This window comes from Malus sylvestris, chromosome 11 (assembly GCF_916048215.2).
Source record: "Malus sylvestris chromosome 11, drMalSylv7.2, whole genome shotgun sequence".
In the NCBI taxonomy this organism is placed as follows: Eukaryota; Viridiplantae; Streptophyta; class Magnoliopsida; order Rosales; family Rosaceae; genus Malus; species Malus sylvestris.
The window spans coordinates 11,339,962-11,484,140 of record NC_062270.1 but is presented as its reverse complement, the minus strand read 5'-3'; the positions used below and the strand labels follow the sequence as shown (position 1 = coordinate 11,484,140).

The window sequence follows — 144,179 nt, the reverse complement described above, 5'->3', positions numbered from 1 at the left end:
AAATTGTAACAAATTCGTAGATGAGGTATGACATTGAAATTTTATAAAGACGAGGTATGAAATTGTTAATGACCCAATAGCTGAGGTAGTTCTGTGTAATTTACCCTTAATTATTAAATTGTTAATTATGTATTATGCAGAGGTGCTTCTTCCGGCAGTTCTATCATTCAGTGGACAAAGTTGACTACCTCACTTTGCGCCACGGTTTCGTTTCAGTGAGTATATGTAAATAGACAAACAAATAAGACATCAAAAATATATCATTCTGTTTACTGTTAATTAATTGGTTCTCATATCTCAGTAGTTTATATCTCAAGTATGTTTTTCACAAATTTTGCAGACTCATTTGTCCACAAACCACAATGCATTCGATTTCCAAAAGTACATACAACGATCACTGGACGATGATTTTAGAACTGTAGTCGGAATCAGGTTGCCGCTTGTAATTTTTATTAAATTTTAATTAGAAAACCTGAGTTCATTAAGGTTGGTAATTATATATACAATTAATTTAGTTTGTTCATGTTGGCTAATTGTGTGTTTGTGAAATCCATCACTTGGCAGCCCTCTCCTGTGGTTTATTGTCGTCATCTTCATCCTCCTTGATGTCCATGGTAATTAAGAAGCAACCAATTAAGTCCTTAATTTGCTTATTCAACCTAAATAATTTCTTTAGTTTCTGGTTGGTACTAATTAACTATATGAACTTAAACAGGTTGGCAGGTGTATCTCTTGGTATCATTTGTGCCACTAATTGTATGTACTAAATTTTAAACTAGCTCTTTCTAATCATGGTTTTACTTTACTAATTCTTGTAGTAATTAAGGGCTAATTAAGATGTGTTCGTAGATAGTGCTAGTTCTTGGAACCAAACTTGAAGTAGTAGTAGCAAACATGGCTCATCAACTTCATGACCAGGATAATGTGATTAAAGGAACTCCTCTGGTGCAACCAAAAGACAGTCACTTCTGGTTCAGTCAACCGCAGTTCGTCTTGACTCTTTTACATCTCACTTTGTTTATGGTAAATACTAATCTTCTTTCTTAACTCCGTATGAGTACTAATGCCTAATTAATCATCTCAGTTATTACTATGATCAAATTAACTGACATGATTTCGTCTTTGCAGAATGCCTTTGAACTTGCTTTCTTTATATGGGTCACGGTACGTGTTATTAATTTCCACTTGTTCGTTATTTAGTTAGAAATGTGTTGTTATCTTGACATACATTTTGTTATTTTTATCATATTCTCTATCTAAACTAATAAACCATTAATTAGATTAACCATTACCTGAATATATATATATATATATATATATATATGTTATTTATTAGATCGACAACATGATAATATAACACGTCAGACTGTTTGATAAAAGTACACTACTCCGGTTTAGTCAATCGATATAGTACTCGAGATAAAAGTTACTTTGTTCTAATGAAAATTAAGATAAAAACTAACATACCTCTCCTTTCTTAATTATTTTCAGATGCAATTTGGGATACACTCCTGCTACCATGAACACATATATATTATAATCGTACGAGTGGTTTTAGCGTAAGTACCAACGCTCATCTTCGAATCTTCCTCTACTTTCTCTCATCATCTACATATCTACACTCAATTTTGCACATGTCTGTCATTGTACAAATCAGATGCTACTTAGCATTGTTCTACTAAAAGTAAATGGTTGACAAATTTCTGTAGGGTGACGGTTCAAGTGATGTGCAGTTACATTACTCTTCCCCTCTATGCTCTAGTGACCCAGGTAATGCATGCCTTTACTTGCATATGAGCATATAGTTGTTTTCTCTCGTCAGATACTATGTTATGCTATGCGTCAAACTATCAATGTGAATCACACAGTCGAATACAATCCAATCGATCAACTGTTAAAAACTCACAGTTTGATAGTGTAACATATCATTTGATAAGAAGAATATAACCCTCGATATTGTACACCTAAACTCGGGTTATACATGCATGCAGATGGGATCAAATTTCAAGAGTGCAGCAGTGCTTGAAGAGCAAACAACAAATGTTATAAAGCAGTGGCACGCTGACGTGAAGAGAAGGAGGAAAAATAAATCACACTATTCACAATCTGGTCATGACGAAAATTCGTCTAGAATCATGCATTCCCCTGATTTCTCTTCACATCGCCCCCAATTAACTTTCGCCGAAATGAACCAGAGTCATCCTAGAGAAACTGAGAATTTTCATGATAACCAAGAAATTGTTGAGGATCATCAAGAAGGGGCTGGCCAAAATGAAATTGAATTAGCCAGTAATGCGTCATCTACTGAGGTACATATAGGAATGCCTGAGGTCACCAGAACACACACTTAATCCTTTCTGGCAAAACCAAACAAGTGTGATAAATAGGTTAGCCCATTAATTAGAGGATTGGAGTTTCTCGTTTCAATTTTGGCATACCCTGTATATACCGATTATAATTTGAATGTTTTGTTAACCCATTATCCTCTATATCTTGTTTTTAAGGTAATAAATATTTTATTAATCAAATGAAACCAAGAACATCATCCATCGACAATACAATTCCATGATTACGAACGCAATAGAAAAGACAATACAAAAATCCCCACATAACCACATTTAACCAAATGGAACAACAACGCTCAAGAGGGCAAAACCTTGCATCACTTTTTGATGAACTTGCAAAATACCATGTTCATTCGGCAAAGAAGCCATGCTACGAGACACCATGGCAATGCCCTCATAGGCTTTTGATAACGAAACCACACAAAAGCTCTCCTCTTGAGAAAGAGAAAGTGACCACAATCACAACCACAAAGACTCTTCTCGACAAAGCAAGAGAGCGACCATCATGAAAAAGAAAAAAAAAGAAATAGAAGGAAGGGATCAAGGATTGTTGTCGACCTAAGGTCAAAATTGGGGCCGGTGGTCGTAGGTTTTCTTTGATATATTTTTCCTCTTGCGGCTAGGTTTTTTTTCTTGATCACCATCCTTATCTCCTCTTTCATTCTCTAAAGAACCCAAAACCCACCTTCTGCAGAACCAGGTTGTCAAAAATTGCAGAGACGGGTTGTAGATGGTGAACGGTCAATGATGCAGATGCCTGCATATGGTGAATCGAAAATTGCAGAACCCACCTAGACTGCCGACTAGAGCTGCATATGACCGCCTAAAGCGCCTAGGCGCTCGCCTATTTCCTCCCGGCTTTTGTAAATGTACTGACCAAAATCGTAGCGGAGCACTGTTGCCCAGTGCTTAGGTGGCCGCCTAAGGCAACAAAGAAACATTTGTTAAAGGAATCAACATGTAGTACAAGATATGAGACAAGAGTAATGCCCTTTGCCAATTTACAACAATCAATGACTGTTCTACGAATCACCCTAGGGGCTAGCCAATGGAGCGTCATCGCGATTTAGGTACAAGATATGAGACCAGAGTAATGCCCTTTGCCAATTTACAACAATTAATGACTGTTCTACGAATCACCCTAGGGGCTAGCCAATGGAGCGTCATCGCGATTTAGGCAAAATCGTTCAGCAAAATCGGGTAGGAGTGAGACGCCACTTAGGCGCACTCTAGGAGGTTTAGGCGGCGATCTAGGCAATGGTTTTTTTTTTTTTTTAAATATTGGCTTTCTCGTCTTTGGTCGCAATCACATCTCTCGCAGATGATGCAAGATTTGATGAAAGAGAGAGAGAGAGAGTTTAGATGGGAAATTTACAATGATGGTTGTGTTAAGAATCTGAAATTTGGGAGGCGAGAGGAATGTGAAACGTTGAGAAGCAAAATTGGACGGGAGAGAGAAAGTGATCACATAAACAATGTCGATCTACTAGAAATTTGACAAAAATTTGAAATTAATTATTGGGAGAGTGAGAAATAGTGAAGAGAAGAAGGTGGGGATTCAAAGAGAGGGAGGGTAAAGAAGAAAGTGAATAAGAGAGACTGAGGCGACGACTTCATTTTGTAAAGAAAAGAAAAAAATTCAAAACAATCCCTGAACGTTCATCCATTATGAACGCTCATGATTGAAGAATCCCAAGGATCCTGAGAGAAGGAATCTGGAGAGGATCCTAGTCCATGTTTTATTTTCTTTTTTTTAAAAAAAAAAAAGAAAAAACCACACCATATTATGTACTTAAAACTCTCACATTATATTATATATATATTTTTAATAAAAAAACATATTATTCAATTTTTATATATTATATGTTATATAATAAATTTAATTAATTTATACGATATGTAATAAATGTACTCAAATCCTCTTTAGTTTGCCTAAGCCTACGTAGATGCCTAAATTCAAAGCCCCAACCTGTTACACAATTAGTATCTATCATCTTTTAAAATTCTGCAATTAATACTAAGGCCCACCGGCCCAAAGGCATACTTAAAACACCAACCATTTTGGTGTGGAAATTGGAATCAATCAATCAAATCGTGGTGCGACACAAAACATATAGTTAAAGTTGGAGACCCACTTGTTAAAGAAAATTATTAGAAAACATGTTGGTGCTTAGTTTTCAGCCTTATTTGACTAAGATAGTTTCTATTGGGACACCCCGTTGGCCCACTGGCCCCAACAAACATGTGTGCATTTTTGCTCACGGCTTTAACGTTGTGGAAATATTCATCACCACATTTATTATCATTAAACAACTTAAACTCATTCAACAATGATAAATAAAATGCTAAACTCATTCAACTTATTTTAGGCTCCACAATATTGTTAAACTAAATTATTTCTTTATTTTTTATTATTTTCTTTACACGACGAATACACATTTGGTCGCCTAAACCTTATTTATTTTTATTTATTTATATTTTAAATTGTAAAATAAAATTATTTTCTTTTTAATTACTTATAAAAATTATTTTTATAAATTTTGCTCGACGAACCAATATCCGGTCATGCAAAATCCTTGAATTTGGGTGGGAGCCAAAAATGGGACACGGGATTTCTTTTTTTTTTTTTTCTTTAAATTTAAAACTTTGTGCGACCAATCATTCATTGCGCAAAACTTTGCACAACCAATGCTTCGTCATGCAAAACTTTGTGCGACCAATGCTTCATCGCACAAAACTGTAAAAATTTGGGCAGGTGCCAAAAATGAGATGTGGGAAATTTTTTTAAAAAAATATTTATCAAGACTTTGCTCGACCAATATTTCATTGCGCAAATTTGAATTCTTCATCGAACAAAGTGATACGGTTTTGAAAACCAAAATAACTCCTCCACAATTTTCTTAATGTCTTTCTCTATTATCTTACCTCTCCTCTCTCTTTCCCTCTCCCTAAATCCAACCCTTCTCTCTCACACTCACTCCTCTCACTTAATCTCTCTTCTCTCTCTTCATTATTTCTCACTCTCACTCACTCTCTCATCACTCTCTCACTATCTCCTTTAATTCTCTCACACTCACTTCTCCCTCTCATTCTCACTCACTCTCAATCTTGCCAAAAGGTATATTCTCCCCCAAATTTTAATTTTTTTTCATTAATATGTGTTTTTGGAGTTAATTTTGAGTTTGGTGTGAGGTTTGGTGACACACTCTGACCCAGAATATCCACCTGGACTTTAAATCGAGCTGTGTTGGTCGACACCAGAAGGGTGATGAAGCCATAAAGTGAAGTGATGTGAAAAATGTGAATAAATTTAAACCTAAAAGTGACTAAATAGAAGAGTGCGCTTGTGAGTGGGAATGAACCCATTTCACATGTGATGTCAGAGCATAAGTAAAGTATAGTATGGTAAGGTGAGAATCATATCATTGAAGGTGACCATCTATACCAAGATTTGCCAAGAATCCTCGTTGACACGAAAGTTCAACACTAAAACCTGGAGGGACGAAAAAAACAAGGGTGAGTGAGCCTAAAAATAAAGCTTTGTAAAAACATTTTCGAAAACATAATAATCCCTTGCTGTAAAACAAGTATAGTTTTCAAAATATACATATTACGTATAGTAAGAAAATACTTACCGTAGCCTGCAATATCTTAAGAATTCAATACAGCACAATATTTCGTGAGTAAACACATGACGTCCATAATCACATAATCTCGCATAAGCAAACATATTATATTGAGTGCTCATAGACACATGCTGACACACGAGTTCATGCAGAGATATTCTAACATGAACATGACTGAGTGTAACAATTATATACGCTCCAACACTACAATCACATGAAGATTGGCACTATGCACATCACATATGAGTCATAATTGCCTATAGCAATCTAGGATAGGATTGGCACCTACAATGGATCCAAAGTGAGTGTATGGTGCAATGTACACATACACTTGAAAGACTGGCCCTGGCCCGGGCGAGTACTAACACCAGTGCAGCAACGATGAGTAGTGTTGATGCACAAAACCGGAGGTCTTGGAACAACGTAAATCCGACTGTGAATCTGCATGAAATGTAAATAACACAAGATGTATCGTGGTTCACCCCAAGGTTTGGGCTACGTCCACACTGATTATTGTATTTATATGAGAGGTGAGGGAGAGAACCTCTGAATATGAGAGGGGATGTGAGAAGGGTGAGAGGGCCTAGGAATTGGCCTCATCTAATTATGAGGGTAATGAGTCCTTTTATAGAATAAGGGCTCCTCACTTATTACATATTTGCCCCTTGTTTTATTGCATAATTACATTTAAGTCCCCTGAGTATTTGTATGAGATCTAAATACGGAGACCCTAAATATGGTATAAACAGCAGTCCCCCAAGTCTTCAGTTAAGGGAGTCTTTTGGCTGGAGACTTGAAATTCAGTCCATGTGTGGGTTGAAGTAACTAGATGTTGTCTTGAACTGATGTTCGATATGAGGCAATGCTCAATCTGAAATGATGCTCAACTAGAAGTAGCACATGCTGCTCAGCTGCTCGGCTCGTGGCTTATGTTGCCTTGGTTGGCTTGGCTTGTGGCGTTGAAGGTAAGGGAGTCCTTTTTATAGAATAAAGGCTCGCTCCCCAATACATGAATGATGGGCTAGAGTTGATACTCTCTAATGATGTTGAGGGGGTCTCTTTTATAGAATAAGGGCTCGCTCCTCAATACATAAGTGATGGGCTAGAGTCCCCCGAGTATTTTTCATGAGTACTCTCCAATGAAAGTGAGGGAGTCCCTTTTATAAAATAAAGGCTCGCTCCTCAATACATAAATAATAGGCTAAGTCCCCCAAGTATTTTCCATGAGGCCCAGTTGAGGCCCAATATATGGTACATAATGTAGTCCCCAAAGTCTTCGGTCAATAGAGTATGTTGGCTAGAGACTTCAAATTGAATCCATGTATGGGCCGAAGTGGTGGTTGTTCGGATGCGGTATTTGTATACCCTGCATTGAAGCTTTGTAGGTGAAGCTTTGCAAGTGAAGCTTTGAAGCTAGAGCTCTGTAAATGAAGCTTTGAAGCTAGAGCTTTGTAAATGAAGCTTTTGAAGCTGATTGACATGAGTGATGCTAATGAATGTTTATGTTGATTGACATGAGTGATGCTCATGGATGTTGACAAGAGTGATGCTCATGAATGTTTATGTATGATTGATATGAGTGATGCACATGAATGTTTATGTATGATTGACATGAGTAGTGCTCATGTACAATTTTGAAGTACTAGGCGTACTTTTGATCACCTGTAAATGAAGCTTTGAAGCTAGAGCTTTGTAAATGAAGCTTTTGAAGCTGATTGACATGAGTGATGCTAATGAATGTTTATGTTGATTGACATGAGTGATGCTCATGGATGTTGGCAAGAGTGATGCTCATGAATGTTTATGTATGATTGATATGAGTGATGCACATGAATGTTTATGTATGATTGACATGAGTAGTGCTCATGTACAATTTTGAAGTACTTGGCGTACTTTTGATCACCTGGTTGGTGGTAATAGCAGCGGGATACCAAATAATTTTTTGTAGTACCGGGCGTACTTTTGGTTGCCTGGTTGGTGCTATTTTGGACTTATGGGCCTTCGCTTTCCACACAACATTCCAGCCCATTTATTTTGGACTTTGCCTTTTTTTTTATTATTATTACCCTCTGATGGGGTTTATACAGATGTCTCCAAAAGATAGGAAAAATACATCACATCATACAAAAACAAGAAAAGCAAATCACATCATTCCGATGGGGTGTTTATTCCTTGCTTTTGCTTTCTCTTTTGCTTTGCTTTTGCTTTTGTTTCTGTTTCCCACTGCGCCTCTCTCTGTCTCATCCCTCCTGGCCTTGCTCCATTTTCTGAGCACATATAATAAGCTGACTCTTCCTCCTTTTTATTTTTCTGCTGTCTAAACACCAGCTAGTGTACTCCAGTTGTAAAACCCCATCAGAGAGTACTTTTCTTTCTACTTTTCTGCTTTTGCTTTCGTTCCTGTTTCCAGTACATCCCACTCAATCATTTCAGCCAAATTAGGATCAGGTCCCTCATACTGTGGTCTCTTAGACTTTCTATTTTCAGAATCACCATTTGCTGAATCTGCCTTGCTAGCAGTGAATTATAAAGCAAAACCGAGAATTTAACCAGAACGATATTCTTAGAACATACATTGCAAGATTTGGCCATTCTAAAACTCGTAAATGATAAGAAATTTAGACATTCCCAATAGTAAATGAGTTGGTGAAGTCGAGCTCGGATGGTTCAATCTCCCAATCACGCTTGCTGGGAAGAGGGGGCGGCACAGGCTTCTTCTCATCGGGATGTAGGATGCTTAAAGATGGCTGACTTAGTAGCTCAAAAAAATGCATTCACCGCAGAGACACACTAATGAAAAACTCCCAAATGTTCGTGAACGAATCGAAGATTGAAATGTCGATGTATCCCATCGCCAATCCAATCTGCCCCATATTATTCATGACCTCCAAACCCGTCCCCACCCCACATAAGATCGACACGAGCAAAATCCAGAAATCCAACGTCCTCATCGTTTCGAATATCGTGTGGTCTTCCCAGAGAACCGGCCTCCTCTTTACCTGCATCGCCGCCTCCGTCATCTGATGCATGTCGTCCACCGTCGTCTGCCTCAGAAGCCGCTCATCTGCACGGGTATACAGATCCAGACTCGACTCAGACGCGACCAAATCTGGCTTTGGGGCCCACGTGATGAAAAACGCATACGCCGGAATCACGAGCTGTGCTAGGAGGTAAAGGATAATGACGGAGAATATTGGAGAGAATGGGTTCGTAGGGTCTGGGATGAAGTCATAGGCGATGAGGTAGAGGGCGACGCAGACTGCGCCGGTGTTAACGATCCAGAAATATCTGGAGTTGCGGTGATCTTTATCGTCGAAGTCCTCCACCACGGCGGCCGGCGGGTCTTCTACAAGTTTCTTCGGAGCCATCGGAGAGAGAAATAGAGGATCTTGGATTAGGAAAACTTTGATTCTGCAACAGAGCCGAGCAACGAGTCTCAGAAGATTGGGATTTGGGTCAGCTTCAGGGTTTGACAGACTGGGGTCATTGGGATTCCTCCTGAACATGCAGTTGCAGATAAGAAAAGGTCAGCTCATTTCAACTCCTTTCCTGCTTTAGATCAAAGGAGCAGCAGAAATCAAACACTGTCAGGGAAGATCAGCAACTCCTCCAAATACGAAATAGGAAAAATGGGTTTGATCTAATTGTATGTACTAGTCTTTTTAGATAGAAAAAGTGGAGGGAGTAAGAGAGATGGGACTAGTTTTTTGGGTTTTTGTGATTTTGCAGATTCACGGTGGAGGTGAAAAAATGAAAGAGAACCGACATAGTTTTTCGTGTCGATTCCCACAGACGGCGCCAAATGTTGATGCATAAAATCGGAGGTCTTGGAACAACGTAATTCTGACCGTGAAATTGATACATTACCTTGTGCATCTTCATCGGTTAAAGATACTACCCTGGATGAAGGAAAAGTACTTCCAGAGAAGATGCCACATTTACATATAAGACAGATAATGCAAGTGAAAATGATACCACACTTCGGTACTTAGAAGTTTCATGATTACTCAATGGCTTGGATCTTGCAAGTCCCCAACCAAAGAGCTTCCATCACTCGGGAACTTAGGGGAGCAATGTTTGTACCATACTAAGAAAAGATCCAAATCTCAAACACTCATCACAAGCCCACAGGAAAGATAAAGGTCGTTGCTTTTTGGGTTTTGGGTTCTTATTCAGAAAACCAAGGAATCAAATTTCTCTCTCCTCAGCTATCGGTCCTCCTACTGCACCAGTAGCTTATTATGTTTCGTAGTACGACATCGTCTAATTGCGGAGAAGATCGGAGAGGCTCGACCTCTCATCCCCGTTGACTTCGGATCCTGAGTTCCTCATCTACAGCCTCAATCTCGACACCAACTACGCCGCCACCGCTCCCACATCCGAGGACGTTGAGCGAGCTTATCCCGAGCTTTTCTCGAGCTTTTCCCACAAACAGCGCCAAATGTTGATGCAAAAAATCGAAGGTCTTGCAACAATGTAAATCCGACCGTGAATCTGCAAGAAATGTAAATAACACAAGATGTGTCGTGGTTCACCCCAAAGTTTGGGCTACGTCCACACTGATATTGTATTTCTTTGAGAAGTGAGGGGAGTGAGGGAGAGAGATTCAGAACCTCTGAGGGAAAGAGTGCTCAGAAGTCTCACGACCACTCAGTGACTTGGATTTTTCAAGTTCCCAACCGAGAAGTTTTCCTCATTCGGGAAATTAAAGAAGCACTATCTTAACATACATGCTTCACTTTCAAAGATTCAACATACAAGCTTCAATAAAAGAAAAAATTCAAAGAACTTGGTGAAGAAGACCTTGGTGTATTTAACACAATACGTTGAAATGAATAAAAGATTGTTTATTGATATCTCCGATAAGTTACAAATATGTACATATATATGAATCAAAATAAACAAACAACAGGGAGCCTTCACAAAGGTTGCTCATGAGAAGTCTCAGTAGTCGGCAGAGCCCCAGAAAGAGTAAGCACCAGAGGGTGATCATTCGAAGCCTCAGTACTGGGCAGAACCCCAGAGGGAGGAGGCACCGAAGGTTGATCATTTGGAGCTTCATTACGCGGTACAGCCCAGAAGACGAATACAATAAATGCATTTGGAACAAACTCACAAACCTCTGATGATCAAGTAAAATCTGACCATCAGATTCTTGCAGCTGGTCAAGCTTCATCTTCATATTTGTAGCATAGTCATGTGCAAGCCTGTGCAACTGTTTATTCTCATGCTTGAGCCCTCTGATCTCTTGTTTGAGACTTATCACTTCAGCCGCCAATGATTCAACTTGTCGGGTTCGAGCAAATAGGCGTTGGGCAATATTAGACATAGAACATGCACACTGAGCACTGAGAGCCAGAGAATCCTTAACAACTAACTCATCAGACCGTTTGGAAAGTAGTCTGTTATCTTTAGGAGTGAGAAGGTTCCTGGCCACCACCGCAGCGGTCATATCATTCTTCATCACAGAGTCCCCAACTGTAAGAGGACCAGTAGGGGATAAGAAGGATGTGCGCCATATGTTGTCTTGAGATGGCATGGCTGCCTCTTCACCAAAGTTCAAGTCAAAATGACGATCGAATAGGCCAGACATTCTCAGAAATGATGAAGGAGAAATGAGGTGTAATAAATCCCTAAAGTAAGGGGAAATTTCCTACAAGCAATAACTCTTTAAATGTACTTCTTGCACACAATTGGTGCCCTTATAAAAGAAAGGGAAACAGGGCCGTTGGTTCAAAAATCGAAGATGCACCACTCTCTGGATTCCTAAGAGGCACCACTTTCCACACACAGCATCAGCTCCTCGGGTACCACAGATAACTTTGCCAAAGATCTCTGACAAAAGTTAGCCACATAAATTTTGAAGGTCCAGCTACCCTACTATTACCCACAAGGTTAAAGAAACATCACCACCGCTTGATAACTAGAAAGTCCTAATATGTGTCAACCTCCATGCTCCGTGGCAAGGTAGACTGGCAAAAATGCCCAACCTTTACTCACATTCGAGAAAACACTCCCAACAAGATTGCTTGCTAAAAATTTGAAGAGGCACCAATATCCGAATCTCGAGAGCCAGACTCCCAACAGGATTACATGCTCAAAATTCGAAGAGGCACTACCCTCCGAATCTCGAGAGTCAGACTTCCAACAGGATTACTTTCTCAAAAATCAAAGCGACACTACTTTCCGAATCTCAAGAGTCAGACTTCCAACAGAATTGCTTTCTAAAAAATTGAAGATGCACCGCTTTCCGAATCTCGAGAGCCAGACTCCCAACAGGATTACGCGCTAAAAAATCGAAGAGGCACCGCCCTTTGAATCTCGAGAACCAGACTCCCAATAGGATTACTTTCTCAAAAATCGAAAAGACAATGCTCTCCGAATCTCAAGAGTCAGACTCCCAACAGGATTGCTTTCTCAAAAATCGAAGAGGCACCGTTCTCTGAATCACAAGAGCCAGATCCCTGACAAGATTGCTTATTCGAAAATAGAAGAGGCACCGCTCTCCAAACTTCGAAAGCCAAATTTCCTTGGATAAAGCTTGTCTGCAATCTTCACACGCAACATCAGCTTTCCGGATACCACAGACCACTTTTTCAAAGTGCTCTGACAAAGTTAAAACACATGAAGCTTGCAGCTCCCACTACATTACTATAACCAAGAAGGGTAAAGGAATAGCACAACTACTTGTTGTTAGGGAGACTCCTATATATGTCGACCTTCATCCTCCGCAGCCAGACAGACCTGCAAATAAATAAAAAATGCTCAACTTTTCTTCACATCTGAGAGGGCACTCTCAGCAGAATCTCTCGAAATACTCAGCTTCTTTTCCTCCCGATAATACCTCTGCAAACAAGCCACACCAGAGCAAGAGTATCTCATATCATTAGGGTTAAAAGCAAGAGTATCCCATATCATGCGTTTTCCCTGTCTTTTCCTTTGGCCTTGTTCTTACCTGCAAGACAAGGAGAAAGAGAGCAATCAGTCAGCACTTGGAATCAAGCTTCCAGTCAGAAACTGACTGCCTGGAACCCTTTGCCTGATTACTTACCTGACATTTCTCTTGAGTACTCATCTTCAACATCTTATGCTTCCAGATACGATACCACATTTGCTTGAGGAACAGATAGGGCAAGTGAGAATAACACAAGGAAGCATGTGGAGACAAGTATAACAGAACACGTGCCGATACATCCACTACTTTGTCAACAGCAAAAGTATCCCATATCATCAGGGTCGAGCGTACTATAGATTTGATGGACTTGTTTTGACCCTTAAATTCTTGAGTCGGCCTTATACTCTAGAGGAAACCAGAAAACCCTCCAGCCCAGTTCAAGAATAAGCATGTAGAAAGTTACTTCTTCAAAAGAAAAAGTATCTCATATCATCTCTTCTCCATTTTCTTCTCCTTATCCTTGTTGTTGTTTACGACACAAGGAGAAGGAGAACAATCAACCGGAAGCCGAAGTCGAACCTCCGATCCAGGTTGCTTGCTTGGAAGTCTGATTGATTACCTTGTCTGTTACCTCATTCGGCAAGTCTCCTAGTTCGGCGACTTGGGGAACTCCTACTATAGGGTTTGTATCGCACTTAACCAAGCCCGAAACTACAAGTAAGCTTCAAGTGAAATTGATACATTACCTTGTGCATCTTCATCGGTTAAAGATACCACACTTGGATGGAGGAAAAGTACTTCCAGAGAAGATGTCACATCTACATATGAGATAGATAATGCAAGTGAAAATGATACCACACTTCGGTACTTAGAAGTTTCGTAATTACTCAATGGCTTGGATCTTGTAAGTCCCCAACCGAGGAGATTCCCTCACTCGGGAACTTAGGGGAGAATTATTTGTGCCATACTTGACCAATCTCGAAATTACTGAGCACCGGTTAACGTTATACCGCCAAGGACGAAGAAGAGTTTCCCTCTAACCAGGAGGCCAATCACAACGCGACACGTGTCGACATCAGAAGCCAATCATAACGTGACACGTGTCAATATCAGAGGCCAATCACAACACGACACATGTCAATGTCAGAATGAAACTAAAAACTCTCTTATATAAATAGAGATCATTCTCTCACAATATTTCCTAATGTCATTTGTACTAAATCATTCACTAGACTAAATGAGAACTTGAATCTATGTACTTGTGTAAACCCTTCACAATTAATGAGAGCTCCTCTACTCCGTGGACGTAGCCAATCTGGATGAACCACGTACATCTTGTGTTTGCATCCCTGTCCCTAACCATTTACATATTTATCCACACTAGTGACCGGAGCAATCTAGCGAAGGTCACAAACTTAACACTTTCTGTTGTATCAAAGTCCTCACTGATTTTGTGCATCAACAAGTAGATAACATAAATATAATCATGCCACAATGATTTGATAATTTTAGTCATCATATATTATTCATGGCTGCAAATATAATTAAGGCATCCCACGTATACCTCTGCATCCCGCAAGATTCAAAATAATTTCGTAAATTTCGTTATTTTGCTAATTCTTATAAACATTAGTCTAATATAGGCATATGTAGGAAGTTCTTTTTAAATTTATAAATGGAAAATAAATAAGTATATAATATTTAAAAGCAAAGACCCACTTACAGATACTTTCCATGTCACATCCGTTCGAGTTAGGAAGCCGGAGTCTCCGATAGTAATCGCACCTAAGCATAATATTGAGAACCATTAGTAAAACTCAATTAAAATGTTTGAATTTAGAGAAACGGACATCGGATTCAAAATTAACGCATCGAAATACACTAAGGAGGGTCCCGGGCAATTTTCGTAAAAAGTCAACCGAGACGTTTCGGCAGTCAACCGAGACGTTTCGGCAGTCAACTACGTTAAAACTTTATAATTTCACTAAATGGATGCCAAAAAATGACTCGGGACGTTGAAAGCCTATGAGGGTTTTCGAGAAAATTTTGAAAAAGTCAACATAAGGAATATTCTAAGAATATTCCAAAGAATATTCATGAGAATATTCCAAACCCATTTCAGAAATGGACTGGACCGGATCTAGGCTTCCTTTACCTTTTTTATTGTTTTTTCAGATTCGGTCACTGGTTTATGTGAAAGAGAAAACCAGAAGTTTAAAGGCTCTGATCGACTCCGCAACTTAACTAACACTAGCAACCTAATATACCAAATTGAGGCTTAAAGGACGAGGAATTGAAATATACCATTACAACTCCCGGCCATAGACGGAGTAGGTCGGAAAATACCTACAAGTCTCCCGGATTCACCAAACATCTAAGAAATAACTTCCCAAGTTGATTTATGTACCCATCACCACCAAATCAACCATATAGAACGAAAAATCAAACCAGGACTTCAAAAGGAAGGGATTAAGAGTACCCGCAGTTTACCTTAGTTGGAAAACCCAGAAATTTGTCGGAACAAAAATAAACCTTCCAAAGTTGAGCTTGGGTTTCCACCGTATGGGTTTGAGATTGAAGGTTCATTCTTGCTTTTCTTGTTTAATGGCGAAGGAAATGATGAGACCTAGTAGTGGTTGGCATCATGGTTTGCCGGAGGATAGCAGCTCGGTGGTGCTGCTCTCGGTGCTTCAGGAGGAGAAGGGCGAGAGATGAGAGGGAAAAGAGGTGGGGGAGAGTTTGAGAGAGAATGAGCTAAGGTGAGGTGGCAGAAAATGAGTGGAGGAAGAGTTGAGAAAAATAAAAAAATGATAGTTCTAAAATTGGGAGACATGGGAGAGAGGGGGAGAAATGGGATGTGGGCCCCGCTGGCTCACAAAACAACACACAGAGAATATCTCCCAATGGAAATTACCAAAATGCCCATCACATTCGTAATTCCGAAAAATCTCCATCGTAGCTCCAAATTTGAATCCACTTGTGCGCACACGTTCGTATCATCACGTACTACGCAAATACACTAAAAGAATGAGTCATACGTCTCTCTTAACGATGGTCAACGAAAGTCAAAATCCTTGCCTCTAGGGGCATTTTCATCAATTCCCTCATTTAAAATTAATAAAATAGTAAAATTAGGGACATGTTGTCACATTTGGGGTCAAGTATAAGGTGATGGATGGAGTTTGTGATCGGATTTGGGGTATACCAATTTTAGGGGAGATTATGCCAATTTTTTGATATTATTTTATGTTGTTTTTTTTTGTTATTTGACCATGTTTGTTTTTTTTTTTTTTTTTTGTAGGGATCGTCGAGATTTTGACGGCTAAAGTTGAGGATTATAACACTAACAAACCATATCCCCAGCCAATACCACCACAATAGACTTGTATTATGATTTTATTATTGTACTTTGTTAATTTATGTGTACATTTTGAATATATTATATATATTGGATAATTTGATCACTATTTTTCATATGTAATTTTATTTTGAATATGTCATTTTAAATTAAAGTAATTAAAAAAATAAAATCATACAATTAAATTAAATTAAAAAAGTAAAAATTTGAAAAATCTAGCGCTACCAAATATTTCATCACACAAACAATTAACATAATTAAATTAATATAAGAGAAATAATAAAACAAAAAAGTCAAAAACCTTGTGCGACAAAATATTTCGTCTCGCAAAATATTAAATTAAATTAAAAATTAAAAAACAAAAATCCTTGCATGACGAAGATTAATTTTCATCGCGTAAACCCTATTTTCATGAGTTTTGTGCAACGAACCATGCGTGACCAAAATTTCGTCGCACAAGGTTTTACGTGACAAAATTATACTTTTGCGCAATAAACTTATTTCGTCGTGCAAAGTATTTTTTGTAGAGTCTAATTGCAATGTATTTCATTGTAGATTATACCCAAAAAAAAGACAAAATTTAAAAATATTTAATCATTAGATTAAAGGGTTGTGATTTTAAGGTTTTATTTTTTTTATTTTTTTTATTATCGTGTTTGTCTACACTATTTCATTGCAATTAAATATCTTAATGGTTTACAAATTGTCAAATGGTTATGAAGAGTTTAAAAATATACATTGGATGAGTAACCACCTCAAAATGTACTCATGAATCCCCAACAAAAAGGGACTATTCATGAACCTGTTCATGAATAATAGTGAAATGTGTAGCCTGTAGCCGATAATGGGATTATTTTGGCTAGGCTTCCTTTGAATGTATAAAGATACAGATAAAGGAGAAGTTATATTGTCGCATTGTTTTGAGTTTTTTAGTTGCTGTATGCACATCAGGATCAGATGTTAATCTAACATGTGATTAAGTGATTGGGTTTAGGTCCCACTTGGCTTTTGTTTAATATCCTTCTTTTGTCATGATTAAGATAATCTTAGCTCCAAACAACAAGATCTTCTCATCTATAATCCGGCTTTAAGAGTTGTAAATTATCCATAAAACATGATGACTCTGTGGTGACCCTTCCGTCACCACTCGCAGCTGGACTCTGTGTGATGCTCCGATCGCAAGCTGGTAATCATGGGGATACCATTTGCCCCCTAAATAGGCCCCGCCAAGAACATTTTTAATATCAACCAAGGTTCCTTGCCGCTGGTATTCGGGTGTGTCGGTGTGTGTGGCCATGCAACATACACTACAAGAAAATATGTGAGGCAACGATTAGAAAAGGCACATATATTATGTCCTTTTTCAATGTCTTTTTTTCTTTTCAAAAAGGCGACCTAAACTGTCGTGAGGAACTCTCGTGCAACATGTTGTATAAAACATTAACATCTTTTTCTCTTATTTCATGTGCAAGTTTTATTTATTAGATTGTTCCTAAAAACATTTTTGTTGATTGTCATGTGAGTAGAGAAATAGAAGGATATTCATATATACAACATATTGCATGCAAGGATTTTGTTGAATTGTCCCACATACATCAATCTCCATGTAGTTTTCTACTCAAGAACGAAAAATTCCTTAATTTCCCATATTTGATGTTAGGAAAATAACTAAAAATTGCCATTTATTTCCTTTCCCACTGTGATTGTTGCTTGAATTGAAAACAATTTATTTAATTTTCTAATTAATATATTAGAAGTTCACAAACTTTAGAAATAAACAACTTTAGGGTTTTGGTTCAGAGGATGGGAGGCTGGGAACATGTTCTTATCACATCTTTTGGTTTTTGTTTCTTGGCTGGAGAAGCAAACCATTAACATAGACAGATCTTGAACCCTTAAAACATCTAATTTGCATATATTTTCTTTCTCTTTCTTTTTTTTTCCTGTCAAACAAATAAGAAAACAAAAACATCTTTAAACAGATATATAGTGTCACTGGCTTGTTTACACGTGTTTCTCAACTAGATATTGATTCTTCTCGTTGTTTTAATTACATGTTATCATTGTGTTGACTCATAACCTAGTTAGATTCATGAATATTGAATTTTTTACATGTATTCATTCCGTATGTTCTAACAGTTTTAAAACATGAGCGAGAGAAAGAGAGAATCAACCACTAATGCAGCATGCTTGCTTGTTTATCTACTTTTTAGTTCTTTTTTGGAGGGGGGTGGGTGGTAAATTTTTCTACTTACTAGTTGCTATTACAGTAGGGTCACACCTGGTGATATTATACAAAGCCTTGGGCATAGAGAGAGAGAGAAGAAGACATGGACATATGAGAAAAGGGTACGATGAATGCGGGCAACAAAATAAAAGATGATGATCATGAAAAAGCCAAAAAACTAATTAAAGTCGATAAAAAGGACCTACAACATCAACAGACAAACACAAATTGATTAAAGTCGAAACAAACAGTACTGACTGCTGCTGGGAAAGCAAGAGATCGACTGATGATCAATTAATTAAATTAGTGTTTATTTTTTATTTCAACCTTTTGTCAAGAAGTGAGTGGAAGCAGCAAAAAAAGTGACCGGCATAACTCTCGAGGGTTTCTCTTTAATCACTCTTCTCTTTCTTTTTTTCACTTCTGCAGATAAATAAGCCATTGACTGCCCTGAGATCTAAGCTGATCACCCGCATGCACACAAAGACTTACTGCAGGCACAAACCACACCTTATTTTTCACTAAAGTTTGGACACTTGGGGCTGTGACTTTAATAAAGTCATTCTAATTATATTAAGCGACAAACTTTGGTGTGACATCTCAATATCTGAATCATGGTGTTATCCAGCTTTGAATCTTTTCTTTTCTCTCTTCTTATCTCAACATATAACACACACGCACACACCAAATTATCACTCTACTACACAACACAATGATATTCACTTTCCCTTTTTTTCATTCAACTTTCTTTGTGAATGCTTCAGAAGTAATGAAAAATATGAGTTTGGAATGCGGAATGACAATCGGAGAGTGTGTTGTGTTATCGACGTACTTGATACTCCATGTGGGATATTTGTTGGAAAAATTAACTAGTTATCGATTTGGTTTATTCTTATATTAGATTATTTTCGTGTTTGTTTCAAAATTAGATCTTTATATAAATACACTTATTGTAACTTAGTAAAATTAATTATGGCAAGATGTAATTTTTATTCGGATTATGTAACTTTCTTAGTAATTTTGTAGCTAGAGTTCTTTATTTTTGTCTATGGAATAAGTTTCATAGTTTGTAATTCATTTTTCTTTCTTTTTTCATCCTTTGATTTGTTTAACAATATTATTGTTACTATTTTTGTTTTTAATACATTGATATTTTTACATTAAAAGGAGGAGGAGTTCGGCTAAGACACACAATGGGCAACCTAATTTGGTATTGAATTTGTCATCCACGAGATTCGAACCTAAGAACTCTCACTTCCAAGTGAAAAAGAATATCATTAGACCTTAGTACTAAGTGGTTATTGTTACTATTCTTAACTTCAAATGCTAAATTGTAAACGAAATAACTAACTAATACGTGTGATATAATTGTGTGGGTTCGAAATTTCGAATACATTAAAAGAAAGGAAAACTAATGAAAAGGTTTTGAAAACTTTGAGTTTTAACGATAAGGACAAAATAAAGGGTAAAGTGAATAGTACCAAGATTGACATTTTAGTGTAAAAATATAATTTTTCGTTAAAGTGAGCAGTAGGAGTTTTTCGTTAAACTTCCCTTAAAAGAATCCATTATATCCTTCTCTTCACTCTACATCCATGCATGCAACAAACTGAATAAAGGACGTACATGCATGGTTAGATTTTTTTACTTATGTGAAAATGACCATGTTTTGCATAATGGTTTTTCATTTTTGGATTAACCCTTAAACCCCAAGGTTCTATGTTAAATTAACTACGTACACTTTTTGACAAAAGGTTTATCACCTCTGAAAAAAAAGAAAAAGACAACATAAGAGTACATAATTGTTTCATAACTAAAGTTTAAACATATTTTTCACACAAAAAAATTGGAGAATTGTTATTGGCATTCCAAAAATCTCTTTCTAGACTCCAAACTTTCTATATTTGGAAAGAAAAATACACTTATGAAGAGTGTACAATAAGATTTTTGAAGTGTCAATAACACTTCCCAAAAAATTGCTGAAACACTGTCTTTTTTTAATCCTAATTTCTTATGTTAGGTGGATTATGATCTTCTTAAATGATTGGAGCCATCCTCAGGGTTCCATATGGACACAGTATACATGCAAAACTACAGTCGAATTTGACTGTCAAACCACAGCATCATGGTTATTAGAATAGGTAAGCTCAGGCTGTAAAATATATTTTCTTTTATTTTTTCCGTTTGAGGTTCTTGTGCTACTCCTTATTTGGACCAAGCCGATCCAATCTGGTATTTACATATTCCAAACCCAAACAGAGAGACAAACAGTACATGTCATGTCCATTTCAAGGTTGTCTTTTATCCCAATTCTTGAACACGTGAACCCTTTGAGAGCATCTCCTGACCTAAAAGGGCAAGCATCTCAAATGCCAAAAAGCACATTTACTTTGATGCCCTAGAACTAAATTAGGGTTCAGTCTCAAGTTGAAGATAAGAACTTAACATGTAATTATTCGGTTTCTCCTCTCCTATCTTCATGCAAAAAAGCACATTGACTTTGATGCCCTATAACTAAATTAGGGTTCAGTCTAGGCCTAGCAATTCCTGACACTACCCGATAACCCGACACAACACGACACAAAATTAACAGGTGTTCGGGTCGACACGATAACGAATCGGGTCGTTATCTGGTTACCCGATAAGCACCTGTTAAGATAACGGGTTGGTTCGGGTATACACGTGGGTAACACGATACACGATAAACAGAATATTAATTTAATAATTTTATAACCCTAATAAAATACTATAATTATATATATATATATATATTAAATTAATTATAATAATTATATATACTATAATAATTATACCCCCAAAATATTAACTATAATAATTATATATATAATTTTAAATTAAATTTTATACGCCTAAAAACTATAATAATTATACATACATAATCAATAGATTTAAATCCACTTAATAGATATATATACCATTGACCCTGATGGGATACAAATTATACGAAACTAATTTCAACGATCCAACCGTCAAATTTGTTTGTATATGCTTCGAGATTGCATCATTAAAAAATTGCAAAAAAAAAAAACATTCAGAGATTAAGTAACCGAACAAAACTTTTCAACAGTTATAAAACGAAAAATCACGATTTAACTATTGTTTTAACTCTGATTTTTATGATTTTTTACAACTACATTCCTTGACCCTATATGAATACAATGAATGAATTCGATCTTCAATTTAAAATATTTACACTAGTCGATATCTTATGTTATACTTAATGAAAGTATGAATAAACTCTTAAGTGGTAGTGAATCTATTGTTTTCATAGGATACGCATTCTACGAAACTAGTTTCAACGATCCAACCGTCAAACATGTTTGTATATACTTCGAGATCGTATACACCAAAAATTGCAAAAAACAAACATTAAAAATTAAGTAACCGAACAAAACTTTTCGACGGATATAAAATGAAAAATCAAGATTTAACGGTTATTTTAACTTCGATTTTGATGATTTTTTACAGCTACACTCATTTACCCTATATGAATACAATGAATGAATTCGATCTTCAATTTAAAATATTTATACTAGTGGATACCATAAAATCTTATGTTATACTTAATGAAAGTATGAATAAACTCTTAAATGTTAGTGAATCTATTGTTTTGATGGGATACGCATTCTACAAAACTAGTTTCAACGATCCAACCGTCAAACATGTTTGTATATACTTCGAGATTGCATACGCCAAAAATTGCAAAAAACAAACATTCAGAGATCAAGCAACGGGACAAAACTTTTTGACGGTTATAAAAAGAAAAATTATGATTTAACGGTTATTTTAACTCCGATTTTGATGATTCTTTACAGCTACACTCCTTGACCCTATATGAATACAATGAATGAATTCGATCTTCAATTTAAAATATTTACAGTAGTGGATACCACAAAATCTTATGTTATACTTAATAAAAGTATGAATAAACTCTTAAGTGTTAGTGAATCTATTGTTTTGATGGGATATGCATTCTACAAAACTAGTTTTAACGATCCAACCGTCAAACATGTTTGTATATACTTCGAGATCGCATACGTCAAAAATTACAAAAAACAAACATTCAGAGATCAAGTAATGGGACAAAACTTTTTGACGGTTATAAAAATAAAAATCACAATTTAACGGCTATTTTAACTCCGATTTTGATGATTTTTTACAGCTACACTCCTTGACCCTATATGAATACGATGAATAAATTCAATCTTCAATTTAAAATATTTACACTAGTGGATACCACAAAATCTTGTTATACTTAATGAAAGTATGAATAAACTCTTAAGTGTTAGTGAATCCATTGTTTTGATGGGATACGCATTCTACAAAACTAGTTTCAACAATCCAACCGTTAAACATATTTGTATATACTTCGAGATCGCATACGCAAAAAATTGCAAAAAACAAACATATAGAGATCAAGTAACGGGACAAAACCTTTCAACGGTTATAAAAAGAAAAATAACGATTTAACGGTTATTTTAACTCCGATTTTGATGATTCTTTACAGCTACATTCCTTGACCCTAAATGAATACAATGAATGAATTCGATCTTCAATTTACAATATTTACATTAGTGGATACCACAAAATCTTATGTTATACTTAATGAAAGTATGAATAAACTCTTAAGTGTTAGTGAAGTTATTGTTTTGATGGGATACGCATTCTACGAAACTAGTTTCAACGATCCAACCGTCAAACATGTTTGTATATACTTCGAGATTGCATACACCAAAAATTGCAAAAAACAAACATTCAAAGATAAAGTAACGGGACAAAACTTTTCGACGGTTATAAAAAGAAAAATTATGATTTAACGGTTATTTTAACTCTGATTTTGATGATTTTTTACAGCTACACTCCTTGACCCTATATGAATACAATGAATGAATTCGATCTTCAATTTAAAAAATTACACTAGTGGATACCACAAAATCTTATGTTATACTTAATGAGTATGAATAAACTATAATAATTATATACATTAATTTAACAATTTTATACCCCCAAAAACTAAAATAATTATATAATATAATTATATAATTATATGTATATATTAAATTATGTGTTTTAATGTTTTGAAGTAATATTTATGTGGCAAAGTGTGGTATGTGCCAATGTAAGAAAAAATATATATTTTTCTTAACGGGTCATAACGGGTTATAACGGGTCAGGTCACTTTACCCGTTGGGTAAAGTGACCTGACCTGTTAAGATAACATGTGTGACACGACATGACCCGTTAAGATAACAGATGTTACACGAAAACGACACGAACACGACATACACGACCCGTTGGCCAGGCCTAGTTCAGTCTCAAGTTGAAGATAAGAACTTAACATGTAATTATTCGGTTTCTCCTCTCCTATCTTCTTTTCATCACGTGATTAGTTACAGTAGGGCAGATTCACTTTGGGGCAAGGTGGGTCAACTGACCCCTCTAAGCTCAAAAATCCTCCATAGAAGAGTTGGCTGCTACATGTGCTTGAAAGTTGTCCTCCAACTGCTCAACGAATTTATCTCTATGGGCACTAAGCAGTGTAGCTGCTAGCCTCATGTCTTCGTATGCATTGCTATGATCATCATTCGATAGGCTCACTCAACATATGTTGGCAATTGTCTGCATGCTTGCTTAAAAGCTATTGACATCAGTCGACATGATCGCTCATAAATTGTTGGTATTTGTCGACAGGCTTATAGAACATGACTTAACAAATGACCTCAGGCTTACCAAAGCTCGATGAAATGCCAATTTGCATGATATTTCGTCCAAAAAAATTTGCCCGCTACACACACTAATCTTATTGACCCCCAATAAAATTTCCTAGATCCACTACTGCAGATACGAGAGAATGCAATATTAAACTTGTTACAATTAAGTTTTTCCCTAATTATCATATCCAAATCCATAACTAAACGCATACATATGATTGTATATCATGTATAAATTAGTTTTTAAGGGATAGAGAGTTTTTCATACGATGCTTCTGGTTGAAGACAATGGAGTAAATACAAATCTCCGTATATAAGATGCCCTAAATGGTTTCCATTGTTTTGGTACGTAGTAATTTTTCTATTCTCTGGAATGGAGAAGGAGCTGTGGCTGCCATTGTTTGTCCATTACTCGCTACTCATGCATAGAACTCTCCTTCCACATTTGGACTCAAATGAAGACCGAAGATACTCTAGCAAGTAGCAAAGCAAGTTTTCAAAAACAATGCATGTGACGGAGTAGTAGATGAGAAAAGGTGCTATGTGCTGTTGCTATATATTGTTGTTACATCTAGTTAATTTCACTTCATCTTGTCAAATTATAGTTAGGCTTTATCCCTTGGGTTTATACACTATTTCTAGCTTTTAGGGACAAATTCCATTTGACCATGACTCTCAATTAAAATTGGTATATGAGGTTCTGAAAGAAAGTTAAATAAAGAATGCCTGGCAAATGAGTGAGTTGTAATAAGATACCGAACTCGCTACGTCTAGATGTCAAGCCTGAGACATTTAACATGCAAACGAAGAAGATCTAGTGAAGCACTAGACTGTAGGACTGTTTTTTATGATATTCATTCTAAAAATTAATGTGTATTTTATGTAAGAAAACATATCTCTATAGAAGAAAAAAAAAAGTGATGATATACGTATATATTGCCACTCTAATTAATATATTCATCACACGCCCCTTTGGAAAAACACCGCTTCAAACATACCAATCAATATTAGTACTTATGGTAAGTAAATGTTCAAACAACTGTTCAAAGTTCCTAGATCTCCTTGTAAGGCTTGCTAAAACACCCGTTGTCTAACTTGACTAATCGCCCTTTGTTATTTGCTGTCTTTTGTCTTGTTCTCGGCATATTCCGAAATTGTGAATTGTGTACCGATATTCTTCTCCTCAGGTTTCTTAACCTCAATCTATCTTTCTTCTTTAGCGATGGATATATGGCAGTGACTCTTATAACCATAGTTGGCGTTCTTCGCCATCCATTGGCAACAATTAGTAGTTTTGTGGTAGCAGGCTAGCAGCACTCCCAGCTAGGGTTAGGGTTGATGCAATCCTATAGACTATAGGAAAATATTGTTTATTCCCTCCTGTTTGAATAATGTGAAAGTACAAGGAAAATTATCTTTGTATAAATTCTTTCTTCCTTTGCACAGTTATTTGTTTATGTACAAGATTTTATTTACTTTATACGATTTAGCGGGAAAAAATGAGCATGAGGTGTGGTGTGGAGAAAAAAATGTTGCGTTGAAATCAATTTGTAGGTACAAGTGATGAGTGTGGATTTTTTTTCTTTCTATTCTATAATTAAGTGGTTAGGGATGCAAAAAATGAAAAATTAAGTTGTTTTTGATATAAAGTGATATAAAGCGTTAACAGATAAGAGGAACAAATCTAGGACTACAGTGCATAAATAAATATTCTTAATTACTTGAGCTACAAATTTATTTTGAAATATTTTTTTCCATAAAAAGAAAATTGAAGTATTTATTGACTATTTATAATTACTTGATTAATTAAATGCTAAAGTCTCGATTCATAACCACTTCATTTTTAGTTTTTAATTTTCAAATTTTAGTTTTTAGGTAATATTTAACAAAACCTAAAAATTGAAAGCAACTATCTAATAGTTTTCAATTAAAAAAAAATTAAAAAAACTTGTAAATCACAAACGAAATAGTTATGCGACCTTAAAACAAAACTTTCATAATCACATGCGGAGAGGTCCACCGAATATACAATAGAACCTCGTGGCAAATAAACAGTATGCATGCAAAGAAAGACAAATTTTTCAGTATGCAATAAACGTTACCTGATACATTAAATATCATAATACAAGTAATTACACATTAAAAAAATTACAAACACTTATATTATAATATTTATTATCTATATATATATAAAGTGAGATACCAAATTATGTACAAGGCACACGGAGAAATTTCCTGAGCAAGGTGGGGGACAACTTTGTAAATGCCCGTGCGTTGCACATGTCAGTCTCTCCGTCGCTAAACCGAGTGGCAGTCTAGTGAATACAAAAACGTGCGAGGGGTAAATTCGGTAAATCGGTAATCGAGGAGCGAGAGAGAATGTATGTGTGAGTGTGAGGAAGGAAATGTTAATTTATGTATCGCAAAAACAAAATGAGGCAGCGCCAAAAGCGCAGGCCAAAGACACCAGAATCACCTCCACGCGCTCTTCGCTCCTGTCAACGCCTCTAGCTAAACTTTGTCAGGAAACGTGTACTCACGCGCGGGAAATGGAGTACGGCGGTGGTGGGAAGGACGGAGATTTTTAGGGTTGATGAGACTTGAGATACAAAGAAGAGTGGGACTGTGGATGGGAAGGTCTCTGATGGGTCAGTGGGGGAATCGGATAATGTTAGAGAGATCAATTATTTAAATTAAAATATCTAAATTATGCATCGTGTTGTTGAATTATTATTTGAAGGTTTCTTTTTTAATTCACTTTTTTTTTAAATTTTTTTTTAAATGGGAATAACTGGTGATAAGCCCTTCCGTTAGAGACTTCCACACTAACAACAGGTTTTAAATCTAAGACCTTCAGTTTTTAGTTTCAAGTCTCGTAATCCACCATTTACTATCAAACTACAAACTCGTGGTTAACGTATTTATTTACTATTGATAATATTATATGATGTATAAAGTTGATCTAAAAAATCAATCTAAAAATACTCCCGACAGTAACAACACCACTCCCACCATATTTGCTGCCAAATTGTCCAAGGGCCCCTCCTCTCCTTTCTCATTTTGCATCGACAGCTCTCTCTCTCTCTCTCTCTCTCTCTCTCTCTCTCTCTCTCTCTCTCTCCTCTCTATTTTCATAAAATGATATGTCCATGACCTCTTGTCAATCCCAAGATTCCGATTCCACCCATTCAAACATCACTAGTCGATATATTTTACTATATAAATATTATAATTTTATTTATCATTTATTTGTGTCAAACAAATTACGATTATAATAAAAAGTAAAATCTTTATGATTAATCCTCCACATGTTTGATTTATGTGAATAATTAAATTTTATTCAAATCAATTTTTTTTTTTATTGATATGATCTTTAGAAGATGACAAAATAAATGAATGGTTCGGATTATTACCTTTGGACAATAAAATAATATCACTTCGTCATATATTAAGAAAAGAGTCTTTACACATAAGAGATTGATCTTCAACTAAATAGTCTAAATCATATTGCACAAAATTGAAAAAGATCACTACTTATTCTGGTCATTTTCTTAAGACAATTTACACAAAACTTTTGTAAAGAAAAGTCCAAATGATTTTTTTTGTTTGTTTTTAGTTTACTAGTAGTTTTCATTTTGGTATGGAAAATAATAACCATGCACTCTTTTTCTCTTTATTTATCCTATTTAATATTTATTTGTTGTTTTCGTTCAATTTGTCATATGGGTAAGCTAAATTATTCGCATTGAGCACTTGCATTAGTAAAAGTATAATGCTTAGAGACCAAATTTGTTAAACCAAATTTACAAACCAAATGATGTAGTTGTAAATGTTTGAATTATTGAGTAAATGTCAATTAACGTGCTTGTTTCTTATTGGTAACACATAATTTGGTTTATAAATGTGGTATTCCAAGCATTATCTCAAAAATTCTCATTGTGCACTCCAAACTTTTTATATTTAGAAAAAAAAAACATACTCGTGAAAAGTGTACAATAAAATTTTTAGAATGTCAATAACAATTCTCTATTTTTAACTCTATTTGATTTAGCACGACTATTTTCTTAAAAAAAACATTCGTTTACTTGCTTACTTTAAAAAACGAAGGATAACTTTGAAGCTTTCTTTTTTATTTAGTAAGGTAGTTTACTCACCATACGGAGTAAGGCTTTACTTCATGGCTTTAAACTTTAAAGTTGCCTAACTTGAACCTAAAGTTTTGGTCTTCATTGCTCCACGTACTTGTTTAGTTCTTAAATAATCCATATAGATTGGATAGGAGGAGGTTATATTTGTTTAGTCTTCTTCATAAGAACGATAAATTACAACAAAAACGCACGAGGGCATCCTTCTCCAAAAATGTCAAAGGAAGAGTACTATAAAAGATTGGATTTGGAGCAGTAACGGAAAGTAATTATGTTTATGCACTCTGATGCGGCTTGGATCCCCATCGATCTTCTTCCTCTCTAACAAAACACTTTCTTGAAACCACTTATTCAAAAGGAAAGCAAAACATGAACAAGGGCATGACCTTCAAAATGGAGAATAATAAATTCTTCAACATTGCAAAACACAAAGTTCCTCTTGTCAAAATTAGCGTAATTTTCAAACTTCTGTTTTATTTTGATTTATTCAATCCAAAGCTGATAGAAAAAGATAAAACTACATAACAAAACAAAGCATACAAAAATCTCTCCTCCATAATTAATTGGCAAAAGAGGCTACTCTTGGTCTCCAAATTTTCATTTTTGTTGTTAAAACTTTGTTTAATGGGATGACCATTTTGTACTTTTAATTTTGAAGATTTTTTTTAACAACCCATATTATCTACACTAAAAGGGAGGGGTAAACTTAGTCTCTCAATAAGCTAGCAATAATATGGTTCAAATTCGTTTTTTCTAGAATCGAACCTAAGATCTCTCACTTACAAGTGAAGAAGAAACCTACTAGATTGTAATACTAAATGACAAATTTTGAAGATTTTTAAATGAAGAAAATAGAAAATGAATGAAAACCCCTTTTTGTCTTTTCAATATATTTTCTTGCTAAAACCTTCCTTTTGTCTTGGTGGAGGGCCTCACCTACGACGTCCTTCATACAGTAAAGGAAAATTACTAATTAAAACGAAAAAGATAAAGCCAAAGGCAGAGCAAAAGCAGAGAGAAAGAAGAGAGAGAGAGACTGTGTTGGGTGGGGGGGACAGGCTAAGACAGTACATTACCAACACTCTCCACCCTCCTCTCTCTCTTTCTCTCCTCCCCTCTCTCTCTGTCTTCTGTTAAACAGTCGAAGTCGAAAAGCCATCACCACATTGGCTTTTTTTGCCTTTTGTTTCTGTGTTCGTATGCAATTGTCTACGTCTGCTGCTGCTTCTGCTCCTTCTTCTAACCACCTGTAAATGGGGGAGGAGGAAATGGAATCATACTTTGAATTCCTTGTTATCATTTGATAAACCACTTCTTCTTCTTGCTCTTCTCTCTCTCTCACTCTCAGCTTTTCTCTCTCCTTCACTCTCTGAAATTTTCCTCCAAGCCAAACATGATTTTCTTCTTCTTTTCTGTTCATCTCCTCTTTTTGCTTTCTGGGCTCCCTTCAAAACATCAAAACTCCTTGAAATGATTTGAATTTCACCTCCCCATTTCAAATTTTCCCTTTCTGCTTTCTGGGTTCTCCTCACTTCTCCCATTTGGTTACTCATTTTCTTGTTTTTGATTATCTTGTCAATTTTTCTTTTGGGACTGCTTATCTGGGAAGCACTTTTTCTTGAGCAATTCTGGGGAACATTCATGGAAATTGATCTGAACCATGCAGTGAGGGAGGTGGAGAAGAATGCTTATTGCAATGGGGATTGTGGCGGTGTTTGTGTTTATTGCTTGTCCTCTTCAACTTCTTCATCTTCTTCCAATTCATCCTCAGCTCCTGTGGCTTCCTCAATTTATCTGGAGCTTTGGCATGCTTGTGCTGGCCCTCTCATCTCACTCCCCAAGAAAGGGAATGTGGTTGTCTACTTCCCACAAGGCCACTTGGAGCAAGTTGCCTCCTCCTCTCCTTTCTCTCCCATGGAGATGCCCACGTTTGATCTCCACCCGCAGATCTTCTGCAAGGTTGTGAATGTCCAGCTGCTTGTGAGTAACCTTTCCATATGAAACTCCCAGCATTGTATTTATTTTGTTATTATTTTCTCAAATATTTTCTGGGTATTTAATTTGGTTATTGAATTTGTTGCTTCTTGAATTAACAGGCTAACAAGGAGAATGATGAGGTCTACACACATGTCACTTTGCTTCCTCAGCCTGAGGTATGATTGTAATAAACAATGAAAATTGGAGTGGAATTGTTCTATTTAATTCTTAACCTTTTATTGTTGTGGACTTGAAGTTTCTGTTGGAATGCTATTTTTTCGTAGTGGCTGCTCAATTTTATCGGTTTATAGCGGTTATAATTAGGATGTGGATTTTGGGTATTCTGTAGTTGGTAGGAACAAATTTGGAAGGGAAAGAGCTTGAAGAGTTGGGAGTGGATGAGGGGGATGGAGGATCACCTACAAAATCAACCCCTCACATGTTTTGCAAAACGCTTACAGCTTCCGATACCAGTACACACGGAGGGTTTTCTGTTCCTCGGAGAGCTGCTGAAGACTGCTTTCCTCCATTGGTATGAATAAATGCTTTTATATTTCTCTGTTTTCCATCGAAGGTTTTTCTATTTGTATATCTTTTAATAGAATTCTTCTTTTATCGGTAGGACTATAAACAGCAGAGGCCGTCTCAAGAACTTGTTGCAAAGGACCTACATGGGGTAGAGTGGAGGTTTCGACATATATATAGAGGTAAATCATTTAGAATTCCTCTTTCGGTTTGATTGATTGTTAATTTGGTATGATTCTGAGCGTATTACTCATCAGGTCAGCCAAGGCGACATCTGCTCACTACAGGATGGAGTATTTTCATAAGCCAAAAGAATCTTGTAGCGGGGGATGCTGTGCTTTTTTTGAGGTAACTGCAATTAATTGACTATTTTAGTTTCAAATTGATCATGGCTTAGGAATCACTCAAATTTGTTTCTCTACCAATTCAAAGGCTATCATCGATATTTTAACAGGTGAGAAGTAGCCAAAAATATGCCTTTTGCCTGAATGATGTTAATGGTTGATTCTTTCGGAGATTTCCTTGTGAAGGAGCTATTAATAATTACTAAGGATCATAAAAAGTGTTGATTGGCCATATTGTAGTTGGTTGAGCATACATATTTATTTTTCTCTGTAAAAGAATCTCTGCTGCTGGAATGCAAATACTTTTATGTCCAAAGGCGAAAATAGATTTCCGCACATTATAGGATGTAGACTTATGTTACGTGTACCTTGTACTATTATGAAAGAATATTATGTCTTTGGAACAAGACTAATTTAACTTCTATTTGAAGCTAAAAGTTTCTTTGATTTTGTTCATTGTCTGGTAACCTCGGTAACTTAAATACTTTACAATGGTCTTTGTAGGGGTGAAAACGGAGAGCTGAGGTTGGGAATTAGAAGAGCTGTTCGACCTAGAAATGGTCTTCCTGATTCAGTTGTAGGCAACCAGAATTCGTACCCTAGTGTTCTTTCTTTCGTGGCTAATGCGATATCCACCAAGAGCATGTTTCATGTATTCTACAGTCCAAGGTACTAGTACAATACTATTCCGCTTTACTTTTTGGTGATGTTAGTTTTGACACACAGTTTTTATGAACCCTTATATACTCTGCATTTTCGTACTTAACATTTTTCATTTGATCACTAAATGTGGCGTATCTGTATGATTGCTCATTTTTTGTGTATGATCTAAATATGCTTGTCCTGTTCTCGTGGTAAAGAAGCACAAACAATAGAAAACAAGAACTTGACGCGATTACTTAAATAAGGAGATGACGTTAATAATTTAGTACACTACTTTGTTAATACGGTTCCATAAACTAGTACGGCAAGTGCTAGTAAGTTGGGGTATTTCCACTTTTGGATATCACAACAGTTGGCATGAGTTACACGGAAATCTACTGATAATTCTAGTTATCTTTTAACTTCAGAATCTACCAGCTTGTTCGTCCTGTGTTTTGTGCAAACCGTTCTTTTAAGGTTTATTCTCTTTCGACGAGGCTTAAATATGGTTACTTTCATTCCATTGTATGCTTAATGAAGTAACCTCTCTTTCCATTGCTCAAATCATCTATCAAAAACAAAAACAGATTTTTTTTTTCACCAAGATTCGTAAACATGCATGGACGGGGTTATGCATTGACAGAATCTTTTCAAATTGTTTAAATTTCTGTGATGCAGGGCAAGCCATGCAGAGTTTGTCATTCCCTACCAAAAATATGTCAAAAGCATCACTAATCCGGTGACCACCGGGACACGATTCAAAATGAGATTTGATAGGGACGATTCACCTGAAAGAAGGTATTTATAAGTTGATTCAATGGCATGGCCAGCATGTTTTCCTTGTTAGACTTTTTATTGACACAGTACAGATTCTGGTTTCTTGTAGGTGTAGTGGTGTAGTGACTGGTATCACCGACTTGGATCCGTTTCGATGGCCAAACTCAAAATGGAGATGCTTGATGGTATGCTTCGTATTTTATCTTCCTTTTTAAAAACCGATAATGAACTGCATGCCGTGTTTTTCTGAGAGAGAGAGAGAGAGAGAGAGAGAGAGAGAGAGTGCTGAATTATTGAAATGCATCTATGCATGCACTGCATATGCACTTCGTGTAAAGAAATGACAGCTTCACAAACTATAGTTCTATTATTGTGGTGTTACATTTACACCTTTATTTGTTACGTTACCAGGTCAGATGGGATGAAGATATAGGAAATGATCATCAAGAAAGAGTCTCGCTGTGGGAGGTTGATCCTTCTGTTTCTCTCCCACCTTTGAGCATCCAGTCTTCTCCAAGACTGAAGAAACTGCGGACAAGTCTGCAGGGAACCCCACCCATCCCCTCCATCACTGGTACGATACTTCCCAATAACATTGCAAGCATTTTTTACATCATCATTGGTCCTCAATATGTGAATTTTCTTGCAGCTGGAGGGGCTGGGTTTAAGGACTTTGAGGAATCAGTTAAATCCTCTAAGGTCTTGCAAGGTCAAGAAAATATAGGTTTCATATCACCCCTCTATGGGGGTGATACTGTAAACCGCCCGCAAGATTTTGAGATGCACGCTCCGGCACATCTAAGTCTTGCATCAAATGCAACACAGAAGGCTACTATTGATGAGCTTATGAGGGCTCGCCGCACCCCCTACACAGGATTTGCGGAATCAGATAGATTTCCAAAAGTCTTGCAAGGTCAAGAAATATGCCCATTGAGATCGTTGACAGGAAAAGCAAATTTCACCCTAGGTGATTGGGAATCCAACAATGGTTGCGCACCTTTCAACGTTTATCAACCGCCCAAACCAAATTATTTCTCTCTAGCTTCTGGATCCCTTCCAAATATGTACTTTCCTTATGGTGACATTCACAGAGCTGGCCAAGATCCCACAATGTGCTCTAATGCTACCAACTTACCCAGAGAGAAAATGCAAATCGACCCATACTCTATGCAGATGGGAGTTGCAAGAAATGAAGTTGGAAGGCCAAATAAACCTTGTGAACATAAGACACAGGAGAGTACTTCTACCCTTCCCGCTTTAGTGCCAAATCCAAGAAATCCAAATGATAAAGACTATAACGGGACTGTTACTGGGTGTAAACTTTTTGGTTTTTCCTTGACCGGGGACAATCCCTCTCCAAACTCTCAGAGTTCCAGTAAGCGGAGTTGTACAAAGGTAAGCTATTGTAGCCCTCAAGTTGGTCTCTAAAATGCCATGCCTAGGACATCTTTGCCAACTGATGTTACATATATTGAGTGAAGGTTCACAAGCAAGGCAGCTTAGTGGGAAGAGCCATTGATCTCGCAAAACTGAATGGCTATGGTGACCTGCTGACCGAACTGGAGCGGCTGTTTGGCATGGAAGGCCTTCTTCGAGATTCTGATAAAGGATGGCGGATCTTGTACACTGATAGTGAGAACGATATGATGGTTGTTGGGGATGACCCATGGCAGTACGTCTCTCTCTCTCTCTCTCTCTCTCTCTCTCTCTCTCTCTCTCTCTCTCGGAAAGTAGAATTTTATATCTAGTTCTGCATTTATAAACTTATGTTTTAAGTTAATTAGCATAAATGTAGCTGTAAGTTTTGTTTCTGAACAATTCATACAAGTGCTTTTTGTATATGACCTTCCGGAAATGATGTGTTCTTGGTGCAGTGAATTTTGCAATGTGGTCTCCAAAATCCATATATATACCCGGGAAGAAGTGGAGAAGATGACCATCGGAATGATCAGCGATGATACTCAAAGTTGTTTGGAACATGCGCCGGTCATGCTTGAAGTGTCAAAGTCCTCATCCGTGAGCCAGCCGGATTCTTCTCCGACGGCTATCCGGGTCTAAAAATAATGAAATTCAGGGTGGTCATTGTGTTGTTGTAATCTTATATCTGCATATGCAAATAATGCACACCAGAACCTAATTATGTATTTCATGGAGTTCCTAGTCCTAAGTTATGTAGTTGCGGTTGTCGTAGTCTTGAAACCGAGACATGTTTGGCCTTCCGGAGATTGGCGTCTTTCCGATTGACGTTTGATTATGTAGTACTGTGACTTTGTATGAGCATGAATTGTTGATGTGTGCTATTACTCTGTAGGTTTCCAACATATTGGAGAAGATGAAACGATTTCTAGTAGGGTTTCTTTAGGATGCTTCCCTCCACATCAATGATTTATTCATGACTTTGGTTCAAACATTAAAGATTATGCTGTCTCTAACTGAAAATTACAGAGATGAAACGGAGTCCGGAGCCTACGACTGCTGAACCTCGCTACCACCACGGGTAAATAGAGTACGGTTTTACAGCGAAAGTGAAAAAGAAACGAAATTTCCGAACTTTCAGTGTTTTTATTACCCGAAGAACACTCTGATTCTCGTTTTCTGATCATGGATGCACCAGTTGCTACGATCCTTCGTGATTCTGCATTCTGGAATGTGCGAGTGAAAGAAACTCAACTGGCGGGCTGCAACACCCGGTGTATCTTGAATGCAGTGCCCGAGAGGCGAGAGCTGCACACATTTCAGCTCAGCAATTGAACATGTGCATTCTGATCTCACTATCCCAGCTCCGATCTCATACAGTTCGGCATCGCGAAGGAGACAGGCCAGTTGGGTACTCATTTACATAACCATTACCACCAAAACATTGTGTAGCCTGCAAAGTTCAAATAAACTTGTTCACGGCACTTGTAAAGTCATCATGCACAAGCCCTCATCTGTTTGTTGCAAGCATATGGATATACAAATCCCAGTTCTAGTTACGAAAAACCTCTAGGAAACAAATCACGTGAACGAAAATTACCCAACTTTATTAAGGGCATTCGAGCAATATGTAGAAAACTATTCGTCTGGCCAAGATAAGACTAAATTGATTGGCACGAATGAGGTTTATGTTTGAGTAAGAAAAATTACACATCTGCAGAAGTAAGTGCAGAATCTTTTACCTGCAAAGCAACCTGCGTGGCTCTTTCAGCCGTACATAGTATAACTCCAGCACAATCCTGAAAATTCGTACCTTGAAGAGTTATTGTTTGCAAATGCCAAGAACTTGTAAGATCACTTACTAAAGTGAAATAAAAAAAATTTAGAAGCCCCAACAGCAGTTACAGCACCTTAGGGTCAATTTTTCCGTTGTCACACTCCCTGGCAACAGAATACACGTAGGACCTGAAAACAATGGGAGGAGAGAAAGAAAGAGATGGATAACTCTGTTACCATTTGACTATTAGAAGAAAGAAAAAGCAGTCAAAAAAGGAATACGAATCCTTCACCTTGATGATTGCAAACAAGTATAAATGTCAGCAAAAGCAACTGACCAAAGTTAAGTTGGCTTCTGTACACCGAGAGATGGCCCTCTTCTTTCAATATTTTATAGTGCAGATAGAAAAATGTTTAAGCAAAGATGGAATTCGTATATTCTTCGTTAAATCACATTGGGCATCGTTTGAGCGGATACAGACTGTTCCTTTTGTGATTGAACTCGGATGCCTTGTTTGATCAGATGTGTTAGAGGAAGTGCAGAATTTTAAGAAATGGGTTCAGTCCTCCTCCTATAGCTATCATTTCCTCCATTTCTTCTTCTGTCCGACTCATATCCTTGACAGAATTATCACATAAAAAACAAACGAGAAGTTAAACCAAGCCATAAATATGTCTACAAATTTCATATCGGTCCATATACTCTGCTTCTCCAACAGATTTCATCATCTTAAAAGAAGAGTAACAGAAAAGTTGCCCAATCACTTGATAGATTAAATTAAAATAGCACATATCATTCGTCACTAAGTGATGCGTGAATCAAATGGCTACATGAACTGGACTCAGCAGTGGAACAACTCTCTCCAATGCAGCATTCAAGGGAAGGATGCACCGAAAGTTGTCCAAACTGCAAAGATGTAAATCAATTTCATCACGATCTTTCTATTAATGCCAACATAGCGGGTGAATTAACGATCAACTCCATAGTTGATGCATCTGCAGAAAAACCCCTCACCACCATTTCTTGAATAAGTCTCATAGCCCTTGATGTCTCGTAGTTACTGATAAACCCTCGGATAATTGTGTTGTACGTGCAATCATTTGGAGAACAATCTCTCTCTTCCATTTCTCTAAGCAACTTTTCTGCTTCACATGTCAGTCCCCCATTACAAAATCCACTGATCATTATAGTATATGTCCTGACATTAGGTTGAATTCCTTTTGATGATAAACTACAAAAGAGATCCCATGCATATTCAACTTTTTCAGCTCTGCACAAACCTTCAATAAGAATATTATAAGTTACAATGTTAAAATCCAACTTCTTTCCCTCCATCTCTTCCAACAATTCAACTGCCTTGGGAAATTGTTGGTTTTTACAAAGGCCATCCAATAACATATTATACGTTTGAATGCCTGGAAGTTGGCCACAAGCTTGCATTTGAGAGAACAAGTTTTGCGCATCTTGTGTTCTCCCCATCTTGCAAAACCCATCAATAAGAGTGTTGTAAGTAACCGTATTTGGAACAACTCCCTTATGAGACATTTCCAGAAAAATCATCCGAGCATCATCTATCCTTTTATGCTTACAATAGCCATTTATCAATATGCTATAAGTATGAGCATCGACCATGCACCCTTTGCTAAGCATTATTTCAAAAACCTTTTTCGCCTCGTCCATTTCTCCTCGCAAACAGTAACCATCTATAAGCGAATTGTAAGTAATTGTATCGGGTGCTATATTCCTTTGCGTCATCATTTCGACCACGCTCCTTGTTTCCTGGACCATCCCCTCTTTACAAAATGTATCAACCAAAACACTGAAGGTGCACACATCTGGAAAGATATGTTTACTCACCATTTCATTCAACAATCTTGTAGCTTCTTTCCAATTTCCTAATTTGCAAACTCCATGAACCAAAGAGTATAGGTAATGACATTTGGGGCAATACCCTTGCTCGTCATTTCTGAGAAGAGCTTCCATGCATCAACAACTTGAGTATCCTTGCAAAGACTGTCGATGATCGTGCTATAGACAACTACGTCAGGCTTGCAACCTCTTTCATCCATCTTCTTAAGCAACTGGATTGCTGCAGTGTTGTTACCTTTCGCGCAAAGGCCCTTTACTAGGGTACCGAAAGTAACCGCATTCGGCTTGCAATTACCTCCCTCCATCATTTTGTTGAAAAGTGCTGCTGCCTTAGACTCTCTATCCTCAAGAAGAAAGCCGTTGATTAGAGTGTTGATGGTTGCGACATCAGGTTCAAAACCAAATTTGAAGAATTTTCCCAAAATAGACAAGCTAAACCCCATTTGGTGCATATGGCAAAAGCAATTCATGATAATGTGTAAGGTATAAACATTAGGACGAATTCCTGACACAACCATTTGGTTATTCAAGGAGATGACTGTCGAGTAATGCTTCAACTTGACAAGTTGAGCCAACACTTGATTGAAAAGGACAACGGAAGGCAGAGGACGTCTTTGAAGCATTTCGTCGAACATATTGAGAGCATCCTCAACATTGGTGATTTTCACAAGCTGGTGGTGTTGGGTGTTTCGAGAGTGAAAGAAAGCCAAGTAATTGTTGAAGAAAACAACAACAGAAGAAGATTGAAGAAGACAAGGCAGCATACCTCTGAGTTTGAGTTTCAGTCTGGTGGTGCTGCTTCTGCTGCCATAACCAACCTTCAAAGAAGCAGCAGCAGCAATCGTTGCCCGCATCATCTTCAGCGATTCAGCCCGTTTTCTAGGGCCTAGCTCTTATGCTGCATAAATTAATTCAAATCCAACGGCCGGATGAAAACTAGTAGTTGAGAGGCATCGTTTGTATCACCGGAAGAAAACTTATGACAAATTTATATGGGGTATTATTGTTTGTTTTAGGCCATTACTTTATTTGGGACACTTGGCTACATTATAAACCAGGAGCTAGACAATTGTTTAGCCTAGAGGGGCGTTTGTATCAATAAATTAAAATAATAAACTTAAAACTAATAAATTATTCAGAAATTTATGTTAAAGTTATGTTGTGCACTTTCAATTGAATATGATATATGAAGAGTAATGTTAGGATGATCAAAATTTTAAATTAAATGTGCAAACTAAATGATGTGTAACGAATACGAAACTAGTATGTTAATCGACACTTAATTAATAATCCAATTATCTACAACCACATCATTTAGTTTTCAGATTTGGTTTAAAAATTTTAATCTTTCTAATATTATCCATATATGAATGTGGCTTCATTTTAAAAATAATTTCTTATATGACTATAATTTTAGACGAGATTATATTTAGCCATTTTAGTTGGAACCTTAAAGTGAGTAATGTGATGTATCTTTAGCTTGGGATAAAGGTTGGCATTCCTTATGGATTGAATGTGACTCCTCGCTGGTTGTTCATCTTCTTTCTTCATCCTCACCTTCCTTGACATCTATCCCTTGGAGGCTGTTGGTCAGTTGGCATAACTGTCGAGTTTTAATATCCTCCATGCAGGTTCTGATTTCTCATATTTTTAGAGAGGGTAATTAAGTTGCTGATTGTTTGGGCAATTATGGTGTTGATCACCTCGCTGTCCATTGGTGGGATTCATGCCCTCCTTGTGTTGCAACTGCTTATTCTCACAACCATCCTAAGCTTCATTTTTATAGGTTTTGCTTAAATAGGTTTTGAATTGTTGTTATGAATTCTTAAATGGTATGGGTTTGGCCTCATGTCCCTCCTGACATATTGTATTTTTCTTGTTTATCAATAAATTATCCTCAAAGTCTCTACCCATGATAGCAATGCTGGAGTGGGACGGACTTTGCGGTCAAATTTACATAAATAAAAAAAAATAAAAAAAGTGAGTAATGTGATGATGGATACAAGTTGGAATGCCGACATTCACCTCTCCCAGACCCTGCGTAAAGCGGGAGCCTTGTGCACTGGGTACGACCTTTTTTTTATTCCAATCAGTGATGTTGAAGATAAGCTGATTTGGGGCCCTACCTGTAATGGAGAGTTCTCAGTTAAATCAGCTCACATAATTCAAATTGATGATAACCAATGTCACATGTTTAAGGGACTACTTGACAAAATTTGGAAACTAAATATTCCTCACAAAATGAAATTTTTTGGTTGGTTGTTGGTGAGAAATAAGTTGACCACTAATGTTAAACTAAATAAATTCAACAATAGCATTTCTGAGTGTGGTAAGCATAAAGGTTTAGGACGCTGTTTGCAACTAAGAAGTTTTCTGCAAATCTCGTGCATCACTGAGAAGAGGCCAGTTCAATTTCTTCCGTTGAGTTCCTTTGGTTTGGAAGGGAGTGAAAGAAAAATTGCGATGGTGTGGCAAGGCATCTGGATACCGATGATCTAGCACTGGGGATTGCACAATTATGCGTCTGAAAAGAAGCTTCACAATACTCTTCCTTATGCTTGAAAATGTGTAAATTGGCTTCTGTATACTGAGAGATGGTCTTCTCTTCTTTCAATATTTCTAGTGCACATAGAAAACATATTTAAGCAAAGATGGAATTCGTAAATTCTTCGTTTAACCACGTCTGACATCAGTTGATCGGATTAGACTGGTCCTTCCGTGATGGAATTCCGATGCATCATTTGATCAGATGTGTGTATATTGTATCTGATGTTAGAGGAAGTGCAGAATTTTAAGAAATTAATCGAGTCCTCCACCTGCAGCTATCGGACTCATATCCTTTAAAATTATTTATAAATAATGTCCTTAACAGAATTATTACCAAAAAAATAAAGGAGAAGTTAAACCAAGCCATAAATATGTTTACGAATTTCATATCAGTCCACAAAATTTGCTTCTCCAACAAATTTCACAATCTTAAAAGAGCAACATAAAAGTTGCTCTATCACTTGATAGATAAAATTAATAACAGATACCATAAGTCACCAGGCGATGCATGAATGGCTCCTTGAACTGGACTCAGCACAGGAACAACTCCCTCCAATGCAGCATTCAAGGGAAGGATGCAGCCAAACTTGTCAAAACTGCAAATAAATTTCAACACGGTCTTTCTATAAATTTCAACAAAGTGGGATCTACTTTGTCTTTAGACAATAAATTAACGACCAACTCCGTAGTTGATGCATCTGCAGAAAAACCCCTCTCCACCATTTCTTGAATAAGCCTCACAGACTTTGATGTCTCGTTGTTATTGAATAACCCACGGATAATTGTGTTGTACGTGCAATCATCTGGAGAACAATCTCTCTCTTCCATTTCTCTAAGCAAGTTTTCTGCTTCACATGTAAGTCCGCCATTACAAAATCCACTGATCATTATAGTATATGTCCTGACATTAGGTTGAATTCCTTTTGATGATAAACGACGGAAGAGATCCCATGCATATTCAACTTTTTCAGCTTTGCACAAACCTTCAATAAGAATATTGTAAGTTACAATACCAAAATCCAACTTCTTTCCCTCCATCTCTTCCAACAATTCAGCTGCCTTGGAAAATTGTTGGTTTGCACACATGCCATGCAATAAAATAGAATAAGTTTGAATGTCTGGAAGTTGGCCACAAGCTTGCATTTGAGAGAACAAGTTTTGTGCATCTTGTGTTCTCCCCATCTTGCAAAACCCATCAATAAGAGTACTATAAGTAACCGTATCTGGAACAACACCCTTATGAGACATTTCCAGAAGAATCATCTGAGCATCATCTATCCTTTTACGCTTACAATAGCCGTTTATCAATACGTTATAGCTACGAGCATCAACCATGCAGCCTTTGCTAAGCATTACTTCAAAAACCTTTTTAGCCTCGTCCATTTCTCCTCGCAAACAGTAACCATCTATAAGTGAAGTGTACGTAATTGTATCGGGTGCTATATTCCTTTGCGTCATCATTTCGACCACGCTCCTTGCTTCCTGGACCATCCCCTCTTTACAAAATGTATCAACCAAAACACTGAAGGTGCACACATCTGGAAAGATATGTTTACTCACCATTTCATTCAACAATCTTGTAGCTTCTTTCCAATTTCCCAATTTGCAAACTCCATGAATCAAAGAGTTATAGGTAATGACATTTGGGGCAATACCCTTGCTCGTCATTTCTGAGAAGAGCTTCAGTGCATCAATAACTAGAGTATCCTTGCAAAGACTGTCAATGACAGTGCTATAGGCAACTACGCCAGGCTTGCAATTTCCTTCTTCCATCTTCTTAAGCAACTGGATAGCTTCAGTGTTGTTACCTTTCAAGCAATGGCCCTTTACTAGGGTACCGAAAGTAACCACATTCGGCTTGCAATTACCTCCCTCCATCATTTTGTTGAAAAGTGCTGCTGCCTCAGCCTCTCCATCCTCAAGAAGAAAGCCGTTGATTAGAGTGTTGATGGTTGCGACATCAGGTTCAAAACCAAATTTGAAGAATTTTCCCAAAATAGACAAGCTAAACCCCATTTGGTGCATATGGCAAAAGCAATTCATGATAATGTGTAAGGTATAAACATTAGGACGAATTCCTGACACAACCATTTGGTTATTCAAGGAGATGACTGTCGAGTAATGCTTCAACTTGGCAAGTTGACCCAACACTTGATTGAAAAGGACAACGGAAGGCAGAGGACGCCTGTGAAGCATTTCGTCGAACACATTGAGAGCATCCTCAACATTAGTGATTTTCACAAGCTGGTAGTGTTGGGTGTTTCTAGATTCGGTCGATTTAGAAGGTCGAGAGTGAAACAAAGCCAAGTAAGTGTTGAAAATAACAACAGAAGAAGCTCGAAGAAGAAAAGGAGGCATACCTCTGGTGCTGCTGCTGCCATAACCAACCTTCAAAAAAGAAGCAGCAGCAGCTGTTGTTGCCCGCATCATCTTTAGTGAGTCAGCGAGGCCGTGCTTAAATCCTCTTTTCGGAAAACTTTTGCTGAGGATGATATACGAAGGAATGAATCTGCTTCAACAAATATTTGACAAAACTCACATAATTTCAAGGAACATAGGGATTTCAAATATTATCATCCCCTTTTATTTTATTTGCATAAAATTGATAAAGGGTTTTTTTAGGGGATCATTTTTACTTCTCTCACACCCTTTTTACCTACAATTCCACTTTACCCTTCCTTTTGTTGAATTCACCCCACCTCCCAAATACAAAAAATCTAACACAGCCACCCACCCACCCACCCACTACCACCACTCTTCTCTTGTGATTCCATTCAACCTAGCCAAAACACAAAATTGAAATTTCATACGGTTAGCTATACACTTTATAAATCTAAACTAGCTTATGAGGGAAAGATAAAAATTTCATCGTAACATCCAAACAGCCTATCATGGAAATGATGGAAAGGGGTTTTTAACAGTTTTATAGGCTGCATTTTCATCCATAATCGCAGTAGCCCAATGCATGTGTGATCATTCCCGTCAATCCTATGTCAAATGCCAAACAAAAGCATAACTATGAAAGAGAGAAAATTAAGATTGAATGGGGTCACCGGCGAAGTTGTGGTTGTGGTTGTGGGGTGGGTAGCTGTGGGATTTTATTGTTTATGGGTGGGAGATTAGGTGGATTCAACAAAACGAAAGGTAAAGCTGGAATTGTAAGAATAAATTTTGAATGTAGGGTGTTTTTAACAAATTATGGGGTTTAAATAAAAACAACCAATTGATAATTCTAATTTGAATTAAAAAAATTCATACTTTAACCGTATATTAACCATTTCGTTTTGAGGTTTTTTTTTTTTTTTTTACTTTTTCAAAGTCGGAATTCTCCGCATTTGTCAGTGGCAAAAGGTATAAAATCATCTCTCATGGCACTTGGGCTTTAGCTTCTACATTGTATTCCCGAGTTAGCTTCCCTCGTGGGTTCTTTGATTCTCTATCAAAACCTTACCTTTGGCGGTTGCGGTTTTTCCACAAGCAGCGCAGAGTTAAATTGAAAGGCCAAATTTCAGGTTCAAAAAAAAATTGTGTCTAAATCCAAAAAACTTGATTAGCCTTGGTTGTTGTTGATTGTATGATGAAATTTTTTAGCTAAGCTTCTAGCTCCAAACCCTTGATTAGATTTGTCTAATGCTGATTTTATGCAGTATAATGTTCATGTTAAATGTAGTTTGAACAGTTCATGGAGTGAGATTAGGATAAACTAGAAAATATGTCCGCGCTTTGCTGCGGGAATTGAATGTACCCTCAACCACATGAATAAGACACATTTAACCTGAATAAATTGAACACAATCATGAATGAACTCAGGGATATGCAGTGAATGGGGTTAGTAAGATATGCAGCTTGGCTTTTATCTACATTCAACTCAGTTGACATGAAAAGACATTGTACAATTAGCACAAATGGTTTAAGAATCACGTTAACAGTAAGTATAGCACATTCGTAGCTACAGAGATGGCATTTAAGATCATATGCAAGACAACAGTGGAGATTGCTTTAGAATCAAATTGGCAACAATCAAAGCAACCTTGTAAAATCACATTTAGTTTCATTTGTATGAGTCAAAAAACAAAGAAAACATGTATATCAACTTGTCATATTTGATAAAACTAAAAGCATGGACAATCCAGTGCACCTTGGGAGCACATTTGTCATCTCCAGCAGCTCATATCGGTCACCCCCCACTGGAATTCAAGGCTGAGAGAAGCCTTCCGTGGGAGTTGTCATCTGAAGCACCACTCTTATCTTTGCCTTTGTCCGATTTGACATCTTGCTTATTATTGCATGGATGCCAAGTTGTTCCAACAACCTTCGACGTACATATATCTGAAATGCGATCTTATCCTACAGTTAGATGCAAAGATAGGAACCCTAATACCATATTCTCAAGAGCTTCATAGAGAGCTCTTTTGTTTCTCTTTGTCAACCATTGCAAGGAGTGCAATTAAAATTTAATCAAAATACCTCATTTTGCATTCATAATAAACCCGAAAGTGACTTCATAAGATGAAATTAACCCAATTACGTGTGAAAGGAAACCTTTCCATTAAATGAATGAAATATTCGATGTGGATCGAAACCAAAACCAAAACAAAACAAACATCGACAACTGCCCTAGTTGGTGCTTGCTCCAAAGGTCTTCCTCCTCCTCCGGCCATCCTTTAATTGAAACCCTAATTTTCCTTACTACCAAATAATGCTATTTTCAATCACTTTTACTGTAATTAAAATAAGTACAGAGTATATACAGAGTCATAAACACACAAAATTCAGTTTTCCATTCTAAAAAATGAATGAAAACACATACACCAAGTCAATGTTCCTACTGTATTCATTAATCCAACGATGCATCAAATATAAAAAATAAATTATACCTCTAATTTATAACCTCTTGATCTTGCTTCATCTGCAGCTAAACCAAAATCTGGACAGTCCCCAATATAATTCTGTCAAAAACCAGATAGCAACACCATGTAAAAGCCATATTGGGTGTCTACACCCACACTTATCAATTTACACAAATTTGAAATTTGAATCACTTGGACTTCAAAAATATTTGCACAGAAATTCAAAAGAAGATGAACAGTAATGGGCAATTGAGACTCACCTAAAACTGCTACCGAGCTATGCTGCACGGAATAGTGATGCGCCGTGAAGAGAACTCTGCGCTGTTGACAAAGTCCCAGAATAACCTGGAAATTTATAGGGGTCAAATTTTATAGCCAAAGGAGCAATCATTTACTGAATTATAAAGAAAAACCCTAAATAAACAATCAATCAAACAGAACCAAATCATATTTACCAGCTTGAAAATTTTGAAAATTTTCGTACTAAACCCAATTATAAAGGGAATGAGTGTACTGTGTACCTAATGAAGTATTACACCACTGTTGATGGCAGACTGGGTAGTGCATGCAGCATCAGTATGCACTCCATAATTGTCTCTCTGTTTTTTTTTATGTCAATCTATATGACAAATGATTTGGGAATTAATAGGGGTGCAAAATGGATAGAACCAAGAATTGAAATCAAGAGAAAACACACATCCAATTTGATAACAGTCAAACTGCTAGTGTGGTGCAAAATGAGCAATTTTAAACTCGTAAAATAATTTGTACCCCTCTCTTCCCCCATTTTCTGTGCAATTCACCACTTAAACAATGCAATAAAAAACCAAACGGAGGGATTTTACACATACATATATCATTCCGTCTCTCAAATTTACACCAATGATGCATGCATGAACCTCAATTAATCCCGTATTGCGAGTGAAATTTCCATTTTTAACCACTAAATCAGAACAACCACCGCTGGGTAAGCAAACATGAGCTACTTTCATAAAAAATTAAAATTAACGACATAAACTTCACACAGCTAGAACCTGACAACCAGCCTATAAATTAAAACAAAAACCAGGCTCAAACATATGTATTTCCATAGATGCATGTATAAAGCTGTACATACACACCTGTATAATTGTGTAACCACAGAGGATTTGGGAAAGTTTTCAACATACCTGTGTATCGCAGTAGCAAGTTGAATTGCTGGCTTTCATCCCTTTTTCGGGCAGGGTTTTGCAGCATCTACATTCACCTAGAGCGTTTAAAATTTTCAGTCAGTGAGCAAGAAGAAACGTAATAAAATGCTCCAAAGGGTAAACCCCAGCAAGCAATAGAGTATATATTGAATGCCATATGGCAATTAAGAGTCAAAGGTACCTTAAAAATAACATCTCTAAAATCAATTTACCAAACCCCTAAATCTAACAATTTTAACAAATACTATAGCATCAATTGATTTAACCCTATACACACTTAATTTCTAGGCTTGCATCTACGAACAGAATAAGTACAATCTTCCTAGCCTCTGTCATTAGCAAATAGCAACAGGGCAAGTTACAATTGATCAATAATATTTCAGATATAAAAAATTTTAAATATGGTTCTAGTCAAATGTAGAAAACTAACATCTCTCCTTTTCTCAGCTCGTCCATTTTTGCATTCCCAACCAATAATTGAGAAAGTGAGGGGAGGGTGCTACAAAGAACGCATAAGAAAAAAAGAAAGAAATTACATTTGTGATCAACCATCAAAGTAACAAACCACAGTGAAAAATCAAATATTTGGCTTCGCATAGAGAATTAATTTTGTTTAATGGAATAATACAAAATCCCATCCAAACATTTCACACAACCAGGGCCATCTATTCCAATTTCCAAGCTTCATTCACAGAAAAATAATCGGGGCCGATATCGATAATGCCGTGAAAATTAAGACGATTTCATATTTGATTTAGTGAAATTTCACACAACCTAGAAAATATCAGCATAATTTCAGGCCAAAAATAAAATGCAACAAATAAATAGGCCGTGCAAACCTAACCGCATTGCACAAAAGATTTGGAAATGATTTTTACCTTTTCAATCAATTGATGCAGGCATGGGCTTCGGTTATGGTTCAGTCTCTGCAGGCATGGCCTTCAGTTATGTTGTCTGGTATATTGGTTATACACAATGATCAATCACACACAAAGTTATGATAACACTTGAAAGAATTAGGCAAATCAAGAAGGATATTTCACTCAAATTAGATCATACACACATTGTATCGCCCTCTAAATCCTAAGAGAAAAAGTGTGAACACCACAACCTCGGGTTCAAAAATATTGTGACTGATCTATAAAATATGGCATATCATTTCATTAGACCTAGCCTAAATTCAGGTGCTTAAGCACATTAAGATATAATTTCTACCTAAAAGGAGAGAACACAACAGCAGGAACAAAGCTTTATAACTTTTTCTTTTCTGGCAAGTAAATTAAACTGCCCCAAGCTAATACAATAGAAGCTTACTTTTCAACGGGAAGCTAGCTGTACTGTGATCTTCCATGAACCTAATAAAATGGAAACAAATTTCTACTCAAATTGTAAGAAACAAAATATAAAAAAAAACCCTAGCAAATTCATGTTATCTTCATTATAAAGATGCTTTTGGAGAAGATAAACTAAATGCATCCACACATCTGTAAACACACACACCCACTTACTGTTTGAACATCTGTTTCTCTTCCCAATTTGCCAGATGTTCCAAGTTCACCTAATGAAAGATAAAACAATTACCATTAGAACTATCTTATCAACGACTGCAATTCCGAAACGGATCAACACAGGCTTCGAAACACATACAAATCAAAAAGTAAACTCTACAACCTTAGAAACTTTATTAATAAGATAAACCCCTCTGCAAGTTAATGGTTTCGTGTGGTAGTAAAATAGTTGGAAAATGAATTACCTGTTTTACTTCCAGTAACCATGCTGTGAACTCTGGTCGTTTGTTCCTATACAAAACAATCAAATTCAAGTGGGAGAAGTAAATCTCTTTTTCCTACGTTTCCTCATCAGCCAAACAGAAACTTTAAAACCCTAAAACAGTAGAAAATTCAGCAAACATACCACATATCAGTTTCTCTGATGATCCCATACTTCCCCCATGAATTCATCACCGCTCCTACCTTTCCTCTCTCCTTCTTCTTCATCTCTCTCTCCTCCTTCTCTTCCTCTCCTTATCTCTCTTCCTCCTCTTATTTTCTCTATCATCATCTTTCTTCCTCCTCCTCATCGTTTTCCGCCTCCTGTCTCCGTACTCCGGATCCGAATCCTCCTCGCTACTGTACCGCCTCCGGAGTGTCGGAGAGTGACCCGCTTGCGGGAGGAGATGACGACGGAGGCGCCTTCAAGAGCCGATGCCTTGAGTGGAAGCCGTCACAATTGCTACCTTGTCGTCAAAGGGTGATAGGAAAACAATAAAATACAAATTCAACAAATCGGGAAAAAGAAAACAGAAAAGGAAAACCTTACACCCGATGCTATAATCTGGAGGTGGAGCATGGAGCTGCAAGCTGAGAAAGGGTAGACTGAGAATGGCGAGAGAGAATCGGCGAGGGATTTGAGGGAAATTACAGAGTGAGAAAAGGGAGGGATGGGGGATTCGATAGATGGTTACACAGAGCAAGGAAGAAAATATCGGTGATATCGGAAATATCGGTAGTCTGAAAACACAGAAATATCGATGGAAATATCGGTAAAATATCGATATCGATAAAAATTACATGGAAACCACGGAAATTGTAAGAAAAACTTGGAAATTTTTATTGAAACTTTGTAGGATGTTTATTTAGTCAATTATATATTAGTTTATCACAAAAAATTGGAAAGAAATGCATTGCATGATGGATTTAACATTATCAAGTTGATTATATAGTGATCTGACAAACATTATGAGTGTAGAAAATATGTAGTAATTAATGAAAGAAGTCTAAACACACCATAATCATTTATATATAATGAATTAGTATAATATTTTACACTTTAGTACAACATAGAGTTCCTATGAGGTTCAAATTTGTCATTATCTTCATCATCTCTATGTGTAGAATGAGTGTATTGTGAAGAGTAGTTATCAAATGATAAATCCCCAAAATAGTTTTGCATGTAATTGTTAATATGTCACCCATATGGATCCGAGATTGGTTGAGGTTGTCCATAAGAAAAATCATTTGAAGATTGAGGCTGGGATTGATTCCATGAGTCGCTCGATTCCATCCCAACAGGAATGGGATATGAAGGGTAGGGAAATGGTTGGTTATGAGTATAACCATAGTTACTACTTCCCAATCCAACAAAGTCTGAAGTTCTAGATAACGAGTCATCTTCTTGACTTGACAAAATCCCTTTGCCTCTTTCTCTGCGAGTATAGTCCTTCCCTATGGCACCAATTCCTGGTCCTGCCCGCCTACTGCCATGGTCATCATTCTGTGTTGCATGCGTGAAGTTTGCCTCACCAGTGAAGGGGCTCATATATCCGGGAGGTGGTGGTCCATAATAGTTTCCATATCCACCACCACTACCTCCAGCTCCACTACCTCCAGCTCCACTATGTCCTTCATCATTCCCACCTCCGGTGGTAGGTGAGTCTCCTGATCTTGTACTAGAGCTATCATTAGTATCAGCACGATGTTGTGGTTGTGTAGGATTGGAAAAATGTGGAATTCCAGTGTTGCTTGGTGTTGGGTGCAAAAGTTCTTCGAAAGAGTCAGCGCTGCTAGATTCCACCTCCTCCTCTAATACTCTTTCTACATTTATCCCTTCATTACGTGCTTCTTCAGCAACTCTGGGAGCTGGGTTGCCTTCATCATCATCTAAATGAAGAGGTCTAATCCATTGAAAAAGTTGGTTACCCTCCGTATCATCATCTTCACCAACAATATCAAACACATCTAGTGGGTCACCACGGTCGACATGATCGATTTCTGCTTCCTTATCTCGAATTTGAAGCTTCATGTTGTAGTAGCAATAAACTAATTTTTCCAAGCTACTATGAGCCAACTTATTTCTTTGCTTTGTGTGTATGAGTACAAATGTGCTCCAATTTCTTTCACAAGCAGATGAGGAAGCTGTTTGTGATAATACTTTTATTGCTAACTTTCTCACAGTTGGTGCATCGGTCCCATACATGATCCACCATTCAGCTACAATGAAAAATAATGTTGATAAGCCTAATAACTCCAACAAATTCTATTATAAACTTATAGTGAAATATGTTTATACTCACTAGGAGACATATTTGTTCGAGCAGCAACTGATGTTGGTTCTCCAAATGTTCTTCTTGCATCTTTAAACCATGTTAGCTGAATACAATAAATTGTGTTAGTTTAATCCAACAAAGTAATTATTATAATTTAAGTAATTGTGTACCTCATTTCCAAATTGGCCAACTGCTGGTGATGCAGGGTCTAATTTAGAGTATACATTATGTACAGCACGTATAAGGTTACCATCATCTCCAACACCGGGTCTGTATTGGTATCGGGGATTCAAATAATATGTTGTTCAAAGAAACACATACTCTAATAAGATAAATAATACTTATGCAACTAAAGAAATGAATTGCAAATTATGACATAATTTATACCTGCTGCATGCAAATCGTGGTATAATGTTTTATACCATCGGTCTTCAATTATTTTTACGACCCACCTTGCACCATGTTTTCTTTCCAATTCATCCTTCACTACACGCATCAACTCATATACTGCCCCCATAGTAGGATACACTTCTGTGTCAACGATCCGTAAAACTTTGTAAAGAGGTTCAAACACTTGACACACATGTTCTGTTTGACTCCAAAAAGCATGATCAAGCACTATACTTTCCACCATACGACCTGTATTTGAGCGGCTGAAATTGTGGTTGGCCCAATCGTCACTAGTGAATAGTTGCTTCAACCCTGCTTTCTTCTTGAGTAGGCTGTTTAATGCAATATAGTTGGTGGCGAATCGAGTGGTAGCTGGACGAATAATTTCTCCTCTGCAAAATTCACGCATCTTTGCCAACAACCAACCGTGATTGTAAATATAATTTGTGATCATTCTAGCTCTTTTGACCACAGTAGCAACATTCTCTCTCTTCCCCATTGCCTCAAACATAAGATCAATACAATGTGCTGCACATGATGTCCAAAACACATTATGATGCTTCATTAACTTTTTTCCAGCTTTGACAAATGCAGAACCGTTGTCGGTCACGACTTGGACAACATTATGCTCTCCCACCTCCATGATTACATCCCTCAATAATTTGTAAATATACTTGTAATTCTTTATATGGTCTGAAGCATCAACAGACTTCAAAAAAATTGTCTTTTCCTTGGAGTATACCATGAAGTTGATGATAGATAATCTGGTCGGGCCGGTCCATCCGTCACACATGATTGTGCAACCATTAGTTTCCCACTTTGACCTCAACTTGTTAACATACTCGCCAATGTCAAAATACTCCATATCCAAATATTTGTTTCTTATCTCATAGGGAGTGGGAGGTTGTACTCCAACACCGGCCTGTTGACATCCCACTACCATATTTTTGAAATGATGTGATGATGCCTTCGCAGCAGAGACATTTTCATAGATAAAGAACTTGCTAATTAGACGCCCCATTCCCTCATTCACATTACCTCCCTTGAAATAACTCCAAACACTATTTTGACGTGCGTTGGATGACTTATATAAACTTGGGGCTATTGGTGGTGTTGGTTGTGATTCTCTAAGACTGCCACCCCGTCTCATTTGTGCACCACCACTTGTCCCGGAACCTTGTCCCCTATTAGGAATTTTATGAAGGTGTTCTCTTTCCCATGCTGACTGTTTGGAGGCACGTAATGCTTGTTTCAAACTGCGTCGTTCTTCAGGTCCCATGTCATCATCACATTCGTCCTCATCGTCATCATCATCACTGTCAACCGCTTGGCCATAGACTTCTCCCCGTAGCCCAGCTCGAATATTTTCCATTCCTTGTGTCATCTTTTCCTTCTGCTGTTTTTTATTTTTTAATAATGTGCTGATGAATGCCTTCACTTCTGGGGGGACATTATCGCATCGTTGGACATTTTTTGCTGGATTTAATCCACTAAGATGGTACTTAAGTCGTGTCACTCCACCACTCTTCATTACCCGACCACAATATTTGCAAATTGTGCCATGTTTGTTTCCGTCTATTGGGTAGCCATGTTCCCAAGCTGGATCACGTTTACTAGCTCCACTAGACATCTTAAACGTACCTACATTTATTTTTCATGAAAATTAGACAAAAGAATTACATAATAAAGTTATTCTACAGAACCTAAATAATAAAGTTATTCTACAGAAGAATACAATATGAAGTAAAGAAAATGATTGTAAAAATTTAAGTAATTAAAAAAATAATATGGAATAATAAAACCTAATATTAATGAATAATAATCCAATTTGATAAAAAAATAATCCTAATATAAATGATGAATAATATTCCTTTTTGATAATAATCCTAATATAAATAATCCTACTATAAATGATGATAATTATGTTTTATGAAAATAATCCTAATATAAAACATAGTGAAGAATAATATTCCTTTTTAATAATAATCCAATTTAATAATAATCCACTTTAATAATAATCCAATTTAATGAATAATCCAATTTGATAATAAAAAAAACCTAATATTAATGAATAAAAATGAATAATTCGTTTTTTTTTTCCTAAGTTTTGAACCTTTTGGTTCAACCCAACCCAACCCAAGTTTGGTTATATTTGAGATTTTGGCTTAAGGTCAAGTTTGGAGACTACATTAAGTGGGCTTTAATGAATAGTCCAATTTGATAATAAGCCAATTTAATGAATAATCCAATTTAATGAATAATAATCCAATTTTATAATAATCTAATTTAATGAATAATAATCCAATTTGATAATAACAAAACCTAATATTAATGAATAATAATCCAATTTGATAAAAAAATAATCCTAATATAAATGATGAATAATATTCCTTTTTGATAATAATCCTAATATAAATAATCCTACTATAAATGATGATAATTATGTTTCATGAAAATAATCCTAATATAAAACATAGTGAAGAATAATATTCCTTTTTGATAATAATCCAATTTAATAATAATCCACTTTAATAATAATTCAATTTAATGAATAATCCAATTTGATAATAAAAAAAACCTAATATTAATGAATAAAAATGAATAATTCGTTTTTTTTCCCCCTAAGTTTTGGACCTTTTGGTTCAACCCAACCCAACCCAAGTGTGGTTATGTTTGAGATTTGGGCCTAAGGTCAAGTTTGGAGACTACATTGAGTGGGCTTTAATGAATAGTCCAATTTGATAATAAGCCAATTTAATGAATAATCCAATTTAATGAATAATAATCCAATTTTATAATAATCTAATTTAATGAATAATAATCCAATTTGATAATAAAAAAACCAAATATTAATGAATAATAATCCTATTTGATAATAAAACCTAATATTAATAAAATAATAAATAACATTAAACATATTAAAATTATCGTAGGGAATAATTATACAACATTACTTAATTACTTACAAAAAATTAACAAGCAATTGTTAACATTACTTAACTACTTACAAAAATTAACATGCAAGTATTAATTACTTAAAAAAATTAACATACGAGTCCACACAAATTTATTTGTTGTTGTATAAATTACAATAATATAAATATAAGTTTGTAAACTTACCTTAAATATGGAACCCTTTGTGTTCAAGCTTTGGAATGGATCTGGAATGGCTTTGAAAATGGTAAGGGAAATAAAATAATAAATAACATTAAACATATTAAAATTATCCTAGGGAATAATTATACAACATTACTTAATTACTTAAAAAAAATTAACATGTAATTATTAACAATACTTAATTACTTACAAAAACTAACATGCAAGTATTAACATTACTTAATTACTTAAAAAAATTAACATGCAATTGTTAACATTACTTAATTACTTACAAAAACTAACATGCAAGTATTAACATTACTTAATTACTTACAAAAACTAACATGCAAGTATTAATTACTTAAAAAAAATTAACATGTAATTGTTAACATTACTTAATTACTTACAAAAACTAACATGCAAGTATTAACATTACTTAATTACTTAAAAAAATTAACATGCAATTGTTAACATTACTTAATTACTTACAAAAACTAACATGCAAGTATTAATTACTTAAAAAATTAACATATGAGTTCACACAAATTTTTTTGTTGTTGTATAAATTATAAGAATATAAATATAAGTTTGTAAACTTACTTTAAATATGGAACCCTTTGTGTTTAAGCTCTGGATCTGGAATGACTTTGAAAGGGGTAAGGGAAATAAAATAATCGAAAAGGCTCCTCTGATACTGATACTCCACCTCTTGAAATTTTTTCACAATGACAACTTTGAAAGAATAACACAATAACTCTGAAACTCCACCTTTTAAAACAATATTGGCACACGGTTTTGAATGAAACCACCGTCCATGGTTTGAAAAGACTACAAATTATAATGGTAAAAGCTGCATGAAATTGTCCAAATAATTGTTCGTGTTGTCGAGAATATGGAGTGAGTCATGTGTCCTCCTGACAGGAGGAACCCACACACACACACACAAATGACCACCATTCATGGTCTGAAAAGAATACAAATTATAATTGTCTCATGTCCAAATAATTGTAAAACTTGTCAGGGATTATTGAGTGAGTTGTATCCTCCTGACAGGAGGAACCCACACACTCAAAAGACACATCGCACGCACACACAACGCACGCACGCAGACAACCTCAGTCTCTCTCTCTCTCGATCCTTCTCGTTCTCTCTTCTCCCTTCTCTTCTTCCACACACACACTCACACAGAGAGCTCCTCAGTCTCTCTCTCTCTCGATCATCCTTCTCGATCTCTCTTCTCCCTTCTCTTCTCCCACACACACACTCACACAGAGAGCTCCACAGGTTGACATCGGATCCAAGTCCAACACACGCACACACAGAGATCGGACTCACAGAGATCTCCGATCTCTCTTCTGCCAAACACACACACGCACACAGAGATATCTCGATCTCTCTTCTCCATTCTCCGATCTCTCTTCTCCCTTCTCCGATCTCTCTTCTCCCAAACACCCACATACAAAGAGAGATCTCCGATCTCTCTTCTCCCAAACACACACACACACACAGAGATCTCTCGATCTCTCTTCTCCCTTCGCCGTTGATCGTGGCTCAGGCGAAGTCAGAGGTGCGCCGCTGAGCAAGGATCGTTCGTCTTCGTCTTCGTCAGGTGAGATTCCATGAAACCCTAAACCCTAAACCGACTTCACCCTGCCTTGAATCGTTTATGCATGCGTGAAATCTGATGTATATATGTGAAATTGATGTTAAGATTCGTGTTTTTGCAAGGTTTTTGGGACGAAACCGGCCTGGGAATCGCCCCACCGTCTCCGGCGTTCTTCTCCGACGTCGCCTCGGATTCCGATTCCACCGTCCATGGATATTTCGCCGATATTTCCAAAATATCGCGATATTATCGATATTATCGATAATATCGCGATATTTGGCCGAAAAGCCTTCGGATACCACTTTTAATATCGCCATCCCGAAAAACCGATAATATCGGCGATATTTCGCCGATATTATCGGCATTTTCTTCCATGACACAGAGATAATCGGGAGAGAAAAAGAGGGAATGAAAAGGGGATGGAAACGGAAGGAAAAGGCGATGGCAAATTTGTAAATAACTCAAAATCCATCCCAAGTCACTGTTCATATGAATAGTGCAATTTCCCCTCCTACTTTAGACTAAAGTAATTTGGGGCTAAATTTGATTTTTTTTTTTGGCAATCATGGTGGTGAAGGGTTTTGAGAAGCAAGTTCTTTGTGTTAATTGCCAAATGGGTTTTGATCGTTAGTTGAAAATTATGAGGGTCGTCCTGTATTTGAGAAAATTATGTTGTACCCTCCAATAGGTTTATTTTAAAATGCTTTGATTTTACACATCATAGGTACGCTTACCCGCCACCAGATGGAAATATTCTAACCAACATTGTAAATGCTCTTATAGTTGTACCTCACTATTATACACATGTTCTCTCTAATCTCATGCAAAACTCATGGAACTGTATACTAATTTGAATATGTGCTTTGTTTTGATCTAGTCAGGGAAACATATTTTGGACCATATTATCTAAGACTTGCACCCTGAATTGTAGGTTTTGCACTTGATGAACAAAATGAATATACTGTAAGATTTAATCTGAAAATCAACAAGTTACTAGGATCACAGATATAACAAATATAATTACAATAAACCAATCAAACAATTAAAGGGAAATAAACTTATCTTCCAAAGCGGAGGAAGAATAAGCCATGACTGCTAGGGTTTCAAGGAGGAACTGGGTTCAAGAATACAGCAGGACACGTAAAGCACCAAGCCATGGCACTGCATGTGCAATCCGACTTCTCCATCTTCTTCAACTGTCACATTGACGCATACCAAGACACCCTTTACACACAACCTTCTCCTCTCTACAAAACTCAATGCTCTCCAAGTTATAGGTAATTGGTACAATAAGAGCGCGCTTTTGTGAGAGCAGGGGCTTGTGGTTTTTATACTACAAAATCTGGATTACCCTATAATAATCCTACAAGGAATACAAGACCAATCCTTGTACAAGTATGAGTTCTATTCTCAAGCCAACAGTAGAGTTTCAATCCAAACCAAAGTTGAATTAACTCTTATAAACACATTAAGACCTCTTTATACCAATCTGAAATAACAATGATTATTACTAAACTGTGAGAATCACATTCATACTCTAATATTCTCCCACTTGAGTATGATTCACAACAGTAAATAATCATCTCAAATTCAATATAAAGGTGATCACATAAGTTATTCATCAACACACTAGTACAAAGATACAACCAGCTTACATAAACCAAAACAATGAATTTATAATTGCCTCTGCAACACAAAATACAGATTTAACTTATAAATCACAATGTCCAATTCATATTCATGTCAATGTATCTAAGCTCAAGAGTAAACAAGACGTCTACTCCCACTCATACAGCCCAAACTAAAAAATACCACACATTCTTGACAGTAGGCTCTTAAAATTATTCATAATTGTATGAACAGCACAGTTATATCAATCAACAGCTTTATCATATCACCAAATCTTTTGGATAACAAAAGCTTAACCTCACATACAACTTACCTATGCATTTTAAAGTGTTAAACTTAAGAATCTTTTCTGTTACATCGTAGAATTAACTCAAAAGTTACAACATACTTAATTTGCACTTTGTAATTATGTGAACTATTATAGCAAAACCAAACCAATTTGCTCCCACTTATCAAGGCCATACTCAACACAACCAAGTTAAGTACAAGTTAATAGCAACTATATTAACTAAAAATCATTCCAATATAATGAATGACTAATCAGAATCCATATGGAAACCAAATTCGTTTCCTTTTGAATGCTAACATAATAGGATCCTTCTCATTACTTAAACAAATTAAGTAACACAAATAATTCAACCAATTGCTTCAATAAAACCATAAACTGGTTTTTAAGTATCTATATGAATTATAATGGCCGGCCTAAATACTCTTAGCCTTATGCTTACATTCGAACATATGATTCTCCCACTTAAGCATAAGCAGAATATACTGCACAACCGATAAAGAAACCGGAGATATGAACCAATTGGTTCCCGATTCCTTACCTATTGCATAATCTCAGTTTAGTCATATACATCTAAACCATTATGCAAAACAGTCTATGTATCAAAAGATAGTCACAATCCATTCGGAAAAACTTATCTCACATAAACCCAAAATCACCAGTTTCAACAATGATCAAAATCAGAATAGCAAGCACAATATTTTTGCATTCAATTTGATCTTAACTAGTTCAATATCTAGTTCAATATCCATCGAGCAAGATCAACCAAAATTTGATAATGTTTGGATATATATCACAACAATATATCTTGATTAAAACGAGATAATCAAGACCACTATTTCTTCTGGAGAACTCGATGTTCATCTTCCTCCCTATTTGTGATTTCAACCAAAATATAATAGCGGAAGCATGCATCATGAAATCACAAATATACATGTACAATAAGCATGCATTGATATATACATGATAAGATTAGTCGACAATAATCTAAATTAAAAATCTTCATGCCTTTAATTCATTGTCAACACCATCATCAATTATATACAGATTCGTAAGCAAGTCCTTGGAGAAAATAATGATATTTGCATATCATTAATCTTATGAATTTTCAATAAGATGACAAAATAATTATTTGCTTTCTGATTCATCATAGAATATATATTTTGTAAATGGCTAAAAGTTTATTGTCACAGGACTCATTATAGGCGGTCAATAAAACATCTACCTTATATATTCATATGTTCATATATTTTCTTGTATGCATGCATGCATCGATATTCAGAGAAACTTATGCAAGTTCTATTTGATATAGATAAAGCCGCATGCCCATAATTACAACGTCTATGCACAAATGCTATCTCTATATATATATAGATTTCATTCAAATATGCTATTATGTACAAAATCACAAAGCAATTGGCATCCACTATATATATGCATTTATTTTTGTCGCTTTATATATGCATTTATTTTTGTTGCTTCTCAATTAATCATTATCACGACATGGCTAGGAAAACTTATCTTCATGTTTTCCCATGAAAGCAAAACAAAACCATTTTTAATAATTACATGAGAACCATGAAGCCAGAAAAGTAATTATAAAAATAATTACACGTCTTGCTACCGCAAAATGGATGCCAACACAAAATTTCAGCAACAAAACCAAGCATTACCAGGAGGTCAAGTTAGAGAGCAGTGCACCTTAGCAGCCACTTCGAAAGACTTGCGATACATATCATTTCCCGGCTCCTCATTTAGTGCCTTCTTGAAGCACTGAGATGCCGTTTCGAAATAAACCCTTGCTTCATTATCTCATCAAGTTCTTTAATCCGAACCCCAAGCTTTGCAAATTCCCTAGCAGATTTGTATCTGCAAACAAAAATAATACAAGATGATCGAAATTCTGAATCCTAGACGAGTTGAGAGTCTCTAATACCACATGTAAGATTTAATTTGAAAATCAACAAGTTACTAGGATCACAAATATAACAAATATAACTACAATAAACCAATCACACAATTAAAGGGAAATAAACTTATCTTCCAAAGCGGAGGAAGAAGAAGCCATGACTGCTAGGGTTTCAAGGAGGAACTGGGTTCAAGAATACAACAGGACACGTAAAGCACCAAGCCGTGGCACTGCGTGTGCAATCCGACTTCTCCATCTTCTTCAACTGTCACATTGACGCATACCAAGACACCTTCTACACACAACCTTCTCCTCTCTGCAAAACTCCATGCTCTCCAAGTTATAGGTAATTGGAACAATAAGAGCGCGCTTTTGTGAGAGCAGGGGCTTGTGGTTTTTATACTACAAAATCTGGATTACCCTATAATAATCCTACAAGGAATACAAGACCAAATCCTTGTACAAGTATGAGTTCTATTCTCAAGCTAACAGTAGAGTTTCAATCCAAACCAAAGTCGAATTAACTCTTATAAACACATTAAGACCTCTTTATACCAATCTGAAATAACAATGATTATTACTAAACTGTGAGAATCACACTCATACTCTAATATATACCAGCTCCATTTCGTATGGCGCTTCCCTCTCCACCACTGCCACCCTCAGTACCTGTGCCACTTGGCCCACTTCCACCTCCTTCCCCACTTCTAGCTGAAAAGCCTCGCTTAACTAATTTATCGAGTAAAGAGTCAGAAATGGAATCTTCAGATGAGGTAACTTCATAGATTGACAAGTCTTCTTTTGATAACGATTTTTGCTCACTTAGTCCCCAAAAAAGTTCAGTTTATTTCATAAAACCTATTTCCCTTGAAAGCTTTCAAGAAAAATGAAATTTTAATTGATCTCCGCACTTGTTGAGTGGGCATTGAACTAGACTTGTGAAATCATTTCATGTTTCTTCAATTTTATATATCCACACATCCTCATTTGTTATGGGTTTTTGGTTAAAAGGGTGAGGGTATTGAAACAGAGCAATTTGTGAGTTCTTATTTTTTGTTTTGTTTTGCGGACAGTAAGAGAAGAATTGAAGAAATGGCAAAATTAAAAATGATAAAGATAATAATTTAGGGTTTAAAAAATTATTTTAGTCTATAACTTAGTCCGATAGTGCACGGAACACTTCACTATTTTTATTCTGTTTAGTTCAAGCCAAGCCGGTACAGCTTAATTCTAGTTTTGAGTAGAAACTCTTACTCATCTTTTGAGTAACTAAGTATTATTCTTAAGAATCTAAACCACGGCTAAGGCCGAAGACTAAGGCCAAAGCGGGTGGGCTCCAGCGGGTTTGAAAATCAGGGGTGGGGCAGCCGGGCAGGTATGATTTTTCATAATCTTACTTATCAAATTGGTTAAATAACTAAGGATTGAGAAATTTGTGGAAATGAACTATCAACTTCAACCTAATTGGAGTAATGGTCCCTTAATTAAAAATTCATAATCATTGGTCCCTTAATTAAAAATTCATAATCATTGGTCCTTTAATTCATCAAAACGTGCAACTATGTTCACTTTCATCAATTTCGTCAAAATAAGTTATGTTGGAATAATCATTACTATAATTGGATTAAAGTTGAGGGATCATTGCTCCAATTGAGTTAAAGTTGAGGGATCAATGCCCCAATTGAGTTAAAGTTGAGGAACTATTTCTCTAATTGGATTAAAATTGAGGGACCACTGCTACAATTTTTTCATTTGGTTTTCTATAATTGCCCCTTGATTCAGTCTCTGTAGCACGTAACTTATTTTAATGAAAGTTCTAACGAAGTTGACAAAAAGAACTATAACTGCACGTTTTGATGAGTTAAGATGTCACGCCCTGATCTCGACATACTTCCAGGATCGACACGTGACATCACCAAATATCTGTAACTCAACATACCCTGCCTCCGGAATATGTACAAAGTACAATTCAAGATCTAGATGCATAATAATTTTTTGTACATTTTATGGCTGCATCTAACCTCCTTGTTAGACTACCTATGTACCCTCAATAGGGATTAAGCCATTCGTAGTTCAACTTCACTATAACTCGACATATAACACAGTCTGTTCAAGCCAAAATGCATAACATTCCTCAATCAAACATTTGGACTTGACAAGCATGAATTATTCGATTCAAACTACATAACAACCCGCATGACAATCAAGGTTTCTATTTCATCCATCATATAAATCATTATGTTTCAACATAAAATCGCTATTCATATCATGTAATATATCAAAGAATCAACACAGCACAATAGTATCCTTTAGTCGCATTGATCACTGCTCTAATCATATTAATAACAATCATATTCAACATCCTTCCACAATCATCTCAAGTAACCCATTCCATGATATCAAGGAGGCACGATATTAACATTTAATTATGTTAATCAGTCAATCAGACCACACCTTAATGCACAAAATTAATAAATGACTTCTACATAATTCCCTGCCTGGATTTCAAGTAATAACTTGATAATTCTAATTTATATTCACAAGATCTATTATGGGTAAATCACATTCACTCGAATCCAGGGAACAAGTCTAACTTATGGAAATGAGCAAGAGTAGGGATTCCGAACCACTTAACGGAATCCAAATCAGGATACGATTATGGACCATCACTCAATGGAATCGCGTAGTAAGAGGGATTCCGGACCATCTCTCAACGGAATACGAGTAGATATGATTACGGACCATCATTGAACAGAATCGCTCCGGAATCGCGAAGTACAATGCATAACAACCACTAAATGAAACCAGGCTGGATACAATTTCGGACCATCACTCAACAGAATCGTGGAGTATGAGGGATTCCGGACCATCTCTCAACGGAATCCGAGTGGATACGATTCCAGACCATTGCTCAACGAAATCTAAACCAGGATATGATTCTGAACCATCACTCAACGGAATTGCAGAGTAGAAGGGATTCCGGACCATCACTCAACGGAATCCAAACCAGGATACGATTTCAGACCATCACTCAACGGAATCTAAACCAAATTATGATCGCCTATCGAAATGTCCCAAGTACAACTAATAATCATCATCTCTAAAATGCGTATGGTTCCCCATCGCGGATATACCAAGCAAAACCATAGGCATAATCTTATCGTGCAGACAATGATTACCTATCGCGGATATACCAAGCATGATCACCCCTGAATACATATGGTTCCCCATCACGGATATACCAAGTAGAACCATATGCATAATCGAATAACATAGGCAATGATCACCTATCGTGGATATACCAAGCATGATCACCCCTAACAGTCCCCCATCACGGATATACCAAGCAGGACTGTATTTTGTAGCTCTAGGTAGTGATCACCTATCGCGGATATACCAAGCATGATCACTCCTAGAATGCGTATGGTCCCCCATTGCAGATATACCAAGCAGGACCATCCATGTACCAATGCTACATGGTGCAATCAAACCAACACACAACCTACCTCCTACCTTCACACTTATGATTTACAACATGAGCACATACACCATCCATTTCTGTATTTCCCATCTAGATTCCAAAGCATTGTTTCGAATTATTACTACAAGCATCCACCACCTCGATCAACTCTTATTCTCAAGTATATGCAATTACTAAATGCATCATTTTCGACTCTAGTCTTAATTAGATTACTTGGGACTACTAATAACACTATGAGATCTAAGTACTATTTTGGTTAACTTGCATTAGCATGATCAAAATAAATATAACATTTGAATGAAACACTAATAGAAAATAAGTAAAGATGCTATTTACAAATATAGAAGTGCATGTATATATAAGCCTTGGCAGGTGGTGCATATATATTTCCAGGGATATAAGTAAGTTCCTTTGAATATGCATACATAGACATATGTATACGGTAAATGAGAAAACCATTTCATCCTTTCATTATTTTATACATACATATAAGGATTCGTTCTACTTCAGACATGCAAAAAGGTTTGATAATGTTAAACCAATGAGATGGAATTAATATGTTTATCAACAATAGCTATTCACTGTCATTCATATAAAAGCCATGGCTATTCACTATCATCACAAAGACAAAATATGGACCACGTTTGACTAAATGTATACAAATAACTCTAGCAACATTGTACTAAATATAATGAGAAACAATTTCACATTATGAGACAATATAAATGTCGATTCCCCATCATCAACATTACATTAATGCATTCACTAACTTTAAAGAGCAACAATTGCAACATGATAAATGGGTAATTTTCAAATAAGACTATACATACATAGTGTCAACCGTCATCATGGTTGTCTACTAGCCTGGGATGTTAGGTAACAACTGAGAAAAGACACACCAAAGCAATAGAGTTATAGGTGTTCATCAAACAAAACCAAAGAGACTATCTCCCAATAGTAAGAGCCACATATAGTATGATGTAATGATCATCATATTTTCAATATTAACTAAATGAGCTCAAATTTACGTGGTAGCTAGAGCTCAATAAGGAAAATACTTTTCACAACTAGGCCGACGATAAATTCTAATCGGAAACCGTCCAAATTCACCGGAGAAAATCGAATTTCTAGGGTTCTAAACACCCAACTCTAAAATGAATACGAAAACACGAACCAAGCATACCACCTTGAAGATTATGAAGAGTAAATGAAGTTTCATACCTCGTTCGAAGGAAATGGTTGCCAGAATCACCGGAAAAATGATAAACCGCCAGAAAAGTCGTGGGTTTTGTGGCTTCGAACTGCAAATATGGAAAATAAAATGGGAAATCTATCACTACAGAGTTGTAGGGCTCGTCAAGAGCTTTCCATGGATACCAAGATCACTCAAAACGGAGCTTGAATGGAGGAGATACAAGCGGATCAAGTTTGTGGGTTAACGGGTCCAATTCACCCCCAAAACGGGTTAGAATAAGACCCTCTCCTTTTCTCCCTTTTTTTTTTTTTTATCAGAAACCTTCCCCTTTTTAAACTAACTTAACATTTAACCCACATGTGGGAATTAAATAATTCCCACAATCTATAGTTCACAACTTCAAACGTCCGTAACTATACCGTTATAACTCAGACTCGCAAACGGCTTTTGCCTATGCATTCGTGGGTTCGAGATCTATTTAAAAACACTAGTTAAAACTTCAAAAAGTCAACGAAAGATAAAGATTGATTACGAAAATTCAAACCCAATAAACGGAATTGAAATTAAGTAATAAAAATGACGTAAACGTGAAATACGAACTTAAATTACGAGATACATACTTAATAGTGAAATTTCAGGGACGGGATTTCACATAAGAGATCAATGGTCACAAATTTTTAGTTGAGATACCATAACTTCATTAGGTTAAAGTTAATAACCATTGCTATAATTTTTTCCTCATAATTTTTTATAAAACTTTTATACAATTGTATGAGAGCGGGAGATTTCATTAAGTTACACAATATACTAGCCATAATTTAATATCAAACTCTCCATTTAAAAAGGTCAAATCAAAAAAAAAGAAAAAGAAAAGAGGTCAAATCAAAAGCATCCCAGGTGAAGAGAATGCTACTAAATTGTAGTGATTATGAAAAGAAAAATGTTTTGTTTTTTGGTACTACAGTTTTTTTGTATTCATTTTCATTTGAAAGTGAAAGGGCTTAGTTTGAATATCGTAAATGGCGAATTCGATACTAAATTAGGTTGTTCATTGTGTGCCTTCGCCGAACTTTTCCTCTTCTAGTGTAAAAATATCGATGAATTAAAAAAATAGAAAAACATTTAAAATAAATTGAAAGAAATAACGTTTTCTTTTGGAGAAAAATAATATTTATTATTTAGTTAAAATAAATTAAGAGCTATTCATCAATTCCCCCCCTAAACTTGTGAACATTGGCCAATTTCCCCCCTCAACTTTAATTTTGGCCAATTTCCCCCCTTAACTCTCATAATTAGTCAATTTCCCCCTTAACTTTAATTTGGCCAATTTCCCCCCCTCAACTCTCATAATTAGTCAATTTGCCCCCTTCTGTTAAATTTTTTTAATTTTCCATCTATTCTTTTTTTTTTCTTTCAATCTTTCTAATAACTTCCAACAAAGTACTAAAATTAACATAAACTCACCTGCATAATATAGGGTAAAATGTACAAAAACATAATACAATTAGTATGTGATATGGGTTGATTATAAGAAAAAGTTATGAATCGGGTTTAAAGCATGTAGAAGAAGAAATAATAATCCTAAACTCATGGATCAGACATATTTCAATAAAATGGGTTATTCTTAATAAGGAGTCGAAAATTATGAATTGACTAGCCATTTTTGCACTAAAGCTCGATTCTCCGCAATTTACTTGAACTTAGCTTTCACTTTTATAAAGAAAATTGTATTCACATACAAAAATGTACACATCAATCATTTTTTTTATCAATTTTGTATAGTAAAAAATCAAATAAAATTACTCCATACTGATTTATTATGACTAATAATACTATCTATGATAAATTGTAAAATTCTAAATTTTAATCTATTTGTAATAGGATAAAGACATAGGAAAATGATTAACATACATCTTATTTAGTTTCTTACACACACTTGTTTAATTATGATCAAATTAAAAAATTAATAGTAGGGTACAAATTGACAAATTATGAGAGTTGAGGGGGGAAATTGGCCAAATTAAAGTTGAGGGGGGAAATTGACTAATTATGAGAGTTAAGGGGGGAAATTGGCCAAAATTAAAGTTGAGGGGGGAAATTGGCCAATAGTCACAAATTCAGAGAGGAAATTGATGAATACCTCAAAAATTAAAAGTTGGGTGCAAAATTATGAACTGGTGGGCGTCTGTGCCTCGGTGCTCTGGGTCTCATCACTCCAAGAGGCAAGAGCCACAGCAAATCGCGGTCAATCGAACCATGAACAACGGCGAACAAAGGCGCCTAAACGGAGGGAGGGAGGGAGGGAGGGAGAGAGAGAGGGAGAGAGAGAGAGAGAGAGAGAGAGAGAGAGAGAGAGCTTTTAGCTTATTTCTACTCTCTTTTGTTTTTGGTTTGATCTGCTACAATTTGATTTTTTCTGGAACCTTTGTTTAGTAAAGTTTGAAGCTTTAAATTTGTTTCAAGTACATTGACAATATTTTGTACTGCGATTTTCGGTTCGACTAGTGCTTAGAGCAGAGAAGGCATATGCAACATAGAATAACATTAGCTTGGGCAGCCAAGGAGTTTGGTTTACATCATCTTCTGTCAATGATGAAAATGTTAAAGTAAGATGCATGGATGCAAGAGTTTTTCTTTTTTGACAGTACTTGTGATATGTATGTACTTAAAGTGTGATGTTAAGTTGTGAAGGCAGCTGCGGAAATGGATTTTCGACCAAGCAGAACGGGGGGTAGTTGCAAAACATGTTGAGGCCTTCATAAGAGAGTTTTTCTACCAGAATCCGTTTAGTCAAGTTGGCCTGGTGACTGTAAAAGATGGTGTTGCTCATTGTTTAACGGATCTTGGTGGCAGCCCCGAGTCTCATGTTAAAGCGTTGATGGGTAAACTGGAATGCTCTGGTGACTCGTCCCTGCAGAATGCATTGGATCTTGTACATGGGTATCTGAATCAGATTCCATCGTATGGTCATAGAGAAATGCTGATCTTATATTCAGCTCTCAGTACCTGTGATCCAGGAGATATACTGGAAACTATCCAGAAGTGTAAGAAATCAAAAATTAGGTGCTCAGTCATTGGTCTATCGGCAGAAAATTCCATATGCAAGAATCTATGCCAAGAAACCGGTGGCTTATACTATATTCCTTTGGATGAGGTGAGTTCATCTAGGTAACCCTAAACCTGAATTTTGGGTTTATAATGCATTTGAGCACGAGAAAGTAGTCTTGTTTTTCACGATTTAAGATTTTCATCCACGGTTATTATTACTATTAAGTTTTAACCTACAAAGTTTGTTTTTAGAACATTGATTTTGATATGTTTTCTGCTTTGTGTAGCCGCACTTAAAAGAGTTAATATTGGAACATGCGCCTCCTCCTCCTACAATAGTATTGAATTTTGTGAATGGTATATTCATCATGAGACAATCAGGTACAAGAGATAACAAATATATATGTGCTAGAGGGAAGAAAATAAGACTACCTATCCCTCCTTGATTGACGTCTAAAGCTAACAAAAAAAGAACAAATAAGACACATCCCTTGAATTAAGGGAATTGACAACAAGACAAATAAGACACATCCCTTGAATTAAGGGAATTGACAACACTATCTATCACCCTAAAATCCTTTGTACGGTGAACATGCAACCTAACCTAACCCTAGTTGCCATTCTTTCTTCCAATAAATAGCAGAATTTGCAATTGCTAATTTGATAAAGATAGGGTTCCCACAAAGAGCGGCAGAGGGCTCTGTGGCCATCTGTTCATGTCACAAGGAGGCAAAGGTAGGAGCTGGATACACTTGTCCTAGGTGCAAGGCTCGCGTATGTGAGCTACCTACGGAATGTCGCATTTGTGGGTTGACACTCATTTCATCCCCTCATTTGGCAAGGTCTTATCATCATCTCTTTCCCATTGTACCTTTTTACGAGATGTACCTCTCACTACTAATTGATCAACAAAACAAGTTTCCTAGATCTTGTTTCGGCTGCCAACAAAGTCTTCTCAATCCCGGTAAGTGTTTCTGTACATGAAATATATATTTTGGAGCTTTTGCAATAAAATTGATAGAAAGACTACGTTCACAATGTAACAGCTTTAGCTATAGTTGTAATAAGATTGGACATATTTGGCTTCAACGTATTTTCCTTCAGGGATGATATCTACAAACCAGGAAATATTCTTGATATGAATTGCATGGTTCAATTCTATTAAACGTTGGCCTTATGGTCTGACAGAAGTTATGCAAGTCTGATAAGGAAGCTGGGGAGTGTAGTGTTTCTTTGTTTTAATGCAACGTTTTAGCAGACGCTCCCTTAGGAAGCAGCAGTTTGAAGCTGCTTTTTGACTTTAAAAATAATATGCTTAAAGAGACAATGAGTCCAAATAGGAAAAGCTCCAAAAAATTAGGTGATATAAGAGGGGAGAGGGAAAATTAGAAGAACCCGGAAATATCACTTGTTCAAATCACAGGGAAAACCTTCCCTCTCAAATGTATATTTAAGTTATTCATTTATGTCATATATAAACCTTGCTTGTGTAGGCAGCATCGTCTCCCTATCTTATATTTGTTTTCACTGTTTATGACACAGGAAACAAGCCCGGTCTTCGGGTCGCTTGCCCAAAATGCAAACAACACTTCTGCCTTGAATGCGACATGTATATTCATGAAAGCTTGCATAACTGCCCTGGTTGTGAGAGCACTAGGCACTCCAAGATCCCGAATATAAACGAAGGATGAAGTGCAGCTGATTTTAATATGATGCTGCCTCCAAATCTGCGGTGGTCTCTCACGACTCTCACCCAAATGTATGACCTGGCTACTGTCACAGGTACTTGTTTTTGGAACAATCATCTACACTACAGCTACCGTGGTGGCTTTTGGAAGTCTGGGATGCCTTCATCAAACGTTGCAATAGGAAAAACAATAGTGTTTGCAGTACAACCATGAATCTGAGTTTTGAAATTTATTGCCATCTCGATAGTTTAAGAAACAGAGGAATTTCTTCATTATTCCCCTTGTTTCGGGCTGGAGAGTTGTTAGTGCTAACTTCATAGAGAGGTATGTAATTGGATAGACCTGTCCTATTAAGTTAAACAGAGCCATAAATATGTCTACGAATTTCATCATCATTGAAGAGTAACATAAAATTTGCTCTATCACTTAAGTTAAACAGTCCCATGCATATTCAACTTTTTCAGCTTTGCACAAACCTTCAATAAGAATATTGTAAATTACAATACCAAAATCCAACTTCTTTCCCTCCATCTCTTCCAACAATTCAACTGCCTTGGAAAATTGTTGGTTTGCACACATGCCATGCAATAAAATAGAATAAGTTTGAATGTCTGGAAGTTGGCCACAAGCTTGCATTTTATAGAACAAGTTTTGTGCATCTTGTGTTCTCCCCATCTTGCAAAACCCATCAATAAGAGTACTATTAGTAACTGTATCCGGAACAACCCCCTTATAAGACATTTCCAAAATAATCATCTGAGCATCATCTATCCTTTGACGCTTACAATAGCCGTTTATCAATACGTAATAGCTACAATCACCAACGATGCTGCCCTTGCTAAGCATTACTTCAAAAACCCTTTTAGCCTCGTCCATTTCTCCTCGCAAACAGTAACCATCTATAAGTGAAGTGTACGTAATTGTATTGGGTGCTATATTCCCTTGCGTCATCATTTCAACCACGCTCCTTGCTTCCTGGACCATCCCGTCTTTACAATATGTATCAACCAAAACACTGAAGGTGCACACATCTGGAAAGATATGTTTACTCACCATTTCATTCAACAATCTTGTAGCTTCTTTCCAATTCCCTAATTTGCAAACTCCGTGAATCAAAGAGGTATAGGTCAAGACATCTGGGGCAATACCCTTACTCGTCATTTCTGAGAAGAGCTTCAATGCATCAACAACTAGAGTAACCTTGCAAAGACTGTCAATGACCGTGCTATAGGCAACTACGTCAGGCTTGCAATCTCCTTCGTCTATCTTCTTAAGCAATTGGATAGCTCCAATGTTGTTACCTTTCAAGATGTTTGCACCATACTTGACCAATCATGAAACTACTGAGCACCGGTCAACGTTATACTATCAAAGACTCAGAAGAGTTTCCCTCTAACCAGGAGGCCAATCACTGCGCAACACGTGTCAACGTCAGAAGCAAATCATAGCGCGACATGTGTCAACATCAGAAGCTAATCACAACACGACACGTGTCAATGTCAGAATGAAACTAAAAACTCTCTTCTATAAATAGATATCATTCTTTCACAATATTTTCTAATGTCATTTGTACTAAATAATTCACTAGTACTCACTAAAGGAGAGCTTGAACCTATGTACTTGTGTAAACCCTTCACAATTAATGAGAACTCCTCTACTCCGTGGACGTAGCCAATCTGGGTGAACCACATACATCTTGTGTTTGCTTCCCTGTCCCTATCCATTTACATACTTATTCATACTAGTGACCGAAACAATCTAGTGAAGGTCAAAAACTTAACATTTCTGTTGTACCAAAGTCCTCACTGATTTTGTGCATCAACACAAGCAATGGCCCTTAAGTAGTGTGTTGAAAGTAAACAGATTCGGCTTGCAATCACCTCCCCCCATTTGTTGAAAAGTGCTGCTGCCTCAGCCTCTTTATCCTCAAGAAGAAAGTTGTTGATTAGAGTGTTGAAGGTTGTGACATCAGGTTCAAAACCCAATTTGAAGAATTCTCCCAATATAGACAAGCTAAACCCCATTTGGTGCATATGGCAAAAGTAATGAATGATAATGTTTAGAGTATAAACATTGGGACGAATTCCTGACACAACATTCATCCTAACACAACCATTTGGTTATTCAAGGAGATGACTGTCGAGTAATGCTTCAACTTGGCAAGCTGACCCAAAATTTTGAGTGAAAAGGACAACGGAAGGCAGATGACGCCTTTGAAGCATTCGTCGAACACACTGAGAGCATCCTCCACATTAGTGATTTTCACAAGCTGGTGTTGTTAGGTGCTTCTAGATTCAGTCAATTTAGAAGCTCGAAAGTGAAACAAAGCCAAGTAATTGTTGAAGAAAACAACAACAGAAGAAGATTGAACAAGACAAGGCAGCATAACTCTGGGTCTGAGTGTGCCGGTGGTGCTGCTGCTGCCATAACCAACCTTCAAAGAAGAAGAAGAAGAAGCAGCAATCGTTGCCCGCATCATCTTCTGCATCTCTGAGGCAGAGAGTTGAGATTCACAAAAAACAAAGAGTTGTTGTAGGGCTGTGTTTGTGAGAGTTGAAGAGCATGTATTTCATGTTCTGTTTTAGTCGGGACCCTTTGCTTTCGGTTTCCATATCAGGTTTTATTTTAGATTACACAAAAGGATTTATTTATTTTTTAACTGAATTTAGCATTTCAATTCCATTATGCCGCTCAGGGAACAAAACTCCAATGAGCTAAAATTGAGACCGAAGGAGGAAGGTGGTTTGGGCTTCCGTGAACTTTACGTATGTAGGAGGGTGCAGTCGAATTAGAATTTGATAGGATTTTAATGTACTTTAAAATCTAAAGGTAGTTAATTAGGATTTTAAATGATTTTAAAATCATGGTGTAGTCAAATTAAGATTTGAGAGGATTTTAAAAATACATTCAAATTCAAGAGTAGTCGATTAAGATTTAAAAAATGTCCACACATGTCTACGTGTAGTAAAAATACTAATATACCCTGAAAATAACGTTTCCAGAAGATCCAAAAAGACAGTAGGTGCTTCAAACTCAAAACCAAGTTCATACTAGTCTCCAAGTTCCAGTCTCATCAAACCCAACAAATTTTGGTTATTTATCCAAATTTCTCAAAAATTCTCTGGTCTCTCAGAAGACGAATAGTCTTCCTCCATTTTTTCCACTACTTGAGACCCGATGGTTCAATATGTATTGTTGTTGTTGGGAAGTGAAGCTTGCCAGAAATTAATGAAATGTGGTTTCTAATGTTATGCGTGGTGGGTACTGGAAGGGCAGGAAGCCAGAATGTGCATTGAAGTTTAGGAAAATGCTTGCGGCTTGTGGTCAGTCTGCTAGACTGAATGAAGGTTAGGCAGGGGAGACCCATAACTGAACACACAATGGAATATTAGAGTTGTTTGAGTCACAGCTGCATGATTTCAATAAAAATGATCCGGCTCTACATGTGATTTTCAATTTTTTCAAAATCCTAAGAAATTTATGGAAGAAATCCATACAAATCCACAAAAATCAATATAAATCAACTAAAATCCATATATAACTATAAAGTATATTAAAATCCTTTGAAATCTGTCAATAAAAAAATCCATTAAAATCCTCTTCAATCCAAATTGATTACATTCCCATAATCTCGCACTCTTAGCGAAACAAGGTTGGCGTATACATCAAAGCCAGACTCGTTTAGTGTCTCGGATCTTAAAACCGAAGTACTTCGTCAAACGCGGGTAGTGCTTATCGAGGTTTATGGCAAGCTATTAGGCGGGCGAATGTACCTCCAAAGGTTAAGGTTTGTGGTTGGCGAGTGTGCTCCGGTATTCTCCCAACTAGGATTAATCTGACCCAAAAAATGTGAGGATTGATGGATCCTGCCCTAGGTGTGCGGCCTCTTTTGAGACTGCTCAACATGCGTTGCGGGAGTGTCACTTTGCCCATGCTGTGTGGTTTGCATCGCCATTGGGTGTGGGTAGGGGGGACATCCGTGGTGCGTTCATGAAGGATTGGTTGCATAGCATTGTGGAAAGCAAAGGGGTAGACTTTGATGTAGTATTGATGCTGCTTTGGACGCTTTGGACGGAGCGCAATAAGTTGGTTTGGGAGGGGAAAGGGATAAAACTACTTTTTAGGGTTTCAATATATTTCTCTATATTCTTATCTCATAGGAGGCAACCCATATATATACATACTCAATCCTTGTACTACAAGGAATATTAAAGACATAAAAGGAGAGTTATACCTAAACTAGGAAACACAATTACATTTCTATTCTATTATTGTTGACTCACGTCAACATTCCCCCTCAAGTTGGTGCATAGATATCACCTAAGCCCAACTTGTCCAGTGAGTCTTGAAACCTTCTTGCAGAAACTGCATGAGTTAGAATATCTGCTAACTGTTCTTTTGTCTTCACGAACGGAATGTCAACCAACTTAACATCCAACTTTTCTTTGATACAATGTATATCCACCTCAACATGTTTAGTCCTATCATGCTGCACCAGATTGTTAGCTAGTTCCCGTGCTGCTTGATTATCACAGTACAACAACATAGAACCTTTTGGTTTAAACCCTATCTCAGTGAGTAGAATTTGAAGCCATAAAAGCTCATAAATACCATGTGTCATTCCTCTGTACTCAGCCTCGGCCAAAGACCTTGCCACCACATTTTGCTTCTTACTTCTCCATGTCACAAGATTACCAGCTATAAATGTGAAGTATCCCGGCGTAGACCACTGATCGGTGATATTTCCAGCCCAATCTACATCGGTACACCCCTTCACCTCCATATGCCCATGCTTTCTATACATCAATCTTTTTCCTGGAGCTCCTTTTAAGTAACTCAAAATCCGCATTACTACTGCCATATGATCCTCACTAGGAGCATGCATAAATTGACTCACCACACTTACTGTGTAAGCAATATCTAGCCTTGTAAGCAACAAATAAATCAATTGTCCTACCAATCTTTGATACCTTTCATTATTCACTAGGACTTGATCCTGATAAATTGCTAGATGATGATTTTGCACAATAGGTGTATCCACTGGTTTACACCCTAACATACTAGTTTCAGACAAAAGATCCAATACATACTTACTCTGAGATAAGTATATTCCTTCCTAAGACCTAGCCACTTCAATTCCCAATAAGTATTTTAGTCCTCCAAGATCTTTCACCTCAAACTCAAAAGACAAATGCCCTTGCAGACGTTTGATTTCCATTGTATCATCACCTATGACAATCATATCATCTACATATATGATAAGAAGAGTTATCTTGCCATCCTTGCGTTTGATAAACAACGTATGGTCTGCGTTTCCCTGTCGATACCCATACTTCTTCATCGCCTGGGGGAACCGCCCAAACCACGCTCTGGGTGACTATTTAAGGCCATACAATGACTTCCGAAGTCTACACACTTTCCCACTGGAGTTCGCAGCGCCATAACCTGGTGGAATACCCATGTACACCTCTAAATCACCATGTAGAAAAGCATTTTTAACGTCAAACTGTCTCAGAGGCCATTCATGGTTCGCAGCAAGAAGATAAGAAAACTCTAATGGTATTCATCTTTGCAACATGAGCAAAAGTCTCCTGATAATCAACCCCAAAGGTTTGGGTAAAACCTTTGGCCACTAGCCTCATCTTGTATCTATCAATTGTTCCATCTGCTTTATGTTTAATAGTGAACACCCACTTGCACCCCACTGATTTCTTTCCTTTGGGAAGTGGGACCACACTCGATGTATTATTCTTTTGTAGTGCTTCCATTTCAACTTGCATTACTTCTCTCCATTTGGAATCTTTTAAAGCTTCCTCCACTCTGGTGGGTATTTTGATGGTTTCCATTTTCTAAACAAATGCACCATATTTCGGTGAAAGTCAATGAGTAGAGACATAGTTTGAAATGGAATACCACACCTTTCCTTATGGAGAGTACCTGTCTGGTGGTTTTCCTCGATTTTGTCGAGGAGGCAACATATAAGATTGTTCAATAATTTCCAAGTGCGTACTTACCTCGGGAATATTTGTTATGTTATGAGGGAGTTTGTTATTGTCTTCTAACTCACTGGAACTATTACTCGAATTTGAGGCAGTTATCACCCTTGAAGGCCTACTCGGACCAACATCACAATTTCTATTTGGCCCACTTTGGCTGGCAGCTGCAGATGGACAAACAACAACAGCGTTAGCATGCGACCCATCATTATTCTCATGTGTACAATATGCGGCCCACTTAGGCAAGCATCACACGGTTCTAGGCCATTCCTTCTACCATGGTCAGCACACCCATCAGGGCAGTCATGGTTAGCTTCATCTGGGCCAATTTGGTGAGTAGCATCTAGGCCGATTTGGTCTAAAAGCCCATTTGGACTATTTACAGAAACAGTAGGCATAATATCAAACCAACCATAATCTTCACCTGAGTTTGTCTCCCCTTAGGAATATGGCTGGGAGGAAAAAATAATTCGTCTTCAGAGAAGGTAACATCCATGGTGACGTACATATGTCGAATAGATGGATGATAACATCTATAGCCTTTTTGTGAAGGATTAAAGTCAAGGAACACACACCGCACTACACATGGATCAAGCTTGCTTCTTTGATTTTTGTGAAGATGAACATATGCCACACAACCAAAAACCCAGGGTTCAAGATGAAGAGTGGAAGGGAGCAAAACATGATCAGCAAGCACGGATAAGGAAATTCTAAAAGAGAGAACACGCGATGGCATTCGGTTCATGATATAAATAGCATAAGTGACTGCATCAGCCCAATATGTATTGGGTGTAGAACTACCAATAAGAAGGGCACGAGTAATCCCAAGCATGTGCCGATTTTTTCGTTCGGCAACTCCATTTTGTTGTGGGGTCTGAGGACATGTAGTTTCATGAAGAATGCCCTTTTTCGTAAAAAAAACTAAGAAATATCCTAATTAAGATACTCACCACCATTGTCTAACCGAAGCACTTTAACAGGGAGTGAATACTGAGTATAAACCATGTGATAAAAGGCTTTGAAGATGCCACCCACATCACTTTTATTTTTCATGAGGTACAACCAAGTCATCCTAGTGCAATCATCAACAAATGTTACAAACACCATGCTAAGTAGTAACCAGAGATGGCCCCCACACATCAGAATGAATTAACTCAAACGGAATTGTTCTTTGATACAAACTTGGAGAATAAGAAGCTCGATGACTTTTAGCTGATGTGCAAACATCACATTTCAACGAGGACTCCGGAATATTATTAAATAATGATAGAAGTAATTTTCGCAAATAACCAAAGCAGGCATGACCTAGCCGACAATGCCACAACTGAATAGACTTTAATTTTCCATTGTCACGACCAAACCGTCTGGTGTCCCTTCTGCTCTTCTCCCGGGAGCTTGTGTACTCGCAGTTGGAAGGCAAAGACTGCCAGTTTTTGCCCTTGTATTGGGATAAGAAATCCAACTTTCTCTTCAGGTTGGTACTTAATTAAACATCATCAGTTGGGAGAAACATCATCAGTTGGGAGAAGGCACAACTGTAGTGTTTTACTGATCTTTGTTTCAGTGAAGGACGCCATTGTGGGATTCCATATTGCTTCTGTGCCACGGGATCACGGTTGAATATGGGGGGATCATCCGGGGCATGCATCATAGTTCTTCACCCCTGAGCATCCTCCCTGATAGATTCAGAAATGGAAGACCAGCGGAGCCAAACTTTACTTGCAATTGCCTTCTTCTTGCATACATTACCAACATGACTAGTGAACCTGCGCATCAACAACTCAAGGCATTTGTTTCAATGGTGAACTTGCCAGAGAGGACTGTTCGAAGCTTATTTAATGTTGTTCTGATGTTGGACGATTCTGCAGATGATTGACTTGCGTTGTTTGGAGATTATTCCACCTCTTTCAGTCGGCAGATGATTGAGTTTGATACCTGCAATCCGGCACTTCCATAGTCACAAGTTGGATTCTGTTTGGATGAGATAATTAAGAAATGATTTGGATTTGACAAAATGAATAGATTAGATTAACAAGAAAAACTATTCAATGTATTTTATATGGATTTCACATAGTATTATTATAAGGAACGTAATATTTTCGAAACTGAAATGATGAGATTGAACGAGTCAATTTTAATTCCATTTCTCCTAAATAAATGCGTTGTTTCAACCCAAGCGAATGGAAGGACATTACTTATAGAATGACCCTACAAATATCATCAGTCCAGATACTCGGCTTCTCCAACAGATTTCATAATCTTAAAAGAAGAGTAACATAGTTGCTCAATCACTTGATATATTAAATTAATAAAACATATCATACGTCACTAGGCAATACAAAGATGCAAATCAAATTCATCATGATTTTTCTATCAATGCCAACATTACGGGTGAATTAACGACCAACTCCACAGTTGATGCATCTGCAGAAAAACCCCTCTCCACCATTTCTTGAATAAGTCTCATAACCCTTGATGTCTCGTTGTTATTGAATAACCCACGGATAATTGTGTTGTACGTGCAACCATCTGGAGAACAATCTCTCCTTTCCATTTCTCTAAGCAAGTTTGCTGCTTCACATGTAAGTCCCCCATTGCAAAGTCCACTGATCATTACATTATATGTCCTGACATTAGGTTGAATTCCTTTTGATGATAAACTACGAAAGAGATCCCATGCACATTCAATTTTTTCAGCTCTGCACAAACCTTCAATAAGAACATTGTAAGTTACAATATTAAAATCCAACTTCTTTCCCTCCATCTCTTCCAACAATTCAACTGCCTTGGGAAATTGTTGGTTTTTACAAAGGCCATCCAATAAAATATTATACGTTTGAATGTTTGGAAGTTGGCCACAAGCTTGCATTTGAGAGAACAAGTTTTGTGCATCTTGTGTTCTCCCCATCTTGCAAAACGCATCAATAAGAGTGCTATAAGTAACCGTATTTGGAACAACTCCCTGACGAGACATTTCTAGAAAAGTCATCCGAGCATCATCTATCCTTTTACGCTTACAATAGCCATTTATCAATATGTTGTAAGTACGAGCATCAACCATGCAGCCTTTGCTAAGCATTATTTCGAAAACCTTTTTCGCCTCATCCATTTCTCCTCGCAAACAGTAACCATCTATAAGCGAATTGTACGTAATTGTATCGGGTGCTATATCCCCTTGCGTCATCATTTTGACCAAGCTCCTTGCTTCCTGGACCATCCCCTCTTTACAATATGTATCAACCAAAACACTGAAGGTGCACACATTTGGAAAGATATGTTTACTCACCATTTCATTCAGCAATCTTGTAGCTTCTTTCCAATTCCCTAATTTGCAAACTCCATGAATCAAAGAGGTATAGGTCATGACATCTGGGGCAATACCCTTACTCGTCATTTCTGAGAAGAGCTTCAGTGCATCAACAAGTAGAGTATCCTTGCAAAGACTGTCAATGACCGTGCTATAGGCAACTATGTCAGGCTTGCAATCTCCTTCTTCCATCTTCTTAAGCAATTGGATAGCTCCAATGTTGTTACCTTTCAAGCAATGGCCCTTAAGTAGTGTGTTGAAAGTAAACAGATTCGGCTTGCAATTACCTCCCTCCATCATTTTGTTGAAAAGTGCTGCTGCCTTAGCCTCTCTATCCTCAAGAAGAAAGCCGTTGATTAGAGTGTTGCAGGTCGTGACATCTGGTTCAAAACCCAATTTGAAGAAGTTTCCCAAGACTGACAAACCAAACCCCATTTGGTGCAAATGGCAAAAGCAATTAATGATAATGTTTAAAGTATAAACATCAGGACGAATTCCGGACATAACCATTTGGTTATTCAAGGAGATGACTGCCGAGTAATGTTTCAACTTGGCAAGTTGAGTCAAGACTTGGTTGAAAGGGACAACGGAAGGCCGAGGACGCCTTTGAAGCATTTCGTCGAACACATTGAGAGCATCCTCAACATTATTGATTTTCAAAAGCTGGTGGTGTTGGGTGTTTTTAGATTCGGTCGATTTAGAAGGTCGAGAGTGAAACAAAGCCAAGTAATTGTTGAAGAAAATAACAACAGAAGAAGCTTGAAGAAGACAAGGAGGCATACCTCTGGTGCTGCTGCTGCTGCTGCCATAACCAACCTTCGAAAAAGAAGCAGCAGCAGCTGTTGTTGCCCGCATCATCTTTAGTGAGTCAGTGAGGCCGTGCGTAAATCCTCCTTTCGGAAAACTTTTGCTGAGGATGATATACGAAGGAAAACTCACATATAATTTCAAGGAACATAGGGATTTCAAATAGAGTAAACTGTCGATTTGCCCCCTGAACTATCACCCAACTTTCGATTTGCCCCCTGAACTTTTTAATTGGAAAATTAAGGACTTAAACTAATTTTTTTGGCCAACTGAAAATCAACGTTAGTTTTTCATAAATTTCATCCAAATTAACGTTAACTCTTATCATGTGCAAACCACGTAACTCTCATTTGTGGACAAAAGCGTCATTTCACTAGACCTTCAGACAGAAAAGCTATAGAATCACACATATTTGCATAGGTTTATATTTTAGAAATCTAAGGTTTTCAATTATTTTAAAGAATGAAGTGACCGAACTACCCACACATGTTGTGCATATGCTTCCATTTAACAGAAATTTGGATGGAATGAATGAAAAATTAACAGCATGGGGCAAATCGGCCAAAAAAATTAGTTTAAGTCCTTAATTTTCCAATTAAAAAGTTCAGGGGGCAAATCGAAAGTTGGGTGATAGTTCAGGGGGCAAATCGATAGTTTACTCTTTCAAATATTATCATTTATCATCCCCTTTTATTTTTTTTGTATAAAATTGATATTCTAAATTGAATTTTTTCTAAATCTGAATGTTTTTCTTGAAATGTTTTTTTTTGAATTTTTTCAAGGAACATAGAGATTTTTTTTTTTTTTTTTTTTGACTTTTTCAAAATCTGAACGTTTTTCTTGAAATTTTGTTTGGTAACTAATTACCTATTGTTAATCTCACGAAATTGGGACTTAGTACAGTGGAAATCTCTTATCACTTAATAATATTCATCTCTCCTTGTAAATGAGAGATTTTAAGTTCGATCTTTGTCAAAGTGTTAGAACCTAGCTCCACATCTTCTACAATTGCACAGAGAGATAGTAACAGAACAACAACATCATTTCATTAACTTCCTTATCTTCCTTTACAAGCTTCTATTAGTACTAACCTCCCACTTCTAACAGCTCTAACTAGCTAATATCTACCGTACACTTGTCAATCACAGATGATGCCAGATGATGCCATGTAGCATCCTAACAATACCTCCCCCTTAAAACAAAACTTACGGAAACAAAGTGCAGAACTACAATTAAACAAAACAACTCAAAGATCAACAAGTTATGAAAACTGGAGCTTCAAATCATGATACCACTCCTCAGTAACATCACCCCTGAACTGTTCTGTCATTGAACTCACTTCAGTCGCAACAGCATTGCTTCTCTAGAGTAGCAAAATAGCTCACTGCCTAAAATTAGCAAAGTAGCTCACTGCCTAAAATTTGACTCCACATTACACCCTCCCAAAAAGATGAGTAATGGTATTGACCCAATCATTTGCCATTGAAACACTACACCCATTTTCCAGCTTTAGCATGTACTTTGTACCAATGAATGCAACATCAAAGTTCACACAAAGCTTAGCAGTAGCAGAGTAGCAGAGTACCACATAACCTCCTGCACTTTTGAGAGCATAAACAACCATGTCGTCAATAAGACGATGCTCATATCTTGATCTCCAATGAGCTTCATAAACTTCCTGGAAGATGTCCTTGAACCTTCCATCATATTTCTTCAGAAATAGTATTTTTAGTGCTAAGATAAAATGGCCACTTTTTCTGGTAGGCAGTGTTCATGGAAGCCTCAGCAAAAGCACGTTTCTGGTAGGCAGTGTTCATGGAAGCCTCAGCAAAAGCACGTTTCTGGTAGGCAGTGTTCATGGAAGCCTCAGCAAAAGCACGGATAGACTCATCCATGTTATACATGGACAATGCTGTGCCTCCAGCACCAATAAATTTGTAAACCTCCCACTCTGCCATCTCGTTGGCCCATCAGTTACAAAAACCAATTTAAGTTTTCCAGGTCCTTCTATGATTGCATCAGTTGCTCGGTACTGATCACCAAAAACATGTTCCCCAATACATATTGGCATTGTCCAATCTGGAACAAGACGGAAAACATTTCTGCAGATAATAGGTTCTCCAAAAAACAGTACCATTTGCTACATTATACCTGAATTTTGAGCCACCACCCTTATCCCGAATGCCCTTGCAGTAGTCATGATCGAGAATAACATAGCAAACAACACAGCAAACAATACAGCAACCATTTCCAAATCTGGAGAGAGTGAACTTTCTTTCATGTTTTCTATTCTTGTCCATACAAGCTACTAAATGATGCAATCCCAAAATACCAGCATACTCCCCATCAATGATCATGGAATAATCAAAACTTACCTCACATTTGACCACCTTGGAACAATCAAAACCTCGAGCACAATCTGTATTCTTGGACTTTGAATTAAAGAGCCTCTGGCTAATTGTCCCACCCTTGTCACAAATTAACTCATGGAAACCAAGCTTCAAATGCACAATAGTACCATTTTTCATGACTTCACCATTACAAACAAGAAATTTAGAACTATGAGCATCTTTAATTTGAACATTCGAAGTAAAGAACCTACGAAGTGTACCTCCGGTGTCAGAAATCGGCATGTGATAGCCCAACTGAAAATCACAATCTGCTGAGTGTGACCTTTCATCAAACACTTGGAGTGCAAGTGAATCAATTTTCACGAACCCATCATCAGATACGGAAATTATGAAAATGAATTCTTGGGCCAAGTCGTTCTTGCAGTTAGATTCCCGATGAGACGAAGGCGACGTCCTGAATTGATTGAATTTATCGCTAAACGCAGCAACCAATTCGTTAGGAGATGAAGAACTCAGAACGCAAGCTTGAATCTTGGATTTCATGCAATCAGAATCAAGAAATGGAGGACTTTTCACAGTGTCTTCAACTTTCTTGTTGAGTAAATCGAAAACCTTTTCATTCTTCCCAGCCAATTCACTTCGAAAAAACCCAAAAATTGCTTGAAATTTGGAACTGGAACGAAACTTTGCAGAATCATCTTCGTGGTATTTGTCGTAGTCATGCACCTTCTTGAATTTCTTCAATATGGGTCGTAGACCAGGACGAGTCTTGGGCTTGTATCTTGGACGAAATTGAGACCAGAATTCATCTCTTTTCTCTCGGGCTTGAACCTTTTCCTTGTGGAAGAATTGAAGCTTGAGAACAATTTCATTCGATTTCACACGAGAGAGAGGAGATGTCGATTTGATGAACGGCTGATGCGTCGGTGTAGCTGCAGAATTCCCCAAAAATCCACCATTACCCCTTGCCATCAGAGCTTGTAATTGCCCCCATAATCAGCTCTAAATTTGCCTGAACCTTCTCTTGCGATTGCTGGACTTCTTCAATCCTCGTCTCCAGACTCGAAACTCGAGACTCCATATTCTTCCGCGAAGCTTGCCGCGACATACAACGTCGAAGGATTGAGTTTGGCTGTGATACCAATGTTAGAACCTAGCTCCACATCTTCTACAATTGCACAGAGAGATAGTAACAGAACAACAATATCATTTCATTTAACTTCCTTATCTTCCTTTACAAGCTTCTATTAGTACTAACCTCCCACTTCTAACAGCTCTAACTAGCTAATATCTACCGTACACTTGTCAATCACAATTGATGCCAGATGATGCCATGTAGCATCCTAACACAAAGACGAATTTGAATTACATTATTGTTATTCCATTGTAAGGCTAACTCCACTCCCTCCTCACTTTAGTGAAGATAACATCATTTTGGGCTACTAATAATATAGTTCAAATTTACCTTTAGCTATAATCGAGTCTAAAGCTTCTCACTTACAAATGAAAAAAAATACTATTAAATCATATTTGTTTAAATTTTCAGCAATAAAACTAATATCAAAGAGTAGGCTAACTTTTGGGAAAGTATGAAGCAACCCAAAAATTATATTTATGAAGTTAATGCATAGCCAATTATGCAATGCATTTAGGGTGCGTTTGGTACGTGGGACGGGACGGGACGGAACGGGACGAGGCGTTCCGTCCCGCGTTTGGTGCGCCAAAAATGGGTGGAACGGGCTGTTCCACGGGACAGATTTTGGGTGTTTTTGCGTCCCACCTCCACCCCCTGGAACGGGTTTGTTCCACGTCTGTGGAACGGGTTTGTTCCACGTCTGTGGAACACAATGTTTTACCATTTTAAGACAAATATACCCCATGCCTTTTTCAAAAATTACACCTTCGTTCCGTCCCGTCCCGTCCCGTTCCGTCCCGTCCCGTCCTGTCCCGTTCCGTCCCGTCTGCGTACCAAACGCACCCTTATAGATCTCTTTTTGCTACAACGTGATGGGCTCTCAAATTCTTTTTGCCTTGACGATGGATTCTCAAATCTAAATCTTCATTATTTGAAAGAGAAGAGAAACAATATGGAAACCACCTCATAATTCGAAAAAACAAATAAGATGGTGTTGCTCATTGTTTAACGGATCTTGGTGGCAGTCCCGAGTCTCATGTTAAAGCGTTGATGGGTAAACTGGAATGCTCTGGCGACTCCTCCCTGCAGAATGCATTGGATCTTGTGCATGGGTATCTGAATCAGATTCCATCGTATGGTCATAGAGAAGTGTTGATCTTGTATCCAGCTCTCAGTAACTGTGATCCAGGAGATATACTGGAAACTATCCAGAAGTAAAAAAGATCGTACCCAGTGCACAAGGTCCCCACTTTAAGCAGGGTCTGGGAGAGGTGAATGTCGGCTAGCCTTACCCCCATTTATGGAGAGGCTGGAAACTATCCAGAAGTGTAAGAAATAAAAAATTAGGTGCTCAGTCATTGGTCTCTCGGCAGAAATTTTCATATGCAAGCAAACATCTATGCCAAGAAACCGGTGGCTTATACTATATTGCATTGGATGAGGTGAGTTCATCTAGGTAACCCTAAACCTGAATTTTGGGTTTCTAATGCATTTGAGCACCAGAAAGTGGTCTTTTGTTTTTCACTTAAAAGATTTAGGCCTAGTTTGATACTGAGGTGATTCTGAAAAAAGCTGTATCAAAAAAAGCTGTGAGTTTTTTTGTGTTTGGTAAACATTCAGCTTCAGCTTTTTTTCATAGTTTTGGGTTGAATAAAAAGCCAAAAACAAGAAGCTGCAAAACCCAACTTTGAAAAACCGGTTTTTTTTCACATATGTTTGACATAAAAGTTTACCAAACACTATAATAATGTTTTTTTTTTTAAAAAGCATTTTTACAAAAAAGTTTACCAAACACTCTACAGCTTTATTTCACAGCCGCTTATTCTCACATCACAGCAAAAACAGTTTTTTTTCAAAGCACAGCAATACCAAACCAGCCCTTAAGATTTTCATCCACAGTTATTATTACTATTAAGTCTTAACCTACAAAGTTCGTTTTTATAACATTGTTTCTGATATGTTTTCTGCTTTGTGTAGGCGCACTTAAAAGAGTTAATATTGGAACATGCACCTCCTCCTCCAGCCAGAGCAGAATTTGCAATTGCTAATTTGGTAAAGATGGGGTTCCCACAAAGAGCGGCAGAGGGCTTTTGGAAGTCTGGGATGCCTTCACCAAACGTTGCAATAGAAAAAAACAATAGTGTTCGCAGTACAACCATGAATCTGAGTTTCGAAATTTATTGCCATCTCGATTGTTTAAGAAACAGAGGAATTTCTTCATTATTCCCCTTGTTTCGAGTTGGAGAGTTGTTAGTGCTAACATGTAATTGGATAGACCTGTCCTATTAAGTTAAACAGGGCCGTAAATATGTCTACGAATTTCATCATCATTGAAGAATAACATAAAAGTTGCTCTATCACTTAATAGATTAAATTAATAACACATATCATTCGTCACTAAGCAATGCATGAATGAATGGCTACCTGAACTGGAACCAGTGGAACAACTCCCTCCAATGCAGCACTCAAGGGAAGGATGCACCGAAACTAGTCAAAAACTGCAAAGATGCAAATCAATTTCATCACAATCTTTGTATCAATGCCAACAAAGCGGGTGAATTAACGATCAACTCCGTAGTTGATGCATCTGCAGAAAAACCCCTCTCCACCATTTCTTGAATAACCCTCACTGCATTTGATGTCTCGTTGTCGTTGATAAACCCTCGGATAATTGTGTTGTACGTGCAACCATCTGGAGAACAGCCTTTCTCTTCCATTTCTCTAAGCAAGTTTTCTGCTTCACTTGTTAGCTCCCCACTACAAAATCCACTAATCATTGTATTATACGTCCTGGCATTAGGTTGAATTCCCTTTGATGATAAACTAAGAAAGAGATCCCTTACGTATTCAACTTTTTCAGCTCTACACAAACCTGCAATAAGAATATTATAAGTTACAATGTTAAAATCCAACTTCTTTTCCTCCATCTCTTCCAACAATTCAACTGCCTTGGAAAATTGTTGGTTTTTACAGAGGCCATCCAGCAAAATGTTATAAATCTGAACATTTGGAAGTTGGCCACTAGCTTGCATTTGAGAGAACAAGTTCTGTGCATCTTGTGTTCTCCCCATCTTGCAAAACCCATTCATAAGAGTGCCATAAGTAACTGTATCTTGAACAACGCCCTTATGAGACATTTCCAGGAAAAGCATTTGGGCATCATCTATCCTTTTAAGCTTACAATAGCCGTTTATCAATATGCTATAACTATGAGCATCAACCATGCAGCCTAGGTGAAGCATTAGATCAAAGACTTTTTTCGCCTCGTCCATTTCGCCTCGCAAACAATAACCATCCATAAGCGAGTTGTAAGTAACCATATTAGGTTCAATATCTCTTTGGATCATCATTTCAACCACACTCCTTGCTTCATGGACCATCCCCTCTTTGCATAATGTATCAACCAAGACACTGAATGTGCGCACATTTGGAAAGATATGTTTCTCCACCATTTCATTCAACAATCTCGTAGCTTCTTTCCACTTCCCTAATTTGCAAACTCCATGAATCAAAGAGGTATAGGTCATGACATTTGGGGCAATACCCTTACTCGTCATTTCTGAGAAGAGCTTCAGTGCATCAACAACTAGAGTATCCTTGCAAAGACTGTCAATGACCGTGTTATAGGCAACTACGTCAGGCTTGCAATCTCCTTCTTCCATCTTCTTAAGAAATTGGATAGCTTCAATGTTGTTACCTTTCAAGCAATGGCCCTTTACTAGTGTGTTGAAAGTAACCACATTCGGCTGGCAATTACCTCCCTCCATCATTTCGTTGAAAAGTGCTGCTGCCTCAGCCTCTCTACCCTCACAAACAAAGCCATTGATTAGAGTGCTGTAGGTCGTGACATCCGGTGCAAAACCCAATTTGAAGAATTTTCCGAAGACAGATAAACTGAACCCGATTTGGTGCAAATGGCAGAAGCAATTAATGAGAATGTTTAGAGTATAAACATCAGGACGAATTCCGGACACAACCATTTGGTTATTCAAGGAGATGACTGCCGAATACTGTTTCAACTTGGCAACTTGAATCAAGATTTGGTTGAGAGGGACGACGGAAGGCAGAGGACGCCTTTGAAGCATTTCGTCGAACACATTAAGGGCATCCTCGAGATTAGTGATTTTAACAAACTGGTGTTGTTGGGTGTTTCTAGATTCGGTCGATTTAGAAGCTCGAGAGTGAAACAAAGCCAAGTAATTACTTACGAAAACAACAGAAGAAGAAGAAGATTGAACAAGACAAGGCAGCATACCTCTAAGTCTGAGTCTGCTGCTGATGCTGCTGCCACAACCAACCTGCAAAGAAGAGGAAGAAGCAGCCGTTGTTGCCAGCATCATCATCTTCAGTGAGGTAGCGAGTGCTGAGTAAGATTTTGTTTTTCCTTATAGTTTGCTTCCTTCAAAAGAATTGTGTGTTCGTCCCTAAATTCCGACTTATCTCTGTTACAAGTTCCATCTATTTTTTGTTATCTTTTTTAACGAACGTTATTATCTACCATAAAAAAAGGGTAAACTTCAAAATAAACTACCAATAATATAGTTCAAATTCGTCTTTTATGAAAATCAAACCTAACAAGTGAAAAGGAACATCGTTAAACCATTATTTGGTTTTGTCGACATCCTTTTAGTTCCACGATAACAACAATAAGTTGAAACATTGAAAAAATATTTCTAATTACCAGGCTCACTCCAAAATGCAGATAAATTAAAAACAATTACAGTCAAGAGGAGAAAGCCAAATTTAGAATTAGAACCATCCTACAAATTGAAGGGAAATATAATTGAATCATTAGTTCGTTGCTATATTAGAGTTCATTTAGAAGAAAATTTTATTTATAACATTTGACAAAACTCACACATAATTTCTAGAAATTTATTTAGAAGAAAATTTTTCTCTTGGTCTCAAGTCAAATTCGCACAACGCTCTACTCGTATTATTCTCCACTTGTAAGTCCAACTCCTATAAATGGCGAGTTTGATATCTAATTACTGACGGCCCATCCACCCCGCAAATATCATTGCGTCCAAAACTGGAGTCAAAATTAGCTGGACCTAGGGGGCCTAAAAATTATCCCAAGGAGATAAGTTAGGGATCAAACCAGCCGTCTAAGTTGTCAAACTTATAATTATTACTTACAAATGAAGAACAATACTGCTAGACTGAATCACTTGCGCCGCAAGCTTGAAACCCTTGAATTTCCATCCAATTGTGGGGATATCATAAAGCCCTCGGATTTTTACACAACAAAATGAAATCCGATGACATTGCATAAAGTTGGAATAACCGAACATGAAACTCAATTGCATTCCAAATACAATAAAACATATAATAAAAGTTTTTTTGGTATAATTTCTCTGTTGCCTCACCAGAAGTCAGCGTTCTACTATGATCTCGCAGCAACCATGACTTTAAAACGTCGGCCATCGGAGCGACGCGACGCACAAAGTGCCGATCCCCTGTACTTTAAATGGATCTCTATAAGTTAATACAAATGTCATGCCCCAACAGTAATGGACACACCAATAAAAAGTCAGTATTATCAATTTTCGAAAAAATGACCATCTATTTAAAAAAACTGAAGCCGGAGTGAATATTTACAGGCTATTGCTTGTCACTATAAAACCGAGCCGAGGCAGCCATGTTTTATTTCTTTGACAGGGTTTCCTCCGACACGTCCCAATTTTTCGGATTCAAATCACAATCTCCTGTACAATACCAGCATCGGACCTGCAGATTGTTAACGGGAGGAACACGAAGAATCCTGGTGCCATCGCAAGTTTTGTAACAATGCGGTCGATTTGGATGCCTTGTATATTTGTATCGCTTTCTTCTACCTCGGATGCCCAGTGCAACATCTAACGCTTCATCTCGTCAGGAACCAAATGTCTGTCAGCGTTCTTCCAATTAAACCCAAAACTAGATTCTCTGGCTCAATCATAAGAGATTACTCCAGGATCAGCTTCCAATCCCAGGGAGATTAAAATTAAAAAATTAAAATTAAAAAAAAAAAAAATCCAATAACCTTGTTCTCAAAACAAGCTCCAGTTCCTCTATTCAGAGTCCGAGTCAATAGAAAGATATAATCGCGGTCTCACAGAACGTTTTTGGCGAGGAAATGAGAAAGGACTGTTTGATCTTTGCCTACTTGTCCTGTCAGATCTGCTACCGTCATTCATACCGAGAAGCAAAGAAGCTGCAAAGGGTACAACAGTGAGCCAATAATCTTTTTGATTGAACTGCAAAGAATGCCAAATAAAGGAATGACGACAAGACAAAGGGCGGGACAATTTCCACACACCTATATTGCTATACCCAGTCTCTTTAATAAGGTTATCGACTTTACAACTCCCTCTGCGGGTTTCCTAAGAGAAAGATAGCAATATTTCAAATGAAGACAAAATAAAGTTGATTGTACACGCAAGGATCCCTATGGTCTCTGTTAACCACCAATTATGGACTCTGAAAATGTTAACAGAGATGTGCGACGAAAATTAAATGTGATTAGTCTCTGATGCGATTGTATCACAGAGTCTCTATCAATTCAACTTGCCTTAGTGAACATTATGAACTTCACGCTTTTCAAAGCTTAAGAGTGAAGGATGCAGACAGAGTAAGCAACAACCTTGGAAAAGTTAGGTCCTATCTGAATTGCAGATTTTAGTTCCATGGTGTTCGTGAACTTGAACATGTGATTCCACACATGGTTTAGCTTGAAGAAGCTCAATAGACCCATTTCATTACTCAAACTCATGCATGTATCTTCTGAGATAGCACTCAGCATATATCAGTGAAACTTAAAAAGACAAAAAAAGAGATTTTTAGAACCTGTGATAACACGTTATTTATTTAAAACACACAAATGCTCAATGAAACTAGATGTGACTGTATCCACATTCTAAGCATGTTTATAATATGTATATTCAGTTCTTTCTGGTTTTTTACACAGTTGTAAGCAAAACCAAAATCAATTTGAAAGAACCACCAAAATCTAAAGACTTAAGTAGAGACAGAAAATGAACTCCGCACATGCTTAACGACAAGATTAAGGTGTTTGATACTGTTTCACTGGATTGAGATGAGCTGGTTCACATCAAATTACATGAATGTACTATGCAAAGGAAGAAGTCAGTCGAACTTTCAACCACTAGAATAAGGTGGGACCTCTAAGACTCGGATTGACTTAAAACCTTCGACTATTAGCATAGGAATTTAGAGAATTAAAACTTCATTAACAGGACCCAAATATATAAAACAATTTTAGCGAGGCCACCCAAATCAACCAAATCAAAATATATATATAACAAATGGCTTGGATATATTTTCAGGTACTTGTAATCCTTTATCATTTGTTTAACAATAAAAATTAGTTTTCTTTGTAATCTAGTTTTTTGCTTCTAAGAGACTCTGAGCATCAATAGTTGCAAAAGAATAAAAAAGTAAGAAACTAACTTTTGCTGATAAAAGGGTATTTGAAAGTGCAATACAAGGCTACGTAACAAAACTATATCTAAAAGAGTATTATTGGTACTAATTAAACAGCCCAAAATCTTAGCCACATTGAGGTCAGGAAATAGGTGGAAGCAAATTCCATATGCAGAGTCAAAAGTTTAAATTCAACTTTTGCTAAGAGTAGAATTAAACTGACTAAATATTTTAGCTGTTCTTTTAAGACTTGAGATATAGTTAAAAGTCAATAACCTCATTCAAGAAGCAATACAAGGATGCAAAATTAGCACCTGCCTGAACTATATATAGTGAATGTGTTGCAACTCTGATGCTAATCATGAACAATCTAAAAGTCATTTGCAACAAATCTATCAAAAGAGAACAAACCTGTATCAGCCAAAGAATCCATGGCACCTTCTCTGGATGGCATTTGCATTCTAGAATTCAAACCGTTTGGACTTGCAGGCGCCCCATTGATGCCACTGGCGTCACCCCCAAGCCTAAGAGATATCCAATCATCAGTGTGGACACCATTTGACATATCAGCTTGATCTCTCAAATCAGAATGAACTGATGCATCAGATGGTCTTGTGGGAAGAAATATTTGAAGAGAAGGGTCATCACCAGGAAATGCCATTGGATTATCAACTAAGCCACCATTCATGTCAACATCTGAACGTGCAACAGAAGAATCAAGTCCTAGGGCAGCAGATCCCATGGTAATTTCTGGAGCCAAAGTGTATCCATTCATGGATGTGGAACAATTGATGGAACTATGCTGCAGACCACCTAGGGTATCTGGTACATCTGCCTCAGAAGTAAATAACTGGAACCCGGCACCAGATTGAGTTCCAGGAGCTAATGGCCAGAGTGGAATAAATTCATCTTCGTTGCCAAAAAGACCCAAGCATGAGTTCCCACCAGTTCCAAGCGTGTGATCTTCACCATATGAATCAGCAATTCCAGAAGGCGCCACAGGAAAACCAAGCCCAGCAGCATCAGTTCTGTCATTCATATAGATGGTTCCAGAGGGCATTATATCATCATCAGAATCACTTAGTACAATAACTTCTGCGTCTCCTACTGGTGCAGAAGGATTTTGTCCTGAAAATCCATATGCTGAATCAACATTCAGAGAAAGAGAATCCATCTCAATTCCATTGTTAGTTGAGAAATCAAAGTTTCCACCACCATCCTGATTAACACTTGCATCTTCGCCATCCCTACCACTTCCAGTGGCACTGCTACTCATTGGGATAACTTTTAGCTCATGGTCTGCAAACTGCTCTTGTAATCTATTACCAGAAGAAGTGTTCATATCTTCAGGTTTGCTGACTTCCCAAAAGCCATTGCGATTCTTCCTGATTCCAAGTTTCAATCCAGTATGAGCTTCTGAAACACCTTCCTGTTTGACCTGCTTCAACACTTCCGTTTTTGGGATACTTTCTCCTTCTGTCGGGACACTAAGTGTACCATCAGGCAGGTGCCACTGACCAAGTTCCCCAAGCTCCCTGCGATCACTTTCACTTTTAGTCTTAACTCGCCAAGACCCATCAGGCTTCACCTCAATCTCTGCTACATCCTCTCCACAATACCTCATCTGTAACAACCCCACGAAACAAAATGAGAAAACGAAAAAAAAAAGAGGATAAATCAGTTAAGTGATACTTTAGAACCACAGTATTATATAGTGCATAAAAAGGCATTACCTTTGAAGTGATACGGTTGAAATAAGGGTCGATAATGATATTCTCCAGCGCATAGTTCTTGAGACAAATGGGGCATTGCCACTGCAATCACAAACCAAGGCGTGCTAAACAAACAGAATTAAAAACAAGGACAAACAAACTACATCTTTCATTTTGCATAGAGGCTTACCTTCCTTGAACGTTGATTCATTTCCACAAAAACGTCAAGATCAAAACAGCCCATGTGAGGGCAGGGCTTGAATCTCCCAGCAACCTTCATTCTTGAACCACTCATCTATAAAATACATGCAGAAAAATACCAATTCAGTTCCAAGAACAATTAGCCGTTAAAAACAAGGCATGAAATGTGTTAGTTGACATAAGAAAACTTGTCTCCGGACTATTCATTTCCTGTACAAAAATAATTCATCTCCGGACTACTCATTTCATGTACTACAAAAAAAAAAATCAACAAGAATTCCTACAATATCAAAAAAATAAAATTGCAACATATAGAAGATATGTGTTTGAGTTGGAAGAATTAGTGTCAGCATGTTCCAACAAATAAAAGATCGTCCCAGCACCAGTAGGGGTGCTATTCTCTGTTGCACCACATGGGAACTTGGAAAGCACTTTAAACAATTAGCCTAACATGCAACATAAAGATGCACTCCTGATATCGAAATTACAAGAATCTGAAGAAGTTAGCAGAATCCCTTGGTTATTCATATGCTTGGAAACTAAGCATTCTTGAACCCATGAGATATTAATTGCACATTAAGCTCATACACAAAAAATAAAATTCATTGAAGTATTCCATAATGCATCAGATAAGTGAGTCATATTTCCCAATTGTACTTAAAACTCCTAACATAGAAGTGAGCATTTCATCGCACAAAAGGTAAGTTCGGATGACAACTTACCGGACAACGTAGATTGACAGTAAAAGAATCTGCAACAACTTCCAAATCACTGTCACTATCATCATTATCCGTAGCAGTCCCACCACCAACACATCGACACACACGAGCAAGTGCATCTTCAAAACCCTCACCATCAGACTCCTTGGGAATCAGGTTGAGAATCTAGAAAAAGTAAAATTTAAAAGACCCGCTAATGTAATAAACGCCATGGAAAACCAATAACAGAAAGCATACGAAAATTATACTTAAATATCAACCGGTACTGGAATAATATAAAATGATCAACTCTACGACAACAATAATAGTCCAGTAAATTACGAGATTGAACTCAAAAAGTTAATCATGTATAAATTGCTGCTTCAGGACATTCAATCAAGAAGATATTTGTTGTGTTTTTATATATTGAGAAGATTGTTGGCAATTCAACAACAGCATAATTTGACATTATGGATTTGACTTCCCCCTCACCAACAATCTTCTTCCAGAAGAGTTTTTTTTCCGGTTACAAGTATATGCTAAGGAAACTACAAGAGCATAATGCAAGCTCAACCACCCAAAGAAACAAAATCAATATATAAAACATCAGTACTACCTGTTGCACTGTGCGTCTCTTCACAATACGAACCCCTAAGCAGAAAATGCGGGCATCGCATCCTGTTAAGGAAATCTTATTAAATCCGTCTTTCGTATATGGTGTGATCTGACAAAACAACATGAAGTACACTAAGATACTAACACAAACAACTTATTTAAGTGTTTTGAATTACAGAGCAATCAGAAAAGGCCCTGCAGTAACAAGGCAAGTAATCTCATCTAAAATAGAAAGAAAGGGTCCAACACACAGAACAAAAACAGACAACTAAAAGCTTATAATTGCATAGGAAAAAACTCACAATTGGACCATCATCACGACCATTAGCTCCAAGAAGTTGCGAGCCAGGTCTATTGATTGCACGAACAGGCATACCTGCAAATTATACAGAACAATCTCCAATAATACACAGCACATTCAAGTGGATATACACTGAAAAAAAAATTCCAAAGCAGCATCTTTAAAGACAAGAGTCAAGATTTTAATTTAAGATAAAACTCATCAATCTATGTAAAAATTTCAAAATAACCATACCATTGACCTGTAGATCTGCATATTGCGGCCATTGCATCCTGAATGCAACTTTGTCATTTAAAAGCATACACCAAACCTGCATAATGATGTCAAATGACCAATCAATGATTTAGTACTAATATAAAACCAATGATTCACCAATCTTCAAACAATACACTAACCAACCTGAACATCATATTCTTGTTTAGACATCAGGTCCTTGTCTGCCCTTGTGAGTTGAAACGTTTTCTCCACACTTTGCACTGGATTCGAACTGGACAATTGGCAAGGGGATGGGGAACAAATATCAGATGCAAAGTAAAACATCAAAACATGGATAAATGTGCAAATATTATCAAAAGGGGTTTGCTTGTCTATATGTGAGAGTGTACATAGATACTTGACACTCATAACGTTCATTCTACCTGTTAAAGAAACCTTCGAAGTCTTCATATTAAATCAAAAGAAAACTACTCTCAGGCAACAGGATGTTTACTCTTTTGAATATGCTGATTCATAATGGTATTATGAAATTCGAGTGAAATAACAGTGCACGCACAGTTATGGATCATATTTATGATGGCTAGGTATCATACACAATGCAATGTCATCTTCAGAACGAACTTAATTGTTGCTGGAATTAGAATGTTATTGCTCAGAGCATGTGCGCATAGTACATTCATGAGAAATAACTATAAAAAATTAAACATGGTCCACTCACCCATCAGCTGGAATATTTGTAACATGCAACTTAACAGGCTGTAAAGGATGTTGAATTGTTACCCAAAACCTGAATAAAAATAAAAAACAATTAAGCCAAAAAAACAGAAGATAACAAATGTCATAACATAAAAGGGGGCAAAGTATTTGCAATGTTGAAATAAAACATAAGCTAACTGAGGCAATAGTTATTACATAAAACAAATAAAGTGAAAGAACTCATTCAAACCAAAATACCATAACCTGATATAAGTAGAAATCATCAAATAGCCATAAATCCTAGTCACTGAGTTTGACCCACCATACTTAAGTTACTAGTTAAAATAGGTGCAGTTTCAAAAAAGTCAAGATACACTAAATAAAAAACACACATTAGCATGCCAAAAGCCATGCCATCACCACAATCATTGTGTTGGGACTTGGGACCAAGATGAATCTCTTTGCCTACTTATCTGGAACTGAAGTCATATCGTCTTTTAAATCATACCACATAATGATCTTACCACCCCCTCAATTCAATTCAATGTACACTTTGCCTTTCCAAAACGGCACCTTACCATCAATTAATCATTGTAACTAGTTTATTATTCAAGTGACACTCAAAATTTTATGCAAACAATCATAAAGAAATATGTTATGGACCCAAAGTGAGACCTAATTTTTTGTTTGAGCAAATCTTCAGCACCTTTTATAAATATTGAATTTTTCAAATGGTACATAAACTGTGTAGAGCAGGTTATAAAGGTCATAACCCAAAAAAATAAAAATCACTTTCACTATGTTAACATCATCATATGAAAGAAATAGCCCAATTTAAAATGGGAAAGAAGTTAGCAAAAAGGATTTGCATGTATAAATTAAACAAACTCCCCAAGGTCCCCAAAAAGCAAAACAATGACGAAGAAAAAGAAGATGGCTTGGCTAATGGTTACATGAATAATTAAAAATAAAACACACAAAAAATAACCAAGCTATAATCACTTTTTTATAACAAGAAAATACTGGTGCTACATACGGATCAGCCCGACTTAGTCGACAGAGTTCACAATAAAATAATTCGGGAACTGGTGGATTGCCTTCCATAGGTTTCTCTGGAACTATAACGCAACCCATATGTTGCCACACTTGGCATCTTGGATCTTCACACTGCCATTAAAGGTGCAGTAAAGTCATTCAAATAAGAAAGTGCAAAAACCATAAAAAGGGTGCAGTACATGTGTTCAAATAAGAAAATGTTTCATGTCCACAATAGTAGTCAAATGATAAAGGGATGCGACAAGGAGAAGACTCGTGATTAATCAAACATGCTACAACCTAAGGGACTTGGGAAGAGAATATGAAAATTTGTAGGATACCTTAATCATTGACTCTGTTTCTAATGAATTCCCACAGAGACAGCGAACCTTGATAGCTGACTGGTAGGGATCCTCAATTTCGCCTCTTATTTTCACATTACTACTATCAGAGATGCATTGTCCCTTTGATGCTAAATCAGGGGCACCGGAAATCTGCATTTTTCTGGAGCAAACAGAAAAAAAATACAAGTCAGGGGACAAAAGCAAAGTAAAATACGTAGTCTGAATAAATAGAGAACTATATATAAAGCACATCTGAGGACTTCAGCTCTACATTCAATATACCAGACAACAAAGAAAAAAAAGAGGCAAAGATAAATCCATCCCTTCAATAAAATGAATGCAACAAATGTATGGCATATATGAGGACAAACCTATAGGTGTGATCTACAAGTTCCGCCACCTGTTCCTTTCCAACTGCATTCTTTTTTGCCCACATTTTAGAGACTGGAGATAAAGTAGAAGTTTTTAATGATCAAAACAAAGAATTGGAAACATAACCAAAGAATCAAAATAATGCACACATATCATGGTGTCACAAACTAAAAGAAGTAGTCCCAAAAGAACCAGACCAGAGAAAGATTAAATGAAAACACCATCATTAGAAAAATGGTTTGGAGCATAGAAGCTAAAGGCCTGTTTGGCACTGCTTTTGGAATAGATAAAAACACTTTTAGCAGAATTTGACAGAAATAACTAGAAGTACTTATGTGCAATAAAAACATTTTTAGTGCTTTTCCTTTGTGCTTCTTCTTGAGGAAGCATTTCCAAGAAGCACTAGACTTTTTAGTAAAAATTGGGGTTTCTAACATATGCGCTAAAGAGCAGAGAGCTTCCGACAAGCATTCCCAAACAGGCCCTAAAACCAAAAAGGTCGAGAAGCAAATTTCAGTGCACGGGAAAAAGGAAATGACACCTAGGTTCAAAAATATGGATATCAAAAAAACTATCCAGATTCAGAATGACTTGATTCTCTATCAGGAATATGTCTCAAAAAATGAATTAATGAATGACAACCTTTAACCAAAAGCTGATGGTTAAAAAGAATGTGGATAACATATAACATCATTAGTTTTACAAAATTTATAAATAAAATGTTTTCAATGGTTTTTGAACCAGAAAATGCGCTTTGAGGGAAAAAAGCAGTTGCATTCCTAACTCTAAGACTCTAAGAAACCAGATACATGATCCCCGAACGTTTCTAGGTCAGCCAAATAGAAGACAAACTGCAGATGAAAGCCACTTCTAATGCTGCAAAAAGAAAGCATTATGAATGCTAAAAAGATGTAGCATGCTCATTAACATAAAATGTCATACGAAGTACATCAATAACTTGTGACACAATCAATTCTCATCTCCTATGCATTTATTATAGAAGCCAAATAAGAAACAAATACTTCTAATATCTTATCTGGCTGGACGAAGAAAAGGAACTATGCAATATGTACACTGGGTTCCCAACATATAAGCTACATTTATAGCATACAGGACTGTTACTGTAGGCTTATAACATTAAATCATCTGAACCAGGAAAAAAAACAATTGCTATAGAACCATTTACCTTGTTCATCAGAAAGAATGGCCAATATCCGGTCAACAAGATCCTGCATAATAGATATTGGTAAATCAGACAACGACAGCTTTCTCTTACGCCATTCATCTCAAAAACCTTGTAAAATGCTTTACAAGATACCATCGTAGAAGTTAAGCCAATTATTATGCAATGAACGGGTTCTATTATACTAAAATTCCAGCCAAAAAGGTATCCAAAATAATTTGAAAGATCCATGCAGTCAAATGACAGCACAGAAAGGAATAATAAAAGTACATACAAAATACTCGTGGGTGAAACCATCCATCTTGAAAGTTGCAAATATTTTCATAGAATTGACAATTGCACTCTTAAGTGATCAAATAATGGGGAAAATAAGAGAGGGAAAATAACTAAGCAACTTTCGGTAGTCATTGATACTATAATGCATCCCAATATGCAAAAGTACCTCTCCATAACACATCAATACTGTATAGTACATACCAAGGAAGATTCAATCCAACCTTGATAAATACACCTAAATTAGTATGTAGAATATAACAGGACCTCTTTTCCTTTATAGGAGTATTGACAAGAACAATGGAACCCTACATCAACATAAACCCCTGTGAACTCAGAAAAATTATGCCACAGAGCACAAAATGCAGTGCAAAGTTGAGTACATAAGTAATATCCCTTATCTAAAGGAATGAAGAGGTGAGCAAGTAGATGACATCCACAATATACAGGAACCCGACATCACATCACAGGGCGGTATTTCTAGCATCTTACCTGCTTCTTCCCCTGCTTTGATAGACCTAATTCAGTGAGAACATCTTTGAGCTCTTTTATTCGAAAATATGCCAATTTTTCCTGCAATGATAAACAAAAATTCTAAGTTGAAAATGATATGAATTTCACAAGTTGAATAATATGAAACAGTCTCAATGTATACAGCACAAGCAAAATTGTGTCTGCATCATGCATTTCAAACAGTCTCTATGAATTAAAAGCTGTGAAGGATATTTTAACCTCAAGGGGAAAGAAATGGGACATGAAAAAAGAAAGTAAAACTTATAACCGAATACGTAACTAGATTTACTACTCTTTCTTAGAAGGTAAATCTCCACCATCCAACAATTACTTGCTAACTTTTCATGATCAACTGTATTCAAATGTCTTTGCTTCTTCGCATTCTCTGCTTCAAGCTACCCAAACTCATTCTTCTTATCTCATCCATTAACACCTTATGCAAGTCACATGAACGACACTAACGATAAAACTAACCATAAACAAAAAAAGTTGTCATTTGAGACATACCCGACTACATTATATCATCTACTAATTGAATAACAGAAAAACTAAGTGACAAACACCTAAAGCTACTTATATGAGCTTATTTCCACTGATGCATTCAATAACACCGCTCGCGTACCAGTTGACCATATTCATCAAGGTAAATTCGCAAGTAAAGCAAACATTCTGAGGCTAATGTTCTACCACATGCCAAAACTCCACCCATTACAAAATTGCATCATCCATCAAATTGCATAAATAATCGCCGCAAACTCGACTTTTTCAAGCAAATTCAGCCAACCAATACATCAAGCATCAAGAAAAAAACGTAATCAAATCGAAAAAAAACAACAAAAATACCTTGCAACTAGCTACCAAATCCATTTTCTCCGCCAAAAATGAAGGCCCAGAAAGTACACAATCACCTCCGGACCAATAATTTAATCAACCACCAAACCAGAAAAACGAGCACATAGCCTCCTCAGGGATCGATCTAACCACCAAAAAAAACCACAAAATTATTAAAAATTAAACCATCTCAAGTTCTCAACTGATAGTCCTGAATTGAACAATCGCAGGCAAAAAAAAAAAAAAAAAAAAAAAAAAACCCTAAAATTTGAAGTCTTACTTTGTTGATCGAATTGGGGGAGGGAGTCTAGGGTTTTTTCCGAGCGCCGACTTTGCGATACTGCTACTTGTTCTTCGTCCCTGTAATCGTTTTTGCGTTTTTTTTCTATTTTGACCGAAGACCCCCAACCAGAACCAATCCCCCCAATTACAATGTTCGGACCTGTCGCCGATTATCCAATCCGGTTTTTTTACGGGGACACGTCCGGGTTCGGTTCCGGTGCGCTCACGTGCACGCTGTGTGCCGCGCCCGCATTTTAGCCTCGGGCAAATTCGTACGGTGTGGACTCATCGGTCTGGTCGAAGGGGGGCCCAGCCCGCTCTGATCTTGCCACGTCCTCGTTCAAAATTGAAACAATTAATCCTGTGTTTTTTAAGTAATTTGATTTTAAAATTAATAAACCGTACGATTTGGTGTCCATCAAAGTGGACCGGGAAAAAGCATGCACGAGAGAATCAGGAAAGAAGGAGGAAGGAGCACGAAACCATCGCCTGTGGGTCCCGCAGAGTACCAATTTTTCTTCTGCAAGCACATGTACGAATTCTTTTTATTTTTTTCTGGATAATTTTGTTTATTTTAATCAAAGAGATAAAAAGAGTATTGAAAATTTGAAAGGCAGTTGGGATACTCCGGAGAGATCGACTTTATATTTTCCTGTGTTTTAGGGTCACATGTGTAACACTATATGTCATTATATAATTAGAATGATACTCGAAAAAATCACTTTTTTCTTTTGTACAATGATAAATGGTGTTTCACCCTCTGGTTATAGCACAATGAAAAATTTCTCTATTCAAAAAAATTCCTATCTTACGAGCAAAATATTTCATTCACATAATTTTGTGTTTATGAGCAAAATAATGAGTAGATCAACTTATTAATATTATAAATTATTTTGCATATATCGTTTCTAAAAAAATTAAGGTCGTTTTGTCAAATTCTTTTTATCAAATTCCTTCATCTGCTTTTATACAGTTTGATAAGCTTAAAACAAATTTTACAGTGTAATTTATTATTTCGTGTATGGACAATTTTCAGAAAAATATGTTGTAATATTAACAATTCGAACCATAAGCATGACGTTTCAATAACCGACCACGAAGTATTTTGAAAATGAAGTACCCTTCATCATTTGAGGAGCGAGTTCCCTTTTTCTAAAGCAACAAACTTAGAAAATGTTTCCAAAGTCAAAAGGAAAATACATCAGTCCAAAATGTAAAAGCACCCCACAATTTGTTTTGGTAAAGCAACAACTTGGAGGGCTATGAGCCTATGAATTTGAGATTCTGTACAAAATTGTTTTGGTAAATATCTAACTTCTTTGAATTTTGATTAGATAACTTCTATAAGATTGTATTGTTTCGATGAGATTACTGTGTAGTGCAAAGTAAAAAGGTAAACTTTCACAAAAAATACCATGTTTGTTACGTAAAAAGGAATTCAACGAATAAAAAGTTTATTATGTTTGGTAACGATAGAAAAGTCGGTAAGAAATATAATTTTTTTATATATAATGGCATTTTTAGTCTTTAATGAGGACAAATTTATTATAAAAATATAGCAATCAATGCTTTTCATGCTTGGTGAAGATATTCACTTCCCCCCCCCACTATGTTCCCGTGACCCAGTAAATCGTTTGTCAAAGTATGAACTTACATGGTGTGGAAGCCAGACTTGTAGCTAAATAAAGACTAAAATGTCTCTGTGAATCTTTCCGGCCTCCGAAATGGATGGATAAAAGTGGCTTGCCACCAGTTGTCTCCCTTTAAAAAATAAAAATATATAAATATATATAAAAAAAAAAAGCATGGACTTACAAACCATGAAAAAGGCAGCATTTTCCCATTCCGAAACTCTCTTTCTCACATACCAAGCGTAGTCAAAACGCTTATGTCTCACTTATGTATATATTTATCACATCAAGGGACCAGAGAACTAATTAGCAATTAGAAGCCCTTGTTTATATATAGTGGTGGCCACCACTACAGAAAAAGAGTACAATGGCCGGGACAAAGGGTCGCCATCCCAGGAGGGTGAGCTAACTCAAAAAACTTGTCCTCAGTTCGAATTGTAATATCGCTTATATGAAACCGGAATCGCTAATTTAGGTTTCATTTGATGTAAAGGATTAGATTGGAATACAAAACTTTACTTTTGAAGGTGTTGAAAGATGAAATATAAAGAAGAAATCTTATTATTCCAATAGTACCTAAAAGAAGAGGATGAGAAGGTTAGCAAGCTGTCAGTGCAAGTGCAACTCCACCATTTACAATTTGCATGACAATTACTATCGATTTTTTTTTCTTTTCAAAATAATTAAATTGAGTAACAATATTTAGTCTTAGTAAACACTATTCACATGAAAGTAAAATAAAAAGCAATACTACAAAAGTTCAAAAAGATACGAGAAAGGAAGAAGATTCTATTGTATTTTGGTGTGAGAAATGAAGAAGATGGTTGAGAATTTATAGACAAATTTTTTTTTTTTCCTTTTTATATTTTTAATTTTATGTTCCTATGTTTAAAACATTCTTTTAAAGTTTTTTTTTTTTTAAAACAAATTGGTTAAAGCAAGATTAAACTTGTTCATTGGATCCTATGATCAATGGAAATTCAACAACTCAGAGAGATCCACTTGTACTAATCGTTGGAGGTGCCCTATTTTTTTCGAGGGAAAATGATCATTCCGTGATCGTAATCGTTCATCGTATATCGTACAGTCATAAATCATTTCAAAATTTAAAATTGAATATAAATAGTACCTAACGAAAATTGATCACACAATATACGATGAACGATCACGATTAAAGAATTCCTATGATTCACAGGAAAAGAATCCGGCTAGGATCCTTTTCCTTTTTAGAGTATTGATTCTCTCCCTTGTAAATTCATCTTCCCTTTCTATTTTTTTTTATTATTATTTTATACAAACGATATTATCCTTACTAGGGGAGAATAGACTAAGCCTCACAATGGGCTAGCCATAATAATGTGGCTCAAATTCGTATTTTGACGAGAATCGAACGTAAAATCTTTCATTTACAAATGAACAGTTACTATTGAGCCAATACAACTTATTGTGTTCGCTTCTTTAAAGAGAGAAAAAGATAAAAGAAGAAAATGAGAGAAGAGAAGGGACGGGATTTCAAAGGAAGAGAATCATGCTCTCTATTTTTTGAACAGATGTAAGCCCCCGACAACAAAAATTGGCGGCTCACCTCCCCTCATTGCACGACTAACGTCATCGTAACATCAGCCTGACGTCACCTCCCCTAGGTAAAGGCCTAGGCAATATCTACATGGGCTGTTAGTCCAGCTGAAGTTGACCCACCAGTTACCTAGCAACTCATGGAAGGGTGGAACTACTATAAACGACTCAATTTTTCCAACATTGTCATTAAAACTCACAATTTATCTTAACGTCGAAGACAAGTTAATTTAACAAAAACGCCCAAATTATTTGAATTGGGCTGGGCCATAGCTTCTAGTTGGGCTTAGAATTGTAGTCCAATTCCGCCAAGTGTTCCTTAATCGAATCCGAGTAATGTTTCGGGTCGCGATGTCTTGAGCAGAAGGAAAAGGGGTAAAAAGTCTTTATTTGTACCTCACTGAGCTTCAGAACGTCTAACGCTTTCTTCTCTCTGCGATCTCACAACAAAAAGCTTCAGAAAGCAAAGAACGAGTGTAAGTTTCAAGTGCCCATTTGATTTCACCACCCAGATTGTCGTTTAATTGCTTGGATTTAACATTTGAAGGGTTTTTTTTGAGCAGTTAATGGAGTCGAATCAATCCAAACCCGGCCTGCTGTGCAATCCTGAAGGCTCTCAGAGAACCCTGTATGTGTTCTAATCTCTCTCTCTCTCTCTCTCGTCGTTTTCTCTATGTTTAATTTCAACAAATTCTCTGTACTTTTTGAATGTAACAGAGATTAGGGTATTTTGGGCTGTTGGGGATTTAGCTTTCTGTTTGATGTTTCAATTATTTAATTTTGATTTTTGTGTTTTTTTGTACTTTTTGAAGGTACCCATATGTGACTGGTACATCTGTTGTGGCTCTCAAGTACAAAGATGGAATCTTGATGGCTGCTGATATGGGAGGTTAGCTGCCAATTTCTTTCACATTGCGTCACAAAACAAAGCTTTAATATTTTATTTGATTGAACTTGTTGGTCAGTTTCTAGATTGAAAATTGATGATGTTAGTGCTGTGTATAACTTTTTTTCTGGTGTTTGTTGGAAGGTGGGACTCTTTCCCCCTTTATCTTAGCTTCTTATCGAGTTTGTTATGGAGTTTTCGGAGTTGTTCTTGTACGCTTATTCTCTTTGTGCCAATTTATCTTGAAAAGAAATAGTTCAAATTAGAGTCTTTCCAAAGTACGGTACATTAGTTTCTGTGTTATTATACATAATGCCCATTGTTAGCAGTTAGATCCCTACAATGCCAAATGTAGTCGAGATAAACTAACGATAAAGGCTAAAATGGTAATAAAAAACAGAATTGAACTTCTCACGTTCTGTGAAAGTTACAAATATCGGGAAGAAATAAAACAAGCACAGAGTGTGTGCAGGACAATGGGATATCTTCAATTTCCTCCGCATGTTTCAGGAAGCAAAGTTAGGCAACTTAGGTCCTAGCAAGCTATTCATTAAATCAAAGGATAAATGGTTGTTTGTAGTTTGCATCGATACTGTTTAAAGTTATCAAGAATGTTGCAGACTGTAAAATTCCTTTTTGGGGGGTACATAAACAAAAGGGTATTCTTTATTTTGTTTTTGTTTTCTTCTTCCTCTCTTTTTGCTGAGTGCCAGTTTTGTGCACTTATTGTAACTGTTAACGGTCTTTGTACCATGTAATGTATTATCTATCTCATTGTTTTTATGTTATGGCCCATCTTTTTATCATTAATATTCATCATCTCTTTCTTCTTCTTTTTTATGGTTGGAGGTCTAGTACTTCATGACGCAAAATTTAGACACCCATGCATGCTCCTTTTGTGTGTGTTCATCTTTCTTAACAGTATCAAAATGATGGATTTGTTGATAGGTTCTTATGGGTCTACCCTGCGATATAAGAGTGTGGAGCGAATGAAGCCCATTGGAAAGCATTCTCTTCTTGGTGCAAGTGGAGAAATAAGTGACTTTCAGGAGCTATTACGTTATCTTGATGAACTCATGTAAGCATTCCTGATTAAGGAAAATTATGAAGATGACCGTTTAGCTACCTTTTTAAATGTTTTCATTGCATTTCTGTTTTTTTTTTTTTTTTTTTTTTTTTTTTTGCTGTTTCTTTGTATCATTTGCAACAGTTGGTTAAAGGATTATTCATTTTGAGTTTTCTGGTTGTAGCCTATACGACAACATGTGGGATGATGGGAACTCTTTGGGACCGAAAGAGGTACACAACTATCTGACTCGTGTGATGTACAATAGGCGTAACAAGTTCAATCCACTGTGGAACTCTCTTGTCCTTGGTGGAGTAAAAAAGGGACAGAAGTATCTTGGGATGGTAGGGCTCCTTTTTTCCTTCCCTTAACACTTTGTAGCATGTTGTATGGTTTTAGAACATTTTTTTTTTTTTTTTTTTACTGAATGAGTTGACTTAGTGACTTGTCATATTTTTATTCTTATCCAGGTTAGCATGATAGGCGTGAATTTCGAGGACAATCATGTAGCAACTGGGTTTGGAAATCACCTTGCACGGCCTATTCTTCGTGATGAGTGGCATGAGAACTTGACTTTCGAAGAAGGTGTAAAGCTGCTGGAGAAATGCATGCGTGTCCTTCTCTATCGTGATCGGTCTGCTGTGAACAAGCTTCAGGTAGAGTAATTGATTAGTGTTATTTGCTCTATCATTTAGTATCCTTTGATACTAACAATTTTAAAGTTATATATTCCGTAATTTTTGGCTAACGATTCCTGAGAGCTTTCTTATGCATCTATCTGTTTATTTTCTTTAACTGGCATATAAGCCGCCTGTCTGTCATCTTTTATCTTCAACACTTATGAAACCTGATAAGCCTTTTTCAATAGATTGTTCTTTTTGTTGCTATTGTTGTCCGTGTAATTACTAGTTATTTTACTGATAATAGATTGGGCTTTAGCCCCGGAAATTGTTTAAAGTGGGCAAAGAGAAATATTACTTGTAATTCTGATGAACAGGACTGCATGGTTTTGATTTCAATTTTCGTTTGATTTCGTTTTCCTATTTCTACCCAACAAGTTTTCTAATATACGTACTTTCTGTAAAATACATTGTAGAATGAGGTTCTTGGTAAAATTTGATCATAGTTTCTATATACTTATTGAAGAAAGTATTTAGGTGATGGTGGTCCTTTTTAGAGGAAAATATTCTTCTTGAAAACCCCATTTGTCAGATGTGTGCAATGTGCTTATGAACATCACATTATTTTCATTGTCAACTTCATCTCCGAAGAGGCGTTGAAGGTTGGTGGCATATGTTTATGGATTTAGTTAGATGCCAGACAATAGTACTACCAGCTTCCTATGGATTCCTTTTTCAATTTTTGAGTCCTGGACGCTAGCTAGCTTGTATGTCCTAACTCTTCACCAAGTGTAGGAAGTGTTCTATATTGAGGTTGACAAAATATGTAATAGCTTTATTTCTGCATGTCTATGTTTCCTTACTCTTTCAAGTTGATTTTATTTGTAGAGGCCTAGTGGAAAATTATTTGCCTTCGGAATTCAGTGTCATTAATAAATCGAGGATTTCCTCCAAATTTCACTTTTATGTTAGTTGGGTTTGCATATATTCTCTTACATTAGTTGGTGTAAAGAGTTCAGTTTTTAAAATTAGTCATACTCTTATGAGCCCAACCATTGGAAAGAAAAAGTTCAAGCTTTTTAAGACTTCCTCACCGAGTGGGGGAAGTTGTTAGCGGAGAAAACTTTGATCTTTGTTATAGGTCTGTGAATAAAGTGATGATTGCACACATTGGATAACTGTGTGAACTAGTAGTTTGAAATTAACACAGTAGTTGCAAGGCCGAAAAAGAAACGCAGCAATTTGTCTCTGGACGGTTCTTGATAATATTGTCTGCTGTAAGGGTGGAGTTTATTGTCTTCCTTGTAAGATGACCACTTCTTAAAATTTGAAATTGCAGATATCTAAGATCACTGAAGAAGGCGTGACTATCTCGCAGCCCTACTCTTTGAAGACTTTCTGGGGTTTCTCCGCTTTCGAAAACCCAACATTGGGAGCTGAAGGATCATGGTAGCTGGATGGCTACATATCTTCGGAACATGGAACAACTAGCATGGAGCCAAGTTGGAATTTGTTGTGTTTCTACGGTTGGAACTATGAACTTGTAACATTGTTGACACCTGGGAATATATTTCTTGGTGGCTGGTTGGTGTTGAGAAACATTTTAGCGATAATACATCGTTGGGTTTTCTTTATGTTGGTGTTGCAGCATCCAACAAGCATGAACGTATTGTAGTGATATTTAAAGCATTGTGCGTACTTATTTTGAATTATTTGGGAAAAATGTGGTTTGAAATTCATATATTTTGTCAATTGCGAATCTGAACCACTGATCAAGTTTATTCGTAAATAATGCATGGTCCAAAAGCCCCGACAATACATGTAAATAAGTAGAGCGATTATCATAAACCCGTGCTAATTGAGAGATTGCAGATCGTAGTCGGATATCGTGTAGAGAAGTGATTTTCGCACATCCTGGATTATTGTTGCAATGGATTTACAAAACAGATCGGTGAAATAGATTCTTGCTTTCAAATCTTGTAGATAACACAGGTAATATAACAAAGGTAAAACAGAGTACAAATCAACTATCAAAATTACCAACTAGAACCAAAAAAAAAAAAAAAAAAAAAATTGCCAACTAGAAACCCCAGGAGTTGGTTGGCAACTTGGAGTGTTGAAATTGTTGCCACCCAACTCCAAAGGGGCAGCTTGGGACGCTAGTGGAGTTTGATTGGTAAGACGACTTTGGGATGAAGTGTAAACATGACATGGGATGGTTGACTCCCGTCTAGCTGTTGCACGAATTGTGGGCCAATTTGTGCGACCAAGGTTTGCCGTCATTCCTCTTTAGTGTACACCAATTTCGGAGTTTCTCGAGGGTGCATAGAGGAGGGGAGAATTTAAAAAAAATGAAAATGAAAACCTCCTGATTCTTCTTTTTCGAATGTTGGAAGAGGTTCTAAATTTGAATCACCTATCCCCGCTAGTCACAAAAAGAGAAAACCAAAATATTAGTTATAATATAAGCATTTGGTAACCAAGTTTTATGCAGCTCTTCTTCCAAGCTTTGGAAGTGCAATGAACCATATCGAATTAGGTTGTGTACCTGCAAAACTAAGACTACATATTTAACACTAAACAACAAACTTTACGGTTAAGCACGAATTGAAATAATGAGTAGGACCTTATTTTCATCCGAATCTGATTGCCAATTTGCCGTGGCAGTGGTTTTGGTGCACATACAATGCAAGGTTTCCTATGCAGGAGAGATGACGCCGTCGTTCTAATCCTAATACTAAGAACATGACCGTCGGCGTCATCTCTCCTGCGTAGCGAACCTCCCGAATATTCTTTACTCTCCTAGTATCCATGGCGGCGTGGTCAGTGGTGTACGAGCTTCTAGTCTGCTTCAGTATGGAGCATGGTTTTATATATACAAACATATTTATCCAGGCTGCCTCCAGCCATATATGCATATAAACATAGATAAATATATATAAATGTATACGGTCTATCCTAAATCCTATATATATACAAGGGATCCTCATTTTTTTTCAAAAAAAATAAAAATTAGTTGTGGGACTCACTTCACATTGAATTTCAACAATCCAACCAGCCTATTTTGTAAGTCTTGATTCACGAATCATTCTTACAAAAATTCAATTCAATCCGGAACCATTTTCTCATTTAATTGTCTTGATGAAATTTTAATGTTTCTCAAAACATATTGTTGGTCAATTTCTTTGAATTCTATTAGATGTTTTAAATATTTCCGAATGAGCTAAATATTTTGCAAATATGATATATGAGGTGCAACTTACAAAATAAATAGTTCGGCACGTTGAAATATGATTCAAGCACACTTTTTTGTGTGGCTGGCGGAATTAAGTGCTTAAATTGTCACATAAACAATTTATGAGGTCACTTGTGGTACGTCAGGAGTGCTATATAGTACGAGCTGTCTTTTGTCTGCATTATCTTGTCAATTAGTGAAATTTCATATTGCTAAAATACCAGAGGTTACAGCGGCATGAACGTTGCACTAACAAGCAACTTGTTGCTTGGTGCATGAGTCAAGATCGCTTCAATAATTGAAGTGCTAGCTACTTCGAATTCCGAACATTAAATGGCGAGTCATAGTTGGTGCATGAGTAAAGATCGCTTCAATAATTGAAGTGCTAGCTAGTGCGGGAGAGTTTTGAAATCCGAACACTAAATGATGAATCACAGTTGGTGCATGAGTTAAGATCGCTTCAATAATTGAAGTGCTAGCTAGTGCGGGAGAGTTTCGAATTCCGAACACTAAATGACGAATCATAGTCTGATATGTGTACATAATTAGCTTAATAAAAATACAAAATAACACATTTCTACAAACATATCAAGTTGTGCTTGCGTGGAGGAACGCTTCTTATCTGCATAATGAAGTCCAAGTAGCAACTCAAACTGTTAAAAAACTAGAGACTTGGATTATCTCCCCTTCTATTTTTGTCTCCTCCCATCCCCGTCTTTTAATTTAGACCATTCAAAAGAAATATGATGTCTTTGAGTTATGCCACCCAAAAATAAGAGGAGAGAGAATCCTTACTGGAAGGGAGGACTTGTTGGCATGGAACGTCAAATTATACCTCATGCTAACTATTGCCCTATTGCCTCCCAGATCCTTAGCCTCTTTGTTATGCCTTACAAAGGATAGTTCAAGTGCTTTGCTCTTGCTCTTAATTTGCTTTTTGCAATTTTGATATTATCAAGTTTAGACGAGATGAATTATTGATATAGTTTTGTAACTCAGTTAATTAAAAATATGGTTAAACTCTGTTTACTACCCTCATGTTTCTTGGTGTTCAACATTTAGTACATCAAATTTTTTTCGTCCCAGAGTCATACCTAAAGTGTTAATTTTAAGACAATCTCATACATCTGTTAGTCAAACTGTTAGTTCTCTCGTTAAGTGATGGCGTGGCGCGTGTCATTAAAAAAATATTTAAAAAATTAATTAAATAAAAGTAAAAAAAAAAACCCCACCCCTTCCCCCCCCCCCCCCCCCCCCCCCCCGCCCCCAACCCAGAAGAAGAAGAAGAAGAAGAAGAAGGGAAAAAAAACCCCCGAATCTGCAATCCAGAAGAAGAAGGAAGAAGAAAAAAAAAACCGAATTTGCAACCCAGAAGAAGAAGAAGTTAAATAAAAGTTAAAAAGAAAAAAAATATAAATAAACCCCATCCATTCTCCCCCCACCCCCAACCCAGAAGAAGAAGAAGGAAAAAAAAAACCCCGAATCTGCAACCCAGAAGAAGAAGAAGAAAAAAAAAAAAAAAACCAAATCTGCAATCCAGAAGAAGAAAAAGTTAAAAAGAAAAATAAATAAATAAATAAACCCCATCCCTTCTCCCCCTGCTCCTAACCCAGAAGAAAAAGAAGAAGGAAAACAAAAAACAAAAAAAAAGACAAAAAAACAAAAAAAAAAACCCGAATTTGCAACCCAAAAGAAGAAGAAGAAAAAAAAAAAAAAAAAAAAAAACCGAATCTGCAACTCAAAAGAAGAAGAAGAAGAAGGAGGAAGAAGAAGAAGAAGAAGAAAAAAACCGAATCTGCAACCCAGAAGAAGAAGAGAGAGAGAAAAAAAAAAACAGCAGCCCAAACCCAGTTCGTCCCCCCCCCCCCCCGGCCTGCGACCACGAACGTGAACCCAGACCATTAACTCCATATTTTTGGGATTTTCAGTGTGGGTGAATTTCGAAAATACTTTAAGATGGGGAAGAAGAAGAAGAAGAAAAGAAAAAAAAAAAACAGCAACCCAAACCCAGTTCATCCCCCCCCCCCCCACCCCGCGACCGCAAACGCGAACCCAGACCATGAACTCCATATTTTTGGGATTTTCAATGTGGATGAATTTCGAAAATACTTTGAGATGATTTTTGGACTGGTTTTGTGGTAGATCTCCATTAATCTGGAAATGACGAACTAATTTAATTTTTTTTCCTTCTTCTTCTTCTAGGTTGGGAACGCGATTATTTTAATATTTTTAATGACACATGGCGCCTAATCATTATCCACATGGACACTACGTCATCACTTAACGAGAGAATTAACAATTTGACTAACGAATATATGAGACTGTTCCAAAATTAACACTTTAGATATAACTCTGGAATGCAAAAAACTTGATGTACTAAATATTAAAAATCACGAAACATGAAGGTAGTAAACAGAGTTTAACCCTAAAAATATTTACGAATGCATTCAATGTATAGAGTTCATTCAATTCCTACCCCCAGCACATCTTTGTTTTCATTTATGATGATGCAGACCTTCAAGAAGGTTTGGACCTCACAGGTTTGTTTCAGCAGCAAACAAAAAATAGGAGTAGATCGAGCATAACAACTGTGACCACTCTTTGGGCATTTTTGTGGCGCTGGGTGACCGCACTGGTGCCTGTCTGGTGGGTGATTAGGAAATGTGGTACATTACACAACTGTTAAAGGTTAACTATGAAAATGGAATCGGGATTCTCGCGGGATCCTTTTTGTGAGGATCCGGAAAGTACGTGAATCGTATTCGTTTATCGTACATCGTGTGATAAAAAATCATTTTAAATATTGTTATTTAAAATTAAACATAAACCGTACTTGACAAAAATTGATCGCATGATATACGATGAACATATACAATTCACGGATCTCTAAGATCATCAAAATGATTGGAAGAGGACCCTATTGGATGAAAATGATGAGATTCGACCGTCAAGTCATGCGTGTGTATATAGAGACGAGACATATCGCTCAATGTAGGGGTCACATATATGTTGCTCCCAAAATCGACCAAGTTGAAAGTTTTTAGCCATTTAGTCATTAGTGTGAGAGATAATTCACTATTCAATCCAAATCAATAATGCACTAGTAACTGATCAATCAGTATTCAATCATCAACAACCACGCTATCTGTTAGTCTTAATAATGTGTGACTAATAGGAAATAAGTATGTTAATCAACACTTAAACAGTAATCTAATCATCAATAATCACGTCATATGATTTACAAAATTTGCTTTAAAATGTTGATCTCTCAAGCATTACTCATCCAATAATTAGGATCTAGCCACTGTTACATGTTGGTGTGGGCATCAGGTCGGCCAAAGCAACCAAATCGGCCAATCTGAACCGTTGTAGCAGGTTAGTTTGTTATTTTCCGTTCTGCACACTCCATCTTAAATTCTTAATTAGGTTTTATCACAAATGATTCATGAAATTGACCATACTCATTATTTTGGTCTCACAATTTAAAAATCAATCAATGTAATTTAACTACCTCACATTAATATATTCAATGCCATCCAAATTCGTTAAGTTTTTTCTATGAATTTGATGACGTTGCACATAAGGGGAGGCACACATTATATGCAAATTGAATTCGGCTCCCATCAAACCTTCAATCATCGATCTTTAATGGCATAATGTCCAAATTAAAGAAATCCAGGTGAGAAAATTAAAGAACCGAGATGGTAGATTGGGGTAATGAGGAAGCAAAGGTGCTGAAGTAGAAAGTGAACGAGAATAACGTGTATACAGTGTTCTAAAAATCGTTCTAGACAACCATCTAGGCCCTAGGTGGTCTGCTGCGATTTAGTGCAAATCATCGAAAAATTGGTCTGGTGCTAGGCGGTCCTAGGCGGTAGCGGTTTGGTTTTATTTGTATTTTTATTTTTTATGATTAATTGTGTGCTTTTTTCTTTTTTAGTTTCATGGTGGTATACTTATGGAAATGGCGTACTTAATTTGCAAATGATAGATTGACTACAAGTTCATCCAATTGTGAAATGAACTGGAGCACTTTTGAGGGATATATACAAAGAAAAGAAATAAACTAGATACAACAAGATTAAATAATTTGGTCTATGTCCAATGTAATTCAAGGATCATAAACAATAAGAATTTAGTCAATCATATCCAATGCAAGGATCATGAACAAGAAGAATTTAGTCAATCATCCAAGAATACTCCTCATTATGATCATATGCTTACTGTTTTTTAAATATTGAACTTGTTGGATGGATGTACTTTGTGTATTCTTCTACTTCTATTTTTGCATGTAGTCATTCTTTTATTGTCCATACAAGTTGTTGACCCTAAAAACTACCAAGCCTACGTGACGCGCAGACCAAGCAACTAATGGGCTAACTACGTCATTCGGTTGTATGCGGGCGTGCCAACTCGTCGGCCGAGCTCGGTCGAGGAGTAAAATATGTTGATGTTGCGTTGGGTGTGCTGCTGACTTCTTAATCTTGTGACTGCGGCCGATGAAGGAACACGTCTCGGCCTTCAGGTTCTAGAGCCTGAAGACAAGGCTGCTAGTTATGCGAAGTTCAATATCAAATTTGGCTTTCAATGTGCCGAATGTAGTAACTTGTAACACCTCACTTCGCCGAGAAGGCAAATGAGATGACCTCTGCCAATAAGGATTCGAAAATCCTTCTCAACCGAGACTTGGATAGATAACCAATCGGCCTTGACGCAGTGCTGTTTATCCAAACTGAAGGTGCTCCACGGTCGGCTGATTCTACAACAACAGTGTTGTTTATCCAAACTGAAGATGTTCGCCGGTTGCCTTCACAGTGTTGTTTATCCAAATTGAAGATGTGTTGGCGAAAAAGAAAATAAAAAATCTCAAGATGTTTGAGAGGTTTCGCGTAGAGTGAAGGTTTGCGCATGGCAGTTTGTGTGTTGAGTTGGAGGTCCCCATAATGTTGCATGCCGCTTGGTATTTATAGAGACTTGCATGCCTAAGTATTTATAGAGACCTGCATGCCTAAGTTGTGGAAAATAATCCCAATTGCTCTGTGACTCCAAATCTTTAATTGTTGTTGCTGACCACGCATTTATCTTATGCATATTCACAATAAATGAAACTATGAAAACTTTATCTTTTATGCACCTACATTCACGCCTTAGACCTTATCACATCAATCAAAGCTTAATCCCATCTTTTAAAATGGGATTACATCATCACCATCCTTATCATGACCTTCCTTTACGTCATCACCATTTGCCGAATCCAATCTTGTAAATTTGGTGGTGCTACTTATCCCACCATCTCTTCATAAGCTTTATCCATGCATGCATGCTAATTAAAACACATGGTTGATGGTTTTGCATTATCTGCAAAACCACCATGATCCTATCACATCACCTTATTTTGATTACTCCAAATGGCATAACCACATGATGATCATCCAATATTAATTGCATCTTTGTGTTATTGTTCCTTGTGGTTCGCATGCAAGATAGGACTCTAATGCTGCACGGCATTTCACACAGCCTCTTCTACATGGAGCTTTACGCATATCACAACTCTGCACACTTTAAGGATATTTTCAAAACAATAGTAATGTCAAGAAAAATCTCTAATCATCTGACGGCCTTAATTACTTGGACCGATGGTGTAAATTTGGGCCCAAACACAAGTATAGTTTTTTTTTAAGTGTAAATAGACACTTATTTACAAGATATACAATAAATTAACATAAATTCGCATTGGCTGCCTAACCGCCTAGGCGCTAAGTCCCTGCTCGCCGCCCGACTAGCGCCTAACGATTTTTAGAACCTTGCATGTATATATACATAAAGAGAGAGACTGCAAGCCTCACATGTAGCTTCAACAACACAACTGCCACCACCGGAGTGGAGATGGGCTTTTGGTGGTTGGGTTTGGCAAACGGTGGATGGGGCTAAAGTTTTTTTTTCTTTTAAATATCCAAAATATATTATTATTATTATTATTATTTTATTTTGCCACATTAGTAACAAACAAAAAATTTGATAAATTTAGACAGCATGAACTACATTTATGTGAGGTAATCAAATTTAGGGACCACATAGATTGATTTTCAAATTAAGGGGAAAAATAATGAATTAGATCAATTTCAAAATCATTTATGACAAAACCTTTATTAATTTGTTCAATCTACTTGCTATTCTAATAAAATTAACTGGTAAGGAAACTTACAAATTTTGCAAGAGAAAGAAAAAAAAAACTCACAAACTTTGCACACACAGAGAGAGAACAGAAGAAAAGTGTGACAGCCTATCCCGAAACATTTCCTCGATAGTGTGAAATGACGTTTGTGGTGTTGTGCGGTTTAAGTTGTGGTTGGGGACCAATTATTTTCTTTCCTAAGTACTTGGACCCAATTAGAACTTAAGGTTTTATTTGTTTTTGGTTTGGTTGGCCAAACCTGGACCACACACAAACACACCATCACTATCACCTTCCCTTTGACTCTCTCTCTCTCTTCCCTCTCGAATTTCATCCATTTTTTGTACAACATACGGACAACTTCCAAACCAACACTTCCAGTCACGGATCGAGGTTGTAGTTGGCATCTTTGAACTCCTAGTAAGCTCAGGAGTTGTTCTATACCTTTGGTTGGATGTGAAAGCTTCGAAAACCCGAGAACCCAAGAACCTCGATTTTGAGTATTGTTCATGCACTCGTGATTGTGAAGTTTTCAAGAAGTTTTAAGGTTATAGGAAGCCTTAAAACATCTTCACAAAGCTCGGGGAAGAAAGTTAAAGTGTTTTGGAAGTCGGGAAGTCCCAGTTCGCGAGTTTCAAATTTAGGCTGGATTATCGAGGTTTCTCCGGCGAGATTCTGTGGATTTTAAGGCTTAAAATTGGTAAGGTCTTGTTCTACTTGTTGTAAGCTTCAATTTGATATAAATTTCATGAATTTTGGTTGAGAAATGAAGGAGATATGAAGATTTGAAATTTTTCCAGAAACCGAAGAGTGCAGCGACGACCGGCGCCGGGCTTTAGCGATCTGAGGAAAAATGAGGAGAATATTCCGTCAAAGTTGATGGAATATTTTGACGCCGTCAGGTAAACATAACGGCATATTCTGATTTTTTACGGAATATTCCCTAACGCCGTTAGGGAATCCGTTTGGTGTGCCAGGCACGTGCCTACGCGTGGGCAGCACATCTGGCCGTGCTTTGGCCGGCGCGTGGGTGCTCAAATTTTTTTTCTAAAAATATGGGGATGTTCGTGGTGTTGAGTAGATCACGTTGGTGTATTCAAACACCCTATTTAAGCATTGTATAAGAAATTATTTCCTAGTTTTGTGTATGTGCTTTAAATAACCTTTATTTAGTTATTTCGCATATAGGTGAGACCTATCCTTAGGACGAGCGCCATCAATCGAGGCTCGGGGGCTACGACCCTTCGACATACCAATGAGTGGGATTTTGGTTTTTCGTATATACCTATATACTTGAGATTTTTCCCAGAAAATGAACTTGAATGATTATACGTTTTTTTAAATACCATGCAAAGTATCTGCCTATTTTATTTATGCACTAGTAGTTGCATATATTTATGATTGGGGTTGCGGACGCACAGGTAACTGCCAGGTAAGTTCATAAATTAAAGATATGAGATAGCTTCAGTTATGCGAGATATGATGTGATTATGTGTGATGTATTGAAAGCTCATAAACCTGTACCCCGGTGTTAGTGCTCCCGCCCAGAGTTAGGGTATAGTCCTTCACGTGATGTTCACCTCCTGCACCATATGCTCACCTTGAATCCAAGTTAGGTGCACAGGCTTGTCGTACATACCATTATAGGTGGTTCCGACTCATAGGTGACTCGCGATTATTCGCACAGTCTTCACATAATCGTAGCACTAGAGCATATTTATTTTACACCTAGTTTTGTCTTACAGACCACTTTAGGTGGTTCCGACTCGTGTGCATGATTTAATTTGGTATGATTGAGATTGGTTATGAACTATAGACTCAGCCGTGCAGGTTAGGTTGATCCGGCTGATATGATATCTGACATTGATACATTTGAATTGGATTACTTATGGCATTTATTTGAGATACTTTGGCATGGTATATTTCTATGTGTTTTAATCCTGAGCATGATTTCTATTATTATATATACATATTTTTCTGGAAAATTATACAGGTTTTACGGCGAGGGGTTAGCATTTTTTATAAATGAAATGATTTTGAAAAGCTTTGTTTTTGCCCACTCACACTTTTTGTTTTGCGCCCCTCTAGGTTTTAGGTAGAGGTGCTTTACTGGCTCACGGGGATTTGAACGGTGGTTCTGACAGAGCATCGCAAATGTAGGATCACCTTTGGATGTTGTATAATTAGTACTTGTCCAGTCGGACTGCACTTAGGTTATTTATGCTCTAATGGTGTATTTCAGACTTAATCTCGCACTAGCACATTTTCTTAGCTAGTATTGATGGTAGCTTGGTTTTTAGTTATTCGTATTTCCTTATATCATTATTGCTTCCGCACCGTGCACATGGTTGCGTCACTCTCACGTGACGACCAACACACCATGATTTAGGTCGGGATGTGTCAAAAAGAGCAGATTGAGAAGATAGGTAATAGAGTCGAATAGAGAGAAGAGGGAAGAAAACGAACAAATGAGGGGGCTAGTCCATCATTTCTCGTGAAAACATAAGGGATGATTGATAACCATTTAGTTTTTAGTTTTTTAAAAACTGAAATTTTGTTTAGTAACTATTTTTAGTTTTCAAAAAAATGAAAATGAAAAACCAAAAAGTAAAAACTCAATGCCAAAATTTGAAAACTAGAGAGAGTAGTTTTCACTTTTTGAAAACTAAAAGTAGTTACCAAACAATTTTGGTTTTCAGAAAAGTGAAAACAAAAACTGAAAACTGAAATCTTGTTTGGTAACTACTTTTATTTTTCAATTTAAAAAAAGAAGGAGCCTGTTTAGTATCTTATTTGAAATTTTTTATCATTTCTTAAAACATTTCTTAAAAACAATTTTCTTTAAGACTCAAAAACTTGATTGGTTTGCGATTTAAAAATTTTAAATTGTACGACGTAAACTAGACAAAGAAATCTTAAAAGAGGGAGTCACAAGGAATGAGAAAGAGGAGAGAAGAGGAAATAAAGTAAGAAATGATTGAAGGAAGGAGAAAGAAGAGAGAGGATTGGATGAGATAGAGAGGAAGAGGAGTGAGAGAAAGAACCGAGAAAATAAAGAGAGGGGATTGGAGGAAAGACGAAAAAGGTAATAAAAAAAAAAGGCGGAGAGAGAAATAAGAAAAGAGAGAGATATTTGGAGTGAGAGGGGAGGAGGGAGAGAAAAGAAATGAGTGAGTTTAAGTTTAAAAATTCTAAAAACTCACTTTTTATGTTTTTAGATAATAGACTATATTTTTGAGTTAGTCTTGAGTTCAGTTTTTGAAAGTTTTTAAGGTCTAAAACTTAAAAATTGTTTTTGAGTAAAAAAAGTTGGATTCAAGTAGAATACCAAACAGACCCTTAGGTTCCCATCTCTATTTTTCCTACTCCATTGATTAAAACCTTATTCTTTTTCAATTTTTTTTTATCAAGGTTCTTAGATTTCAATAAACGTCATTAATTATTTCAATAATAAAATATTTTTTATTTCTAAATATATTCATTTAGTATTAGAAACGTTACATTTTGTATATTTATACTTATGGGTAAAATTTTTATCATATATTTTTATTTTTAGTTTGTACCCATTTTTAATTTGCAAGCCTTATTTTAATTTGTACCATTTTTCTTTTCAGTTTTAATTTGTACCAATATATTAATTCATTTTTGTGCCCATATTTTTTAAATTTTATTTGTATTTGTACCCATATTTTTTAATTTAAATGTACCCATGCTAATTATATGTATTTATTTTATGTTTTAAAATATATCATTATTTTTTATTTTATAATATGTTAATAATTATGGGTACATTATTTTTTTGCTTTTTGTGAAGAACATTATTTTTTTGCTTTTTGTGAAGAACAATATTACTCTAAAATTGATTTTTAAGTATTTATTATATTTAAAAATATTATTTGAATTTGTTTAAATTTCATAATTTGTGGGACATTAAATGCACAATGCATGAATTAAATCTCTTAAATGAAGCGAAGGACCTCGATCAAAATATTTAAACAAACAAGGTTTCAGTCTAACAATTAGGTTGATTAGGGACCGGAACCAAAATGACCCTTAAAAAAAATTGAAAACCAAACAGTGAAAACTCAAGAAAGTAGTTTTCATTAATTAAAAAAAAATTAAAGTAGTTACAAAAGAAGATTTTAGTTTTCATATTTCAATAAAGTGAAATAAAAATGAAAACAAAATGATTATCAAACGGTCTCTAAATAAATTATTCATGGCCACTCGATTTGCATGAACGTTCTAGATTGAAGTTCCAGATGGGATCTAAAAAGAATCCTAGTCCATTCACTTTACGAGACGAAGATACTTCATCTTGTCTGTCAGGTTAAAGACTTCCTTATATGTTATCCGGAGCAAAATCCTTAGCTACTAGTTTGACCATTTCCTTAACGGACTATATATTGAGCAACGTGGTGGTTAACCACTCCGGCTCCATCGATTAGCAGCTTCACTTCCACCTCCGATCTTAGTAAAATAGAGAAATAAGTAAGCTCGGGGATAAGCGGCACTCGAAATCTATTAAACAACGCCAAGAACAAAGCCATGAATGTTGCCCTCGATGATGTGTAGTTGGTGTCGATCAGTTGGTTATGGCTCATGAGGTTTTATCAGCATATCATTGTTTTGCATAGCAAAGCGCAGACATAGGATTAGTTACAGTGATGGTCCTTAACTTGTCCCCGAGTTTTATAGCTGTCTTTGAAGTTTTCTCTTGTCGTTTTACAGTTCTTAAACTCTTTTTGGTGTGGCAGTTTGGTCTTTGTGGTTAACTCCATCCATTTTTTGTTAAGCAAGACATTTTAAATTTGAATCTTATTATTTTTGTTGTGATCCCTTGAATTCTGATCATTCAATGCCGTAGCATTTAATGCTACGTAGCATAGAAGTAAAACCCACTTTTAAGAATTAAGAAGTTAAAATTTTTGTTTTGTTAAAAGTTTTGGATACAAAAAGTCCTACATACCCCTACATATGAAATTTGTGAATTGGCGCTCTCTATATTGTTATTGCAGACTATAGGCGTGGAGAATGCTGAATGTTATTTCCGGATCAGGATCCTCTCCTGAGCTAAGGGTGAGGATCCTCCTGAGCAAGTCCAACGGGCTGTTCAAATTTTTTTCAACGGCTACAAACAAGGGGTATCTCTAAAAGTTATAATAATTGTAACCGTTGGATAAAATTTGAATGGCCTAATGGGCTTGCACATGATGATCCTCACCCTTAGCTCAGGAGAGGATCCTGATCCGTTATTTCCAGCAATGGAGCAACTTAGGCATTATAATATATGGATTCACATCCAAAATGAACGGCTGAGATTTGGCAGAACATGTACAACATCATAAAATAAACGGGTGAGATTTAAAGAAATAGGTCTTATACTTTTATCAATTTTTTCCGTCCCAGTAATATCTCGGTGCACTTAAAATCACGAATATTGGACTCACATCCGAAAGTTAGGATGCTTTTTGTGAAATTAAACCAAGATTTCCATCCTTGTTTTGTTTAAATTTACTTTCAGAATGCAATGTTATTATAATTAGACGTTGTTGTCGTATGTTTAACAATGCCATTACATTACATTATCAGGGGAAGAAGATGACCCGTAGACTTTTGAGAAATCATGCGCATGTTAGAATTTGGGAATGTTAGGTACTCAAGCCCAAGGGAAGAGCCTAACCCAAAAGACTAGTTCAATAGGTGGGAGGACCCCAAGGTACTTAAGTACCACTACATTATTTCTGGTGTAGCCGATGTGGGATCATAATATCACACCACCCTTCAGAAGACCTGACGTCCACGGCGGCCCTTACTCTGGTGGCTTTCACTCTTAACGGCGACGCACCCTTTGGTCGTCCCGTTAAGGTTGCCCTTTCCAGGTCGCCCCTTCCGTGGCGTCGGGACCCGACGCCCAAGGGAAGAGCCCAACCCAAAAGACTAGTCCAATAGGTGAGAGGATCCCAAAGACTTAAGAACCCCTACACCCCTATAAGTGTAGTTAATGTGGGATCATAACATTACACCACCCTTCGGAAGCCAACACCCACGGCGGCCCTTACTCTGGTGGCTTTCACTCTTAACGGCGGCGCACCCTTTGGAAGTCCCATTAAGGTAGCCCTTTCCAAGTCGCCCCCTTTGCAGTGTTGGGAATCTACATTCTGATACCAATGTTAGGTACTCAAGCCCAAGGTAAGAGCCCAACCCAAAAGACTAGTCCAATAGGTGAGATGACCCCAAGGACTTAAGAACCCCTACACCCCCATAAGTGTAGTCGATGTGGGATCATAACACCTTGAAGCTCTTTGACCCGATCTTTAAAACGGGCATATAGCCGTTGGAACTACGATAGGGTCAAAGAGCAAGTGTAGTTTTATCTCTACTAATCCTTCCTCTTTTCTTTCATTACTGATTGCCAGCCTTCTTGATTTTGAAGAATGTCATAATTGGATCTGCTATTCCTGTTACTTTGCAACCGATCGAGTTTGAGTTCCCCTACTCGGAAATTAAACTAGTTTAAGATATCTCGTTGTTAAGAAATATTTTGATATTGTTAGTTTGCAATATTACATTGTACCATGTGTTCTAGTTTTGTGCAACTCAAGTTTGGGCTTTGCTCACACATTTGTTTTCACTTGTGAACGATCTTAACTAGTTAAATATCAACCGTTCACTCGTTAAGAAAAAATGTGCACACAAAATTTCCACCTTTAGTTTGCTTCATTCTTTATAATATCTTTACCTTCTAATATCAAAATTTATAATTTTATTTCTGAACTTCGTATGGATCCGGCCGTACTCATTGCTCAAGGTTAATTATGAAATTATTTTAAAATTGTTAGATGACTAAACAATTTTTAAACTTGGTCAATAGACGATTTTGAATTGTTAAATAAGAACGAGTAGCTAGCATTTCTAATATAAGTACTCAGGGTTTAGTAGTAGCAAATTAAACTTTCTGCTAACCAAGTATGGAAATTAGTTATGCTCTTTTTTATTTTGTACCAAACCAAACTGATCTGAATCGAAAGTCTCAAAATAAGTATTAAGGTTTTAGTAGTTGCAAATTAAACTTTCTGCTAACCGAGTTTGGAAGTAATTTGTGCTTTTTTTATATTGTGTACCAAACTAAACCAATCCGAACCGAAAATCTCAATATAAGTATTGAGAGTTTATTAGTTGCAAATTAAACCTTCGGCTAACCGAGTTTGAAAATTATTTATGCTTTTTATATTTTATACCAAACCAAACCTATCTGAACCGAAAGTCTCAATATAAGATTGGGTTAAATAATGTTGACACATATGTAAACCGAATGGAACTTAATATCGTATGTAATACAAATTAACGATTTCACTACACATGATACCCTCTTATTGGAATTCAGAATATTGCTAGTTTGATATTATACCAACATATTTAACCCAAATGGGAATTACACTTCTATAGTGGGTTGGAAAATTTGAACGTAATACCAATATATTGAACTCATGAGTGTGATATCAATATATTGAACTCATAACATATACATAGGACTGCTCTTTTCACATTGGACTGCTCTTAACATATACATAGGCCTTATTTTTTAGGTCCAAATTACATCAACCCAAATGTTGCCTAGTACTCAAATGGCAAAGGAAATGAGAGCCCATGTCTCTTACCATGTGGCACAATCTCCATCTTAACCTGCACAGTAAATAGCAAAGGACCCAAGCATGCTTCTTATATTTGCTATGCTCTTCTTCTACACTTTCAGTCTCCTTTCTGCAATTAGATCGGTCATAGATCCACCCGACTTTTGCATTTATTTCATCTTTGGAGCCTCACCAACTCAACTCCTCTCCATCCCTCCCTATATTATAAATCCCCATCCCAAAATTCACCAAAAACACATACAATAATTTCTCCCAATCATTTTCTCCTCAAAAAACCCCAAAAAAAAGAAGAAAGAAAATGCAGTCCATGTTAAACCTCCATGGCAGTTTTGGCCTTCCTCTCTGTGTTTCAGGGATAACCCATCACCATCTCACCTTTTCTAAGGAGTATAAACTTCTTTTCTCTCTCTCTCTCTCTCTCTATCTCACTACTTTCTCTCTCTAAAGCTCTCTCTTTCCATTTTTCAGAATATATTATTGGGTTTTGATTCTTTTTTGTGGGTGGTTTTTGTTTTAGGATGGTAGATCATGATCGCAGGAGGGAAGCCATGAGAAGGAAGAGATCACAAGCTAGGGCAGCTCTGCATGCAAATCAAGAAGTGGGTTTTGAAGTTAGAAGTGAAAGAGTTGCAGAAGAAGAGATCAAGTTTGATGATGATGATGGAGATCTAGCTACAGCACTACATGATCTGTGTTGCAGTTATTTGGCTTGTACTGCAAAAGCTGCATAAGCTTATTAGCTTAGCTTAAGTTAGCTTATTAAATTTAATCTTAATTAATTTATGTGTTTTATGAACCTACTTAATTTGGATTATGAATTAATGTTTAATGATGTATGAAGGATTTGATGAAAATTTTTAACATATATTTGGAGTTCTATTTTATTTCGGGTCAGAATTTGGAGTCTATGCTTGATCAGGGCTTTTTTGGCGTGTTTGCTTTATGGGGTTTTGGGATATTTGCCTTTGATTTGTCGTTCTTCTTGTTTGCTGGTTGCTTTTGGCACACTTGTACCATTGTTCAAACAAAGAACGATCAGTATTCTAAAAAAAAAACAAAAAAACAAAGAACGATCATCTTGACCATTAAACAAAGCAAAGAACACTCATCACATGAAGCATGAGCATGAGCAATGCATCCATCCACCCCTCCATCCATCCATCCATGTTTTGAATTTGATCCAACTTCAAATTCTTATGTTGACCATAAAAAGAAAAGTTTATAACGAGGTGATTTTTTACACCTCTTTTTGACTTTTCGTATACTTCTTTCTATTCTGGTTTTTTATTCAAATATTATATGAGATTTGAAATCGATAGGAATGGTTTCTGAGTTTGTTCATCATCAATTATTTTGGTCATTTCGTGAAAAATTTCTGATAAATAAGCACTAAGATGACAAAAATACCCTAAATTTAATAAACAATGGGCCAAATGATATGATAAAATTAAGGGTATTTTTATCATTTTTCCTTATTTAACGAAAATTTGTCATAAAATGTCCAAAGTAACTAACGGTGGAAAGACTCAGACACCAGTTGTATCAATTTTAAATCATAGAGACCAAAACGAAGAATTATGCCAATCTCGGAAATCATTTTGGCTATAAAGCCTTTTATTTTTGTCGTCAGATTGAATAAATCAACTAGAACAACACACAAGATTAAGCAAGGGTGAGTAAAAAACTAAAAAGAGTGTTTGTTTATCATTTCTCAAGCTAGTAAAAGTGAATCTATCTGCATCCGAAATCATTTATTTGATTTAATTACTATTTCTTTATGTAAGAACTAAAAGTAAAATATCGATCATTTGTCTGCAAATCATTGAAAAACTTAGAGAGGAAGATTATATGACAATGGATGTCCCTCATACTTCCTTAGAGTCCCCTTCTCTCAAGGCATCAGCTTTTCAACCATTTGTAAGTTTGTCTGCAAATCATTGAAAAACTTAGAGAGGAAGATTATATGACAATGGATGTCCCACATACTTAGAGTCCCCTTCTCTCAAGGCATCAGCTTTTCGACCATTTGTAAGTTTTAGTTCTCTTATCCTTTTCTATGGGTAGAAATATATTTTCTCTTTTCCTTTTGTTTTCGATTTTCAGTCATGTGAGGTTTAAAGCTTGACTAAGCAAAAGGACGATGACGAGAGTTCAACTCTTGTCGTGAGCATAGAAACCACAAGTGCTCTGGTACTAGTTACAATTATTGGCATGGATTCGTTTATTTTTTATGACAAGAATCAATGGATTAAAATATACCAAATCTAGTAATCCAAGTGCTATATCCAAGAATTATATTGATATATATAGAACCGATCGAAGGTTCTTTTGAAATTAATTATGAAGCCGATACGAACAAGTTTCACGTTTAAAAGATTGGAGCTCATATGGTTATGGGTTGAGAATGGGTTGCATGAAATCAAATTTCTTGTTATATGATAGCTTAGGGGTGGGGTTGGAGTACGCTTGAATTCAATCTCCTAAAGCATTAATTTCATGTGTCCTAGAAGAAAAGAAAAGGGTTGGTCCAAATAATAAATTGATTACAAAATAGTTGCATTATTTTTAGTGGTTGCCTATTTTGGTCCTTTTATTGAAGTTAGTCTTTAAACTTTCAAAAAATATGTTAAAAGAGAGGATAATTGTGGCGTTAGCTATAAAAGTTGATAGATTTAATCGTGAACGCAATTTAATTTAGTTGATTCTTTTGTTCAAACAGATCACAGTGTCGACTATGTTAGCAAAAACATTTTTTGCACGGATAAAAACCAAGTTGATACGGCGTTTCGTAAACTAGTATATTAGTGAAACAACTTGTCAAATGGAGACGTGTGTAAAAAACAATATGTAAATCATATAATTCAGTCTTGTCCCTTACAGCCAATTGTTTTTAAAGTGAAAAATTAGTTTTATTTGTTCAGTTAGATTTTTTTGTTACTAAAAGTTTAGGATGAGGGGACACTTACATAGGGGTCTTAGCAATTTTTTGGTTTTTACAGATCACTCACTAAGAGAGATTTCTGGCTGAACTCAAACTTAGATATTGGTCTAGCGAAGAGAATGATCCTAATCAATTCAATCAACTCTCGTTGGCGGGTTTAGTTAGTTTAGTGTTGAATAAAGAAACAGTTCCAAACTAAATCGACCTATTTGAATTTGGTGGATATGTCTGTTTTGCAACATAAATGCTTACTCCACGATAAAAAGGGTCAAGTAGTTGCATGGCAGCATATTTACGGTAGATTGGAAAAACAGGTGATTTATTGAAAGGTCGTTCTAAAATAGTTACGTGCTATTCTATCAATTTTTGTAGCAACTTTTAAAAATTTAAGGACGAAATAAAATTGAAAGACCAAGAGTTCTTTTCCTTTTCCTTTTGTTTTTTTTTTTGGGGAGGGGGGGGGGGGATGATTAGTTTTCTTGGCGGTGTTGGGACTTGGGACAATCAACATGTGGAAGACATGACCACACATGAGCGTATACAATCATCCATCTTTGTCAATTGCTTGTGTGTTTTTCCTTGTTTAGTCATTCAATCGTTGGCAGACAGAGCTCTATGTTACTTGTTTAATCGTGATTGAGTTGTTACCAGTTTACACCAGTGACGGAGCCAGAATTCTGAATGAGGAGGGGTCTTTCACAAATATGTATATATATATATATATATATATATATGAGTGTGTGTAAAAAGTTGAATTCATAACATGTTGACATATGCAATTTGTGTAATCCTCACAAAACTGGAAAAAAATTCTCTTAAATTCAATACTAAGAAGAAAAAAAATGTAAAAACCCAGACAACCAAGTAAGAGGTAAGTTGTGGAAGGCTAAAGAAAATACGAAGAAGTAGAAAAAGAAGGAAAAGGGGGAGAGGTCTGCAAATAAAGAAGGTGGGTTGCTTTAGAAAATTATAGGGTTTATATTACTGTTAGGTAAAAGAATCGAACCAGAAGTAGAGTTGCTTTTTCCATTTAAAATTGTACATCTCTTTTAAAACTCCCCTGCCAAACTTATCGTTTCATTAGACAGCCGAAAAGATTTAAAATCAAAACAGCTTAACGACGTCGTTTGCTTCATCTTCTTCCATGAAGTTCACACCTCAGATGAAGTCAAGATGGGCCAGGGACTACCCTAGTCCCTTGGTGGCTCCGCCCCTGGTTTACACCATGGGTAGAAATGAATAATACTATTACGTAATTAGAGTAATGGTATTTGAATTTATACCTATACGCGTTACGGTTTAATCTTTTAACTCGTATTTTAGTTTGTGTGGTCCTTCAGCTAGACCACTTCCGCCCCGCACCATTAATCCTACCGTCAACTTTTTCAAGTCCTTCGTCTATTTAAAAAAGTTTTTTTAGCGAAAATAGTATTCTATTATTATTTATCAAATTGAGGTTATTTATCAAATTTTCACATAAAGGCCAAAATGATTGACTATAGATAAACTCAATGACTACTTCTATCGATTTCAAATCTCAGTGACCGAAGTGAGGAGTTATGCAAATTTCAGGAACCATTTTAACCCAAGCAACAAAAATGCAAAAGAGAAGAGCAAAAATTCTCGACCTAGAGCATCTTATTGACTCAAGCACAAATCTATTGAATGAAGGTAGCTTGCTTACTCTCAGCCACTAGTTAGAAGGAAATCCTTTGACTTCGCTTATACCCTTACGGGCCTTATGCAGTACAAAAAGCCACCATGTAAGGATCAAATTCCATTTAATTTCTACAAACATGAATTTGAAAACTACTAATCTCATATAACAGTATATGACATGAAAAAGAAAAGAATTTCGAAAACTGACAGCATGAAGAGATAGTGGCTTGCAGATATATACTATTCAAGTTCATGTTCATAGACGAGCCATTACTTAGTGAGATTTATCTCATTTTGTAAGGATTAATGCGTAAACAAAAACAAAACAAAACAAAAAAAAAAAACTGCTTTAATCCTATCCGCGTTGTTGCAACTTGCAATGTCTGTTTCTCTCCTCTTCTCACGTAATTAAATGTGAAGAGAGACATACACATCACGGAAGATGAGGAAGTGTTTTCCGTACTTGCGTGCATGATGATTGTGGGCCAAAATTGCCGCCAGTTAAGTGTGAGGATGAGAGTAGCATTCTCTTATTTCTTTTTTCTCTTTCTTCTTATTTGAACGGTCACGGTTAAATTATGTTAACATCTTATATTAATTTTTTATAGCAAGAAAAAAAAAAAAAATGTGAGATGATAGAATGGAAGGGAATGGAAAGAGATAGGGAAATAATTTTAGTCCATGAGGATGAGGTCCATAGTATTAATTTAAAATGGTGGTTCTTAGATCGCAGTCATCTGATAGTGACAATTATTAAGAAAATAGGTACTTCTATCCTTTCGAAATTGTTTGACACGACTTTTTCATTTCTTCCTTCAACAACGGATTTATCCATTACAATTTAATATGCGGCAGGGAGATTGCCAAATGCCAATTAGTCCTATCAAATTTTTATTTTATTTTCTAGACCTGAAACTTAATAGCAATGTTCCCTTGATCCTGGAGGAAGGAGATTATCTTCGGATCTCTTTCACCAAAGTTACCGTATCAAGTAATCCAAATTTTTGAAATTTGATCAAACGGTTAAAATTATTATAGCTTTTAAAAGATGCCTCTATTTTTAGTCGTTAGATCAAATTTCAAAAGTCTGGATCACTTAATCCGATGGCCTTGGTGGAAGAGATCCAGAGAGAATCTCTTTTCATCCCTGAATGATAAAAATTTCATGCCTCACGCTTATATTCAATATCACTGGTTGAGAATCATGTGCTTTTAGTATTTTAATCTCAGCCATTTACATTAGATTTAGTAGTAAATGACCATAAATCTTTCTTGTTCCTGTTTGGCATCTTTGCCCGGATATAAAATTCTGTCTTCCAAAAAAAAAAAAAGAGCAAACAAAACAGACGTAACACCATGATTAGCAAATGCCTGTAATCTAGTCGTTGATTCCCAATTGCATTTCACCTCTCCTATGGACAAGAGAACAGGAAAATGTTGCCTCGAGAGGGGTTTAACAAGGCAGCATTGCCTTGCCTCGAGGAGTTTAACAAGGCAACATTGCCTTGTCAAAAAGTTGAAGGCAAATTTAGTCGCTTATCCCAGCCGAATGATTTGCCCATGACACAAATGTTCAAGGCATCAAATGACACATCCATCAACCTTAATCTAATGCTAACCCAAACCTTAGGACCTGTTTGGTACTCTACTTGAATTCAACTTTTTAAACTCAAAAACAATTTTCAAATTTTAGGCCTTAAAAACTTGTTTAGTAGGATTATTTTCAAAAACTGAACTCAAGACTCACTCAAAAATATAATCTATTATCTAAAAACATAAAAAGTGAGTTTTTAGAGTTTTTAAACTTAAACTCACTCATTTCTTTTCCCTCACTCTTCCCCTTTACTCCAAATATATCTCTCTTTTCTTCTTTCTCTTTTTTTTTTTTTTTTTATACCTTTTTCGTCTCTCCTTTAATCTGCTATCTTCGTTCTCTCGATTCATTCTCTCTCCTCTTCCTCTCTATTTCATCCAATCCTCTCTCTTCTTTATTTTTTCTTCAATCATCTCTTACTTTCTTTTCCTCTTCTCTTCTCTTTCTCCCTCTTCTGCAACCCCATCTTTTTAGATATTTTTGTCTAGTTTAAGTAGTAAAATTTTAAATTTTTAAATAGTAAACCAATCAAGTTTTTTAGTTTTAAAGAAAATTATTTTCAATAAATGTTCTTAAGAAATATTTTGAGAAATGATTAAAATTTTCAAATAAAATACCAAACAAACCCTTATTTTGTTGGTCAGACCAATCACCAAACAAGTCTAATCCCATGGACAAGAATGAGCTACATAAAACGGATTCGATCCAATAATACAGTTGTGTTTTGACCAAGCCGTCACAACCACAGCAAAACCGTTCCATGTAAATTGATCTTAAACAAAGAACAAAGACATTCTATAACATTTCCACATAAAAACATCGTAGACCGACCACTTCCACCGCAGTCAGAGCTTGCCGGAGATTTTGAAGTTCGGGAATCAGAGATCATACAAGTATACCACAACACAAGCTGACTCAAATTCATATAAAAAAACCAACTGGAAGAAGCGAACATGCGAAGTAAAAAGATATTTAACAGAAACTAAGTTTTTATAGCGAGAGTAGCAAGAACCAGGTCGCAAAAGCTTTTAGCCGCTCCGGGAAGAACCCAGAGCACCTTGACTCTCAACAGAGGACATAAAAGGAAAACACTAGCAGCGCCACCGCCGGTCAAGCACCCAGTTCTGAGAATGAATGCCTAACGACGACACCGACACGAAAATACACAACCAGCAATCCAAAGAAATACTAATAGAGAAGTTTTTAAGACTACTATTATTATAAAGATGATAGAAGATTTCGCCTGCGGAAATCTGTTGAACCAGTGCGGTTCACTTCTTCTTAGCTGCGGCCTTGGTGATCTTAGCTCCAGTTGGATCCTTCTTCTCAACGCTCTTGATGACACCAACTGCAACAGTCTGGCGCATGTCCCTCACAGCAAAACGTCCGAGCGGTGGGTACTCAGAGAAGGTCTCAACAACCATGGGCTTGGTGGGAAGCATCTTCACAAATCCAGCATCACCATTCTTCAAAAACTTGGGCTCCTTCTCAAGCTCCTTGCCAGATCGCCTGTCGATCTTTGTAACGAGCTCAGCAAACTTGACGGCAATGTGGGAGGTGTGACAGTCGAGAACTGGAGCATATCCCTGTCCAATCTGGCCGGGGTGGTTCATGATGATGACCTGAGCGATAAAGTTGGCAGCCTCCTTTGCGGGATCATCCTTGGAGTTGGAAGCAACGTACCCACGCTTGAGATCCTTGACAGCAACATTCTTAACGTTGAATCCAACATTATCACCTGGAAGGGCCTCCTGCATAGCTTCGTGGTGCATCTCAACAGACTTGACCTCAGTAGTCAGACCAGTTGGGCCAAAAGTCACCACCATACCAGGCTTAATGACACCAGTCTCAACACGTCCAACAGGAACAGTACCGATACCACCAATCTTGTACACATCCTGAAGTGGAAGCCGGAGGGGCTTGTCTGAGGGCCTCTTGGGCTCGTTGATCTGGTCAAGAGCCTCAAGAAGGGTGGGACCCTTGTACCAGTCAAGGTTGGTGGACCTCTCAATCATGTTGTCACCTTCGAACCCAGAAATGGGGACAAAGGGGATCTTATCTGGGTTGTAGCCAACCTTCTTGAGATAGGATGACACTTCCTTCACAATTTCATCATACCTTGCCCTTGAGTACTTGGGAGTGGTGGCATCCATCTGTACACAATAATTAACATTGTGTGACGTGAGTTAAAACTGCTTGTGAACTCACAGCAACAACAGCTGACACCCAATACCAATTGAAATATCATCACCGTACAAAATTAGATATATAATTGCAAAATAAAAACATTGAAATACCAATACACCGTATAAAATTTGAAATACAATCGACACAAGATATATAAGGCTCACCTTGTTGCAGCAGCAAATCATTTGCCTGACACCAAGAGTAAAAGCAAGCAAAGCATGCTCACGGGTCTGACCATCCTTGGAAATACCGGCTTCAAAACCTCCGGTGGTAGAGTCAATGATGAGAATGGCACAGTCAGCCTGTGAGGTTCCAGTAATCATGTTCTTGATAAAGTCACGATGTCCAGGAGCATCAATGACAGTGCAGTAGTACTTGGTGGTCTCGAACTTCCACAGGGCAATGTCAATGGTAATACCACGTTCACGCTCAGCCTTGAGCTTGTCCAACACCCAGGCATACTTGAATGACCTCTTGTTCATCTCAGCAGCCTCCTTCTCGAACCTCTCAATAACACGCTTGTCAATACCACCAAGCTTGTAGATCAAGTGACCTGTCGTGGTCGACTTCCCAGAGTCGACATGGCCAATGACCACGATGTTGATGTGGAACTTCTCCTTACCCATGTTGGATAATCAGAAAAATAACTGAAAATCCAAGCAGATAACCGAAATCAATCAGTCACTTAGCTTTATTTGATTAGAAGATCATCAGATTATGATCACTCATCGCCAAAACAACAAAATACTGCATAACATACGAGAAAAATACAACTAAATCAATGCAAAGATTATCAAAATACAGAGTCCTTTAGATATTACTAAAGATCGGTGATCATATCCGCAAAAATGATTACAGGACTGAAAAATCATCACTGTTGATAACAGAGAAAAAGACTCGCTGCATAATCTAGTAAACAATATCTTTTGTAATTTTAACAAAATACAAAGGGGGAAATTATAGTTTCAGAAATTTCACAAATTCACCACGATTCATCGAGGGACAGATTTTCAAAACGCAACACCAACGAGTCACAAATTAATAAACAATATTAAAACAAAATCATATGTAACACATGCGTGATTGTATCCGATCAGCAAATAAACAATCACTAAACTATATCTTTTTTTATTAACGTAAAAAAAAATTAAAATAATACTTTTCTGTAACTCTCTCAACAGATGAAACAGACCCAGAATCCAAATCAAATGAAACAAATAAATAAATTCCTCTAACAGTGTCAGATAAACGAAACCCTTAAAATCCACATGCAATTCACGCATAAATCCAGATCTGATCACAAATATAAATACCAAACAAAAACCACAACCCAGTTCATCAATTCATCAGTGAACGAACAAAAAAAACCATAAAATTTTCAAACACTTTCAGGAAATTAACATCTAAAAGGAATCAAAATTAAATCGAACAAATATAATCGCACAGAATTTAATTAAATATAATAAAATCTGCGACAAAGAGACAAAGATCTGAGCAAACCTGGAAGAAACAGACGAGAGCGACAGGAAGATTCAGGAGCTTTCTCACGCCGACTTCAGAGTGTGAAGAGCGAGAACAGCAGAGGATAGCAAATGTGTGAGCCCCGTGAATTTTAAATAGGGGGAAATGGGGCTTCTGTAGGGCTAGGGTTTTACTCTCCGCCTTTGGATGATTGAGGATTTGATCTGACGGTTGTGAGTGTTTGCTTGAACTTACATAATTTGCTGCCCTGGCATGTTCAAAAAATTTCGGTAATCCCGTTTTACGCTTTTTTCGCTAACGACATCCTTCAATATTAGTATTTTAAAAAATAAATAATTACAGATGATCATAATCTCCCTGAATACAATTATGATTAACCACGAACTGGTGGCCTAATGGTAGTAACGAAGTTAGGATTTGCCGAGGGGAAGGGTAAAATTCAAAAAAGTGTAAGATTCAATCAAATCGGTTGCTTTTATATTGAAGAGTGCAAAGTTTTAAGTCAATATTCATAGCAGAAAATAATCTCTTCACTAAAACAGTTGTAAACGGTAATATCAAAGCTAATGTAATAAGCTTAAGTTGGCTAGGATTAGATTATAAAAAGAAGTGCTAGTCAGGCAGCGAACTGGGGCCTAGTAGCTAGGCGCCTAGTCAAGATCTAGTCAGGAGCCTAGATGGATTTAAATGAATTTCTTTTATCGTAAAATAAGTATTAAACAATATTTACATTATTTTTTAAAAAGTAATACAATATTTATAGATAATGTGAGAGTTTAAAATAAATATGGTAGGGGTCTTAAAAGAAAAAGACAAAACTTGAGTACTCACCAATTTTACTCACTAGACTTTATGGCTCAATAAAATTACAACATCCATCATTCTTAACTCTTTAACCAAACAACAACAGATCTACTATTCTAGCAACCAAACACTTTAGATATCACCCTCAATACCTCTTCTTTGTCAACCTCGACTACACCCCACCCAATCCCCTTCTTCTCCGGCAACCCCAATGCCAATAACCTCCACCAACTCCACCAGAATCAGAATCAGGAGATCGAGAGCGTTGTCGCTGGAAGCTGAGGCATCCAACTCTCGTTGTCGAAGCAAGCCACACCGACGACCTCTTCATTCTGCTGCTTAACTTATCCATGGTCAATACTTTGGGATTTTTTTATTTTATAGTTTTAATCATTCTTATCATATGTCAATTGATGTTATTGCCTATCATGTTTTTCACAAGAATCAAACTATGTGTTTGTATAAGATATGAACTATGATGAGCATCAAATTTATGGCGGAGATGAATCGGTGTAGCGAGTTTTCTGGTGGCTTTAATTTTCTTCAGTTGTCGCCGTTTGGTATAGGGAATATTAAACTGATAAGCCTTCATCTTCTTCGCAGGTTCCACCGCTCTGCAACTACCTTTTTTTTTTTTACCTCTTTTTTTTTTAGATTTCGTTCTCCAAAAATCTAAAAAAAAAAAAAAAAAAAAAAAAAACCCAGCCCTACTATAGAAACTAGATCACCGAAGCGAGAATTCTCATTTCCGGCGAGAGCGAATGGGTTGAACCAGCGCTCCTAGATGTGTTTTCAGGTGAGGGGAGGGGCAACAGCCACTCCTCGCCCTCACATAGCTTCGCCACTACTCAGTGGTAAAGGCAGATGCGAGGCATCCTTCAATCACTACAAAAAATGTGTATAGGTCTTGAGTTCGAAACACGCTATTGGAGTGGAAGCTAGACTTGTGGCCAAGGAGAGGCACTCCCCTTAAAATGCCTATGTGAGTCTTCTCAGTCCACAAAAAAAGTAGATAATCGTGACTTGCCACTCGTTGTCTTATTTTTAGAAAAAAAATAATAAATAATACAATTATGATTAAGCACTCTATTGCGGGTTCCATCTACGACGTCTCTCTTCGACTTAATAACTACAAAATAAATAAGAGAAAATTATTTTCATAAAAAAAATAGCTCGAGTGTTTGATGAATTATCAAATTCTTTGAGGTTTGTCACTTAGTAGTAGGATTTAGTGGTATCGCTTTTTACTTGTAAGTGAGAGGGGTCTTACATTTGATTCTTACCAAATACAAATTTGAACCATATTATTGCTAGTCCATTGTGAGGGCTAATGTCACATCCTGGCTCGGGGCGGATCACTTCCCGGGCCCGCTCCACCACCGTAGCACGATATTGTCCACTTTGGGCCCTGACCACGCCCTCACGGTTTTGTTTCTGGGAACTCACGAGCAACTTCTCAATGGGTCACCCATCCTGGGAGTGTTTTAGCCCCTTTCTCGCTTAACTTCGGAGTTCCTACGGAACTCGAAGCCAGTGAGCTCCCAAACGGCTTCGTGCTAATTAGGGATGAAAATATACATTTAAGGATCACTCCCTTGGGCGATGTGGGATGTTACAGCTTAGCCCACCCCCTCCCTTAGTGTAGATAATATTATTTGTTAAAAAAAAAATCTTTAAGGTTTAAGCGATACACTTGTGGGATAACATTTTAGTGTGATTGTAATACTGTTATATATTATTAGTTAAAATAATTTTCTTTTTATATAGGACTGCCATTATTGTATTATATAATAAATGATTTAATTAAGAGTAAAACAAATAAAAAAGGGCTCATCTTTTTACTTCTCACACATCCTTGTTAATTTCTGTCATTTGATCATTTTTTTAATTCAGTCAATTCGACAGCTGCAAATTAAGAGGGTGTGTATGAAGTAAAAATAGTTGTGTGGATAGCACACCCAAAATACAATTGTATGACGTTGTTGACGTTGTAGCGAGTTTATGAACTATTATTGGGTCTTTACTTCCCAAAATATTATTGGGCTTGCAACAAAAATTTAGATCCATCGCGAATGTGGTATTAGATAGATGCATGTATAGCTCACCATATAAGGAGTATGAGATGCAAAAATGAAAGTGACATTTTACATGTCAATTTTTACCTTTCACGCACTTATTAAACTTTTGTTATTGATCTCTTTCTATTTATTTGATGAGACTGCCAAAAATTGAGAGAGGTATATAAAAAGAAAAAATCGGTGTGTGGATAGAACTATCTTGCAAAAATTGTACGTCAACAAATTGACAAAATAAAATAAAATATATAATGAGTCATCATATAAAGGCCTTTTGCAATGAAATACAAGACATGTGGTGTTTTGAATGTGTATGCACAATGCAAGTTAGACATTTTTGGTGTTTGTTGAAAGTTGATCATTGGTTTATCTCTTTAAAATCTTGACAAAGCATCAATATTTTTGGTCCATCTCTTTAAAATCTTGACATTTTTTGTGTGTATTCCTCTTTACTTCTAAGTAAGAGGTCTTCGGTTCGATTCTCACCAAAAGCGAATTTGAACCACATTATTGCTAACCTATTGTGAGACTTAACCCACTCTTCCACTCACTTAGTGTAGGTAATATCGTTTGTTAAAAAAAAAAGTAATTTTCCTAAAACTTATGATTTTTTGTGGAATATATGAGAGCAACTCAAAATTTGGTGGAATAGATGAGAGAAAGATGGACGAGATGCAAAACTGAAGTGAGAGAAGAAGGAAGTAGGATTATTTGGTGCGGGAGATCAAATGTGAGTTGCAAATCATAATAAGACTAAAAAAAGATCGATATTCTTCTTCACTACACGATAATGTAACAATATTCCTCTTTAGTTGTAAATCAAAGTCTTAGTTTGACTCCCATAAAGCGAGTTCGGTATTAAGGGTTTGTTTGGATGTGCTTTTAAAGTGATTAAAATCGCTTTTGGTGAAAATGTTTTTGACACCAATTCTTAGTAAAAATCCAAGTGGATCTTGGAAAAGCACTTTAAGGCCATCTCTAACCGGAGGCTGGCAAGATGGCTTGTTTTAGCCATCTGGCCTTCCAATATATTAATATTTTAATGAATAGTACATGACCATATTTGCCTCCGTCTCCAACCTAGGGCCAAAGGGCCATAGAGCTCGTTTTAGCCCTATCACAGAAAATCATCTCCAACCGAGGGCCAAACATAATTTATTATTTAAAAACTACAACTTAAATTCAAATCCAACGGCTAAGTGACGTTAGCATGACGTCAACTAGCCGTTGGTAGCTGACATCATGCTGACGTCAACTAGCTGTTGGATTTGAATTTTTTTTTTTTTTTGCTATAAATAGGGTGGATATTAGGCTATAATTCACACATCTTTGAATTCAATCTCTTTCAATTCAAGTTTGCAATGAATTCCAACTTTGTATCCTTTTCGGATTCCAACTGGGGGTCCTCATCCAATTCCAAATTAGAAGAAAATGGGCGCAAATGAGACGAAAAGATGAAGAAGTTCAAGTAAGGCGCAACAAACAAAACAGAGCAGCAGCCATGGCTGCGGCCAAGGTGTGTCAGCCAATTGAGGAACAACCTCAATGGGGTAGCTCTATTGCTGGTCGCTTTTACAAACCACGAAACAGAGCGATGGCATATGCTAATCTGATGAACAACTACTTCAACCCCAACTCAATGTACACAAAAAAGGATTTCAGACGTCGCTTCCGGATGAGGCATCATGTCTTCGAGCGTTTACTTCGTGATGTCTAGCAGGTCAATCCATACTTTCGACAAAAGCGGGATAGAGCAGGCCGCCCTAGTTTCTCACCTCATCAGAAGGTTACTGTTGCACTTCGAATGATGGCCTATGGCTCCCCAGCTGATTCGATGGATGAAACCTATAGTATGTCTGAGTTTACATACCTTGATACTCTTGAACAATTCTGTGACACAATTGTTCAGGTTTACAAAGACGAGTATCTCCGCAAGCCAAATCAAGAAGATCTGAATCGGCTCATTCGCAAAGCTTAAGACCATGGGTTTCCGGGCATGATAGGGTCATTAGACTGCATGCATTGGGATTGGAAGAACTGCCCCACCGAATGGCAAAGAATCTTTAGCGGAAGGTCGAGAAAGCCAACTGTTGTGTTAGAGGCGGTTGCCTCATATGACACATGGATCTGACATGCTTTCTTTGGAGTCCCTGGATCCCAAAATGACATTACAGTTCTTGGGCATTCACCTCTCTTCAATAACTTGACGGAAGGTAAAACACCTCAACTTGACTACTACATCAACAGCCGTCAATACAATATGGGGTATTACTTGGCAGATGACATCTACCCAAAGTGGGCGACACTTGTCCAAGCAATTCCAAACCCTAGGAATAAGGCAAAAAAGTTGTTTACCTTACACCAAGAGGCATACCGAAAAGATGTTGAGAGAGCTTTCGGTATTCTACAAGTACGGTGGAAGATCATCAGCGAACCGGTAAGAGGGTGGAGTCGAGAAAATTTGGACTCCATCATGATGTCTTGCATCATATTACACAATATGATAGTGGAGGGTGAGCGAGATGAGTATATTGATGGAGAGTCCGATGACGACCAAGAAGATCTAAATAGGTTAAGAAGGGCTCGTGCAAAAATATATGATGGGCCTAATTTGCCTTTCAATCCAAGAACTGGTAGTATCTTTATAAATGAGTACATGAGGCGCTATATAAAGATACGTTTCACAAACAAGTACCTACAACATGATCTTGTTGCACATCTTTGGGCCAAAAGAAGCATGGAGTAGACGTTTAAGTTTTATGTTGTTAAATGTTTTTAAAAATATTGTTTAAGTTTCATGTTGTTAAATGTTTTTTTTTAGGGGCGTTTTGATATAGACCCCTCATTTTTAGACTTCTTAGATTAAACATCTGTTCATTTTAACAATTTGATTAAGCATTCTTCTATAATTTTGGGGCCATGTGTATTTTAATTAACCCATTGTAATGTACCTAAATTACATAATTTGCCGTAGCCTTTAACATACGTGTTTCCCGTATCCAGTTTCTTCATGCCAAACTGCACACAAGGCTCCTAGATTCTTGCTAACTAATGTCTCAGAGTTATAATCCAAGTAGAATACTACTTGTTGAATATAAGAAGGATATTAATAATGTTATTTATCTCTAGTGAATTCAATTTTCCAGGGGCACTTTCTTCCTTCCTATGAACGTACCATAAGTTTCAGAAGCCTACTTTCCGCACTGAGGTCGACGTTAGTATTCAGGTTCCAGTTTTGATTTTTATTCAAATTATCAGTTGGATGCGTTGATTTTGATTATCTTTTGAAGTCGAAGGTTTTTGATCTTTTGTGTGTTGGCTATGATTTGGTACGTTGCACTTAGGTTGGGCATTGCACTTAAGAAACTAGCCTCGTATCCCTGCTGTATCGCATAATTCCTTCGGTACCTTTCAAAAATTGCCGCCCACGCCACAGATAGGATTGAAACCCCCAGGCCTATCCCCACTCTCAGAAGCCGAGAAGCACCGTGGGGATGGCCAGTGATGCGCCTGGACAGCGGGACAAATATAGAGTAGTAGAGGGACTGTATGACAAAGATACTGAGGCCAGGAAACACTAGGAAACACTAAGTTTCAGAAGCCTTTTTTTCCTAATCCAAGAATTGAATGAATCGGCACATTTCACCGTACTTGCCGAAAAAAAAAAGTCAATCAAAACACTGCATAATCCTAACATTATGTTGATCGCAATTTTTATTTGGTAGCATTTGGTACGTCTGCAGCCTAGGATTTATGAATCGTGTAGTGTGCTATATATATGATTCGTGTGGACATCTTGCAGCTTACAATATATATATATATATATAATGGTACAAATTATTTGATTAAAAATGTTTCAGGTACATCATTGCGCTACCAACGGTTAAGTATGGGAGCATGAACTACCGAATATGCAAATCAGTGTCTTACTTGAAGAGGTCGATAAAAAAAAACAACCATCCCCAGAAATAGCATCCATAATCAAAGGAGTGAAAAGAAGACAGGTACGAAAGGTACTTAGAAAAGCGGACTTTGAATATGCAAATACAAAAAAAAAAATCTGGCAAAAAAAGGAAAAATGTGGAACACAAGAGTTCTGGAATTGATGAATCAATGAGAAAAGTTGGTGACGTACCTTATGAAAATGCAAAGACAGGAAAGAAGATGAAACAAATTGGATGTTGGTCACCTCATGATCCAATTAGACAAGAGATAGATTGTGATACTTATGTTTCGAAGAAGGTTGCAAGAAAATGTCATGAGAAAAATATTGTTCTGTCTGAAACGTTTGTGGGTCCCAGGTTTGATAAAGATGACTACGAACGCCTTCAAGACTTCATAAATAGCGATTATTCTGGGTAAGTAATCATTTTTACACCATTGTATATGCATATTATAGGACTGGTAATTGGAGCATTGTAATTAATGTGTTTGTGTTATTGTACCATATATCACAGGATAGCATTATGGTCAGGAAAGACAACTCAAATAATGCAAGAAGATGTAGAGTTTCTAATCACTAACAAGGGAATCACATGGCAGGTAATTAATGGGTCATTTGAAGGTATAAAGATTAGAGACGTAATAATGTATTTAAGTACTTGCATACCATAGATGCGTATGCAGAAGTGCTATGTAGGAGGCTAGCAAGTGATAAGAAATTGAAACATAAGTCATTCTTTATGACTATTCTTGTCTTGGTACGTATTGAAAAGATATTCACATTCGCATGTTTGGCTTAATTATTTTTCATATATTTGCATATTTTTAAACTTTACCTATTGAATGTTTTAACTAGTATGTTATGTCTTTGATATGATCATGTCAAATAGGAATATCACAAGATGAATGACATTATACAATGTGTATTTGTAATGTACCAGGTGTTTGGTACGTTACGTAATGTTACACTAACTCATATTCATAGTTTGATTCATGAAATAATATTAATTAGATCATTCCAGGCATTTGGTAAGTAAAGTTTTTTATTTTTGAAACGTATCCGTCTGGAAAAACGTTATACAATGCGTATTTGTAATGTACCAAGTGTTTGGTACGTTACTTAATGTTACACTGACTCATATTGATAGTTTGATTCACGAAATAATATTTAATTAGATCATTCCAGGCGTTTGGTATGTAAAGTTTTTTATTTATGAAACGTATCCGTCTAGAAAAACATTATACAATGTGTATTTGTAATGTATCAGGTGTTTGGTACGTTACTTAATGTTACACTGACTCACATTGATAGTTTGATTCATGAAATAATATTAAATTAGATCATTCTAGGCGTTTGGTACGTATAGTTTTTTTATTTTTGGAACGTATCCGTCTGGAAAAATGTTATACAATGTGTGTTTGTAATGTACCAGGAGTTTGGTACGTTACTTAATGTTACACTGACTCATATTGATAGTTTGATTCATGAAATAATATTAAATTAGATCATTCCAGGCATTTGGTACGTAAAGTTTTTTTATTTTTGAAACGTATCTGTCTGAAAAAACGTTATACAATGTGTATTTGTAATGTACCAGGTGTTTGGTACGTTACTTAATGTTACACTGACTCATATTGATAGTTTGATTCATGAAATAATAATTAATTAGATCACTCCAGGCATTTGGTACGTAAATTTTTTTATTTTTGAAACGTATATGTCTAGAAAAACATTATACAATGTGTATTTGTAATGTAGCAGGTGTTCGGTACGTTACTTAATGTTACATTGACTCACATTGATAGTTTGATTTATGAAATAATATTAAATTAGATCATTGCAGGCGTTTGGTACGTGTAGTTTTTTTATTTTTGAAATGTATCGATCTGGAAAAACGTTATACAATGTCTGTTTGTAATGTACCAGTAGCTTGGTACGTAACTTAATGTTACACTGACTCATATTGATCGTTTGATTCATGAAATAATATTAAATTAGATCATTTCAGGCGTTTGGTACGTAAAGTTTTTTATTTTTGAAACATAAGAAGCTACCGAAGTGTTGGTGTGTTAATCCAAATGTACCAATTATTTGGTTTGTCTTTTATCATTAGTTAGACGATTAATGATCAATTGGTATTAAACTATCAACTAATAGGTACGTTAATTAGCGTTATATTGACATATTAATGCGATAAGTTTGTCAATTAGTCCACCACCCTTTTTTCTCAAAATCTGCAGGTTTACGTCGAACACTTCTGGAGTGGATGAATAAGCTTAGTTCTTGAATAATTGGACCATTATCTTAAGAAACTTTTTCCCAAAGCCAATAGGATATGTTTTCTTAATATTCTTTTGTATGTGGTAAATACAAAATCCATGTGGAGAAGTAGGGAAAACATTTGCCACAGATTGAAGCAATCCTTTGTGCCGGTCCGATATGAATGTAATGGTATGTTCATCTTCAGATAATACGTCAGATAAGTTCATCAAAAACCAAGTTCAGTTAGCCTCATCTTCAGCATCAACCAGAGCAAATGCAAGAGGGAAAAAACCTATACAAATGAAAAATATAACAGAATTAATACAACATGATGTTAATTAACATACAAAAATATATAAACATCTTTACATGCATACCTTGGTTACCATTTTTCCCTGTCGCACCAAGCAAAGTGCCTTTGTACTTTGTTTTCACAAACGTACCATCCAAAAATAGTAAGGGTCTACAATAATTAAACCCTTCAATAGAACCTCTAAAAGCAATAAATAGACGACGAAAGTGGGAGGTGTTTGGATCGCACTCCAACACACAATGGGATCAGGATTACTTTTGCGGATCTGTTCAACACACCAACCTAACTTTTGGTAAGATAAAACGTCATCACTATGAATCATTGTCATCGCCATCTCTTTTCCGTACCATGCATTGTAATAGGAAACATCCAAACCATAATTCTTTTTGAAATCATCAACTATCTGAATTGGTTTAATGTGTGGATTGGACCGAATTTGCTCAACCAGTATGGAACACACAATCTTTGAGATCATCATCCCACTTTCACGTTCTCGAATGCGACCGCTGCATATGTGCTGATTATTTGATGTCCGGATAACAAAATGGCCATTAGCACTGCATATAGATGCATGAACACGCCACATACAACCTTCAATATCTTTCGTAATGCAAGAAGCTATTATCCTTTTATGCTCATTTGCGACATACTCAAATTCAAAACCCATCTCAACAACATACTTGCATAGTTTAAGCCTGAACTCATCCGCTCCATCCTCATAATCCTGACCAACATGACTAATATAGCTTTTCCAAGGATGCGATAAATACATCTTAGCAGTAGGTGTTTTAAATTTCTCCAAAAACTCATTCCCATCGGTGTGCATTACACCTTCAGCCAAAAATGGTTATGTAATACGAATATCTTGACTAGCATTGCCAATTTCATTTGATTCTTTTAAACTCACCAATATATCAACAAAATATGCGTTCTCCTTTGTTACAGATATGTGCAATACACGCACATCCATGTCACATTCCAAAAGACAACATGCGCATCCATTCATAGCATATGTAAAGTTAAATGAACCAACTACCAAACCACTGAACCTTGAGCTAACCTGGTTGCACAACTCAGAAAATGAAGTGTGCTAAAAAATGGGAATAGAAGTAGTAATATCATTATGGGTACATCTCTCAACAATAGCTCCTTCCATGAAGTCCTACCTACAAAAATACATTGGAAAATTGAGCTATGTAAACCTATAAATCGATCAATGCTGAAAAACTAATTGGACCAGGGAATTCCTAGTTAGCCAAGTAGCAGAGAAGAAAAACAAAAAACAACCTATTCTACAACAACTTATTTACACCAAAGAAGATATATTACTGTCCTCTCCATTGTTATTAATTGCTTAATTTTTCTCTCGTTTATTTTGTTAAAAATTGGTGTAAAACAAGCCTTTCATAAGCCTTACACGCCCAAGCAAAATACATGCAGCACCAATGTTTATTGGGGCATTTCATCGAACATGTGTTGGGCAACTTTCAAATCTTCAAAAACTCAACACAACTCCTCAGTGTGCATCTTATAACTTATCAATATAAATGAACTACTAGTATTCAAGCATAGACCAGAAGAAATACAAGCAAACAGAGCATTAAGCAACAAACGCACAACAAAATAATCAATCCCAATCCCCTTTCGAACCCAGACTAAAGTCGATGAAACTGCAACTTTATGATAATTATCTAAAAACCTTCTGTACGTACCACAGACAACAAGGTCGACGTTGTAGAGAATCTCAATAAAACCTTCTAAACGTAACAGCCTCAAGCATCTAAGAATATAGAATACGTCTAATTATCTCACATGATATCAATATAAAATAGCAAAAATAACCATTAATTGAAATGGATAAGTCCATTCAAAATTAAAAAATGAGGATCACAAAATTCAAACATGAAAGAAGAATTCTGGAAACACAATCCAGCGGCACATCCTACAAAAAAGGCCACGTATAGAAATAGGGTTTAGAAATATATCAGGCCAAAAGGATATATATGGAATTTAATAATTAATATTTTAAATTATAAAAAACATGTAATTTAAATAAAGATATAAAAATGCTGACATGACTATAGTTTATGCATCCTAATCAAATTTCAAAATAGAACCAATGTTTGATCTAAAGAGTACTCGAAAAGTAAGGGGGATTCTAATTTTCCCTTTTTTTTATGTTGTATAATTTGTATGTTGGTTAAAGTTGTTTCATATTGTTTAATGTTGTTTCACAATTTAATTTAATATTGTATAAAGGCTTAGGAAGTTATAGGAAAAAAATATAATTTAAAAAAAATATGAAACAAATTTTGTGGAATAGAAGTTATAGGAAAAAATAGAAGTTAAAATAAAATGAAACAAATTTTGTGAAATAGAAGTTATAGGACAAAAATGGAATTTTAAAAAAAATATGAAACAAATTTTGTAAAATAAAAGTTATAGGAAAAAAAATAGAATTAAAAAAAATGAAAAATAGAAGTTATGGGAAAAATTTTGTAAACAAAAAATAATAATAAAACTGTAAAAAAAAAAATCGAATGCAACAGCTAGCTGATTGACGTCAGCTAGCCGTTGCATTTGAATTTTAGCTCAAGCATTCATGTCGGTTATAACCGACATGATTAATCATTTTTCTGCCTAGCCCTAGGTTGGCTGGCTGGTTGCATGCAGCCAACCCTTTAACCATTTTAGATTCCGTGGGGCCCTCTCAGATTCCACGAACCCTCTAGCCTAGCCCTCTGTTGGAGACGGTTTTCAGGCTATTTTCGGCCCTCTGGCCATCTGGACCCTTCGGTTGGAGATGGCTTAAGTGCTTCCCGTAAGAAGCACATATCTGGTGCTTCTTCCAAAAAGCACTTAAAGTGTTTTTGGAACTCAAAATCAATTTAACCAAAAGCGCTTTTAGACATTTTAAAAACATATCCAAACAAGCCCTAAGTCATTATGTAACTTAGCTTAATTCCCCACCTCAATATAATTGTATAAAAAGATGGATAATGCTAGGGAAATCAAAATTTTAAATTAAATTTGCAATGTCACTAATAAGAAACAAACATGTTAATCAACATTTAATCAATAATCCAATCATCTCTAACCATATTATTTGGTTTGTAAATTTGGTTTAAAATTTTGATCTCTCTAATATTAATCTAAAAATATAGATAA

At 36.6% G+C, this 144,179-nt stretch overlaps 9 protein-coding genes, 3 long non-coding RNA genes and 4 pseudogenes across 22 annotated transcripts in view; 7 read left to right on the top strand and 9 right to left on the bottom strand.

Annotated features, from left to right (window-relative positions):
• The window catches only part of LOC126590854 (MLO-like protein 3), a 6,214-nt gene extending 3,732 nt beyond the window's left edge, over nucleotides 1-2,482 (top strand). The window contains exons 7-15 of one of the 2 annotated variants that reach the window (XM_050256367.1): nucleotides 141-215; nucleotides 341-432; nucleotides 565-614; nucleotides 716-756; nucleotides 850-1,023; nucleotides 1,129-1,164; nucleotides 1,492-1,559; nucleotides 1,710-1,770; nucleotides 1,992-2,482. In XM_050256367.1, coding sequence (XP_050112324.1) covers nucleotides 141-215; nucleotides 341-432; nucleotides 565-614; nucleotides 716-756; nucleotides 850-1,023; nucleotides 1,129-1,164; nucleotides 1,492-1,559; nucleotides 1,710-1,770; nucleotides 1,992-2,351 — 957 coding nt within the window. In that variant the 3' untranslated portion in view covers nucleotides 2,352-2,482. The remainder of the gene's footprint in view (nucleotides 1-140; nucleotides 216-340; nucleotides 433-564; nucleotides 615-715; nucleotides 757-849; nucleotides 1,024-1,128; nucleotides 1,165-1,491; nucleotides 1,560-1,709; nucleotides 1,771-1,991) is intronic. The other variant, XM_050256368.1, reaches the window with a different exon arrangement.
• Nucleotides 2,483-29,339: 26,857 nt separating this feature from the next.
• LOC126590823 (auxin response factor 4-like) lies at nucleotides 29,340-34,954 on the top strand. The gene is made up of 12 exons (XM_050256336.1): nucleotides 29,340-30,308; nucleotides 30,425-30,481; nucleotides 30,655-30,837; nucleotides 30,928-31,012; nucleotides 31,088-31,178; nucleotides 31,679-31,843; nucleotides 32,495-32,614; nucleotides 32,703-32,778; nucleotides 33,005-33,167; nucleotides 33,243-33,988; nucleotides 34,075-34,265; nucleotides 34,468-34,954. The coding sequence occupies exons 1-12, from the start codon at nucleotides 29,970-29,972 to the stop codon at nucleotides 34,649-34,651; spliced, it is 2,400 nt and encodes a 799-aa protein (XP_050112293.1). The 5' UTR covers nucleotides 29,340-29,969; the 3' UTR covers nucleotides 34,652-34,954.
• Nucleotides 34,935-38,679, bottom strand: LOC126590826 (putative pentatricopeptide repeat-containing protein At1g12700, mitochondrial; annotated as a pseudogene).
• Nucleotides 38,680-40,555: 1,876 nt separating this feature from the next.
• On the bottom strand, nucleotides 40,556-87,245 carry LOC126590827 (putative pentatricopeptide repeat-containing protein At1g12700, mitochondrial; annotated as a pseudogene).
• LOC126590832 (uncharacterized) lies at nucleotides 41,715-85,797 on the top strand. The gene is made up of 2 exons (XR_007612171.1): nucleotides 41,715-41,835; nucleotides 85,734-85,797. It is a non-coding gene; the product is annotated as an uncharacterized LOC126590832 (long non-coding RNA).
• On the bottom strand, nucleotides 49,045-55,124 carry LOC126590828 (uncharacterized). Of its 5 annotated transcripts, XR_007612167.1 has the most exons (6): nucleotides 54,374-55,124; nucleotides 53,798-53,847; nucleotides 50,675-52,318; nucleotides 50,458-50,557; nucleotides 50,315-50,390; nucleotides 49,046-50,231 (listed from the first exon to the last, which is right to left on the bottom strand). XR_007612167.1 is itself a non-coding variant. In XM_050256338.1 (5 exons), the coding sequence occupies exons 4-5, from the start codon at nucleotides 50,322-50,324 to the stop codon at nucleotides 49,210-49,212; spliced, it is 1,032 nt and encodes a 343-aa protein (XP_050112295.1). In that variant the 5' UTR covers nucleotides 50,325-50,390; nucleotides 50,458-52,318; nucleotides 53,798-53,847; nucleotides 54,374-55,124; the 3' UTR covers nucleotides 49,074-49,209. The 5 variants fall into 5 exon arrangements, 1 of the variants encoding a protein (XP_050112295.1); XR_007612166.1 differs by having other exon boundaries at nucleotides 49,045-50,231; nucleotides 50,315-50,557; XR_007612168.1 differs by having other exon boundaries at nucleotides 49,045-50,231; nucleotides 50,315-50,557; nucleotides 53,798-53,838.
• LOC126590830 (general transcription factor IIH subunit 2-like) lies at nucleotides 66,227-84,508 on the top strand. 4 transcript variants are annotated; one of them, XR_007612170.1, is made up of 4 exons: nucleotides 66,227-66,485; nucleotides 66,571-67,033; nucleotides 67,215-67,891; nucleotides 68,470-69,037. XR_007612170.1 is itself a non-coding variant. In XM_050256339.1 (3 exons), exons 1-3 carry the CDS (start codon nucleotides 66,406-66,408, stop codon nucleotides 84,498-84,500), a joined length of 855 nt encoding a protein of 284 aa, XP_050112296.1. In that variant the 5' UTR covers nucleotides 66,227-66,405; the 3' UTR covers nucleotides 84,501-84,508. The 4 variants fall into 4 exon arrangements, 3 of the variants coding, with proteins under 3 accessions (XP_050112296.1, XP_050112299.1, XP_050112298.1); XM_050256339.1 differs by lacking the exons at nucleotides 67,215-67,891; nucleotides 68,470-69,037 and adding an exon at nucleotides 84,189-84,508; XM_050256342.1 differs by lacking the exons at nucleotides 67,215-67,891; nucleotides 68,470-69,037 and adding an exon at nucleotides 84,189-84,209 and having other exon boundaries at nucleotides 66,571-67,047.
• LOC126590824 (putative pentatricopeptide repeat-containing protein At1g12700, mitochondrial) lies at nucleotides 76,850-78,901 on the bottom strand. Its single transcript, XM_050256337.1, has one exon. It carries the CDS (start codon nucleotides 78,774-78,776, stop codon nucleotides 76,971-76,973), a length of 1,806 nt encoding a protein of 601 aa, XP_050112294.1. The 5' UTR covers nucleotides 78,777-78,901; the 3' UTR covers nucleotides 76,850-76,970.
• Nucleotides 79,747-82,545, bottom strand: LOC126590825 (uncharacterized; annotated as a pseudogene).
• Nucleotides 87,246-87,369: 124 nt separating the features above from the next.
• LOC126590822 (E3 SUMO-protein ligase SIZ1-like) lies at nucleotides 87,370-99,070 on the bottom strand. 2 transcript variants are annotated; one of them, XM_050256334.1, is made up of 18 exons: nucleotides 98,907-99,068; nucleotides 98,639-98,771; nucleotides 97,775-97,855; nucleotides 97,013-97,055; nucleotides 95,826-95,898; nucleotides 95,452-95,614; nucleotides 95,112-95,242; nucleotides 94,098-94,166; nucleotides 93,563-93,650; nucleotides 93,398-93,473; nucleotides 93,165-93,238; nucleotides 92,864-92,971; nucleotides 92,272-92,433; nucleotides 91,539-91,643; nucleotides 91,370-91,450; nucleotides 90,048-91,260; nucleotides 88,237-88,407; nucleotides 87,370-88,139 (listed from the first exon to the last, which is right to left on the bottom strand). In XM_050256334.1, the coding sequence occupies exons 2-17, from the start codon at nucleotides 98,660-98,662 to the stop codon at nucleotides 88,265-88,267; spliced, it is 2,634 nt and encodes an 877-aa protein (XP_050112291.1). In that variant the 5' UTR covers nucleotides 98,663-98,771; nucleotides 98,907-99,068; the 3' UTR covers nucleotides 87,370-88,139; nucleotides 88,237-88,264. The 2 variants fall into 2 exon arrangements, with proteins under 2 accessions (XP_050112291.1, XP_050112292.1); XM_050256335.1 differs by lacking the exon at nucleotides 87,370-88,139 and adding an exon at nucleotides 88,513-88,576 and having other exon boundaries at nucleotides 88,260-88,407; nucleotides 98,907-99,070.
• A 3,366-nt stretch (nucleotides 99,071-102,436) lies between these two features.
• Nucleotides 102,437-106,425, top strand: LOC126590833 (proteasome subunit beta type-4-like). Its single transcript, XM_050256343.1, has 7 exons — nucleotides 102,437-102,590; nucleotides 102,678-102,742; nucleotides 102,927-103,003; nucleotides 103,949-104,078; nucleotides 104,251-104,410; nucleotides 104,537-104,722; nucleotides 106,026-106,425. The coding sequence occupies exons 2-7, from the start codon at nucleotides 102,681-102,683 to the stop codon at nucleotides 106,137-106,139; spliced, it is 729 nt and encodes a 242-aa protein (XP_050112300.1). The 5' UTR covers nucleotides 102,437-102,590; nucleotides 102,678-102,680; the 3' UTR covers nucleotides 106,140-106,425.
• Nucleotides 106,426-106,577: 152 nt separating this feature from the next.
• LOC126590834 (uncharacterized) lies at nucleotides 106,578-107,605 on the bottom strand. Its single transcript, XR_007612172.1, has 2 exons — nucleotides 107,313-107,605; nucleotides 106,578-107,234 (listed from the first exon to the last, which is right to left on the bottom strand). It is a non-coding gene; the product is annotated as an uncharacterized LOC126590834 (long non-coding RNA).
• A 6,783-nt stretch (nucleotides 107,606-114,388) lies between these two features.
• Nucleotides 114,389-115,503, top strand: LOC126591615 (uncharacterized). Of its 2 annotated transcripts, none has more exons than XR_007612453.1 (3): nucleotides 114,389-114,796; nucleotides 114,906-114,998; nucleotides 115,285-115,503. It is a non-coding gene; the product is annotated as an uncharacterized LOC126591615 (long non-coding RNA). The 2 variants fall into 2 exon arrangements; XR_007612454.1 differs by having other exon boundaries at nucleotides 114,897-114,998.
• Nucleotides 115,504-121,782: 6,279 nt separating this feature from the next.
• Nucleotides 121,783-122,616, top strand: LOC126588349 (uncharacterized). Its single transcript, XM_050253442.1, has 2 exons — nucleotides 121,783-122,138; nucleotides 122,269-122,616. The coding sequence occupies exons 1-2, from the start codon at nucleotides 122,050-122,052 to the stop codon at nucleotides 122,480-122,482; spliced, it is 303 nt and encodes a 100-aa protein (XP_050109399.1). The 5' UTR covers nucleotides 121,783-122,049; the 3' UTR covers nucleotides 122,483-122,616.
• A 6,300-nt stretch (nucleotides 122,617-128,916) lies between these two features.
• LOC126589211 (elongation factor 1-alpha-like) lies at nucleotides 128,917-131,794 on the bottom strand. Its single transcript, XM_050254416.1, has 3 exons — nucleotides 131,633-131,794; nucleotides 130,297-130,779; nucleotides 128,917-130,098 (listed from the first exon to the last, which is right to left on the bottom strand). Exons 2-3 carry the CDS (start codon nucleotides 130,756-130,758, stop codon nucleotides 129,217-129,219), a joined length of 1,344 nt encoding a protein of 447 aa, XP_050110373.1. The 5' UTR covers nucleotides 130,759-130,779; nucleotides 131,633-131,794; the 3' UTR covers nucleotides 128,917-129,216.
• An 8,804-nt stretch (nucleotides 131,795-140,598) lies between these two features.
• LOC126590229 (uncharacterized) lies at nucleotides 140,599-142,966 on the bottom strand (annotated as a pseudogene).
• Between the last annotated feature and the right edge of the window lie 1,213 nt (nucleotides 142,967-144,179).

What these genes read in the sequence shown, in the direction of transcription:
- LOC126590833 (XM_050256343.1), top strand. Translation starts at nt 102,681, where the DNA reads ATGGAGTCGAATCAATCCAAACCCGGCCTGCTGTGCAATCCTGAAGGC. An exon ending in GAAGGCTCTCAGAGAACCCT is followed by an intron (nt 102,743 to 102,926) that starts GTATGTGTTCTA and finishes TACTTTTTGAAG; the next exon opens with GTACCCATATGTGACTGGTA. An exon ending in GACAGAAGTATCTTGGGATG is followed by an intron (nt 104,411 to 104,536) that starts GTAGGGCTCCTT and finishes ATTCTTATCCAG; the next exon opens with GTTAGCATGATAGGCGTGAA.
- LOC126588349 (XM_050253442.1), top strand. Translation starts at nt 122,050, where the DNA reads ATGCAGTCCATGTTAAACCTCCATGGCAGTTTTGGCCTTCCTCTCTGT. An exon ending in CATCTCACCTTTTCTAAGGA is followed by an intron (nt 122,139 to 122,268) that starts GTATAAACTTCT and finishes TTTTTGTTTTAG; the next exon opens with GATGGTAGATCATGATCGCA.
- LOC126590823 (XM_050256336.1), top strand. Translation starts at nt 29,970, where the DNA reads ATGGAAATTGATCTGAACCATGCAGTGAGGGAGGTGGAGAAGAATGCT. An exon ending in TTGTGAATGTCCAGCTGCTT is followed by an intron (nt 30,309 to 30,424) that starts GTGAGTAACCTT and finishes TTGAATTAACAG; the next exon opens with GCTAACAAGGAGAATGATGA. An exon ending in ACCCATCCCCTCCATCACTG is followed by an intron (nt 33,168 to 33,242) that starts GTACGATACTTC and finishes ATTTTCTTGCAG; the next exon opens with CTGGAGGGGCTGGGTTTAAG.
- LOC126590830 (XM_050256339.1), top strand. Translation starts at nt 66,406, where the DNA reads ATGCAACATAGAATAACATTAGCTTGGGCAGCCAAGGAGTTTGGTTTA. An exon ending in TCAATGATGAAAATGTTAAA is followed by an intron (nt 66,486 to 66,570) that starts GTAAGATGCATG and finishes TAAGTTGTGAAG; the next exon opens with GCAGCTGCGGAAATGGATTT. An exon ending in ACTATATTCCTTTGGATGAG is followed by an intron (nt 67,034 to 84,188) that starts GTGAGTTCATCT and finishes TGCTTTGTGTAG; the next exon opens with GCGCACTTAAAAGAGTTAAT.
- LOC126590822 (XM_050256334.1), bottom strand. Translation starts at nt 98,662, where the DNA reads ATGGATTTGGTAGCTAGTTGCAAG. An exon ending in AAACAGAGTCAATGATTAAG is followed by an intron (nt 95,243 to 95,451) that starts GTATCCTACAAA and finishes CTTTAATGGCAG; the next exon opens with TGTGAAGATCCAAGATGCCA. An exon ending in TCAACCGTATCACTTCAAAG is followed by an intron (nt 91,261 to 91,369) that starts GTAATGCCTTTT and finishes GGGTTGTTACAG; the next exon opens with ATGAGGTATTGTGGAGAGGA.
- LOC126589211 (XM_050254416.1), bottom strand. Translation starts at nt 130,758, where the DNA reads ATGGGTAAGGAGAAGTTCCACATCAACATCGTGGTCATTGGCCATGTC. An exon ending in TGATTTGCTGCTGCAACAAG is followed by an intron (nt 130,099 to 130,296) that starts GTGAGCCTTATA and finishes TATTGTGTACAG; the next exon opens with ATGGATGCCACCACTCCCAA.
- LOC126590824 (XM_050256337.1), bottom strand. Translation starts at nt 78,776, where the DNA reads ATGATGCGGGCAACAACAGCTGCTGCTGCTTCTTTTTCGAAGGTTGGT.